The following is a 144,179-nucleotide window of genomic DNA, read 5'->3' on the forward strand; positions in this document are numbered from 1 at the left end:
GCAAAGTGATGACTATGCTTTCTCAATTCTGCACAAAATCCAGGCAAGACAAATTAAAACTCTTAAATGAGCACAAATAAATCTCTGAATGAGTGACATTTTTATTATTTACTTCTCTCTGTGACAAAAAACCAAAACAGGATGGGAAAATTGATCAGAAATACAAGATAACTGAGAGAAAAATACTTCTGGCAAGGGAGATCAAGATAATCAATAATAAAAACGATTAATACAAAAGAAAGTAATAAAAATGTCAATTTAAATGATATTCCAATGAGCATCTTACAAAAACACATTTTTTTTCTACCTGAAAAATGATTGGTTGATAAAATGAAATATCTAGAGTGGTAAGTGTGACAAAGGTGAATTGTGCACAAAAAATGAAAGAACATTTAAACCTACATGTTTAGTTTTCTAATCTACCATTTTTCCTAATGAAATGCATTAATTCCATGCCCCTGCACGGGTTAGTTCACATTATATGTTATACAATATTCCCTGAGAATTTACAATATTAGAAGTTACCAACTACATCTAGCATTAACCGATACCATTTCCTTCTTTTTACTGATCAAGCATCTGAATCTTTTGTACAATACATCCGATTACTTAGTAACTGGTGGTAAACCTGTATGCACTTATCATAGGGTTTCTCTTCATCAAGGCCCCCGCACACCTTCTGATTTGGAAATAAAATTGATTTTTGATGTGAATATCGAGACATGGAACATTTTTCAATAATAATAATAAATGTGACTTGTTAAGCGCCAAACCCACTCTGTAGATTTCTCAAAGTGCACAAAGATCTAAAGTTAAAAAAAAGAGTTTATTGCGTAGTAAAGTTCTCAATTATCATACAAATGCCATGTTCAAGTCTGTGACTATGCTACCAGACTTTTATCAGAATAAAAGCAAATTGAATGTCAAGTCGTAATGACATCTTAGCAATTGTACGATTGGATTTGATTTGAAACTAATTCAGTCTATACTCCAAAATACAGACTTGCAATCATACAGAATTGTATAGAATTCTTACATTTAATTTGAACCACAAATAAAAAGATACTTATCATATCTTAAGAAAATAAGCAAAATGTGATTTGTTCCAAAATCGGATTGTGGATAAGATGTAAGGTGTGCAGGGGGGCGGGGGTTAAACTAAATGAACGCTCACAACAGTTTAAAGCGTCTCGTTGCTACAATCTAAAAGTGACACGATTGGCTGAGGGAATAAGAAAATTTGGAAACCACATAGACAGACATAGCACTCGATAACATGACCTCCAGATAGTGAGGTTTTTCATCATGTTAAATCTTTAATCAACAATATCTACATTAAGAGCAAGAGCAAAAGAGAGAACTTGACCTTTTTTTATTATTATTTTACACACAAAAGAATGTTAAAGCAATGCCTGAGTAATGGGAAAATAAATCCAGATCCCCTGAGTAAGTAAGACGGAGAGAGAAAATATTCCAAGAGCAATGCTTCCTTTCTTTGAAGTAAAAATATTCTAAACAAGAGCTATAACCATGGTCAGTTTATCTAATCTGGCCTCGCTTTAGATTCATGCCATCTTTGTCTTTCTTTTTTTTTATTTGAAGTAACTTTGACACTCTGGATAGAATAATATGTTATTAGACAGGATTACACCAATAGAAGTTAAGCTAACAGCATCAACATAACATTGGTGTCACGTGCTTGGTGCTGACTTATTACAACATTTTCTAGTGTCGTCATAACACCACCATTTCTTCAGTGCAAAGGTGTTTTAAATGGGAAAATAATGTTAATAAAGTCCTACCTTTATCTTAAAGGTTACATCCACGACAGAGGTGCTGATTTTATAACTTGCCTATCAACAACTATGTTTGTTGATTCCCATAGGTTTTGGAAAAGGACAACTTGGCTTTAGTACATGACGGGTTATTAAAGGAAATATCATTTGCTTTGTTTAAACATATAAAAGAACAGGAATCTTTACATCTCTGATCACATTTCAATCGGCATATTTTCTCCTTCCGATCTAAATTTTAACAACTGGACATTTTCTAATACAACAGGCATCCCTCGAACATTTTCCCTATCTTGTTATAAAATCATTTCCGTGCATAAGTTATTACTTCCATATACGCAACATCATACATATCTGTTGCTCCGACAACATAATTGTAGATCTACACAAAAACATTTAGCAATAAGACAAACAGAATAAAAGATTCATAAAATTGCTTATTTGAAGTCTGTTTTAAAAAAGATAAAATCCACCAAGCATTTTTCAAATGCCTTTATATCCACGTCAAATGTACACTTTTACGACATCAAGAACATTAAACATCAAGAACATTCGGATACATCTTATACAATCACACATTTTTTATACATCGCCTTGAAAAGAATCACATAATTATTTTCTGATTATTTTTTTCACTCACAATCTCCTAATAAACATATTTATCATTTCTCAATACCCATGAGAAGCAAATAATTTGAATGATTGAAAATATATAATGTCTGATAAAGAAATAACGTAAACCGGATACAGTTCTAAACATCAGATCCATACTCTCCACTTTGGCTCGATTTAACGAAAAGTATAAGTATATAACAAACATAATTAATGGTGAAAATGCTACAGGCTACCTATCTGTACAGAAGAAAAGAGTTGTTTACAACCAATCATATACATGTACAATCCATAAGATGATAAGAGACATTTTTAATGCCATGTTCATAACATTAAATTACAACTTTCTATAGTGTCAAGGACATGTTAGCCTTAATAATTCACTTAGAGCATTCCAATAATCGATCACGCAACCCTGCCCGAAATATGTGGCTCATGAATATTCACGATGCCCCAAGGTATTCAACACACATACTCATTGCATATTCATCAGGGATCTACCATTTGACTAAAGGTGAGTTGTCCCTAAAACAAAGAACAAAAGATTGCCAGAGAAAGAGACAAACGGCTTCATTTTTAAAAATTTAAATGAAGCAATGGTCTTTTGACAAGCTGATGACACACAAAATATAAAGGTTGATTGCGTGCTATAAAACCCTGCACATTAAAAAAAAATAATAACTTGTACTTTCAGTCAGCATAAAACACAAAAGGCCGTATTCTGACATGTCTGAAGTCAGGTTTAACTTAGACCATGGTCTAACTCTGTGCTAAAATTATGGGAAGCCAAAAGTGTCAAAATTTTTATTAAGTTGTATGTTTCTAATGTTTACTGTGCTCTTTTCTGATTTTTCAATGGTGAAGACAATCATTTATTTCTACTTCCTAGACAATTATGAATGATTTGAGAGCCAAATGAGCTGAAATATGATATCTCTACTGTTAGTGATTTATGTAATAGTTGGCTATCCATACTTAAACCGCAACTTTAAACCCGAGTTTAAGTTAAACTGGACTTCAGAATACGGGCCTATAGGATTACATAATATAAAATAAATGAAAATAAAAGCTACAATTATAGTATAGCCAACAGCAGTATATATAAATGATATATATATCGTACATAATCCAACATCATTATATAATGTTTCATGGTTATGTGAGGTATATACAAATGAAGATCTTAACAAGGTGTTTTTTTTTATAATAAATTTCCGCATCAAATTTTCACATTGATGCCTCCAACACGAGGTATTACACAGCTGATCGAAACTAGATTAAATGAAGGTAAGGGTTCAACAGTTGGTGAAATTCACTAAGTCACAAGTTGTCAATATAATTTTCTATGTCATCTATTTAAAAGCGCATACTTCAGGTTTATAGCATTTTTTCGGTCTAGTTCAATCAAAGTATTATGGATAGTATTATTCAACTTAAAGGGGCAATCCACCCTCACATCACAATGGTTTTAATAAAAGTTTATAACCAAAAGAATAGAGACAGGTATCCATGAAGAATTGATGAAAGTCAAAGAATTTTTTTTTTGAATTTGTGAAATTACATCCGACAGACGCCCCATATTATCTCATGCTTGTTTGAAACACTGTGGGTCATGATTATTGACTTTAAAGATATAATTGATCCCAATTTTCTGATAAAATGGCATTTTATAGAATTTTGTATCTCATGACCTGTGGAGGAGCTGCACACATATGGCATCAGACAAACACAAACTTTCATGCTGTTATCCAAATTCACTTCATATTAAGGTTCCCCTTAATGATTAAAGTGTACATTGAGTAACTTGGGTCTTCATGAAAAAAAAACATTAGCAAATTGCCTGAAACTTGGTAATCTTTGGACAACACTTTTGGAATGGAAAAAATCAGAAAACAATGGCTTAAGAATAATTATATCTCTTTACTAGCTAGTGTCAGGCCTTCTTCAAAGTTGTATAAAATTGCAATGTAAAAGAAACTCTCCAATAAAGAAGCACTGAAGATTGAGAGCACAAGAACAAACAATTGAAGAGCGCCACCTTTAGGCAAGAATGAGAAATGAATTGCCAACTTGTGAACGAACATTTTTTCTGGGGTATACTTGACCTTTAAATGAAACCAAAACAAAGGAGAATCAACAATTAATTGGAAAAAAAAGTAAATTGAGGACCAATTTAAAAGAAGTATAAAATCGGATATATTGACATATACAAGAGGATTGTAGAAGTTTGAAATGTCTAAACCTTCTTATAAAGGTCAAGTCCACCTCAAAAATCAGACAAGCACAATCCTTAAAATTTCATCAAAATCGGATGTAAAATAAAAAAAGTTATGACATTTCAAAGTTTCGCTTATTTTCAACAAAATAGTTATATGACCGACCCAGTTACATCCAAATGAGAGAGTCGATGAAGTCACACACTCACTATTTCTTTTGTTTTTTTGTGAATTGTACAATATTTCAATTTTTACGAATTTGACGATTAGGACCTCCTTGCCTGAAGCACAAAATGTTAAATAATGGAATTCCACGTGTTCAGGGGGGAATTAAACGTGGCTGATTTTGTGGACAAATCTCCATGGTTACCAATTTGCTGATTTTTAATGTACACAAGCACTTTTCAAACTTCCATAACTTTCTTATTTATAATTACTGTTGATGAAAATACTTTAACATTGATCCACTTATTGATACTATACTTTTAAATCTCAGATAGATTTTATCCGTGCATTTTCATTCAATGGAAGAAAGCAATACAAATCCTGAATAAAAATGAGGAATCTCATGAACCTGAACTAAGAGAACGGTGCTTACGATCAGGGCCCTGGTAACATTTTTTTTGCAGTGGGGGTGCTGACAAGGGCTGAGATATCTTCTTTCATACATGCACACACATCCTCACCCACGCGCTCACTTAGATACAAATAAATATATCACAGTTACTTGATTAAATATTGCAAGCGCGAATCGCGAGCTAGAACTTGTTGGAAGTTTTATTATTTTGTCCTGACAAAAAATGATCAATTTGAGCAATGATTGTGATCCTGAACAAGATGCGTATGTAACGATCAGCGCAAACAGATATTTTAAATATACGTTCTGGCATGTCGAAAAGGGACCTCTTATAAGGAATGTTGCAGTTGCAAATGCATACAATACATATTCAACAATCAATTAATGCGAGCGCGAAGCGCGAGCTGAAAATTATGACATTTCGACCTCATAACCCGACATTTATTTTGTGATCATTAAAAGGATTGGTGAATAACAATTGGTGCAAGCGCGAAGCGCGAGCGGAAACAAAGTAGAGATTTCAGCCCTAAAAATGGGACACTTCATCCATGTTTTTTAAATCAGGAAAAGGATGGGTAATTGGGCATCTTCCTACGTTAACAATGTGAGCGCGAAGGGCGAGTAGAACATTATTTTTGTATTCTGATCTGAAACAAAATACGATTTTAAGCACGTTTTAAATAAGATAAAAAAGCTGCGTATCGGAATAAACATGCTTGTACGTGTTTAGATTTAAAATCTAGGTCTAGAATATGGGCATTCTAAATGCATTTTTTTTAATGCAAGCACGAAGCGCGAGCTGAAAATATATGATATTGCGATCTGAAAAAAGGGGTGAATCTAAGCACTATTTCAAGCACTGTGTGGGGAAAATTCTTAAGGGGGGGGGGGGGTCGTGGTATTCTTTTACAGTATTTACCATTATCATTACTATTATCATATTTAGCTGTTTACAATGATTTCATTACTTTTTCCTTATTTAACAATTCATTATCTCTATTTCACTAAATTGTCTTTTGTTGGCCTAATTATTATGGTTTTGAAATATTTTTTTATTATTTTTTTCATCGAAGGGGAGGGGGGATTGGGTGGGCCCAACAACAAGCCCACAAGTCAAGATGCCAGTGATGGTAGCAATGCACATCAGAGCAAAGCCAAGGAGGAGGAACAGCTTCTTTAATTGTTTGATTACTATTCATTGCTAATTCGTTACTTTCTCTGCAAACTGAAACAAAAAAATCAAGTCCATAACGTTGAAATCAGTATTACAAACCAATGTACTCACATATTCCCTGAACCGACATGCGCAGTGTGACGTCACAAGAAATTTAGGCCGTTCGAAAGCATCGACAAAATTATCGGCTGACAAGCGATGAATAAGTATTAAACGTGTCAAGTCTCCATTTGTCATTTTCGCATTTACCTGCAGCGGTTTGTACCTTTAAACAATTGTAAATCCAAACCTTTTGACCAACTTCACATCGCACAGAACTATATTTTTCTTAAGTCCGTTCACCTCTGTAATTTGCATGTTAAAGCGTACGTACATTTCCTGTATTGTAATACTTAAATGTGTACGCGCATTCCAAAGCTTGCACGCTTTATCGATTTTCCGACCAACCAATCAGGTTTTGTTACCAAACTACAAATGAATGAGAGCTTTTGTTGATGGTCAACAAACTTTGTTCAACCAATCATTTTATTTCAAGGCGTGGCTTGATCGGAACTTTTTGAAGTGTGGAAACATCCTTGCCTTATTTCTTCGTGTGATTTCGAGGAGTCTACTGCGTGATCGCACGATATAGGATATTAATCGCCTAACCTCGTGGTTTATACACTTGACACACACTCTTGGATTTCTATATTGGAGTTCTCCTTCGTCTCTTGGATTGATAGGTTTGGTGTTATAACTTCGTCTTTGGAATTTTATACGGTTGGATAATCATTTGTGAACACACATGTCTGTTGGCCCTGGTGTCGATCCGTGACGTCATACTATTTCAGTGGAAGGGGGGGGGGGGGGGCGGATGAAACAATGGATCACCCCTCCCCCTGAACAATAGATTCGCAACACAAATCGCTCGATGACAGCCACAATAAATCTTAATTTGTCCTTTTTTTCTGCGGACACGATAGCACAACATGTTCATTTTTCATTGTTGAGATTTTGCAATAACCATGGACTTGACCTTAGTAGTGATTAAGATACAGTATGATCAACCACGAGTTATAACTTTTTAAAGCTCAAAGTTATTCGTTTCCCGATCCGTATAGCGCCCTCCTCCCTTTCATGGTGGATCTCATTCACTGTATGAACTGGTGTGGTGAGTAGATATGTTTTAAATATAATATTGACATACACGTATTGCTATAGAGTATTTGTTGAGCTTTAAAACTGCTTCCATTTAAATGATTAAATAAAGACATAACCACCCTTTTGAAGCACATTTGTTTCATCAGGGCCCTGTCCTACAAAGTGTTATGATTGATCCAATCAATCGTAATTCTATGGAAATCCATCAGTGTCATTAATTCTTCAACAGGAAATTTGCAAAATGTCTTCTGTAAGCAAGCAGAGCACACCAAATAGTCAAGAAGCCAAAGAATTTATAGATATACATTCATATCTCCGAATTTGTTTGAACAAACATGCATTTAATATGTTGACTTTGCCGGCTTTCCATAGTTGCGATTGATCGGATCAATCGCAACTCTTTGTAAGACGGGCCCCAGATTCTTTATTTTTTTATTGTTATAAAAGAGAAAGATACATGTTCAAAAACTTTTGAGTCTCATCAAAAGAAATAATCGAGCAAAATTGTTTTCCATTCACCATTTATTCTGGATATAATATGCTTAGGCCTAAACATACATATGTACCATCAATTAAAAAAATGGTCAAACCGCATTTATAGTCATGGATTATCTCATAAGATAGATATACCTTTTGAATTAACATAAGGACATGTAAAATAATATTCGATATTTGAACACCAGGAGCCGGTTGCATAAAACGGAGCGTTGTGGTCCAGTGGATTAGTCTTCCGACTTTGAAACAGAGGGTCGTGGGTTCGAATCCCAGCCATGGCGTAATTTCCTTCGGCAAGAAACTGATCCACATTGTGCTGCACTCAACCCAGGTGAGGTAAATGGGTACCGGTAGGAAGTAATTCCTTAAAAAGTTGTGTGCGCTATGAACGCCTAGCTTAGCCGGGTAATATAGGATCGCCTTGAGCACCTAACAAGGTGGATATGTGCGCAATATAAATATATTATTAAACTTTTTACCTGTTAAAAAGGGAAAGCTAAGGTTACTCTGATTTCTGCCATTGACTTTAAAACAGGACAAAAACTCCGGTAAAAACAACCTGAGTTTTCTCAGGTAAAAAGTTTTATGCAACGGGCCCCAGATATGTAATTGCTCAGTCATGTACTTTCTTTTAATTTCTTCTGATGAAGAAAAAGCAGACAGAGCATATTGGCCATGTTGGCATAACGTACATGTTATCGCCCAGTCTTTTTTTTTTTGCTTCTTCTGTTGAAGAGAAAGAAGACAGAGCATTTATAATCTCTAATTTTATACACATAATTTTTACAGCTTATCCAAAAATTACAGGGTTCGTTTTTTAAAAATTGATTTTGGTTCTATACGAACTACATCATCATATGATTGTACAGTATTGAGTTTGAATGTACATTATAAGTTCAAGTAGTCAGTGACAGCAACATTAAATGAATAAAAAGGCATCGGTGTATATACAATCACAACTTACACTCTTGGCCTGCATGGCCCAAATCTAAATATCAACCAAGGAAGCTTAAAGGACAAGTCCGCCCCAACAAACCTTGATTTGAACAGAAGGAGAAAATTCAAACAAGCATAACAATAAAAATTTCATTAAAATCGGATGTAAAATAAGAAAGTTGTGACATTTTAAAGTTTCGCTTAATTTCTCAAAACCGTTTTATGCACACCCTTTTTGGTATGCAAATTAGTGGACCAATGACATCACCCACTCACTATATTTCTTTTTGTATTTTATCATATGAAACATTTTGATTTTCTTCTCATTGTCATGAGAAACAAAGTTTCATTCCTCCATGAACTGCTGAATACGTGGAATTCCATTATTTTAAAAGTTTGTGCTTCCAGCAAGGGGTTCCTAATTTTCAAATTCGTAAAAATTGAAATATTGAATAATTCAAACAATAAAAAATCCACCCCAAAAAATAGTGAGTGACATCATTGTTTCTCATTTGCATATCACTGAGTTGAGCATAGAGTTTTGTGAAAAATAAGCGAAACTTTAAAAATGTAACTTTCTTACATCCGATTTTGATGAAGTTTTCAGCGTTATTCATGTTTGAATTTTCTCTCTTTATTTAAATATTTTTTTTTTCAGGGGTGGACTTGACCTTTAACAATACAACTAATATTGACCTACAGGTAACGAATGAACCTAAAAAAAATAGAAAAACCAAGCTAAAATAATGTACATGATTGTAACAACCAAGTTCATAAAAAAATAATCAATTAGAAAGACATAAGATGGGGTTGGGAATGAGTGGATTGTGTAATGAAGAATATTCCACAACAAAAGGAAGTGGGTGAAGATGTCTAGAGAAGAAGTGGAATAATTTTTAACACCTCTAACACCTCCCCCCCCCCCACATTCACTTTTGAACGCGTAGTGATATCTAATAGTGTCTCGTGTATTTTTCATCAAAAAGAGGCGTGGCCAAATTCCCTTCCTGTGATTGGTTTTTATTGCTATTGAATATCAATATAGCCATCAATGCTTCTTTGTCCCCTTTTCATTGCACGAAGAAAGTGATAAGCTTTTGCAAAAAAGATAAGAATGATCGTTTAATTTTTAACGAGAAAATTCAGAAATGGGTATTTAATATATGGTTTGGTGAAGTTGCTTCTTACTGTAAAATCTTTTTTGTTTGTATAATTCAAACAAAAAACAAAACAAACAGTGAGTGAGGGACGCCATCGACAGTCTCATTTGCACGTCACTGAGTTATGCATATCACTGTTTTGTGAAAAATAAAGGAAACTTAAAAACGTCATAACGTTCTTATTTTACATCTGATTTTGAAAATTTCAATGATATGCTAGATTGATTTTTCTCTATTTATTCAAATCATTTTTTTTTTCTGTGCTGGACTTTACCATTGATCACGGACTTGTGGAACATCACATTAAATACATACATGTATCCGATCAATCCAATATCAAAGATCACATGTGAGATTGGTTGCACAACGAATATCAAATCATTCAAATATCAAAATTATAAAAAAAAATAGGAAGCTAATTAATGTGCGATATGTATGTTTCAAATAACACATATCAAATTAATCAAATATTACAAACATTAACATGTCAAAGATATGATATGCATATTGGTCAATATTCCCCATTTAGTAGAGAAAGACAACTAAGAATCAGGAAAATTCAGCTACAAGGTGCAAGAAGGATATACATACGGTTGAATTTTACATTGGAAATGAACGTTCGGAAATGAACTGACGCCACCATCTTCATGAGGTTTGTCCAAGAAGATGTTGATGAGGACTATCAGAGTTTAATAGTAACAAGCATTCGTCCCCTCCTATGAATTCATCAAACCATGGACCTACTAGCTACTTTGCTAGTAGGTCTATAATCAAACCTGGGTTGGTAGTGGGGAAAGAGGATTCAGTATACAGTGCGTATCAAAAAAAAGTTTACACTTTGAAAAAGTCCTGGGAATTAAAAAATACACAACACGTGGGTAATTTTTTCACATATAATCTTGGGTTTGGGTCTCATCTATCCAATGAAAGTAAAAGTTTTGTCAGAATGTTACACTTGAGTGAGCACTGTCCATTTCTGTAAAGCTCGCAAAAATCTGTTTGCGCAGAAATGTTCGTTTTCATGCTGTGTCAAGTCGAAAGGACGAAATCAAACTGACACTACGAAAGATTTATCATACATTTCCCTTGCACTTTCAGTCAATTGGAATAAAACGGATACATTTAAGCATTTTGTGACAATTTTGCCACCCAAATTGAAATTTCAACATTCAATAAGCACAACCTTTACCCTATTTGTGCCAGCTGGATCTGAGGACATAACTGAATCTGAACAAAAGTTTATATCAGACATCTCCAGCATTTTTTCACTAAGTTTTTATCATTGAAAGTTGGTTTACATTTCATTTTTCATTTAATACTTGTTTCTCCACACTTTTCCGAAGCTTAGCGATGATTAACAAAATGAAAATCAAGCTTAAGCCATTCCATGTAAATTCATTCATTCATTCATTCATTTATTCAATTTTTCCAACAAAATTAAGAAGCATTAATTACAATAAATAAAATATGACATCAGAAAATACAAATGATAAATATTCAAGTAAACCAAATATATAGAATATGCACCTGATACAGAGGATAATATATCAAAAAAGTTGGAAAAACGGAGTGGTCCACTGAAAAGCAAGGCTTGTAGAGTGTGGACCACTCAAGACGAAAAAAAGTATAACCCAAATAACTATATATCTATACAAAATAGATAATGAAATAAAGATATAAATAATAATTATAATAAAGGAAATTAGAATTAAAAGATGAGCAGAGACAAGACAAAAAAAGACATGAAGACACACACAAAAAACAAAACAACAACAAAAACACAACACAAAAAACAAGAGTAAAAATAAACAAACATTGCTGCACAATCTGCGAAAAACGAAGAAGGGATAAATGGAGAAAGAGAAAGTCAAGGATAGGAGAGGGGGGGGGGGGTAGAAGTGTAGTCAATCTGACACCAACACCGAGGGCAACCTGTAGACAGGTAAACAATAAATAAACAAATAAATTATAGAGGAAAAGAAATCAATGTGAAGTTTTGTAAGATTGTAACAAAATAAATTTTAATTTTCTTTTAAATGAATTAAGAGAAGGGGAAAACTGGATATCAGGGTGAAGAGAGTTCCAAAATTTTGGGCCCCTATATCATGTATATATAAATGTATTTTGGGCGAACAGTGTTCTGAGCATGGGCAAATGAAGGTCGTCGCGACCTCTAGTAGGGTAATTGTGAGAGGAGCTGTTTTTTAAGAACATGTCATGAAAAATAAAAGGAAGCATATTATTATTGTATTGGTACATGAATTGGCCAAGCTGGAGTAGGTAAAGATCACTGATCTTCAAAATTTTGTTTTCGAAAAAAATAGGATCAGTGTGGGAACGTACGTGAGAAGAAAAAACAATACGAAGTGCTTTTTTTTGCAGCAATAAAATCCTGTTAAGTAAAGTTTGATGTGTGTTTCCCCATATAAGCAGACCGTAGTGAAGATATGGTAATACTAAAGAAGAGTAGAGTGTGAGTAAGGAAGTTGATGGGAGGAACATTCTTAATTTATTCATAACACCAATATTACGAGACATTGTTTTGCAAATACTGTCAATATGACACTTCCAAGAAAGCTTATTATCTACAATGACACCTAAAAATTTAATATTCGATACACATTCCAATTGAAAATTATCAAACTTAATACTATTAGGTAATGAAGTTAAGGTGTTACTATACAACATGTATTTTGTTTTTTCAATATTAAGAGAAAGTTTGTTGCTTCTAATCCATTCGAGTATTTTAGACAGTTCTTGATTGAGTGTTTGAACAAGAGTGTGTGGGTCTTTATCAGAAAAAAATAAATTGGTGTCATCAGCAAAGATTATGAAAGACAAAATTTCAGATGATCTGCAAAAATCGTTAATATATATTATGAAAAGAAGAGGTCCCAAAAGGCTTCCTTGTGGCACACCGCAATTAATGTTACATAAGTTGGAAGAATGGTCGTTCAGTGAAACAAATTGTTTTCGATTGGAAAGGTAATTCCTAAACCACTCCAAGGCCTTGCCACGTACGCCATAATGAAAAAGTTTGCTGAGTAATATTTCGTGGTTGATTGTATCAAAGGCCTTGGAGAAGTCTAGGAATATACCAACCATATGAGAAGATTTATCTAAGGCATGAGCTACCTTTTCAATAAATGACAAGAGAGCATGAACGGTACTATGTTTTTCTCTAAAGCCGAATTGAAAATTTGAGAATATATCATGATCTTTTAAGAAAGTGAAAGTTCGAACATATATAATTTTTTCTAAAATTTTTGAAAAACACGGTAGTAAAGAGATTGGGCGATAATTATTAACACTCAACCTGTCCCCCTTTTTATACAATGGGATAACTTTAGCTATTTTCATAGAATCAGGAACTTGCCCATTACTTAAAGATAAATTAAAAATATGAACTAGGGGAACAGCAATGAATGGAATAATCGATTTTACTATAATATTATTAATATCGTCATATCCAGAGCTTTTCTTGTTTCCTAAGTGAGAAACAATGTCCATGACTTCATGAATATGCGTTGGATTTAAAAAGATCGAGTTTGGGTTAGAGGGACCAAGAAAATCAGAGAAATGCCCACGAGAGGGCGGTATATTGTTGGCCAAATTTTTGCCTATGGAAGAAAAATGAGTATTAAAAATATTTGCTATGTTACCACAATCCTGAATAACCATATCATATGATGATATTTTTGTAATATCAATTTTGTTATCCGCTATGTTCATAGCTTGTTTAAGAATTTTCCAAGTATTTTGCATATCATGTTTATGTAATTCGAGTTTATTAGTAAAATATTTTTTCTTTTCTAAGCGAATTATTCTCGTCAACGTGTTTTTGTAAGATGTATATTTATCTCTATTTCTTTCAGTAGGTTTGGATTTGTATTTATAATATAGATTATTTTTTCGGTTTATTGAACGAAGTAAAGATTTTGATATCCAAGGAAGTCTAGGTGTTTTCTTGTAATTATTTTTGTTGTTATTTCTTTGCTTTGGAAGAAAAGTATCCATGTGCCTATTAAGTAAGGTAATAAAATTATCATATGAAGAGTTCACATCAGTAGGATCAAGAACACAAGACCAGTCCACATTTTCTAAACTATCATTCAGTCTAGATAAATTCCGTGCGTTAACTATACGTTGGAGAGGGCGGGTGCCGTGAATATTGTTGGGTTGCGATAATTTGTAGGAAGTCATGATCGGATAATGATCAGTTATATCTGAAAGAATAATGTATGAATCAGGATGAGGAACAACATTGGAAAAAATATTATCAATTAAAGTACTAGATAAATTTGCAACACGAGAGGGTTTGGTAACGAGTGGCAAGAAAGAGGCAGACAAAAATGTTTCTATAAACTCATGGGCAATATTATTAGAGGCACATTTAAGAATATTTATATTAAAATCTCCCATAATAAAACAATCTTTATTCTTAAACATGTTGTTACGAAGTATGTCAGATAAACGAGCAATGAAATCGTTACCATTAGAGCTGGGAGGGCGGTAAACAACACCTACAATAACATTCCTACCGCCTGGAACTTCAATTTCTAGAAAAAGAGATTCCATTATATCATTACTAATTGAAATTGTTTCGTGGACAAAGTAACGGAATTTATGAAGAATATACAACGCGACGCCTCCACCCAATCTCCCCTGACGGTTTTTAGTAACAAGGTTATAATTGTCAATAGAGAGTGGAAGGTTGGAGTCCTGTGAAAGCCAAGTCTCTGTTACACCTATAACAGATAATGGTTTAGGAGAGGGATTATTTAAAAGCAACTGTAATTCATCAAAGTGTCTGTTCAGGCTTCTTATATTAAGATGAAGTAGAGAAAGTGTGTCACAGTTAAAGCTCATGGTGATGTTGTCAAATTGAGAAACTGTAATGTATTTACTAAAATGATTATTTGCTGGATCGTGTTGACCGAGATTAAGCAGTAACTCTTCAGCCGATGAATTTATTTGATCCGCTATAGAATCATCATAAGTACCTGAAAAATTTGATTGAGTTGTGTTGCTTGGACTAAGAGAGGACCTGAACAAATTAAATAAATCATCGTCTGTTATAGAGTTAAAAGCAATATGATCATTCGGCATAGCCATGGCGAAACGGTGAAGAATTACTGAAGCCAACGGTGTGGTTAGAAGACTGGTAGAAAGGAAAAGAAATCATGGGATGAAGAGTGAAAGAAGGACAGATTTGAGCAGCAGGACAAACAGAAACACAATGCTCACAAAAAACTAAGATATTCATTAAGAACATGGATAACTTACTTAAGCAATATATATCAAAGGAAACAACAAGATACTTAGAAAAACTTAACTAAAATATATGGTTACAAAAAACGATAACAACAAAAACTTTAAGTATCCGTCTCTCCTGATGGTTTTTCTTGTATACATCAATGAAAAAAAATGAGGATATGGAATGAATATGAAATAAATGTGTCAAAAACAAAATAAACAATTCGAAATAACGACCAATCAAAGAATGAGGGCTAGAGCAGGTAAATAATCGAGAACCTCGAGAATATAGAATCGTATCACTTAGGGGGAAAAAATCTTACATAAAGTGAAGGGGGACAATAACATTACAAATGTAGAAAGAGAGAGAGAAAAAAAGAGAAAATTGTTCATACAAGGGAAAACAAATCCACAAATCCCTGCATGTAATTGACATAGAACCCAACTTCTTTTTGTTGGTTTGTAATACAAAATGATTTACGACGAAGTTAAAAAAAAAAAAAAAAAGAAGACCCCAAATAACAATCGGCAGTCTATAAAGTAAGATATTCTAAGCCACTAACAAACATAAATACACTCTAAATTCCCTTGAGTGCACTTAGACAACAAACCAAAATTAGATTTTAAAACATATCACAGATAGATTCCGAATTTTTTAATAGAAATTCTAATTCAATCCTGGCTTCCTCCCTAAAAACAGGCACCTAGATTGTAATCTAGGAAACTTAATGACCTATTAAAATAATGTATTACGAAGACCAACGTAGGTGAGCAACACATCGACTATCACTTTTTTTTAAACAGAGTATTCAAAGAAGTATTGAACAAAGGAAATTTTCAACTCAATTCGGAATAAATAATACTTGTGTATTACAGTGTACATAAGAAACAATAAATATGGAAACTTGGGGTTTCTGCACATTGAGTTCATGTCGTGCTATAATTCTAAAATAGCTGCAAGAAAATAATTATCATTGAAACATGATGAGTAAAGCCTATAGCAACAAGGTGCAAACAAGTATCCATCTTGCGATCTTATCAAGACTGGACATATATGATGGAAACCCCTAATTATATATTCAAGTAATTCCTATTTATCAAATAAAACAGTAAATAACAATGATGGGAAAAGTATTAATATTTTTCACGCTTTGTCACATGAAAATAATGGGAATAATACAATAGACACGAATAAACTAGTGTACACAAAAAGGTTCGCAATTTCAATTTTCTAACGAGGGATGATGGTAACTCAAGAAAACGATTAACGCCATCCTTGTAAGTTAAGAAAAACACATTCTCATCATAACAATAATGATGAGGGGGGAAATATAACTAAGTTCATTGAAACCTGAACAAAAAACCTAATAGCTCTGGGATTATGAACTATAAATAAAACATCTCAATAGAGAACTCTGATCTGGCAAACCAGCACGCATAATGGAAAATTAAAACAAAAATTATCAAAAACATTCTTGATCCAATCATCCGTGGTAACAAGGGCTTGTAAGGCTGGTTGAACACACATACATGTACACAGTTACATGCAAATGACTTTCAATGACTGTCCTATCCGGCTCAGACATGACATTGGACACTTGATCATTGGTTATAACCTAATCTTTACCTTTACAATCGACTGCACAAAGAGTGCAGATGAAAGTCTTGTAATGGATGGTTGGACACAAAAGTAAACAGATAACAACCAGGGGTATAATTACGATAGACATCAATTGACTTTTCTTAGCGAGTAACGATCATGTTTTATTATTTCCTTTTTTTTCAGAAAGTGTAAGCCCCACATTAAATTTACCTCTCTATGTACTATGTTATTTTACCTCCTGAATAATGAGTTTTAACGTCAACTAGCTATTGAATCACGAAAAGAAAACCTACACTCTAAATTCCTTGGAGTGTTCAAGGGATTAAACGATAATTAGAGTAAAATAAGAATCATAGTCTTGTTGATTAAACAGCATGGTTCCCATTAACAGACGCTTTGTTTGCTTTGCAATCCAAGAAACCCAGAGTGTATTAAAAATTCAGTGAACTATGATACTCTAAAAACTATGAATATCAGCAGATATAATGGATTATTTAAGTCATTACAGAGACAAAACAATTGTAAATAATTAATTTGCAAAGTTCGCTGATGAACAAACCATGTATAGTCGTAGCATAACCAGGTCGGTTAGTTGGTGGTTAGAATTAGGAAGAGAAAAATTAATCCAATATGACCAAAACAAAACTTGAATCGAATATATCCAAAGCAAAACTTTTCTTAAAATGATTAGTAAAGAGAAAAGTATGTATATAACGACCAATTGACAAATAACCTCCAAAAGACAATATTTTGATTATCAATAGTACCCACATAACAATATGCATATGTATTATAATAACGCCCAAAGGATAGAGCTAATAATCAGCAAAATGATCTGAATATATACTTGACTGTAAATGTACATTTCAGCAATGACAGCTACACAATTAAATTAAAGAAGAGAAATAACAAAAGTAACTAAGAGATCAATTAGGAGGGGGGAAACATGAGAAGGCTGTCATCCTGGAGCTGGACTAACCTGGTACAGTAATGAATCTTTAGGCATAACCAGAGGCTGAATTGAAAGAGTCGTGGCCTACATGATGAGAAGTGTCCCGGGATGTTTCCTCAAAGTTGTAGGCAGCTCCTCCACGAAGACGCCACTTGCCAGCGTAGAAACGCATTCTTACACCTTGTGTGTAAAGCGATTGAACCTGTTTCGCCCATTTACGCTTTTCGTAAAGATCAGCGCTCGTGAGATCATCTATGATGAAGAATTTTTCTTTTTTCAGAACATCGCGAGCTTTCTTCATAACTTCAACTTTGTCACGGTATGATAATAGCTTTACTAAGATGTGACGGGGTTTTCCGGAAACCTTCCCGTCGCGGTGGGCCCGCTCAACCTTCGAGCTGATACCAAAGAGCGATCGAAGCTTATCTTCAGCTATCTCGATACAATTTTCGCTTTGTTGGGGCTGGGATGTTGCTCCGATGACCTCCGAACGCGATGTAGGCTCTGTTTCATCAATCCCGACGATACGGATGTTGTTTCTCCTCGAGAACCGCTCACTCTTGTTAACTGCTGCCTCGTTTTTAACAGCATCAGCACGTAGTTTACAAACCTCCTGTTCTAAGGCCTTTAATTTAGCTTCCATGCGTTGCTGGTGATCCTGGAGGGCATTGACCCTTTGGCGCTCGTATTCAACGGAGGCCCCTAGAAGAGATTCCACGGCCTCGATCTTTTTGGCCAGCCGATCAACTGCTTTTTCGAGCATTCCTTCGAATTTCTTTGTTAAGAAGGATTCGTATTTAGAAGGCATGTATTCATCATGAATAAGGTGATCGGGCTGAGCGACGCTGTCAGGTGTTGCCATGGCGACTGGTTTGGCGGGGCCTGATCTGCTTAGGTTCTCAGAACTCGGGCTCGATAAAGGATCCACAGCAGGCTGGTCAGCCAGAGTTTTCGGCGAAAATGGATTCGGCCTCTTGTAAGTCGATTTAGAAGGTGGGCCAGTTTGAGCTTGCTTGGCACTCTTAGTCGATTTTTGTGACTTACGCAAATCGTACGACATAGCTCCTCCAAGACACCCAAACAGTAGATGAACAGCAGTCCAATGGTTAATGTGAGAAGGCAAATAAATTGTCAATTGCGGCTAAAAATCCTCAAAAAAATAGGAATATCAGGAGAGACGGAAAATCCGTGTACGATTAAGACAGCGCCATCTTTTTTTCACAGCTCAGTGTAAAGCAAATATCGTCACGATGGCCTCGGTGTGTGGGGGAGTGGGGTGGGGCAAAATGCACTCTTCGAAGTGTTTTGGGCAAGGAAACAAGTCAAACAATGTAGACAATATCTTCAAATCACTTTTACTAGCTAAATTCCATGTGTTCTTCATGATTAAGGGCTACTTTTATTCGCAGAACTATTTCAAATTTCTGCGCAAATCATTTTTCACTAACTTTTCAAAAGTAAGTGGTGCTCACTCAAGCGGAAATATTTTTCGACAGTTATATCGTCATTTGCTTTAATGGACCTGTACCAATGTTAAAATGTGGAACAATCTTCAGGATATTACAAATGTATAATTTTACAGGATTTTTTCAAAGTGTAAACTTTTTTTGATACGCACTGTAGTAGAGTTCGGCAATGATGTACAAGAAAAGAATTGAATTGAATTGAAAGACCGAAGGGTTGACTTTCAGGTTTGGAGCCTTGGCCCTGGAGTGAGCAACTGTCACAAAGTCTCACATAGTTAATCCGCAAAGAAGTAGTTTCAGTCCCCTGATATTTCACTTAGGTAGCATCAATTGATGTCTAATGCTGCTCCCACAAATAAATGGGGTCTCACACAGGGCCTTCCAGCGTCAAGCCAAAACTCACTGGGCGCGGCCAAAGTCGAGACTATTTCCACAATAATCTGATAATAAGAGTTATATATATCAATAATAACAGCTATCTGTAAATGATAAACAATACTTGCATATATGTAACAGTAACTTTTTCCTTTTACAAGTCTCATTATTCATAACAATACAAAACAATATTACTTTTTATGTCATGATAATGGTTGTTCATAATTTAAACAGCTAGGAAGATTACAAAACAGGCTGATATTACATACACTGCAAACAAAGAAAAGTAAAAATGAAAATAAGCAAGTGATTTAACCTGACTTAAAAATGTTATTCAGAATATGCATTTCAAAAGAGCATTACTCCCTATCATCTGATTAGAGTGTTAGAATATAAAGGTATAATTCAACTTGCAACTTTAAAGGCCTATCCAACCAACTTGAAATCAACAAACAGGCCGAAAGTGAGACACAGATCCTTTCTCTCAAAACGTCAATAGGAAGAGTGCTTGCCAAATCTAAACAAGGAAAGTAACCCTTCACACTATACCCTACTCCACACATTGACATTCTCTCAAACTAACACACATCTTCTATCATGTCTATAGAGGCCAATCTGCATAAACTCCCACTTCCCTGGCCAAACTGTAGCTCCTGCAGCAGAGGAATCAAAGAATGCTAAGTAATAGATTAAACAGCCAAAGAACTGAGAAATACATGTCAAAGAAAGAAATGAGTCACACATGGCAATACACAAGCAGAGACGACGAATACATCCAGTGTGGTATCATGGCATTGCTATTTTAGATTACCTCAAAACGATTTGACAAACCCTAACCAGCAATGTTCCAGATTTGTCAGTGCCCTCAACATTTTACAATCTGTATGATGTTATTATTGCTTCAGTCGCTTTCTTTTCTAGATTCCTGGTTTAGGAATTCAATTCAAGTTTCATTCAATTTAAATTATAAATGAAATACATACATGAATGCAAAATCAGTGAGTGCATAATGTACAACCCTCTACCATGTTTACATGTACAAATAACAGAAAATGCATTTACAGTCCAAGGCGTTTAGGATGTTTGACTGCTCTACCAATACGTGTACACACATTACCATGTACTTCACATCCTATAAAACTACTGTCTAACAATTTACACGAATCTTCTTATTTACTATTTGACCAGTCGGATCGTCTTTTGCCAACTCCACTAGCAATGTCACCAAGTTCCAAACATATACGTACACAGGATGTGTGGAAACTCTTCAGCAAGCTATGTAGGAAGATCTACGAGTCCACGACTTTCAGTTTCTTTATTAGAACTCTCTCTAAATTATTCTAACCTTTGCGAATCTTTTAGTCCATCAGTCTGTCGTTGTCTCCAGGTTTCAATGATAGTTATGGCTACAAGATGTGCAGACATAGCTAGCTACTTAAGAAGACCTACGAGTCCACCAGCTTCAATATTTTCAAGTACATTCTCTAAATCAGCCTTATAACCCCCTGTTCGAGTCTTCCACGCCACTAGAATTTCCATGACTGCCTCGTTGTAATCTTGTTTGTGTTTGACTAGCCTTTTGCTGGCTCCAATAGCAGTATCTCCAAGTTCCAAACATAGTTTGGTGTATTTTAAGTGCGGAAACTCTTCAGCTATCTTAACTAAAACGATGTCCTTTACAATCATTTTTGCACTATAGATAAAGAGAGAAAAAAATCGGCGTAAATTTTAACAATATTGATTAATATTTACTAGCCGGTATTCTGAAGTCGGGTTTAATTTAGAACATAGCCCCACTTTTTGCTACCATTACGGGAAGTCAAACATGACCCCCTAACATATGTACACTGTTGTATGTTTTTTATGTTTATTGTGCTCTTTCCTAATTCTTAAAGGATAAGTCCACCCCAACAAAAACTTGATTTGAAAAAAAAGAGAAAAAATCCAACTAGCAAAACACTAAAAATTTCTTCAAAATCGGATGTAAAATAAGAAAGTTATGACATTTTAAATTTTCGCCTTATTTCACTAAGCACATCCTGGTCGGTATTCAAATTGGCAGATTGATGACGTCACCCACTCACTATTTCTTTTGTATTTTATATGAAATATGAAATAATCTAATTTTCTCCTCCTTGTCAGGTGAAACAAAGTTTTATTTCTCCCTGAACATGTGGAATTACAATTATTTTAACAGTTTCAGGTTAAGTTAAGCTGGTCCATATTGTCAAATTTGTAAGAAAGTAATGACATTTTTAAGTTTCGCTTATTTTTCACAAAACAGTGATATGCACAACTCAGCGATATGCAAATTAGATAGTCGATGATGTCCATCACTCACTATTTTCTTATTCGAATAATACAATATTTCAATTTCTAATTTGCATATTGATGAGTTGTGCATATCACTGTTTTGTGAAAAATATTAAAGCGAATCTTAAAAATGTCATTACTTTCTTATTTTACATGCGATTTCGATGAGACTTGCAGCGTTATGTTTGTTTGATTTTTCTCTATCGAATCAAATCAACAATTTTCTTGGGTGGACTTGACCTTTAAATATTCTGAAAACAACTATCTTGTTTATCCTTCCCATACACTTAAGAATGATTAAGACTGAAATAGCTCATAATATTGAATCTGAAGATTTATGTCACGATTACATTGTAGTTATCCAAAGTTAAACCACAACTTAAGATTAGATTTTGAATTTAGCACGACTTGAGAACACGGGCCCTGTGTTTATTTGTGATTGAGGCAATTATCTCAACATCAATATTGAACGCCAGTTTCATCAATATTGTCCATTAGTTTTGAGGTAACAGCAGCAGAAGGCCTACCCTTCAAAGAATAGAGAGTTTTCGCTCAGTGATCTACGAGGACTCAAGAACAGAGTTTATGTTTTGTGAAATGCTCGTCCTGACAAAGAGCAAATAAGTTTTCGTCGGAAATTTATTGATGAATCATACAGCATCTTAGTCTTTGATTCTGGTCAAACAACATATTGGCATTGTTGTCAGCTTATAAACTGACAAATCTGCAACGACTTCTCCATTTGTTCTTTGTCATTTTACGGGCATTTGACAATTTATTACTACTCCGTCTTGAAATAACCCTCTCTCTATACTCTCTATGAAAAATTATAATTCCTCAGAAAAAATCCTCGTCTAGACTAGAAGACTGAGAAAGACTAGAGAGAAAGAATAGTGTTACAAGATAATATATAATGAGGTAGGGGAGAGGTAACGGCAGATAGGCCTATAGAGATGGAGATACAGGGCCAGAGATGGAAAAATTGTGAGATAGAGAGAGGGTGAGAGATTGTGGGAATCAGGGAATAAGCGAGTACAAGCATGACAAGTGGGGATTCATAATTAGCTTGAAATAGAGACATTAGGTAAGGGTTCCACATTGGGATACTAATATTTAGGCTTTTTTTTTTTGGGGGGGGGTCGAACAGTAACATTCTTTTACAAACCGTTTTGACCCCTTTCTCGTTTCTTCTACTGCTGATCTTTTTTGGGCTTGTGTTGGTCCTGCTGCTCCAATCTCTTGTTCTGTGACTTGCCGTGTTGCTTCTGGTACTGGTCCCACATACTTTTTTGCTCCTGGTGCTGATCTAGCAGGTCCTGGCGTTGATCCTTCAGCTTCAGATACTGGACCTGATGGTCTAAGTGCGGGTCCTGTTGCCTCAGATGTAGATCCTGGTATCTGTAATGGTCCTGCTGCTGATGGTACTGGTTGTATAACTGATCTTAGTGCATCTTCCGTTTCTGCAAAGAAAGGATTTAAATGTTACTAATTCATAATCCCAATTTGTTTTTAAACATTCCTCAGTATGTTCCAGAGATGAATGGCGCATAACTCATGTAACTTGAAGAGGACGATTATCTCATTATCATTAGGGCTATTTTAGTGTATGTGGGAGTTTTCAAATCAGTTTTTACCAAACTTTATATCACAAAAGTCGTCTGCTTAAATCCTCCATGTCTTGTGGGTCTATAATCAACCAGTCCCGTATTCTAACTTCGTCTTAGTGGTTTAGTGGTAGTAGTGGTTTAATTATGGATAGCCAATTGTGACATAAATCTCTAACAATAGACATGGTATAGGTCACTGTACATCGTAAAAAAAATCGTAATGAACGTCAGCAAGCTAGGGAAGATAGTAAAGAAGAGACATTACTTCGTGAGCGTGCTAAAAAGAAGAGACATTGCTTCCTGAGAAAAAGTTAGAGTTAGCATGTGGAAAACGAAATTTTGAGTAATTCTAGTAATGGTAACGATTGTTGTTCAGCACCTTCCCCCGAACTTCCTCCATTTATTGACGGAACTGATAGTACGGATGCATACCTTCATCGGTTTGAGAAGTATGCCGAGATCCAAAGTTGGCCTAGGGTAAATTGGTCACTTAGTGCATTGTTGCAGGGAAAAGCATTGGATGTTTATTCTAGGCTTCCGATAGATAAGGCTGGGAAGTATGAAGTACTCAGAGAGGCACTTTTGACTATTTATGAATTAACCTGTGATGATTTTCGAAAAAAAAATGGTTTTCGTCTCCTGACGTAGGCGAAACCCCAAGTCAGTACATAGTCAGAATAGGGCACTACTTAGATCGCTGGATTGAGCTAACTGGTACACATAGGTCCTTTGAAGTAGATATGTTGTTGAAACAACAGCTCAGTGAGAAAGGTGGTCCTTTTTCTAAAGGAAAGAAAGCCTTAGTCCGTTTCGGAAGTGGTAGACTTAGCTGATACCTTTGTTAAGGCTCATGATGGTCAGTTGGGGATTGTTATGTCCAAACATTTTGATAATAGGAAACAGAAATTTCCAGATAAAGTTCATGAGGCAGCTAAGTCTAAAAGTAATAACAAGAAGAGTAATGGTGAGTCTAAGTCTCAGTCGATGAATATACTAAGAAGGTTGGTCCCTGTTATGCCTGTAATGAGATAGGTCATCCTGCTGCTAATTGCAAGGTTAGGTTACATGATGCAGGTCTTATAGACAAAGGTCAAGTTGTAGACAAGGTTAAAACTAAGAATTCTCTTAGTGATGCGACGAAAGGAAAGGTTGACTGTCCCCATTGTTTAGCTGATAGTCCAGAGCTTAATAGATAGTACATAAATGGGTGGACTGTTCTTAGTATCGTCTGTAGTTGTTGATGCAAATGTTGCAGACTATTCCCAGGAAATTGGAGAAGTTCAGTCGGTGCGTTGTGCTACTTGTACATGTAAGTCTAAGCTAATGAGCGAATTACCAGTTGTAGATGGGAAAGTAGGATCCAAGGTTGTTAGTATTCTGCGCGATACTGGATGTTCAAGGGTAATTGTAATGAAATCCTTAGTTGCAACTGATCAATTCATTGGTAAGAGTAGATGGTGTGTTCGTACAGATGGAACTTTTCGGTGATTTCCTATGGCTAGGATAGACAGTAGGTCCATTTTCTTTTTTGGAACTGTAGAGGCTTTGTCTGTTACTTCACCAATATTTGATCTTGTTCTTGGGGAAATAGAACATGTTCGTTCTGTAGATAACCCTCTTCCAAATTGGGAAGATGGTTCACCTCAAAGATGATTCTGTGAAAGGATTGTCCCAGAGTGATAATTCTGAGGGAAGGTCTCTTTAAAGTGACGTTTCTGAGAAAAGTGTGACTCCGGATAGTCGTATGGGTAGTTTGACCCAGGTAGTTGGTCATAAGAGTAGTTTGGCTCAGACAGATAGTCATGAGAATAGTGTAGCTCAGATAGATATTAATGAAGATACATGTAGTTTGAATCAGGAAAATACTCTAGAGGGTAGTATATTTCAGGATGATAATTCTGATGGGGAGTACCACTAAGAATAGTGCTACTATATGAATGGCTGTGCAAATAATGTCACAAGGTAGAGAGTCTCAACGTCCCCAACGGCCTTTAGTTGTGCCATCTGCTATTCCGTATGTTTCTCCAAAGAATATTAAGAGAGAAACTGTGTTAGATCCTACAGTGAGAAAAGCTAGGGATCAATATAAAGCTAGACCCAATGATAATTCAAGGTTGTATTTTGTATTGGAAGGTTGTTGTATATGATTTTCAAACCTGCATTGACTTCTAGTAATCCTGTAAAACAATTAGTTGTACCACATGTTTATCGGAGGGCAGTATAGAAGCTAGCCCATGAGGGAATTCTCAGTGGCCATCATGGTATTGGGAAAACGACAGAGAAAATATTGACATGCTTCTTTTGGCCCAGTACTTGTGCTGATGTTGTAAGGTTTTGCGATATTTACCAAAAGAACGAGTCAGAAGAGTATAATTAGTAAGGTGTCGAAAGGTAAGATGTCTGTAATCGATACTTCAACTTCAAGATTCTTGAATGGGATGGGCAAGGGAAATTTATCTAGTTTTTCATTTCCGTGCGGCAGCAAATGCAAGCACGGTTCTTGGACATGGTAATATGTAAAATATTATGTGTGAATACATGCAACATGTTGCCATCGCTGAATTCTGCTCCTGATAATAATATACAAAATCGTACCATTGATTCGAATGGATATTCTGCCATTCACCCCGTGTGTTAAGGACTTCTGCGAACACGCGCAAGCGTGTACAATGCATGTAACATTGTTCGCGTTTATTTATTTCTTATTCGCTGTATAATATAGAATCTGCGATCATGACGATAGCGGATAAGATGTCTTCGTCCTCGTCGTGCTTTGACAGCGAAAATGACGTTTTACTCATTTTACCACCAATAATTTCTTTCAAGTAAAGAGCTGGAACAAATTTAAGCCTTTGCTTCATTCGCTGGTGTAGACTACCTGGGACTTAAAATAGCTATTCGTGCAGCAGAGACTGATCAGCCAGAAAAGTTTGCGATTGATTTGCAGCCCGGCCCGGGAGCCCGGCCGACCAGCAAGATCCGAATGGATCAAACTAACGTTACATTTCGCCAAGAGCCAGATCAAACATCATTCGTATCACCAGCAATCAAGAAATCAAGCGATCGAACGGGAAAAAGATACAGAGGATGATTTCGAAGATGATGATCTTTGTGACAGCGATCTTTATCCATTCCTTTTTTTTCAATTTTTGCTCTTGCACTTCATTCTCTGCAAAAGTGAAGCAGTGCAGACTTTTATTTTTGTATAGGTCTAACAGTTAGACTTCTTAATTGAGTCTATAAATATTGTAACTCATGTCATGACTAATTACTTCACCACCACATTTACATGGCGTATGAATAGAAGATGAAGTAGTCATTTCTTATTTTAAAAAGTTTTTCTTCCCTGTCCAAAAGGTAAGCACAACACTCAGATATTTTTGAGAATATTCTTAATATGGATTGATGTACATAATTGAACAGGTAGGAAAGGAATGTGACAAAGCAATGGAGAAGGGGATAATAAATGGGGAAAGAGAAAGAAGAGAAAAGAGTGGTGTTGAGAAAGAGTTTTAATTAGTTAGAAGAAAATAGAACACCACTTCAAAAATAAAAGTATGAAAAAACCCATCTAAAATCACATCCATGCCAATGTACAACACACAAGCCTATGTGGTGTTTTAAAACACGTTTTTTGTGTAAAAAACGGGTGTTTTAAAACGCGTTTTAAAACATGTCTTAAAACACACCGTTTAAAACGTGCGAACCCTGTATATTATACAGCGAATAAAATAAACGCGAACGAGGTACATGCATTGTACACGCTTGCGCGCGTTCGCGGAAGTCCTTAACACACGGGGTGAATGGCGGAGTTTCCAGTCGAATCAATGGTACGATTTCGCGTATTATTATTTCAATTTTGAGTTCAGGAACAGAATTCAGCGATGGCAGCATGTTGCATGTATTCACACATAATATTCTTTTTACAAATTATCATGTCCAAGAACCGTGGTTGCATTTGCTGCCCCACGGAAAGTCACAATTTTAACGACCATCCCACAGTCTAAAAATATCAGTTTATTATTAAACAGTGATGCCGTGTACATTTTAAGGTCATTACCTTTAAAGGGGTTCTTCAAAAGTCAAAGCCTGCAACATTTCGCATTTTTTCTGGAATATTCATAAAACATAAGAGTTGATATGAAAAATATAAACACGCTAATCAGGAAGTATTCATGAAAAACATTGAAATTCCGATAGAGTTTGTTGACCTTAAGGTCATTGACCTGTAGAGGTCAGCAGACGTCAAATTTGACTTATATCCTAATTCTAAAATGAAGTATATGACGGGATATAATTATGATCACTGTTTAAGGCTTTGATTTGTAAAAGTGTTATGATTACACCGGTGTTTGTACAATAATAATCAATGATAACCAATAATCATGAACGCTTCTCACGATCGCCGCCATTTTGGATTTCTGCAAATAGGACATTTTTCCACCACTTGGATTTTTCTGGACTTTTTATGTGATTTGGGGGACTTCATTGGAATGCATTGTGCTGAAATAAATTATATTGTAATATCTACACGAGAGGCCTGTTTATCCTAAATCAGTAGTGTCAAGTGCCAATATTAGAAAGTGCTAAGGTTATTGACCTTTGCCAGTTCTCCAGGATCAAAGGTCGAAATTCATGACACACAAAAAAATGCTTTCTAGATTATCATTGTATCTTGAAAGTCAGTATCAAATGATTTTGTTTCCATCATGATATTTATCATGAATTAGTGATGGAAACAATACATTTTTTATATTTCGAGGACGTTGACTTTAAAGTCATTGACCTATCCAGATAACAAAGTATCTAGGGCCCATATGGGGATCGTAACGAATGTGGGCCTACTGGGGCCAATGTGTACCATGTAAAACCCATATGTGGCCCATATGGTTTGTCCCACCTAGAACCCAGATAATAAAAACCATATGGGCCCCATGTGGTATCTATATGGGCGATGTGGTCTTATTTCAGGGTCGACCGAGCCCAGATAGAAACATATAAAACCCATATGGGGCCCATATGGGTTTCCCCACCTAGAACCCAGATAATAAAACCATATGGGCCCCATGTGGTATCTATATGGGCGAAGTGGCATAATTACCCAGATAGCAAAATATCTGGGCCCTATATGGGTCCAATGTGGGTTATCTGGGACCCATATGGCCCGTATGGAAACCATATGGGCTAGAAGTGGGTAGGTCCACATGGGGCCCATATATATTGGGCCCATCAGGGTTATATCTGGGCCCATATGTACCAGATGAATATCATCTGGGCTGGAGATGGGCATTTCCAAGTGAGACCCAGATGGGCTAAAATATGTGGGACCCATCTGGGTTAAATCTGGGCCCATATGTACCAGATGAATATCATCTTGGCTGGAGATGGGCATTTCCAAGTGGGACCCAGATGGGCTAAAATATGTGGGACCCATCTGGGTTATATCTGGGCCCATATGTCCTAGATTAATATCATCTGGGCTGGAGATGGGCATTTCCAAGTGGGACCCAGATGGGCAAACATATATGGGACCCATCTGGGATGTATCTGGGCCCATATGTACCAGATGAATATCATCTGGGCTAGAGATGGGCATTTCCAAGTGGGACCCAGGTGGGCTAAAATATGTGGGGCCCATCTGGGTTATATCTGGGTCCTTATTGTTATGTGATGATACGACATATCTCACATATTCAATATAATATCAAGTATGATCGATACTTAATCAATACTTCTACAGGAAATATACCAGCTCCAACTTTCATTAGAAAGTATTACTCATTCTTCTTCCAGCTAAACTTCTGACGCACACACATTTTATGGGTTTCTTATTCACTACATTTCATGTTCTCCCTAATAGGTCAACTCCCCCAATTCAGAGTAAAGTTATGACGTACAGATTGTTTTGGTCAAGCGTCCAAGGTTGACCAACACCTGTTTGGTTGTAAAGAGTCTATACCAGACCAATATATAAGGGGTTCACTTCTGAACCCAAATCAGAGTAGAGATTGGTTATAGATTATTACAAAATGCAGATTGGTAAGAGAATGCAGATTACTTTACAGATTGTTCCAGCATACAGATAGATTAGAGATTGGAGTTTAGAGAGTATAGTCACCATCAGACTTACTCATGTATTTGTCATCATCAACTTATCATCTTCAATAAATGTATATATGAACTGTATAGGCTTTGCATTGCTTCGTCTCATTTAGTCTGGTTGAAAGCAAAAGTGCATAAGATCCAACCCCAACACAACAATATGTACCAGATGAATATCATCTGGGCTGGAGATGGGCATTTCCAAGTGGGACCCAGATGGGCTAAATTATGTGGGACCCATCTGGGATATATCTGGGCCCATCTGTATGTCCAGATGAATATCAGATGGGCTGGAGATGGGCATATCACTGGATCGATCGATCTAGACTGCAGTCAAGAATATTCATTACAACAGTAAATGACCAAAATTTTAGCTAAAACAGCTACAATAATTGAATTGTTTATGCAAGGATTCCACCGTAAAAAGTTTCAGAAAAGTATGTAATTTATTACTATAAGATTAAAAAATCGAAACATTTAATTTCAGGACAAAATTTTCAAGGTTAAATATTGAAAATAGTTATTAACCATTGCCTGTCAAGTATAGCAAACTCGCTGTCTATATAGAAGTCAATAACAATATTCAGTGGTTAGGTGTAGGATAGGATTAGGATAGGATTAGGATTTAGGGTTAGAATGTAGGATTATAGGATATGATAAGGATTAGAGTATTGGGTTGTAAAGTCACCTTAATGACACAAATTAATGTTTTTTTTTTAATTGATTAAACACAGTATTGTTTTCATATGGGGCAACCCATATGGGGCCCATATAGGAGCAATGTGGGCCTGCCCATATTCAACCCACACTAAACCCACTTGGCCCAAATGGGCCCCACATAGGGTGTACATATGGGTCCCAGATTGGCAAAGTGGGGCCCATATGGGCCCCATATGGTTTACATGGGTACGATGTGGGCCTGCCCATATTTACCCCACGCGAAACCCTGGCCCATATGGGCCCCAGACGGGGTGTACGGTGCAAAAAACACATGGGGCCCAGATGGGCCCATACATAGCCCACATGGGCAACCCATATGGGGCCCACATTTTTAGCCCAGATAAGCCCACAAGTAACCCATATGGGCCCCATATATTTTGCTCACTGGGTATGCATTGCGGTAACAAAATATATTGCAATTTGTTTGCGGTTGACCCCCTCCCCCTCTCCCAAAGAAAAAAGGCTATTTTCCTTGACTACTTGTAAAGGAAACAAAATAACCGTGTCGTTTTAACACATGTGACTGCTACCGACATGCTAGCATGGGTTTGAGTGGTTTGTAATTTTTGTTATTTGTGATTCTCATTATGTACTAGTTTGGTTTCACGTGCTAAAAATTCGTCATTAGCCATATTTTTCACTGGAATCTTTAATGAATTACAACTTTTTTATCATGTGAAAGGGGGGTAAATTCCATGCAATAGCATTTCGCATGTCAAAGGTAAAATGCTTTTAGCGCTCTTATGAACATGGTGTGTGGGATTACGTGCGTGTTTGTGTCTGTCGAAAAAGGTGTCCGTAATAAAAAAAAATCATTATAGCAGATCGCCCGAATATGCTATAGTGATTTTGCGTATTCATACTGTACTTTACCATCTTGGAAGTGTGTGTTGAATTTGATTGTCTCTCTCCGATCTGAATCCTTATCTTGATCCAAGTTAAGGGTGACGAGGGTTTCATCATGGTTTTTAGTGAGATCTAGATCAAAGTAGATGGTCTTCTTCAGATGGCTCTGTAAGTCTTCGTAATGAATTGCCTGAAGAAGAAATAGGGAAATGTTTGATTTATCTTTTATTGACCGTACAATGCAACAAGAATACACATAATGCAACTATTACTCTATTATAGTTCGTAATGCCAGATAATGGTAGCAATACGCAACATTTAGAGAGCGCTTGATAATAATATAATGTTTCTAAGCAATGCACATTATGACAGGGCAGGAATTTCTTCCTACGGGTACCAATTTACTACCTGTTAGGTGTTTTATATAGTTGTTCTTAAGTTAAGAACGACTTTCAGAACGACTGGTGATCATTTCTTACGAGCTAAATAATCACCAATAAGAATGTGATGGTGAATATCATTTCCACAAGGATTACTTGTCATTCCTAAAGTCATTCCAAACTTATGAACATGCGAAAAACGGGCAAATGTAGACAAACGCCTTGCATACAAAAGGACGCGAGTGATACGGTGGGATTCGAACACTAGACCTTGTGGTTCAAAGTACGGGAAAAATCCAATGACCCACAACACCTCGCAATCGATGCAGCTCGCTTGATGATTCCTAATGGAGCAAGAATCACGAAGATTATAAAATGTTTATACAAAATATAAATACGACTCCTGCAGGGTTATTTACTTTACAAAATCAAACTTGTTCATTTTCTGTTGTTAAAAATCGGGTCAAAAAAGTGAATACATGTTGTATAACTTTCTGGAAAATCGACTGACTTTAAATGCCAACGCTAAATGAGGTAAGGCCGCAAAGTTATTTCATCATAATTGATCTACATAGGAAATGTCCTTGCCCCTAAAATGCCATCTGATGCATCGGCGTATAACGCTAATTTACAAACATGACAAATGTAGACCCACATCTGCAGTGTGTGTACCACAGCTGATTCAAAGAGTCTGCATAGCAGACTAGGTCTACTATTGCTGCAGATGTGAAATGGCTCGCTTCGCTCGCCCCGGTGGGGGGGGGGGCAGTCAAATATTTTGCTGTACACACGCGAGACCAAGGAATTTCCAAACACCCCCTAAACGAGTTTTTCTCTGTGTGCAAAATAACCCCCTAAACAAGTTGCCCCCAAAATATGACCTCGGGAAAAGCTGGGGGGGGGGGGGGGAACACACCCTAAACACGTTCGTCTAGTTTTTACAAAAAACTTTGGGGAAAAAAACATACCCTAAATACGTTTGACCCCGCGATTAACCATTGACCAGTCTTTCAAAACGACCCTTTTTCTTGAAAATCGGCGTTGTTGATACCCTTAACGAGTCCACGCGCGGACCGCGTCCAAAACTGAAAAACGCCAATTTAAACGCGTTTTTGGTCACGCGTGTGTACAGCAATGTATTTGACTGCCCCCCCCCCCCCCCGGGTCGCAAACCAGCATCAGCGATACGAGCCATTCAGAGTCTGCATAGCAGACTAGTATAATGCCGAGGGCAGTTTGATTACACCTGAGTGTGCAAGCATTTAGAGCATACAGAAAATATGCCTCATGGTACTGCGTAATCTCCCGGAGACCAATCAGTGCATTTATCACGCGTATACGCAAAATGTCTTTGCGTAAAGCAATACAATTGAATAAAACCTTAGTTCTCCTGGTGACTTAGTTTACTAAAAATGCTGCATTGTCTAATCTGGGATCTGTGCCAAACGGTTGGTCAATGATAACAGTCATGTGAGTGGTCATTCCTTTTTTTTTTGCTTTTGCTTTTTATCGTGTATGTATGGAAGCATTTTAGTAATGGGCAATATTTTCGCTTGTCCCGGAGCCTGTAGCAGTAAGAGTTGTGATCAGCAGATACAAATTAATCAAAACATTAAGCGTAAACCGACTTTCAACCAATGAAATGCGCGTATAAGGGTCTCGTGCTTGATTTTTTTCCCTTTTAGTTGCACAAAAACATAATTCTGCAACAGGCCCCTGGAAGCCCTCCAATATCAAATCCAGATATATTTCGTTAATCTATGAATAAGCTTCCATAGGTAGCTAAACCGCATTGATCTATAGAGCATTTTCCCCTCCTTTGGCAACAACACCCATACTTCGAATAAACATTAGTCCGGCAGCCCAGGAAATTTATTCAACCGAAAGCCGGACAAGCAATGACCCCATAGCTGGATGGCATGGACCCTGCATTGCTGCCGAGCTTTATTCGTGGTCTCCCCGCCGAAATGACGTAATATATGACGTCACTACAAAATGGCCCTATTTCACAATGTTTTTGACATTCTACACATAGCATGAAGTCAAGGGCTAGTATCTCAGCCAAACCGTGATTGTTTTGTATGAAACTTTCGGAATATTTTGTTCAAGTAGTGCAAAAGAAGCATGCAAAATTTTACGAACAGAAATTATTGTTTACATATGCAAATTACGTCATGAAATTTGCATACATTAGTTTGGGAGATTTCTTGCATCAAAAACTGTCGAAATCGATTCAGAAATTTATTTTTTTTTTAGTGCTCTTTCTTTGATATATTTCCTGTCAAGCATAACATCGTTTTCTTTATCTATATCCCTACTTTTATATGATTTATTTCAGTAATTGAAAATGACATAATAGACTGTGAATTCAGCCCCCTTTTCAATATGGTGCGTACAGAGAAATCGTGCGTTTTGGGCCTATTTTCACCATGTTTCCCAAAATACAGTAATAGGTTTAACTGAGACATGGCTGTCAGATAAATGTATTAATGTGAATGCATTCCCAGGTTATGATAAACTTACAAATAACCGTATTGATAAAATTGGTGGAGGGGGTTGCAATTGTTGTGCCGAGTCAATTTGAGTATGTTATTATTGAAGACATGAATTTAATGAATGAAACTGCAGAAACTTTATTTATTGAAATTAGTGATCGTGATAACAGAAAAACTGTATTGGGAGTTGTTTATAATCCCCCTCGCAGCAATAGTGCTGATTTTCTAGACACTTCAAATAATATATTACATTATCATTCTGTTCAAAACAAAAGATGAATCATAATGGGAGACTTTAACTATGACCTGTTAGCGAGTGATACTACAATTTTTGCAAATGACTTTTTAGAGACATTCCTTACTGCCTCATTTTTGCCACTTATTTCTAGACCCACTAGAAATACTAAAATACTTCTGCAACTCTGATTGACAATTTTTTCTCCAACATACGTTCAGAATTTAAAGCTGGTATAATTATCTCAGACATGTCTGATCATTTCTCGATTTTCATGTATTGTTCTAATCAATATCAGCCAAATAAATTTCCCGATTATGTTCCTAAGAGGCGTGTATATAGTGATATAAATATATCTCGTTTGAAACAGAGTTTAGAAGAAGAAACTTGAGATGATGTATTTAGTACAGAATGTGTTGACGAGTCCTACGAAACATTTATTGATATCTTCATGATTCATGTTAATTGATGTATCCCTTTTGCAAAGCCCATGTCCAAAAATTATAAAAGATCACCCAGATTACCCTGGATAACGAATTCAATTCTTCGTTCGATAAATAAAAAAAATCGATTATACTGCAAATATAAATCAAGACTAACTGATGATACTCGAAGCCAATATACTAATTATAAGAATATACTTACAGGGGTCATTCGTACTGCTAAAAAGGCAAATTACCATGATCAATTTAATCAATGCAAGAATGATCTTTAAAAAACATGGAAATTGATCAATTATACCATCAATAATGGACCAAAGTTTTCAAAGAAAACTAATCTTATGCATAATGATTCTATTATTGAAGATAAAGTACAGATGACAAATATTTTCAATAATGATATTTCACAAGTTGGATTTGAACTCTCTAGAAGTATACCAACAAATTCCCATTTATTTCATCAATATCTGGGGGATAGAAATCAAAGTTCTATGTTTTTCTCTCCAACGAACGCACAGGAGATAATTAAAATTATATCTAGCCTAACATTAAATAAAAGTGCAGGATTTGATAACACTGATAACAACCTTCTACAGAAAACTATGAATTACATAATTGACCCTTTCATTTATATATTCAATTAGTCATTATCATCGGGAAATATTCCAAAATCAATGAAAATTTATAAGATAATACCCGTCATCAAAAAGGGTGATAGTTCTTTAGCAAGTAACTACAGACCCATTTCATTGTTTACAAACTTATCTAAAATTCTTGAAAAATTGGTTCACATACGAACCATATGTTTTTTTTTTAAAAAGCACAACATCCTATCCGATACTTAACTTGGTTCCCGGGAAAATTGTAGCACTTCCCATGCAATACTTTCTTCAGTTCAAACAGTTGTCAAAGCTTATGACAATTTTTTTAATACGATTGGCTTGTTCTCAGATTTTTCAAAAGCATTCGATACAGTTGATCATAATATTCTCCTTTATAAACTTTCTCATTATGGAATTAGAGGGGAACCACTAAAGTGGTTCAAGAATTATCTAACCGGGCGTTCACAGTTCGTTTCACTTGATGGTAATATTTCTGAACGTAAACCTGTTCTTTGTGGAGTTCCACAGGGCAGCATTCTTGGCCCACTTTTGTTCATTACTTATATACATGATATTGAACTAAAAAGTGTTTCTAATTGGAAACAGCTAACAAACTCTCTCTTAACCTAGAAAAAACAAGCTACATGCTATTTAGCAACAAGATTACGACTGTACCAAAAGATGTAATTTTAAATGATACTGTTATTCAAAGAGTGCGATCTACTAAATTTTTGGGACTGTTCATTGACGATAAACTTTCTTGGAAAACACATATTGATAATATTTGTAAAATCATTGCTCGCAATATTGGTGTCATTAGAAAATTAAGTCACTTCTTACCCCATTATATTTTGTTATCATTATATTCAACGTTAATTTTACCTTATCTGAATTACGGAGTTGTTGCATGGAGTAACGCAGCGAATTCTCAAATTTAATAGACTTTTTATATTACAAAAAAGAGTGATTCGTATTATTAGTCATGCAGAATTAAGGGCACATACAAATATTCTGTTTTTGAAAAATAAAGTCTTGAACGTTTTGATTTGATTTGATTTATTTTATTTAAACACGGTAAAAAGCCCTCGATCAGCTAAATGGCTGGTTTTCAGAGAAGCCGTGCAATATACAAACAAATACAAAGAATAACAAATCATAACAAAGTAAAATAAGTAAAACAAAAATCTATATACAAAAACGAAGAGGGGGGGGGGGGATGAAACAAAACAAAAATAAAATCAATACAGAAAAAAACAGACAACTGTAAGAAACATAAAAAGAAAGTTTGGTAAAAAAAGGATAATCAAGATTTCAGGACTTTTTCAATTTCAGATTCAAATGAATTCAGATTTGGTAAAGTGGGAATACGTTCTGCCAATGAATTAAAATCAAGTATGGCAAGATATAGGCTGCTATTTCGTGCAAAGTCTGTTTTGGGTGTTTTTAGGTTTATTATATTGTTTGACTTACGGAGTGTGTGAGTAGAATGTTTCTTAAGACTAATCCTATTACATATAAAGTGTGGTAAAAGCTTATTGAGTAACATAAATATTAATACAAGTGCTTGTTTTTTCCATCTAAGGACGATTTGTTCAGCATTCAATTTGGTGTATAATGCTGATGTGCTGAACAGGGAATCTACTTTGAGCACAATTCGAAGAGCCCTATTCTGCATTACAACGAGACTGTTAATTTGAGTTTTTTCCTGCATTTCTCCAAATATATGAACAAAAGTCAAAGTGGGGTAAAATAAGACATTTATACAATGACATAGCAGTATCTTGAGATATATATGGTCTCACGCGTTTTAAATAGTATAGACTTGAAGTAATTTTGCTTTTCATCTTATCAATTTGGTCATTCCACGTCATATATTCATTTAGTACCACGCCGAGATATTTACATTTGTGCATACAATTAATAGGAAAATTATTTATCTTAATCTGAACATTGGTAAACTGACGTTGCTTGCGTTTTGACGAAATGATCATGTATTCACACTTGCTTGTATTCAATAATAACTCATTGCAACGTAGCCAATTGGCAATATTATTCAAATCTTCATTGATTTTACGCTCAAGTTCGACTGCGTCATTGCAAGCAAAATAAAGGCATGTATCATCGGCATATAGTGATAATGTACTGTGCCGAACAACTTTGGTATATCATTCAAATACATTATAAAAAACATCGGACCAAGGATACTTCCTTGAGGTACTCCACAAATAACCGAACGGGACTCAGAATAATTCCCATTGATAACAGTTACCTGCTTACGCATATGAAGATAGTCTTTTACCCAGGCCAAACTTTGATCATCAAATCCATACATACGCATTTTATCGATGATGACGTCATGGGGAACCATATCGAACGCTTTCTTTAAATCTAAGGTAACCATTCCGACCACAAGACCTTTATCTAAGCTAGCTCGAATATTTTCGGTAATTGTTAAGAGCGCAAGAGAGGTAGAGAACTTCGGACGAAAACCGAATTGCATATCTGTAAATAGGTTATTTTCTTGAAAATATTTATATATCTGTTTGAATACTAGTTTTTCAAGAATTTTTGATAAAACAGGGAGAATAGAGATCGGTCTATAGTTTAGCGGATCCTTAACATTACCACCTTTAAAGATAGGAGTCACACGGGCTGATTTCCAGTCGTCTGGAATCTTACCCTCGGCAAGATATAAGTTCATGATGTGACACAGCGGCTTAACAATGTAAGGTAAGCAGTCTTTAAGATACAAGTTGGGAGTTCGTCTAATCCTGTTGCTTTGTGTTTAGGAATGGTGTCAAAAGACTTAATGATGTCACGCTCAGTGATTTGTAAGAAAGAAAAGACAGTCTCCGTTTTATCGAGATACTGAATGGCATTGCCTTTTGTGAGCGAATTAGCAAGTTTTAAGTTTTTAGATACGTCCACAAATGAATTATTCATAACATTTGCAATATCTTTATGATTAACATATTCAGTGTTTCCGCATTGAATGCAATTTATTACATTTGACTGATTGGACTTTGCCGTCAGAGTTCGTAAGAGTTTCCAAATTTCTGAGGGTTCACCTTTATTTTTCAAAATTGTTTCAGTAACATATTCTCTCTTATATTTGCGAATAACAGTTGTTACATGGTTTCGAGATGCTTTATACGTATTCCAATCACTCTGTAGTTTAGTTACTCGAGCTTTTGCTTTATGTTTGTCCCTTTCTCTCATGAGCATTTTAATTTCATCATTCATCCAAGGAGCACCTTTCTTCCTAATGCGCCTGCGTTTTAGGGGATCGTGTTTATCAAGAATTTTCCTAAAAGCAGTGTACCATTTACTGTAAGAATTTGTAACATCATTTGTACTTAGTGTCTCACACCAAGACGTTAAAGATTTATATTCTTTACAACTCGGGCAGTTAATGTACAAGTTTATCGATAAACAATAAACGTTACCTTTTAATAATATGTTTCTAAAAAATGATACAATTCATAAGCACTTCACTCGCCAGGCGAGTTCCTTTAATTTACCTCTGAATAGAACATCGTTTGCACAGAAGGCATTTGTTTTTACTGGTCCAAAATTATGGAATTCTTTTTCAAAGGATATTTTACAATGTAATTCAATACAAAATTTCAAAGGAAAACTTAAAAAAAATCTTCTGAATTCATATTAGATTATCGCCCTTTTTTAAGTAATGTAATTTAGAACTTAATGTGTAAATGTGTTTTTATTAATTTCTCTTTGTATATATGTTTAATCGTTTCGTGATTTCTGTATACAGTGTATACTTAATCATTTATTATTATTATCATTTGTTTATTTTTATTTTTGTTTATTTTTTATTCATTATATATATATATATATATATTGTTTATTTCTTTATTTAATCTTATTTTTTATTCATAAAATGCACTTATGAAAGGGGCCTTCACCCTACAAGCTCTGCTTTTCAGTTGGTCTCCTCTTTTGATTTCATAGTTTTATTGTATTATAGAAATGATATAAATGTTATTTTGTAAATATGTATAATTGAAATATCATTGTAATAATAATAATGGTATTTATTTCGAGCAAACAGATACAAAATGATTTACAAAGTACTGGATAAAATGATTAAAATACAAAACATTATTACAATAGCAGAAATTCTGAATTGAAGTAACAATGTTTAAACAATAGGTGGCCTGTAACAAATGTCAAATATGTATTAAAATTAACTATTAAGAAGTACAAGTAGAATAAGCACTTACAAAAGAGAAATAAATTGAGAGGGGAAAACAAACGAATGATCGTGAAAGAGAGTCGGGAGAAAAATAATAGGAGAGGGGGAGATGAAACAAGATGGAGTGTATGAGAAAGTGTGCGAGAGCGGGTGAATCAAATACATAAAAAAAGGTAGCTATACAAGGTATAAGAAGATAAAGCGAGGGAGGCAGACAATTGCGAATAGAAAACATAATTCTCACAACTGGTAATACAATATACATGTCCATTTGATGGGTTAACTCGTACTTAAATGGATAATTTTTTTAAATGAAGGTCCAATTTATGGGTGAGTTAGTGAGTACATTAAAAGGATCGAGAATTGTTGGATGTATGTATATTATCAACTGTCCACGGGGTCTAAAGTAAAATAGTTGTAAACATTGACTTTTATATTTAACATGTTCAGTTAATAAAATGCAAACAAATGACATAAATATAAATACAATTTAGCAGAATCTTCAAAAGGAGGAGGTGGCTCAATCGAGGAAAATACAGACATTGTGTTTTATAGTCAACGGACCCCTCTGTATTACTATTCAGTTCATTTTATTTTCATTCAGAATTGACACAAGGAAAGGAATTGGACTTGATCTATATCGTTCAGTGCGACATTTGAATTGTGTCAACATATTACTACTGTTATTCCGCAATTTTTTTTCGTAAATTTAAAAAAAAAAATTTTGGTAAATGTAAAAAGATTGAAAGAGAAAATAAATTCATTGAATTGAATATAGCTGAGGTGTGCGAACGATACGCCTACTTTATGGATGTATCCTGCATTTTGCCTGTTGTTAAATCTTCCAAACAACATATTTTCATCTTCATTATGTCTCTGCTGATAAATAAATGATTTCAGCAAAGATTGATTCCCCGCTGTGCACTCTGTAGGCTACGTTTTCAGCCTAGTTTTCAACAACGAACCTATACGATGTATGACTGCATTATTGTAGTCGAGTCGGAAATGGGAGTTCCTGTGCACCATCATAATATATTTTCAATCAACGTTTTTGTATTGCCTGTGTATTTAATGAATTTTGATGTTCCCTTTGCGAGATCGTGTCCCATGGGGTACAAAATTGATATCTTTGGCGGCTCTCTTGGATTTTTTAAAATGAAAATTTATTATTTATATATTTTTTTTGCACAGAGTGTGCCAATGGGACAATCTTAAATGAATACGTATTTCACTATGATTCTGAAAGTAGAAATCGGTAGAAATCGTTTTCTGGACAGTCTGGCTAATATATTTTGAAATAAATGGAAATTTATCCCGAAATTGTCATGCTTTTGGTCCAAAATTTGCATGTGCATTGATATCTATCTTTTCAATCATTAACATCAACAACTATTGCAAAATATCAGCGTTCGACACGAAAGAGGCTATATTATAACGAGAATACTGTAACGCTTTATGACAGTATATATATATATATATATATATATATATATATATATATATATATATATATATGTATGTATATATATATGAATGTCTTAATTTGCTTAGTCAAAGGGCAAAAACCATGTAATACTCGATATTGCGATTAAATGACACCAACAACAGAGATGCCAACCTCTTGACACAAAAAATCAGACTGAATATGCTCAAAAATCATATTTTTTAGTGAAAAATCAGATTTTCACGAAAACTCAATATGACCAGTGCAAGCCTTGAATTAAGCAGCTGCAGGCCGGGGGCATTTTTTTTTAAATTGCCCCCGGCTCGCGAGCTTTTTACAGGAACCGGGGGGCAATTTTCTGGAACAAGGGGCAATTAAAAAAAAATAATATAACTGTGAACCACACTCCAAATTTGTTTATAGTAAGCGCAGCTCCTGCAATTTTTCAATTAGTACAGAAATAGCATGCTAAGTAATAGGCTTATTCAAACAACTAAGAAATCAGATTTAAATGTTTAAGTGTGTTTTGACACCCTCACTCCACATCCCCTTTACATGGGCTTATTTACTTTTCATCTTTAATGAACCACAAACAATGAACCCCCCCAAAAAAAAAATCTAAATAAATGAATGAAATAAACATATAAAAAAGAGAGAATTCAGATCAAATAATAAATTTACAAAAAAAATTATAAGTTTTTTTTTCATAGTTAGAATCACAGGTGTGGGTGAGTGTTTGTGTATGATTGTGACTGTGAGGTGCACTTGGATTGCATATAAATTATGTTAAAGAAATGAAGAAATTAAATCAATATCTAACTCAGTCCATTCAAATTCCAGCACATAGCCACAGGCTACATGTAAATTTTTAAATGTACATGTATTGTAGGTTCATGTATCTTAAATTTTTCACAAGTTATTTGAAAACGCAGATCTTCACAGAAAATGCCTTTCATTCTGGGAGAGTCTAAATTCTGTAACAAGTGGAATGCCTCTGGCCGTCTCACCTGCATCACGCAGTTCAATATAGCAGCAGTGCTGACTTTGAAAACTACTCTAACTCGCACAAGATGTTCAGTGATACATGGTTACTATTATGTCCACTTTTTATGAACTAGACCGATAAACTTAGAGATATTATGGTTATTCAACAAAAAACCCCAACATGGCCAAAGTTCATTGACCTTACATGACCTTTGACCTTGATTATGTGACCTGAAACTCCCACAGGATGTTCAGTGATACTTGATTACTCTTATGTCCAAGTTTCATGAATCAGATCCACAAACTTTCAAAGTTATGATGGTAATACAACAGATACATCCAATTCGGCCAAAGTTCATTGACCTTTGACCTTGGTCATGTGACCGGAAATGCGCACAGGATGTTCACTGATACTTGATTACTCTAATGTCCAAGTTTCATAAATCAGATCCATAAACTTTCAAAGTTATGATGGTAATTCAACAGATACCCCCAATTCGGCCAAAGTTCATTGACCCTAAATGACCTTTGACCTTAATCATGAGACCTGAAACTTGCACAAAATGTTCAGTGATGCTTGATTACTATTATGTCCAAGTTTCATGAATCAGATCCATAAACTTTCAAAGTTATGATGGGAATTCAACCCCCAATTCGGCCAAAGTTCATTGACCCTAAATGACCTTTGACCTTAGTCATGTGACATAAAACTCATGCAGGATGTTCAGTGATACTTGATTAACCTTATGTCCAAGTTTCATGAAATAGGTCCATATATTGTCTAAGTTATGACGTCATTTCAAAAACTTAACCTCAGGTTAAGATTTTGATGTTGATTCCTCCAACATGGTCTAAGTTCATTGACCCTAAATGACCTTTGACCTTGGTCATGTGACATGAAACTCTAATAGGATGTTAAGTAATACTTGATTAACCTTATGGCCAAGTTTCATTAACTAGGTCCATATACTTTCTAAGTTATGATGTCATTTCAAAAACTTAACCTCAGGTTAAGATTTGATGTTGACGCCGCCGTCGCCGTCGGAAAAGTGGCGCCCATAGTCTCACTCTGCTATGCAGGTGAGACAAAAATGTATTCATTAATAACTTAAATATTCATCACAATGAAGAAATCATGAAGTTTTTTTTTACAATTTTCAAAAATTAACATGAAATCTAAACTCTATCTGAAACAGAAAATCACCATCACTTAGGCCATTACTGATAGAATTCTCACCCAGAGCTCTGGCAGAGAATATGAGCTCAAACTGGCTAGCTACCAGCATCCAAGTACCACACGTGCACGGCGTCCTCCTATTTTTTATTTTTTTTAGATGGAGCCTTGTTTGATGATTTATTGTCTGATATTTACCCCTCACCAAGAAAGAAATTAAAAAGCTATAATTCACAACTATTGACACTTTGGATTAATAAGGCTCCGTTTTGACAAGCAAAGTCGGCGACTGTGAGGATACAAGACTCACATATACTGTGTTGTGAACGGAGATTTATCTCCTGTGCAATTCAAATTACTATATCACAGAATTGTGATATCCTGAATGGAACTGTGTGCATTAGAAATTGCACATGGTGAAGTAGGGAAAAACTGTTACCGCTATTGGAAGTACGCACGTACATGTATTACAGGAAAAAAAAGACGGACGTAGCTCACTTTTTATGGTACTGAAAAAAACACGCACTTGGCAATTTGAAACTGTGCTTTATCGTAAATTGAAAGTTACTTGATTTGGCTTTTCAGATATTTAAATTACATATGATATGGCTTCACTGCTCACTCACGGGCATGACGGGCGGACGCATACATACACAACACACATATATGGGACAAAAAAAGGGACTATGACAGAAAGTCGGGAAATCGTATTTTTGATGGCCAAAATCGTACTGTCGTATTTTACTTGTTTTATCGTACTAAATACGATAAAATCGTACTGGTTGGCATCTCTGCAACAAGCAACTTCTCTGTCTTAGTCACACCCGCAAGAGCCTGGGAAGGTGCCTTTTCGTTATGAGTAGCTTGACTATAAAATATCGTGCTTTTTGGAGCCCCCAATGTGGCAAGATGGTGTTTCCTCTTTGTAGAAAAACAACTCTTATTTTATTGAAATCACTTGGAGACAAAACAGTAGGCTTTTCTCTATCAGCTACATTATAAAGAAGTGATGGTACAGCAAAGCCTACCCCACCCCCTTCACAGGACCGCCGAAGTCCCCCATCCCCTTTACGTATTTTGCCCATTTCTTGGAAAATCCGCTATTTTTGGAGCCCCGTTGAAGAGAAAAGACGTTTCTGCTTTGCAGTCGAGGCACTTTTATTGTTTCAAACGTATTGGAGATTAAAGAGTATCTGCTACATATAGGGAAGTGCTGGCACAGCGAAGACTACACCCTCAGGGTGCTGTCGAACTCACCTTTTTTATTTTACCTATTTATGGGAAAGTATGCCATTTTCGAGCCCACATTGAAGCAAAAAGTGTTTCTGCTATGTAAAAAGTCACTTTTATTGTTTTGAAACTATATGGAGGCGAAAGAGTTTAGTTGCTTCTATCTGATATTATAAAGAAGTGCTGGCATATTGAAGCATGCCCCTTAGGGGGTCGCTAAAATCACCCACCCCTTTTCCACATTGTACATTTTCATGGGAAAATATGCCATTTTCAAGCCCCAATCGATTGATTAGTAAAGCCACTTTTCTTGTTTTTAAACTACATGGAGACATAAGAGTAGAGTTTCTTCTATCTGCTACATATAAAGAGGGGCTGGTACAGGAAAGCCTACCCCCTTTGGGTACTGCCAAAGCTACCTACCCCTCTTACGTATTTTACCTATTCATGGGAAAATATGCTATTTTGGAGCCCCCATTGAGGCAAAAAGCGTTTCTACTATGTATAAGTGATTTAAAGGAACAAGTGGAATGCCTCTGGCCGTCTCACCTGCATCACGCGGTTCAATATAGCAGCAGTGCTGACTTTGCATACTACTCTGACTCGCACAAGATGTTCAGTGATACATGGTTACTCTTATGTCCTCTTTTTATGAACTAGACCAATAAACTTACAGAGATATGGTTATTCAACAAAAAACCCCAACATGGCCAAAGTTCATTGACCTTACATGACCTTTGACCTTGATCATGTGACCTGAAACTCGAACAGGATGTTCAGTGATACTTGATTACTCTTATGTACAAGTTTCATGAATCAGATCCATAAACTTTCAAAGTTATGATGGTAATTCAACAGATACACCCAATTCGGCTAAAGTTCATTGACCTTCGACCTTGGACATGTGACCTGAAACACGCACAGGATGTTCAGTGATACTTGATTACTCTAATGTCCAAGTTTAACGAACTAGACCAATAAACTTTCAAAGTTATGATGGTAATTCAACAGATATCCCCGATTCGGCCAAAGTTCATTGACCCTAAATGACCTTTGACCTTAATCATGTGACCTGACACTTGCACAAAATGTTCAGTGATGCTTGATTACTATTATGTCCAAGTTTCATGAATCAGATCCATAAACTTTCAAAGTTATGATGGGAATTCAACAGATATCCCCAATTCGGCCAAAGTTCATTGACCCTAAATGACCTTTGACCTTGATCATGTGACCTGAAACTTGCACAAAATGTTCAGTGATGCTTGATTACTATTATGTCCAAGTTTCATGAATCAGATCCATAAACTTTCAAAGTTATGATGGGAATTCAACAGATATCCCCAATTAGTCCAAAGTTCATTGACCCTAAATGACCTTTGACCTTGTCATGTGACGTGAAACTCATGCAGGATGTTCATTGATACTTGATTAACCTTATGTCCAAGTTTCATGAACTAGGTCCATATATTTTCTAAGTTATGATGACATTTCAAAAACTTAACCTCAGGTTAAGATTGCGATGTTGATTCCTCCAACATGGTCTAAGTTCATTGACCCTAAATGACCTTTGACCTTGGTCATGTGACATGAAACTCTAATAGGATGTTCAGTAATACTTGATTAACCTTATGGCCAAGTTTTATTAACTAGGTCCATATACTTTCTAAGTTATGATGTCATTTCAAAAACTTAACCTCAGGTTAAGATTTGATGTTGACGCCGCCGCCGCCGCCGCCGCCGTCGCCGCCGCCGTCGCCGTCGCCGTCGGAAAAGCGGCGCCTATAGTCTCACTTGCTTCGCAGGTGAGACAAAAACTGCATTACCAAAACAACATTTTGCCTTATTGGGGGCTCCGAAAAGCACGATATTCAATTAAATTTATTTGGCGTAATAAAACAAACAAGAAGTTACAAAGTAAATAAATACGCATGGATGAGCCAGGACTTCTGTAAAAGCATCCCGTGCTTATATTTGAGGCCCTAAATAAATCAAGAAATATTATATGTTAATATCTTAATAGTCAAGCAACAGATAAGGTAGAAGGGGTACCTTCTACAGGCTCTTGTGGATCTATGCTCTAAGGTGTCCGAAAGTAATTGCATATATTTTTTAAAATTAGATATATAGATAAAGAGAACGATATTATGTTTTACATGAAATCTTTCAAAGAAAGTACAATAAAAAAGAAAAAACATTTTTAAATCGATTTTCAACAATTTTTTAAGCAAGAAATCTCCTAAACTAATGATATGCAATTTTCATGACGTAATTTGCATATGTAAACAATAATTTTTGTTCGTGAAATTTTGCAAGTCTCTTTTGCACTACTTGAACAATATATTTTGAAAGTTTAAAGGTATAGTGTATGATTGGTTGATCTCAGACAAGGGCAATGAATCAATTTTGAAATTATTGCATTCATTAAATACCTATATTATTGCTCTATTTTATCACGGAAAAGAAACTTGCATAACTTTTCTATTTTTATGATATTGAGGGGTGAAACATATTATAACCCCTGTCGGTTAACCGTACTTACTTAGGCCTTTCTTGTTGACGCCCTCTCGGGTTAAGAAATAAAATGTTCGTCTCTTCATTTATTTAAGGCAAACGTTAAATCTGTGTTATTATCAGAGTACTTGAAGTAAAATTTCTGCGTCGTATCCTTTTTATCGTGAATTTATTCCTCCTTCGATTTAGTCATTACCAATATCTTCATAATGACCATCATCATCTCCATAGCCTTCATCATCATCATCAACGTCATCATCATATCACCGTCACCCTCAGCTATTTGAAAATATATGCTCATTCTGCTTTATAAATGTATTAATTAATTCAATTAGTATAAGTTTGGGATTGTCATTTTTTCAAGCAATCTGCTTATGATGACAATGCTTCTGCTGCAAATTGTGAATATCATATAGTTAACAATTTTCGTCTGGAATTATCTTTTTAGTACTCTTTATTTATAATTCATGCCAAAAATACTAACATGTTATGTTTATTATGTTATGAAAAATGTATTATAAGAATGTTATGGATGCAGAAGAGAACAATAAATCAAATCAAATCAAAATCAGATATATATTCTTTTCTCTTACATTTATGTACATACTTAATATATATGTTGAATTGGGAAAAAAGTTCAAAACAGTACAACCCAAAATCAAAAAAATTATTCACCATTTCTTGATTGTTGTATCACAAAAAAAACATCTGTAAAGAAACCTGTAAGTTATTGAAATACTACTAGTAAGATTTATGAGAGAAGATCCGGGGAGAAGATATTCACGTGTGCAGAAAAAACGAAACCGAGATTTAGTGATGATCTATCATAATTTAATCATAAATAAAATAGACAAATGACCTACCAACATAAAGCTTAGAATCTCCTCTTTCATCTGGTACAACTTAGATTATTCCTCATCCACGCATGAGTGAGCAAAAAAATTCAAAGAAATGATGCCAAAAACTCATTCGGCGGGGGTATCTAAATTTCAAAAAGAAAGTCACATGAATGAAAAGTTTAATATCTGCTTTTTCATTTGATACCACAATCACAAAAAATTGTCAAGAAGTAAACAAGTTATGATCCCTCGAAACAATGCTTGTATTTGCATAATTTCAGTAAATAAACGTATTTTCACCAGTTTCCCACAGAAGCTATCGCGCGGTAACAAAAGAGTTAATGCATGGCTGATCTTCAACAAAACGGAGCGTCGAGTGAGTTTGAACGCGAGCCTGTAAAACCTCTTCATTTTATGAAATTATTGAAATTCAAGCCTTAATTCAAATAACCAGAACTTTGTTATTTCTTGTCCATTTTCTGTATTGAGGTATCAAATTAAAGAGCAGATATTGAACTTTTTAACAATGTGGGTTTTTTTAAAACCCAGATACGGCCCTCCAAGTGACTTTTTGGAATCCCCTTTTCAAATTATTTTTGCTCACTCATGCGTGAATGAGAAATAATTTAAGTAATTTCAGATGAAAGAGGAGATTCTAAGCTTTAAAATGGTAGGTCATTTGTCTATTGTATTTGTGATTAAGTTATGATATATCATCGTTAAATCTCGGTTTCGTTTTTTGTGGGACGCACTTTATATGATCGAACACGTAGAGGGCGCTCTTTAATATACTTGAAGGAAAGGACAAGTCTGCTCAGAGACGAGCGAAAACCTATTTCGATGTGGCTGTTGGCTGTGCGAACAACAAAATCACAAAGCAGGAAGTGGAAAGCGAGTCTCTGATTTCGTCTTCGCTGTTCGCGTTTTTCCAAACGGAATCACAAAGCGGAAAGCGTGTTCTGATTTTGTTTTTGATACATAAAAACACAAATCACAGAGCGGAAAGCGTGTTCTGATTTTGTTTTTGATACATGAAAACACAAATATAAATTAAGAAACCAGAAAGATCCCAAAAGCGTTTCTGATTTCAATATTCTGTTTTTGATCAACAAAAACGAAATCACAGCACGTTTTTTCGTTTTCTGTTTTCAAAGACCGAACCACGATGCTGATTTCTGTTTCCGCTGTACGCTGAACGGAAATGAAAAACAAATTATCCATTAGTACCCTGATTTGTTACCCCTCTACCTGGTAGGGTCTGGTAGCCTGTCGAGTGGGGCGTGCAAACCTCCTGCGGTTTTGAAGGGGAGCAGGTACACCAATGCCCAGCCGATGTATTTCCTTTAATTCCTTGCATCTCTGGGGAAGATTGTCCCCGAACAGCAGGCTAGAGATTGAGGAACCCACCTTATCAGTGCATAGTGAGCGAAAAGCAATATCAAGCTCCGGCTTGATGAGCTCACGACGCCTCAAGCTCAGGTCGAGGCTTGCCGCCCCTAAAAGGACAATGCCGTCCAGTTGCAGCTTGCTAGTTTGCCGTGGATCGATGGAGGGGGCCTTATCTGGGTCGAGATGGCCATCCGCAGCGCGGGCAAGTGCAGTTATCGCCTTGAGTTAGATTGACTGGGTCTTTTGGAGTTTGTGGTCTAAAATCCAAGTACTGTCCCAATACACGTAGGCCAGCCTGGTCCTGAGTGGAGGGCTGCTGAGAGACAAGCCATTCGATGACGTCGTCCACATCATCTCCCTGCTGGTTGGTGGTTGTAGAGGTGGTTGGGAAGAGGGACAGAACAGTCGACTGTAATGTCGATAAAGCGTTTTATCTCCAACATGCTGGGCGTATTGCCGACGTCTATCTTCGCCTCAAGGGCACCCATAGGTGCAGCGTCCGGGGGCTGCCGCGAGGTCTCCCGGGGGTCAATAGACCCGGCGTCCGGGGGCGATCTGATTATTGTACACGGAGCATGCTTGCCCTTCTTCTTCCCCTCCTTAGCTGCTTGGCCGCCAGCCAGTGGTTGGGAGGCGGATGGCTCCGGATCTAGCGAAGGGCAGGGCCCGTTAAGTAAATCGGAGAGTTGCCGAGAGAGGTACGTCATCATGCAGCATGGCGTAGATCGGCACACAGAAATACACTGGTGAATGAGCGTGCTTGCTGTGCTTATTTGCATATGAATGGCAACCTTTTGTTGCTTTAAATTTGTGGCATTTTGATCGGTAGCAAGTGTGCAACCCATACGTGATTCCGAACAATTAGGCTTACGAAGTAGAATCATGGTTTAGCTGAGATATTCGCCGTTGACTTCATGCTATGTGTAGAATGTCTTAAAAATGGTGAAATAGGGCCATTTTGTAGTGACGTCATAGATTACGTCATTTAGGCGAGAAGACCACTGATAAAACCCGGCAGCAATGCATTTTTGTAAGCTTCAGGGTTCATGCCGTTCAGCTATGGGTCATTTGCTTGTCCGGCTTTCGGTTGAATAAATCTCCTTGGCTGCCGGACTATACAGTGCGTCCCATAAAAAAAAGAAACCGAGATTAAGCGATGATTTATCATAGTTTAATCACAAATACAATAGACAAATGACCTACCAATGTAAAGCTTAGAATATATTCCTTCATCTGATATTACTTAGATTATTCCTCATTCACGCATGAGTGAGCAAAAACGATTTGAAGAAAGGATACCAAAAATTAATTTGGCGGGGGTATCTGAATTTCCAAAAGAAACGCACATGCCTGGAAGGTTCAATATATCTGCTCTTTTATTTGATACCTTAATCACAAAAAAATGGTCAAGAAGTAAAAAAAATGATCAAGAAGTAAAAAAAACTATGTATCCTCGATAAAATGTTTGTATTTCCAAAATTTCATTAAATAACGGTTTTCACTGGTTTCCCACAGAAGCTATCGCATGGTTAACAAAAGACTTAATGCATGGCTGATCGTCAACAAAACGGATTGTCGAGTGAGTTTGAAAGCTAGCCTGTAAAACCTCTTCATTTTATGAAATTATTGAAATTCAAGCCTTATTTCAAATGACCATAACTTTGTTATTTCTTGACCATTTTCTGTTATTGAGGTATCCAATTAAAGAGCAGATATTGAACTTTTTAAAACTGTGGTTTTCTCTTTGAAACCCAGATACAGCCCGCCAAGTGACTTTTTGGTATCCCCTCTTCAAGTTGTTTTTGCTCACTCATGCGTGAATGAGGAATTTACCATTTACAATGGTAGGTCATTTGTCTATTGTATTTGTAAATAAGTTATGATAAATCATCGATAAATCTCGGTTTCGTTTTTTGTGGGACACACTGTATAGATAGTTTCTCTTTTTCTGCATCTTTGAATATTTAATGGCAGACAATCGACCCACTTGCTCCAGTAAGTGGTGGGGCAGCTTTTAATACATACAAGATTGCCAGGACATGTCTGTTTTGGCTTATGCTTACCCCTTCATTATGCACGATGCAATTGCTTGATATAAAATCCTCCTTTTAAACCTTAGATTGTTGTAGGTTTTCATTCAGCTGCATTGTACTTACTTCAGGATTGATACTGTTCCCACTTAGACTGCATGATACAGTAATTTTTTTACGTCGGAAAATAATTTCGTCGTCATCACTCTTCACAGGATGGAATCTGACATCTAACGCGTGGATATTTTTCTTTAAAAAAAAAGAGACACCTTTGTTTTATCTTAGTGTTGAATATAGTCGTAAAGTGCAAGTCTTTGGCACAAACCCTCTGAAATGTATATCTACGCGTCATTTCAAATATTGAAGAAAAAAATCGAATTGCAAACAAAATGTTACATATAATAAAGGATAAAATGCATTTTCCAGACATGTTATGATTGATTTGGTTTCTTTCGAAGCCCAAAGTTTTTGGGCGTCTGCAAAACATCATAACTTTAACGCAATTATCTCTATATCGTGTCTAGGATACCAGCCGAGGTCTATGCCAATTCGTAAAATCAATGACGGTACGCTTAGATCGGGCTTATTTTTTTTATGTTTTCTGTCAGTCTAAATCATTTATATTTTCATTGAAATAAGGGACGGAACTCAGCAAATTTTGATATCGAAATCATTTATTCAGGTAATTATGCACAACCAAACACACATTCGCACATTCGCGTGTGACGCGATGTGCTTTGTAGACGATAAGGAAATGTCAAAGATAGTATTGACTCTACAAAATGGTGGATCGTACAAAACCTAATCAGGTGGTTCGATGCACCCCAAAGTAAAATACAAAACAAAAGAAAGCAGAAAGACCGGAATGTATGTGCGACTCGCAAATCTCACCGCTTGAATATTTCACTATTTATTGGTTTATCAATTGATTAATATATTATGAATATTTATTTCGTTTCTTTTTGTTCATCTGGAATTTAATGTGTGGGGGTGCTGGTCTACTGGTTATGACTCCCGTCTTTCATTCTGAGGGATGTGGGGTTCGATTCCAATCCATCGTGTTTTTATTTAGCAAGAAATTTGCCAACAAGGAAGAGATTCCTTGAATGCTTTAGTACCTAAACATGCTAAATGACAACCTAGCTAAAAGCCAGGGTTATACTAGAAACGCTTTGTATCCTCCGGCAAGAAAAAAACTCTTAATAAATCAAGCTATTATTTTTATAGTTATGAACTTAATGTCATAATCATGTTAATACCAATTTGATCATGATAACTTTAATTTTCACAATTTACCTAATATCTCTGTCAAATTGGTGTTCAATGCTAGATGCAAAATGACATTTACCCATGTTTGGCCACGAATCTTCTTGGCAAATCTAACTTCGAGCACTGGTCTCCTGGAAGAAGGCAACGTTCTTGGAAGAAATGACATGCATGACAACAGTATGCCCCGAAAAGGTGAATTTATCCAATTCCAAATAATAGCAAAGCGTCCTCCACAAAAATGGCTGATAAGAACCTCCAGCCACTTCTCTTGCACTGAGCAAATCATGTTGGCCGAATAAGAAATCCGCTCAAATGTACCTTTGGGAACATTGCAAATTTAGAGAAATAGAAAAAAATGGAAGTCCCAAACGTGGTCTCAAAAGTTGCGCATGATTTGAAAAAAATAATAAAATAAATTGAATCACTGTCTTAAGTCTTTAACATTCATCGTGGAAAATATTAAGACACGTGAATGAATAATCTTCAAATCTAATAGGTTAACATTATTATAATTAATATGTTATTATCATTATTAAACATAATTACCCGATTGATTCCAGGAATACAATACTGTCTCGATCTTGTTTGGAATAGTGACAACCGCGCAGTGTGGTATTATCAATTTTACCCGTCTCTTAAATTGAAGACCGGTTGGCCAGAGTTTGAAGCCATGGCTAACAAACATCTCATCTTCTTGGAGTCTGAGTCCATCCGGAATTTCGGTCAGTACACGGAGATCAATTTGTTCATCATTCTCTAGGGCGCCCTCTGGGATGATAAGTCTAAAGCCATAGGACTTGACAGACAATTTTCCTCCGTGTTCACCGAACTTTCCACTAGCCAAGGAATCATCTATTTAATAACAAAATATGACAAATCGATATTTGCACTAACGTCTACCAAAAGAAAGGATTAGACGGCCATTTATTTCCACTACTTCAATGCGTTTCAGGGACACTGTCTAGTCGACGCGTTTCCTTCTCATGATCTTTAATCGAATTGAATGATTTTCCCCCTTTCAATCTATTTATCTTCCTTAGAATGTACGTCCAGTAGACCGTATCCGAAGATCCACTCCCAGACATCTACCTCAAACATCTCCCAATCCCTGGATATTCGCCCCAGGACAAACATATCTTGGGAAACTACCCCTGGACAAATACTCCCAGACGATCGCTTCTCCCGGGCATTTCCCCTGGACCTTGTTTCCCGGACAAATAGCCTTTTACCACACTCTAGTTGAGGCCGTGTAAGTTGTGCGTAAATTTCGTATAATTTCTCTGGGTGACGTAAGGGCCAACATGTAACGGCCGGGAAACTCGAGTGTAAGCAAGGAATTTTAAGAGATGCAACAACGAAATTCAATTTAATTCGTGTACACCTAGCTTCGAAAAAAAGAAATACAAAAAAATACAGATCACTGTAGCCTCTGAAGGCTACCTGTAATGCCGCCAGCTTTAAGGGAAAGATAAAAAAAAGAGATTTGTGTTAAAATTAGATAGTTGGAAATACAGTTTTATTTCAATATGAAACATCGACTATTATATCAAAGGAATATTATGGCCTGTAATTGGGCGAAATATTGTATGATAAAAGTGTCAAAATGAAGAAAATCCTTAGAATTTGACAATTTTCAAATCAGCATTTTACAAAATTTTACGCAGTTCAACATTACAAAAAGATAATAATAATGTGAGGGAATATATCTATTTGCGATGTTATGTGTTACAGTTACGGCCACGTACAGTAAGTAGAGGAATTTTAAAATCATATTTTAATAAATATTGCAACATTTTTTGTTTCCTATCTCCACTAAAATGAAGCAATAAGTATGTCTGATCATAATATCCGACAAGTAGAAGCGAAAAGTAGGCCAAGCTAGTCTGTAGGTTGGGTAAAACATATCTACAATTTGAACAATGCAGTATCAGCTAATTTGACTTTCAAATTATTGTTAACTGTCTGGGAAAGATAAATGGATAATTGTCTTCCCCATTAAATTATTATGAAAGTGCACAGAATGTGAACAGTTTTACGGGCTTGGCTTCCCATAATTCTAGCACAGAGTTGGACCAATGGTCAAACTCTGTGACCATTTAACTTAGACCATATGGTCTAAGTAACTTAGACCATATGGTCTAAGTTAAACCTGACTTCATTATACGGGCCTCAATGTTCATACGCCAATCATGTATCACAACAGAAAATTAAGCGAAGTGATAGATAAAGTAATAAAAATGTTTACAAGCGTTGTGATGATTTATTGTGAAGAGTTAGTGTGAGATCAAAGGTGTGGCCTTTAATAAGACACCATTTGTATGCCTTGCCAGTCGTTCCTAAGCAGATGATTTTCGTCCCTTTTCTTCGCCCATACCCGTTCTCCTCCGTTCCTAAGCCTCTCATTCCAGACACCAGTTCTCGAGATCCCCATTTGAATTCAAGTTCTCAAGCACCCTTATTTGCAGAGGGCACTCGAATTTGTTGAATTTTAAGCCCCTCATTCATAACCAAATTCCGTTCTTAAGAAAATGGTTTCAGATTTTGGGCTACACCTCTGTACCCTTCCCAAATCTGAGTGCCCCCAGGGCAATACCCATAGATCACATATCTATAAACAGTCTTATTTACCTTGATAGTCCATGGCAGTTGCAGACGTCCCTGCTGCTCTTATCTCTTGTTCTGTTACTTGCCATGTTACTTCTGGTACGGGTCCTACATACTTATCTGCTCCTGGTTCTGGTCTAGCAGGTCCAGGCATTGATCCTCCAGCTCCAGATACTTGACCTGATGGTCCTACTGCCTCAGATGTAGATCCTAGTATTTTTAGTGGTCCCGCTGCTTCTGCTGCTGGTCGTAATGGTTGTGAAACTAATCTTAGTGCACCAGCTTCAATCGTTTCAAGTACATTCTCTAAATCAGCCTTATAACCTCCTGTTCGAGTCTTCCAATTCATCAGGACTTCCAGGACCGCCTTCTTGTAATCATGGCTGCATTTGATAAGTGTATTTTTGGCTTCAATTGCAGTATATTCAAGTTCCAAACATAGGTCTTCGTAAAGGGTGTGTGGAAATCCTTTAGCTAGCTGAAGTAAGAGGGTGTCCAAAAGAATTATCTTGGTTCTATAGATAAAGAAAAAAAATCAGCTTAAATTTTAACAATGTTGATAAACATACTGGTTGGTAATGTGAAGTCGGGTTTAACTTAGAACAAGGCCCCACTCTGTGCTACCATTACCGAAGCCAAACATGACCCCCTAACATATGTACACTGCTGTATGCTTTTTATGTTTACTGTGCTCTTTCCTAATTCTTAAATGACAAGTCCACCCCAACAAAAAGTTCATTGGAAAAACAGGAGAAAAATCCAACAAGAAAAACACTAAAAATTTCATAAAAATCAGATTTAAAATAAGAAAGATATGACATTTTAAAGTTTCGCTTAATTTCACAAAGCACATCCTGGTCGGTATTCAAATTGGCAGACTGATGACGTCACCCACTCCCTATTTATTTTGTATTTTATTATATGAAATAATCTAATTTTCTCCTCCTTGTCAGGTGAAACAAAATTTTATTTCTCTCTGAACATGTTGAATTACAATTATTTTAACATCAGTTTAAGTTAAGTTGGTCCTTATTGTCAAATTTGTAAGAAAGTAATGCCATTTTGAAGTTTCGCTTATTTTTCACAAAACAGTAATATGCACAACTCAGCGAAATGCAAATTAGAGAGTCGATGATGTCCATCACTCACTATTTTTTTATTGTTTGAATAATACAATATTTCAATTTCTAATTTGCATATCGCTGAGTTGTGCATATCACTGTTTTGTGAAAAATAAGCGAAACTTAAAAATGTCATTACTTTGTTATCTACATCCGATTTCGATGAAATTTGCAGCGTTATGTCTGTTAGATTTTTCTCTATCGAATCAAATCAACAATTTTCTGGGGTGGACTTGACCTTTAAATATTCTGAAAACAACTGTCTTGTTTATCCTTCCCATACACTTAAGAATGATTAAGACTGAAATAGCTCATAATATTGAATCTGAAGATTTATGTCACGATTACATTGTAGCTTCATGTAAAGTTAAACCACAACTTAAGATTAGATTTTGTATTTAGCACGACTTGAGAACACGGGCCCTGTGTTTTATTTGTGATTGAGGCAATTATCTCAACATCAATATTGAACGCCAGCTTCATCAATATTGTCCATTAGTTTTGAGGTAACAGCAACAGAAGGCCTACCCTTCAAAGAATAGAGAGTTTTCGCTCAGTGATCTACGGATGAATCAAGAACAGAGTTTATGTTGTGGGAAATGCTCGTCCTGACAAAGAGCAAATAAGTTTTCGTCGAAAATTTATTGATGAATCAAAACAGCATCTTAGTCTTTGATTCTGGTCAAACAGCATATTTCATTGTTGTCAGCTCAAAGGTGAATTCCAGATGTGGTAACGATATCAAAATGAGTTCGTACAGAATCCAATGAAATGACCACCAAAGTGTCTGTTTGTATAAATAAAACATATGTGCCAAAGAATTCTGGTAAAAAATTGTGTAATTGTTTAGAAATTAGCAAATAAGCACGGGATTCGGGTCAAGCGTCGGGCCGACATTCAAAGCAATAATAATACACTGTCCCACGTGCGCTTATCTGTGTTAGTGATCTTCAGCGTGAACACTTTTCAGCGTAGATTTCAAGATTTCACAAAGTTTAGTTTATGTAACTGTACCAGATCTAGATCCTCGATGATATACTTACAATTAAGCCTGGTTTTACAGACTTTCTCTTGAAATCAGTGTTTACCCCATTTTTTGTAGCTTGTCAAAAAAAAATGTATTGGTCCCCCCTAAATTGTGGTTGATAACCTTTTTTGGTTGTTGCTTGTCAACAATTTTGATGCCCCCCCCCCCTAATGTTTTTGCTTCCGCCCCCAATGTTCAAACTGAGTCATTTTTGTACGTACCCTTCTGACCCCTTTCTTGCATGTTCTGTTGCTGATCCTGTTGGTACTTGTCCTGGTCCTACTGCTCCCGGTGCCCTTGTTTGTTCTTGTGCTTGCCATGTTCCTTCTGGTAATAACCCCTCTAGCTTTTCTGCTAATTTTTCATTGTTTAGATTGGAAAAGAAGAATTTTGTTTCAGTTGGGTAAGAAATACAATGGGTTGCATTAGAATTCGTTTAGTGTTAGTACCGTTACTGTACTGATTTGTAAATTAAGAGGCTTTTATAGGAGGAAATTATAATTTGTTAACAAATTTTCGGCTTTACTCCTATTTGTTTAAGATCAGTATGCTCGATATGTAATGAAAATCATAAGATCGGTATGCTCGATCTGTAATGAAAATCATAAGATCAGTATGCTCGATCTGTAATGAAAATCATAAAATTAGCCAGAAAAAATTGGAACCAGTGGGATTCGAACCTGCCATCTACTGCTTTCCGGGCAGCGACTCAACCACCAGGCTATTCTGGTTCACGGCTAAGCCACGATGAACTGGAATTCAAATACCCTCGATCCTCTTCTTTCTGATTCATTAATATTCAAATGCCGTCCGCCGAGGACAACAGAAAGTAAATTAAGAGGCTTTTATAGGAGGAATTCATAATTTGTTAACAAACTTTCGGCATTACTCCTATTTGTTTAAGATCAGTATGCTCGATCTATTATGTACTGATTTGATTTTAACAATGTTTGTATGTAAAATGCGTCCAGGTCCCTGGCTGCAGCTACATTAAGTTTACTGACAATGATAATGGTGCCCATTGTTAGTTTGCATTAAACTACTTATAAATGAATTAATGATGAAAGAAAGAAGGAAAAGGAGTTTTATTTTGATTTACCATCTTGCCACCGACTTCTTTTTTCCTTAAATACATTATGGGATGTAGATGGTCCGGGTTCCTCAACCATTCCTCGTTTCCGTTGTTTTCTTTTGGTGTTATTAGTTCGTCGCTTTTTATCGTCTTTCGATTTCCTCCATGAAGAAAATTAAATGGACAAGCAAAAACAATTGCAATCAAGAAATGAAATTAGCAATTGCGTAACAGGATACATAAAACAAATCAATCTAGACTGGAAATGAGTTGGCTAAATATGGTGTATGTATTAGGCATGAACAAGTGGCCAAATGTTAAGAAGATACACATGTATTGCGACCAGGGCGCGATCACTCAAATTTACGCCTATTGTTGACTCTTGGTAAGACTCATCAGGCTATGTTTTTTTTCTTCTTCGGTTGATCTATGATTGTCCCGTGCGGATAATACCCCCCCCCCCCCTTCTACCGAGATCGTGACCTCCAATTTCGGTGGCGCCGCGAAACTTGCACGCTAGACACTTTTCGCATCCAGAACGGGACATCAGATCTGCAGTCCGTGTGCAAAATTCTTGTTGATACTACATGTATGGTAACAGCGACATATCCGTGTGTATATCAACGCATGCGACACCATGCCGCAGATCCTGCAACACAAATCGAGTACATTAAAAAGGTCAAGTCCACCTTAGAAAAATGTTAGGTGTCTGATTCACAATTGGGACATTAGCATTAAGAATAGCTCCATGCACTAAGGGTCTTTTGTGTTCAAACAAACATTTTGTACGTACCCTTCTGACCCCTTTCTTGCATGTTCTGTTGCCGGTCCTGTTGGTACTTGTCCTGATCCTGCATCTCCCGGTGTACTTGTTTGTTCTTGCGCTTGCCATGTTCCTTCTGGTAATGACCCCTCTAGCCTTTCTGCTCCTGGTGGTCCTGGTGTGGTAGGCCCTAGTGTTGATCGCTCTGTTCCAGATTCTGGACCTGGTTCTCTTAATCCGGGTCGTGCTGCCTTGGATACCGATCCTGTTAATGGTCCTGCTGCTTCTCGTGCTGGAGTTGATGATTGTTGTACTGGTCTTGGTGCTTCTTCTTTTTCTGTGTAAGTATTTAAATGATGTAATTAGTAGATATCGCGTTAGATTATGTTTTTCGTCTTAGAAACAGTAGAGGTAAACATAAGTCATTTGTAAATAGCAGAAGATCCGCCCCCCCCAAAAAAAAATATCAAGACTGGTCATGAACAATTACGTAACTGTATTATGGTGATTGGTGATTTTTTTACCTGATTGCTAAGAAAGCATGAATGCTTGTAAGCAAGCAACCAGAGGACCGACGGCTTAAGGTCCCCTCCGAAGGACCTGGTATTGAGGATTAATGCCTTACCAAAGGGCACTAGCGCACCAAGTGGGAATCGAACCCGGGTCACCGGAATACGAATCCCCCGCTCTACCGACTGAGCTATCGCGCCTCCTACTAATAACTGACTTTAATTAGATAATACAAAAAAGGATATATCGATATACCCAGACCTTCTTAATCTTTTTTTCATGACTTGTATAGTCTTTATGGGTAGGATGTTTTAGTTTTATGTCGATATATTCAATAAAGGATACTGTAAACTCTCTATCGATTCCGTAAATACACTAGCCCACTCTAGCATGTCTAAAATAATGATAGCACAATTATGGCACACTCATAGGGAAACAATTAAATATATATTTCACTTGAAAAAAATATGTTTCTCTTCCACTAAACCATTTCACTTTTAAAAATTGTATTCCACTTTTAATATTAAAAAAAATATATTTCACTTTTCAAAAAAAGATATATTTCACTTTTCAAAAAAATATATTTCACTTTTAAAAAAAGTATATTTCACTTTTCAAAAAAATATATTTCACTTTTCAAAAAATATATTTCACTTTTCAAAAAAAATATATTTCACTTATCGAAAAAAATATATTTCACTTTTCCAAAAAATATATTTCACTTTTCAAAAAAAGTATATTTCACTTTTCAAAAAAATATATTTTACTTTTCAAAAAATATATTTCACTTTACAAAAAAAATATATTTCACTTATCAAAAAAAATATATTTCACTTTTAAAAAAAATATTTTCACTTTTCCAAAAATATATTTTACTTTTCAAAAAAATATATTTCGCTTTTAAAAAAAATGTATTTCACTTTTCAAAAAAATATATTTCACTTTTCAAAAAAAGTATATTTCACTTTTCAAAAAGAAATATATTTCACTTTTCAAAAAATATATTTCACTTTCCAAAAAAAGATGTTTCACTTTTGAAAAAGAAATCATTTCACTTTTCAAAAAAAAGAAAATTTTCGACGAAGAGTCATTTCACTTGTTATATTTTAATTTTGAGAGAAAACAAATCCTTTCACTTTTTATCTACAAATCTATATATCTGTCTATTTATCTATCTATCTCTATCTATCTATCTATCTATATCTATCTACATGTATCTATCTATCTATATCTATCTACATGTATCTATCTATCTATTAATCAAGGGCTGCGGAACGGTTTTCAAAGTGGGGGGGGGGCATACAAAAAATCACAATGATATGGTCATTTTTACGTTTTTGTACACGGTTTCGGAAAAAAGTGGGAAGGGGGAGGGCTGAAGCCCCCCTCCCCCAGTTTTCGCGCCCCTGTTAATATATCTATCTATCTTCTATTAATCTATCCACCTATCATTTATCTCTCCAGCCATCTATCTATTCATCTATCTTTCTTATATGTTTCTGATTGAATATGTATGTCTGTTTGTCTATTTATCTTTCATACTTATATCCACTCATTTGTTTAAATAATTATGTATGTTTATCTCTGTATCTACGACAGACCATCTAATTCGTCCGCACGACGAATTAAAATCTAATTTCACTTGTTACATTTTAAATCTGAGATAAAACAAATCCTTTCACTTTTGTTGGATAACACATACGGCTGCAGTATTAGACCGTAAGTAAATTTCGTTCTTCACGTAAATATCCATTCCTCTCGCTACGAAAAACATTTCACTCATGTTGCAAATTCATTTCACTCAATTGCAAAAAATACGTTCCTCTTTTTTCTCGGCCTGTAGGCGGCGCACACCATTGTTGGTGGGACGAGGACAATGCACCACGAGGTGGGCCCATAAACACAAATCGTAAAGTTTGAATTTATCGCTGATTATACACAATAGCCAGGGCAATCAGCTGTTGCATTCGGCCCTACGATCAATCACTAACCTTAGCACTGTCTGGCTATGCGTTTTGTAGGCATGAGGCATGAATACTTTATACATACACTATCTACGGAGCTGAATGGTCATGGTATAAGTGTTGAAATTTCCCTTTTCTCCCTTCCGTCTGTCATTTACTTCATCGACATACGATGGTCATAATGATTGATGAAATGAAGCTTACAAAAAGCTACATTTCACTGGTCATCTCGCTTGTACCTGCACTGCAAAACCAAATTCTCTCCATTTTGTATGAGACATGAATGGGGGGGGGGGGGGGGGGGGGGTCACCATCCTTAGAACAGACATAAAAAGTGAGTATACGGGACTGAAGTTGGGTAATACACCACAGAGATGTATACTAATTACGCGTTATAAGTATCTCTATGGCTAACACCAACCTTTTCGGGCTGAGCGATGACGTCATCATCAAACTTCAGTCCCGAATACTCACTTTTTATGTCTGTTCTAAAGATGGTGCCCCCCCCCCCTTATCATGTCTCGGACAAAATGGAGAGAATTTGGTTTTGCAGTGCAGATACAAGAGAGTTGACCAGTGAAATGTAGCTTTTCGTAAGCTTCATTTCATCAATCATTATGACCATCGTATGTCAATGAAGGAAAAGACAGACAGAATGGAGAAAAGGGAAATTTCAACACTTAAACCTTGACCATTCAGCCCCGTAGATAGTGTATGTATAAAGTATTCATGCCTCATGCCTGCAAAACGTATAGCCAGACCGTGCTAAGGTTAGTGATTGATCGTAGGGCCGAATGCAACAGCTGATTGCCCTGGCTATTGTGTATAATCAGCGATAAATTCAAACTTTACGATTTGTGTTTATGGGCCCACCTCGTGGTGCATTGTCCTCGTCCCACCAACAATGGTGTGCGCCGCCTACAGGCCGAGAAAAAAGAGGAACGTATTTTTGCAATTGAGTGAAATGAATTTGCAACATGAGTGAAATGTTTTTCGTAGCGAGAGGAATGGATATTTACGTGAAGAACGACATTTACTTACGGTCTAATACTGCAGCCGTATGTGTTATCCAACGAAAGTGAAAGGATTTGTTTTATCTCAGATTTAAAATGTAGCAAGTGAAATTAGATTTTAATTCGTCGTGCGGACGAATTAGATGGTCTGTCGTAGATACAGAGATAAACATACATAATTATTTAAACAAATGAGTGGATATAAGTATGAAAGATAAATAGACAAACAGACATACATATTCAAACAGATACATATAAGAAAGATAGATGAATAGATAGATGGCTGGAGAGATAAATGATAGGTGGATAGATTAATAGAAGATAGATAGATATATTAACAGGGGGCGCGAAAACTGGGGGAGGGGGGCTTCAGCCCTCCCCCTTCCCACTTTTTTTCCGAAACCGTGTACAAAAACGTAAAAATGACCATATGATTGTGATTTTTTGCATGCCCCCCCCCCCCACTTTGAAAACCGTTCCGCAGCCCTTGATTAATAGATAGATAGATACATGTAGATAGATATAGATAGATAGATACATGTAGATAGATATAGATAGATAGATAGATAGAGATAGATAGATAAAGAGACAGATATATAGATTTGTAGATAAAAAGTGAAAGGATTTGTTTTCTCTCAAAGTTAAAATATAACAAGTGAAATGACTCTTCGTCGAATTTTTTTTTTATTTTTTGAAAAGTGAAATATATTTTTTGAAAAGTGAAATATATTTTTTTTGAAAAGTGAAATATATTTTTTGAAAAGTGAAATATACTTTTTTTGAAAAGTGAAATATATATTTTTGAAAAGTGAAATATATTTTTTGGAAAAGTGAAATATATTTTTTTGAAAAGTGAAATATATTTTTTGAAAAGTGAAAAATATTTTTTTTAAAAGTGAAATATATTTTTTTTGATAAGTAAAATATATTTTTTTTGAAAAGTGAAATATATTTTTTTAAAAGTGAAATATATTTTTTGAAGAGTGAAATATACTTTTTTTAAAAGTGAAATATATTTTTTTTAAAAGTGAAATATATCTTTTTTTGAAAAGTGAAATATATTTTTTTTAATATTAAAAGTGGAATACAATTTTTAAAAGTGAAATGGTTTAGTGGAAGAGAAACATATTTTTTTCAAGTGAAATATATATTTAATTGTTTCCCTATGAGCGTGCCATACCAATCGTACAATTGCTAAGCTGTCATTACGACTTATGGCACGCTCATAGGAAAACAATTAAATATATATTTCACTTGAAAAAAATATGTTTCTCTTCCACTAAACCATTTCACTTTTAATAATTGTATTCCACTTTTAATATTAAAAAAATATATATTTCACTTATCAAAAAAAATATATTTCACTTTTCCAAAAAAATATATTTCACTTTTCCAAAAAAATATATTTCACTTTTCAAAAAATATATTTCACTTTTCAAAATAATATAATTCACTTTTCAAAAAAATATATTTCACTTTTCAAAAAAATATATTTCACTTTTCGAAAAAAGGATAATTCACTTTTCAAAAAATATATTTCACTTTTCAAAAAAATATATTTCACTTTTCAAAAAAAAATATATTTCACTTTTCAAAAAAATGTATTTCACTTTTCCAAAAAATATGTTTCACTTTTGAAAAAAATTCATTTCACTTTTCAAAAAATATATATATTTTTTTCGACGAAGAATCATTTCTCTTGTTACATTTTAATTTTGAGAGAAAACAAAACCTTTCACTTTTTATCTACAAATCTTTATATCTGTCTCTTTATCTATCTATCTATCTCTATCTATCTATATCTATCTATATCTATCTACATGTATTTATCTATCTATCAATCTATTAATCAGGGGCCACGGAAAGGTTTTCAAAGTGGGGGGGGGGGGACATGCAAAAAATCACAATCATATGGTCATTTTTACGTTTTTTGTACACGGTTTCGGAAAAAAGTGGGGGGGCTGAAGCCCCCCTCCCCCAGTTTTCGCGCCCCCTGTTAATACATCTATCTTCTATTAATCTATCCACCTATCATTTATCTCTCCAGCCATACATTTATCTATCTTTGTTATATGTATCTGTTTGAATATGTATGTCTGTTTGTCTATTTATTTTTCATACTTATATCCACTCATTTGTATAAATAATTATGTATGTTTATCTTTGTATCTACGACAGACCAATTAATTCGTCCGCACGACGAATTAAAATCTTATTTCACTTGTTACATTTTAAATCTGAGATCAAACAAATCCTTTCACTTTTGTTGGATAACACATACTGCTGCAGTATTAGACCATAAGTAAATTTCGTTCTTCACGTAAATATCCATTCCTCTCGCTACGAAAAACATTTCACTCATGTTGCAAATTCATTTCACTCAATTGCAAAAAAATACGTTCCTCTTTTTTCTCGGCCTGTAGGCGGCGCACACCATTGTTGGTGGGACGAGGACAATGCACCACGAGGTGGGCCCATAAACACAAATCGTAAAGTTTGAATTTATCGCTGATTATACACAGCTGCCAAACAAAGATAGATAAATAGATGGCTGGAGAGATAAATGATAGGTGGATAGATTAATAGAAGATAGATAGATATTAACAGGGGGCGCGAAAACTGGGGGAGGGGGGCTTCAGCCCCCCCCCCACTTTTTTCCGAAACCGTGTACAAAAAAACGTAAAAATGACCATATGATTGTGATTTTTTGCATGTTCCCCCCCCCCACTTTGAAAACCTTTCCGCGGCCCCTGATTAATAGATAGATAGATATAGATAGATAGGTATAGATAGATAGATAGATAAATAGATAAAGAGACAGATATATAGATTTGTAGATAAAAAGTGAAAGGATTTGTTTTCTCTCAAAATTAAAATGTAACAAGTGAAATGTTCTTCGTCGAAAAAAAAGTGAAAAGTGAAATGAATTTTTCCAAAAGTGAAATTTTTTTTGGGGAAAAGTGAAATATACTTTTTTGAAAAGTGAAATTTTTTTTTTTGAAAAGTGAAATATATGTTTTGAAAAGTGAAATATATTTTTTTTGAAAAGTGAAATATATTTTTTTGAAAAGTGAAATATATTTTTTTGGAAAAGTGAAATATATTTTTTTTGATAAGTGAAATATACATTTTTTTAATATTAAAAGTGGAATACAATTATTAAAAGTGAAATGGTTTAGTGGAAGAGAAACATATTTTTTTCAAGTGAAATATACATTTAATTGTTTCCCTATGAGCGTGCCATAGTATGGCTTCGATTTGAAACTAATTCAGTTTATACTCCAAAATACAGACTTGCAATCATACAGAATTGTATAGAATTCTTACATTTAATTTGAACCACAAATAAAAAAACAATTGTCATTTATATCTTTAGAAAAAAAGCAAAATGCGATTTGTTCCAAAATCGGATGGTGGATAAGCAGTAAGGTGTGCAGGGGAGGGGGGGGGGGAGAAAAAGACACCAGAGCTTGGAATGCAACATGACGTCCCTCAGATTGAAAGACGAATGTAGACGACAGACAAACGCAAAAAAGTTATAAAACAATACGCCAAGCAAACGTCTAGCTTAAGAAAGGGGCACGTTTGATCAATGACTAGCTTTTTAACCCATCCCGTAACCTTCAATCAATTAGCAAACAAGCACTTCTTCCAATTCCCGAAACCCATACATGCTTTTATGTTGCTAGATCATTTGCGGTAGCCGGACCAACCCTTTGGAACAAATCACTCCTAAATATCAGACAGGCATCCACTATTTCAAATTTCAAGCCTTTACTGAAAACCCATCTTTTTTTTCGTTATTCACAACTAGGCGTAATTGTAGTATCGGTAATTATTTTATTGGAAACTAATGTAAGTTAATATATTAAGTAATGTTGTAATTCATGGGTTTATTTCTTTGTTTTTAGCATGATATGTAGGGGAAGGTGGGGGTAAGTTCAGCATAGGGGCAAGTTGAGCCACCACCCCCAGGCCAATAATGAATAAGTAAGACATTGTGGTGGTGTCATGATGACCCATTACATAACCCTTTACCATACCACATTTTCTTCGACCTTGAAACAAAAGTACTTTTTAGAGGGAAAAATACACATTTCAGCCAAAAAAAGTAAAACAGGGTGTCAAATAGATCAGTGCTTTCCCCCACACACGTCTTTAAATATGATTTAAAATAAAGAAAGAACAAATTGTTAGTCCAGGTATGGATCTTCATTCTCGTCACAGTCTTTTACATGATGGATGCATAAGAAATGTGTGGATGTGAAAATATCGCATTAAATTCGGACTGGGGTACTTTGAACCAGTCAACATGGGTTCTTTTATTTTTAGAGGATGTTAGTATTTATAGAGAATTAGCAAGTGAAAAGACTTGAAATAAAAATTTGATATGCTGGTTCTTCCCTCATGCATTTTGTACATAGTTTTTGTGGCTCAACTTACCCCTCAAGGTGGCACCACAAATGGGGCAAGTTGAGCCATTTGACATCGGTTTTTTCAAAGGTCACAATGAATTTCACTGTGGGGGTAGAACATTATATATAGGTGAAAAATATTTCCCAAGAATCAAATTTAAAGGCAGGGTACATGTACTTATTTTACAATAATATTCGTCATATGAATTCTAACATGCCAAATGCAAAAAGTGTCACAACTTTAGACCCCGCATTTCCCTATTGTTTCCTGTACTGTAAAGCGCATAGATAATTTTTTGTATATTATGCGGTATTTAAGTGATGTATTATTATTATTTCCATTGTTGTTATTATAATAATAATACATACGATTTATATAGCGCACTTTCCATCTTGATTAGATGCTCAAGGCGCTTCAGAGCAGAACAACAAAAACTATTTACATATGCATGTAATACATGTCTGAACAATAAGTAAATGTCTATCGAAAAACGCTTGTATACAGGTGAGTTTTCAGGTTGCCCTTGAAGGTGGTCGCTGAAGTCTGAATTTCAAACTGTGTGGGAGAGAATTCCACGGCTAGGTCCTGCATGAGCAAAGGCCCGCTCCCTGCATGATTTCTTAGCAACTGGAATTTGTAAGAGATCAGATTATTATCATTATTTTTTTATTATTATGATTGCTACAGAGTATATGTGCGGGGCGCATTTTTCTTGATATGGAGCATTGAAACGATAAACACTATAGCAGACGGAACTTGATATAAGTTGGCGGAATCGCAGACTCCCCAAAACTCATACCGTTTTCTGAAAAGAAACAAAATAAAACAACGCTGCTAATTTCCCTAAATTCTTTGTTTACGTAAATACAAAGAAGGACTGGTACTTTTAGAATTATTTAAACGGGAAGAACAATAGTTTTGGGTCTAGTTATATTTTACGGGGACTTTATTAATTGCGCAATAAACGTATCACTACTCCTGACTAACCTTGGGTTCACAACAGTTAATATACATTCACATGGATGATTGCATTGTTAAATTTATTCATCGCTCAGGTATGTTTTGTGTTTCGGAAAGCTGGCTGAGAACGAAGTTCACCTTGTTCTGTTGTTAATGTCATAATAAATTTCGCGTTTGCTTGCTTTCTGTACTATTACAGGTATCACAGGCCGAGGAAAAAATCCCAATCATAGACATGTGTGTTAAAAATGGCACATGTGAAAAATTATTAAATAACAAGGATGAAATTTGCGGGTACAAATGTTTACTACCAGAGGATAGGATATATATCTGACAATCAATATCTGATCAGAAACGCTTCCCTCCACAGGCTTATTTTAAAAATAGATCTGCATTTATAAAGGATTCCCCTGAGGGATCAAATTCATCACTTGAAACACAAAAAATAGCCCTTATCGTTCAGCTGTTCAAAATGATATAATTCCAAATTTGGGGAAAAGAACTTCAGTAATTACCAAAAAATAGAATCAAAGTTAGACTTAGATGGACAATCATATTCATACACTCTTTCAATCAGCTATATAAAAAAAATGAGATTTGGTTGGCTCGAATGAATAATGCCTTCCCGAGTTTAATAGGTCCGTGCGACGTATAACACTCCCCCAAAATGAATTATAAATTTCTACTCATAAAGATAAAGATATAATCTAGTGGAAAAGCATTCTGGTGTAAACTTTGGATTTGTCATGTTTGTACAGAACAGTTAATGACTAGTACGATATTAGCAACATTTCTTTTTCAATTGTACATTCGTAAATTTCATGTTTCTTCATACATGAAAATTGTGCATACTTTTCTTTAAGTGAGACCAACATCCGTAGAATTGTATCAACAATTTTTAAACATTAGGTATATATTTTCAGAGCCTTTACGTCACTTTAAAGACAAAATCATCATGCATGATGATGATGTTGGTCTCGCTTAAAGAAAAGTATTGCATGCAATTACGGCATGTACTGTAAGCCTAAATCTTGAGTATCGAATTACCTACAGTTTATGTACATGAGAATTAATTTCGTTATAAAAGTGGGGGAAAACATTATAATTGTAGGCCGAGTGCCCTCAAGACTGTAGTACATTATTACCTTAGTATTTCATTACTAGAAGGGGCACACTATTGCTCTGAAGATGAAAATGAATAACGTTGTCAGCAAGGCGAACACAATTGATAGCGATAAATCAAAGGAATAAGAATATCATCAGTCTTAAAACTTCTTGCCTTTCTTTTTTTTTCAATTTCACGGTCTGCTTTGAGTTGACGTTTGCTTGGGATGCAATATCCCAACACTGCTGTAATCAACGAAGCTGCCGATAGACCCGGGGGAGGGGGGGGGGGCAGTAAAATATATTGCTGTACACAAGCGTGGCCATATCATTGCCAAACACCCCTAAACGATTTTTTTTTTGTCTGTGTGCAAAATAACCCCTCAAGCAATTTTTTTTTGCTGGCTTTATTTACACATTTTGGCCCCTGAATACTTGTCGGCAGAATATGACCCCGGCCGGGGAGCGCCGCACAAAAGCCTGGGGGTAAAAACATACCCTAAAGACGTTTCACTAGTCTTAGAAAAAAAGCTTTGAAAAAAAATACTCGAATTACTTTTGACCATGTAATTGACCATTGACCAGTCTTTCAAAACTACCCTTTTTAAAACAAATCTGTGTTTTTATACCCTTCACGAGTGCACGCGCGTCCCGCGTCCAAAACTGGAAACAAGTGGAATGCCTCTGGCCGTCTCACCTGCATCACGCGGTTCAATATAGCAGCAGTGCTGACTTTGAATACTACTCTAACTCGCACAAGATGTTCAGTGATCCATGGTTACTCTTATGTCCACTTTTTATGAACTAGACCAATAAACTTACAGAGATATGATGGTTATTCAACAAAAGAACCCAACATGGCCAAAGTTCATTGACCTTACATGACCTTTGACCTTGATCATGTGACCTGAAACTTGCACAGGATGTTCAGTGATACTTGATTACTCTTATGTACAAGTTTCATGAATCAGATCCATAAACTTTCAAAGTTATGATGGTAATTCAACAGATACACCCAATTCGGCCAAAGTTCATTGACCTTTGACCTTGGTCATGTGACCTGAAACGCGCACAGGATGTTCAGTGATACTTGATTACTCTAATGTCCAAGTTTAATGAACTAGACCAATAAACTTTCAAAGTTATGATGGTAATTCAACAGATACCCCCGATTCGGCCAAAGTTCATTGACCCTAAATGACCTTTGACCTTAATCATGAGACCTGAAACTTGCACAACATTTTCAGTGATGCTTGATTACTATTATGTCCAAGTGTCATGAATCAGATCCACAAACTTTTAAAGTTATGATGGGAATTCAACAGATATCCCCAATTCGGCCAAAGTTCATTGACCCTAAATGACCTTTGACCTTGGTCCTGTGACGTAAAACTCATGCAGGATGTTCAGTGATACTTGATTAACCTTATGTCCAATTTTCATGAACTAGGTCCATATATTTTCTAAGTTATGATGACATTTCAAAAACTTAACCTCAGGTTAAGATTTCGATGTTGAATCCTCCAACATGGTCTAAGTTCATTGACCCTAAATGACCTTTGACCTTGGTCATGTGACATGAAACTCTAATAGGATGTTTAGTAATAATTGATTAACCTTATGGCCAAGTTTTATTAACTAGGTCTATATACTTTCTAAGTTATGACATCATTTCAAAAACTTAACCTCAGGTTAAGATTTGATGTTGACGCCGCCGCCGCCGCCGTCGCCGCCGCCGTCGGAAAAGCGGCGCCTATAGTCTCACTTTGCTTCGCAGGTGAGACAAAAAACCACCCCTTTAAAGGCATTTTTTTGGTCACGCGTGTGTACAGCAATAGTTGACTGCCCCCCCCCCCCCCTCCGGGCTGATACATTCGCAGTCATAATTGTTTGTGCCAAGTTACATGTTAGTTGATTTTTTTTACCTACTTGCATACATCACTCCCAACCCTATCCCCTATCCTCAGAAACACTGACATTATTACGCCACAAATATGAGCTTCATTCAGTGTCCCTATAGAACTTTGTAATGAATGCCAGAATTTTAACCACCCACGATTTAGAAAATATGCCGTTCATTAAAGCATAGGAGGCCTGTCTGTAGTAGGTCCATGGTCTAAAGCAATACCTGTGGACCTACTACATATTGTACATACAGTGTGTGCCCAGGCCAAGGATCTATATGGTGCCAGGTAAAAATGGCAGAGGTAATAATGGCAGAGGTTAAAATGGCAGAGGTAAAAATGGCAGATACTGAGGTAAAAATGGCAGAAGTAAAAAATGGCAGAGGTAATAATGGCAGAGGTAAACATGGCAGAAGTAATAGTGGCAGAGGTAAAAAATGGCAGAGGTAAGAACAGCAGATATAAAAAGAGCAGAGGCATAAATGACAAGAGGTAAAAATGGAAGACGTGACAAAAGCAGAGGTAAAAGTGGCCGAGGTACACTATTAGAAAAAACAGTAGATTCTACAGAAGAAAAATAAAAAACAGGTTTTACAGAATTTTTTTTTGAATATTATAATAACAGGAGGGTTTTCCACAATTTTTCTTCAATTTTACAGAACAGATATTTTTTTATAAAGGAGATAACAGTTTTATTACAATCAATTTGTAAGGGAACATGCACAAAATACCAATTTTCTGTAAGTTTATACAAAAGCATGCATGTAAGATTACACAGTGCAGAAGATTACAGGTGTTCTCCAGACTCTGTTGCTGGATTTTTTTTAATTTTTAAGTGTAAATTTTCTAACAGTGTAAAAAATGGCGGAGTTGAAAATGGCAAAGGTAAAGATGGCATAAGCAAAAATGAAAGAGATATGGGGTGCTGGTTTGTTAAAAAGCCGAGAAGAAAAAGGTTTTCACTCTAAAATCAACGGAGATTTGGTTAAGGGGGAAAATGACTTAAAAAATTATTTCAACTTAGTGAAGTTCTTTTGACTCAGAAGAAGAATTACAACAAAAATAAGAGCAATCAGATAATAAACAATTTTTTTATCATACCAAGCTAATTACCAAGAGGGTGCTGCTCATGGTGTACAAAATACCCAACAGCACTTCCGCTTCCAAGGGTTATGACCATCAAGCCGTCTATTGGATGCAATGGTAATGAAGGTTCAGGGTCTTCTTTTATGCAAAGAATCTGAACCAGACGGTCCCCCTCGATCGACCCCAAATTGGTTTACCAGTCAAGATTATTATTGATTTTCATAATCAGTTACATATTCAGTGCCAAGCCTGGGAACGCATGCTTATTGTCATTCAAATATTTGAAAAGAATAGTACAGACGACATTACAAATAAGGACATAATATTCAACCACAATCATTCGTGACAATTTCAAGGTCTAAGCTTTTCCCGCTATGTTCTTTTCCCACCCCTAACCCTCTCTGTCTCTCCACCTCTCTTATGTCTACTCTTCCTCCTTTTTGTAACGGTAAACCTGGCAAAACTTTAGACATGAAAAAACCAGCTAGACAAAAAGTAATGTTATAAAATGATGAATGAGAATAGTGTAGTTTCATTTTCCTCCTGATGAATTGAATGAAAAAATATTTGTCGTTTGATTGCTTTTTAAAAAGCCTCCACGGTACACCTCCAACGAATTCGTAAATAGCATTGTTAGGCCGATAAAAACATAATGATATGATGAAATGCGTAACCGTGACATGCGCTTCTAATTTAATCTATGTACATGCGGGGGCTTTTTGACAATTCATTGCATAGGGGTTTGAGGCTGGCAATATTTTACCTAGAGCTGTAATTTTTACCTCTCCCATTATGACCTCTGCCATTTTACCTCTGCCATTATTACCTCTGCCATTTTTACCTCTGCCACTTTTACCTCTGCCTTTATTACCTCTGCCATTTTTACCTCTGCCATTATTACCTCTGCCAATTTTACCTCTGCCATTATTACCTCTGCCATTTTTATCTCTGCCATTTTTACCTCTGCCATTATTACCTCTACCATTATTACCTCTGCCATTTTTACACCGAGCCGATCTATATACCCTACCGGTCTCACGGAAATGGTGTAAGCCCTAACGATTCGCTCACAGATAGTCCGGGGGCTCAGGGATTTTATTCAACTGATCGGGTACATAAGGTTTCATGGTCCCAACATGTTGGCATGATATCAGTGGTCAGGAAAATGTGTTGCTGCCAGGTCATATCATTTACGGAAGGCCCAGAGGACCCCACTTTTGTCGGTCATCTTGGATTTTTCATGAAAATCAATTATTTTTATATTTTTTGCACAAAAAAATTGGAAAAATATTAAATAGAATACGCATTTTAAAATGATTTAGATAGTAGAAATCGATTGCAATCGTTTTCTAGACAGTCCGGTTAATATTTTTTGAAAAAGTATAAGAATTTATCCCAAAATTTCCATGTTTTTAGGCAAACATTTGCATGTGCATTAAAATTATTCTGTTTTGTCATTGATAACAATTAATGCAAAATATCAGCATTTAACAGGAAAGAGGATATATCAACGAGAACATTGATATGCTTCATGACAGTATTAATGTCTTAACTTGCTTATATACAATATATAGGGGAAATACCTCCATTTGAATGTATTCCCCGATATTGCGATAAAATGACACCAAAAAGCAACCTTCGTTACTCGTCACACTAGTGATACCAACTACAATGCGCTCGCTCAGTGGCTTGCCTTTCAAAACATGTCAAGAGTACAATCTGACAATGGACTCCACGGTATTGCCTCGCCTTTGTTGGTGTAACCATGGACCTACCAGCTGGTAGGTCCATGGTGTAACTAGCACCATGAATACATGCAATGAGCGTAGCGATAGAAAAGGGTTTATATAATATGTGGGTATGAGGGCAAACGGCTGTTTTTTACATATCAAAGCAACATTTATATTAATGAAACCTTTTGGAAAAATTAGAGGAGTCATTGCTCTGCATGTCGCAAGCAATTACATTCGGGCACCTTAAAACATAATTTCGCAAGAGCTTGTCGAAGGTACCCCACCCTTATCCGAAGCTTTACTATATATATCTTGCCTTTTGGAGCCCTCATTGTGGCAAAATGATGCTTCGGTTAGGTAAAAAACAACTTATTTTCTTGAAATCACATGGAGACGGAAGAGTAGGCTTTTCTCTATCGGCAACATAAGGGAGTGTTTCATCAACGTTATCGTCCGACAAGTTGTCAGATATGACAGCTTTCCTTGGAAGAGCCGTGGTGTAGTGGTTTTGACTCTCGCCTTGTAAACGGAGGGTCGTGTGTTCGAATCCCACCGCGGTCTAGCGTTCTTTGGCAAGGCGTTAATCCACACTTTGCCACTCTCGACCCGGGTGCTAAATGGGTACCCGCTAGGATGCGAAAGATATTGTATGTTTGATTTTGCCAGCGCCATAATGAGGCTGCGATGAATGCAAGGAATGCTCCCCAGGGAGTGGAAGTTGTGCACTTTTCGTGCGGGGATTGAAATGAATCCAATGACCGGGGTAATAATATGCTGTAACGCGCTTTGGGCAGTTCTGGGAAAAGCGCTTTATAAAAATTGGCTATTATTATTATTCCTTGATTTTGATTGGCTGAGAAGCAATGTAACTATGGTAACGTTCGGATAAAACAGGACTTGTCGGATAAATCTTCCGAGAAGTCATTTTATTAAACGCTCCCAAGAAGTGTGGGCACAGCAAAGCCTATCCTCCCAGGTCGCTGCCCAAAGTCACCCAGCCCCTTTTTTCGCATTTTGCCAAATTCTTGGAAAATTCGTGAAAATGAAAAAATGAAAATCCATAATTTATTGTTTGAAATAGACATGAAATGATACACTCCGAAAATTTGCTTTGCCCAATTGATCGTGGGCCCGGCAGCCACTGTACGTGCAGCGCCAGATCGACGAGGCTATTTCCCTTTAAACGTTGATCGCCAAACAGGGTAGCAGCAACTCCCATCTTTTAACGTCTTTTGGTCTGACGCGGCCGTGGTTTGAACCCCCGACTTCCCGGTTGTAAGACGGACGCTCTACCGACTGAGCCAACACACCGATACAAGCATTTTGGAGCCACATCGATGAAAAAAGTTTTTTTACAGCTACTATGATTGCTATTTTCCCAAATATCAATCACGTCCTACAAGAGTTGCTTTTTGTTTCTCATACCCTTTCCACTTGCATTTTTTTACATCAAATCTTTTGGTGCAATTTACTATCAAAATGATCATGTATTATGCAACTCAGGGGCTGGAGGAACTGCCCCCCCCCCCTCACACACACATACATACACACACATCTCTTTTCAATAATAAAGGAAATGACCATCTGATTACTCTTTTTTTGGTCGGTCCCCATTCCCTCCTTCTGCACTCCTGTAACTGTTATGTAACAAAATTTACATGGGTTGTATTTTGTAATTGGTGATGAAAATGTACTAAATGTCTTAATTCGATTCAATATGAAAAAGAGCTCACATTCCTCATGTGAGAGTGGTAGAGTCACGTTTGTTTTAATCCATGGACTCTGTAATTCCTTCCTTTTGGTTTTCCGTTTTTTAGGGGGACCCGCTGAATTTTGCCCCTAAGATATGCAAGTTTGTAGGGAAGAGTTGCACTGTTAAAAAAACTGATTTAACAGGAAAAAAAAGATTTGCAGAAAGCAAGAACAGAACCATTCAGTAAATTCATAAAACAGGAATTTTTTCTGAAATTTAACAGGACAGGTCTGTTTAAAAAGGGGAAAATCGAGTTTTGAAAATTTGCAAGGTTCCATACACCACATAACAATTTCCTGTAATGTTACGCAATCTGGTAAGATTACAGGTGTTCTCGAGATTCTGCTGAAGGAACTTCTTTTATTTAAGGATGAATTTTCTAACAGTGTATATGATTAAAATACTCCCTACTGATTCTACGTGGCGTTTGCTTCGTTGACAATTGCTGCGCTATATTTTCCATTAACAAATAACAAAACAAATGACACATTTCATGTGTTTTTCTCTCACTATACAGTGCGTATGAAAAAAAAGTTTACACTTAGAAAAAGTCCTGTAAAATTATACATTTGTAATATCCTGAAGATTTTTCAACATTTTAACATTGGTATAGAGACATGGAACATCGTATAATAATAATAATAATAATGTGACTTGTTAAGCGCCAAATCCACTCTGTAGATTGCTCAAGGCTCACAAAGATCTAAAGTTAAATAAAAGAGTTTATTGTGTAGTAAAGTTCTCAATTATCATACAAATGCCATGTTCAAGTCTGTGACCATGCTACCAGACTTTTATCAGAATAAAAGCAAATTGAATGTCAATTCGTAATGAAATCTTAGCAATTGTACGATTGGATTCGATTTGAAACTAATTCAACCTATACTTCAAAATACAGACTTGCACTCATACAAAATTGTATAGAATTCTTGCATTTAATTTGAACCACATATAAAAAGATACTTGTCATTTATATCTTTAGAAAATAAGCAAAATGCGATTTGTTCTAAAATCGGATGGTGGATGAGCAGTAAGATGTCCAGGGGGTGGGGGGGGGGAGAAAAAGACACCAGAGCTTGGAATGCAACATGACGTCCCTCAGATTGAAAGACGAATGTAGACGAAGAAAGGGGCACGTTTGATCAATGACTAGCTTTTTAATCCGTCCCGTAACCTTCAGTCAATTAGCAAACAAGCACTTCTTCCAATTCCCGAAACCCATACATGCTTTTATGTTCATTTGCGGAAGCCGGACCAACCATTTGGAACAAATCACCCCTAAATATCAGACAGGCATCCACTATTTCAACTTTCAAGCCTTTACTGAAAACCCATCTTTTTTCGTTATTCATAACTAGGCGCAATGTAGTATTGGTAATTATTTTATTGGAAACTAATGTAAGTTAATATATTAAGTAATGTAATTCATGGGTTTATTTCTTTGTTTTTAGCATGATATGTAATGGAAGGTGGGGGTAAGTTAAGCATAGGGGCAAGTTGAGCCACCACCCTCAGGCCAATAATGAATAAGTAAGACATTGTGATGGTGCCATGTATTGATGACCCATTACATAACCCTTTACCCCACCACATTTTTTTTTACCTTGAAACAAAAGTACTTTTTAGAGGGAAAAATACATATTTCAGTCCCAAAAAGTAAAAAAGGGTGTAAAATAGATCAGTGCTTTCCCCCACACACGTCTTTAAATATGATTTAAAAGAAATAGAACAAATTGTTAGTCCAGGTATGGATCTTCATTCTCGTCATAGTCTTTTAAATGATGAATGCATAAGAAATGTGTGGATGTGAAAATATCGCATTAAATTCGGACTGGGGTACTTTGAACCAGTCAACATGGGGCAAGTTGAGCCCTGCTAATTCGTATGGTAATGTATAATAAAAAAAGAAACAAACTTTGAAAAGCCATTGATATGCAGGCAGAAAGGTGCAAATTCACATGACAGTTCTTTTACTTTTAGAGGATGTAAGTATTTATAGAGAATTAGCAAGTGAAAAGACTTGAAATAAAAAAAATGATATGCTGCTTCTTCCCGCATACATTTTGTACATAGTTTTTGTGGCTCAACTTACCCCACAAGGTGGCACAACTTACCCCACAGATGGGGCAAGTTGAGGCATTTGACATCGGTTTTTTTCAAAGGTCACAATGAATATCAGTGTGGGGGTAGAACATTATATATAGATGAAAAATATTTCCCAAGAATAAAATTGAAAGGCAAGGTACTTATTTTTCAATAATATTCGTCATATGAATTCTAACATGCAAAAGGCAAAAAGTTTCACAACTTACCTCGCCTTCCCCTATTGTTGTTTCCTGTACTGTAAAGCGCATAGATAATTTTTGTACATTATGCGGTATTTAATTGATGTATTATTTCCATTGTTATTATAATAATAATACATGAGATTTATATAGCGCAATTTCCATCTTGATAAGATGCTCAAGGCGCTTCAGAGCAGAACAACAAAAACTATTTACATATATTAGATAGCCAAGACAGATAGCCAAGCGCGATTGGTCAATTGCGCGTCACGTGATATGATCGAATCAGTGTATTTTCCCAGCCAGTCCACCTTCGATGAAAATATTGACTAGTTGGTCCACGAATATATTTTTCACGTGTCTGGCGCCCTCTCTTGGATTAGATGTTACCAATTACAGGAAAATAACATAGGTGGGACTAAAGTAGCTATCGTTTGCAATCGATCACAACTCGATATCAATATTGCAATAAATTTTCAGGCCGAGTATATACCGCGTAGGCCTAATAGGATTTAGTGCAGTGAGTCCGGTCCACGTCCAGTCCCAGTTTAATTCAATAATACTTCAAAATGGAGCCTAGATTTGTGCTAATGAGCAATGAGGAATTAGACCAGCTTTTGGACAATAAGGATTCTAAATCTACCAAGAATGTTGTGAAACAGGCGATAGATATATTCAGTTGCTATTGTAGGGCAAAGTCTCTTGACGTTGGAAAAGTGGAGACGGAATACTCGGAGCAAGAGTTATGCGAGTGCATTCGATCATTCTACGCAGAGGTGCGGCGGGGAAATGGCCAATGTTACGCAAAGAGTTCCATGATCACAATACGCTATGGTCTCCAAAAGCACTTTCTTAAAACAAAGGCAATGGGCATTGTGAACAGTGTTGAATTTAGACGTGCAAACGACATGTTTGCTGCAGTCCTCCATAAACTGAAAGCTGAAGGAAAGGGTTCAATTACACACAAGGATCCTATTAGTAAGGAAGACTTTAAAAAAATAATGACTTCGCGAGCCTTGGACCGTTCTACTCCGAGAGGTCTCCAAAATGCTGTGTTTGTGAATCTAATGTTACACCTGTGTAACAGAGGCAGGGAGAATCTTAAGGATCTAAGGACAGAGGACTTCGCTATTGCTACAGATTCGAGCAACAGGAGATATGGTTATCTTGCGAAGGATAAGCTGACTAAAAATCACAGAGGAGACAAAGATGATGATTCAAAGAGCCAATGTGGTCGGATGTATGAGACGAAGGATGAAAATTGTCCCGTCAAGTCATTCTGTGAATATGTTTCGCATCTGAATTGTGATTTTCCATTTTTTTGGCATCGACCAAAATCAATTTCGCCTCAAGAAAATGTCACACTTGGAAGCGGTCCTGGACCAGGGACAGTAGAACAAGACCAAAATGTGCCATGGTATGATCATCAGGTTGTTGGTAAGAATGCATTGGGGAACAAAATGAAAAGCATTAGCATTGAAGCTAACACGTCAAGGCCCTACACAAACCATTGCATTAGAGCCACAACTATCACTACGTTAGATGAGCAAGGATTTGAGGCCAGGCATATCATGACGGTTTCAGGACATAAAAGTGAGAGCAGTCTTAAACATTACTCTCGAGTTGACGAAGGACACAAACGACAAATGAGCTTATGCTTGTCAGAAAAATGTCAGTCAAAAGTTAGGCTTTCTACTAGTCCAAGTAGTACAACAAGGTCTAATGGTGCTAGATCTGGTCCTGGTCCTGGATCTGGTCCAGCAAAAGAAAGATCAGGACCACCATGTACAGTCAGCAGGCCACCACGTAGTCCTGTTTCATCTCACCCACCACCAGAATCTGCACCTGATGTTATGACTCAGCCTCAGGATCTACAGAGATCCACATTGGGTCCTGGACCAAGTCCTGGAACGACATCAGAGAGATCAGCCTCAGGGAAACCTTGTGGTACAATCAGCAGGCCGCCATCTAGTCCTGTTATATCTTAATTTTTTGCAAATGTTACGGCTCAGAATCAACATGGATCTCGGTCAGCCCTGTGTCCTGGACCGGACTCACAGTCCTCGCCTCAAATGAACTTTGTATCAAACAAATTGGATGTGGACCAGAAAAGGGTCGTACAGTACCACTTTCATCAGTGTACTGTAAACATAATAAACAAGTAGACAATACTGCATCGTACCTTATGTAAATATGTTGCGTTCGTGTTTGTTGTTATACGTTGAACAGTTGGAACAATTGGAATTTCATTGGAATATAGACTACCACTAGACTAGGACTTAGGATTTTTGTTTTTGGCTTTATCTCTGTTGGAATTGGAAGTTTTGCAAGGAATGGATCTGGTAAGTAAATTCTATATTTAATGTTAGTTTTAAGGCTTATGTAGATCTAGTTTAATCTAGGCCTAGGTCTAACGTTCATTTCTTTACAAATTAGAGTCTCGTTAAAAAATCTCCATCATTTTAGGCTATCTAATATAACAGATATTGACTGATTGGGTGTGTAAAATAAACATTCTTTGGACCGCCTAAAGGATTAATATTTTCCCTCGTGATCATATTTTCCCTCGGGAAAATATAAATCCGGCGGTCCAAAGAATGTTTATATTACACACCGCATCAGTCAATATCTGTATAATACATGTAATACATGTCTGAACAATAAGTCAATGTCTATCAAAAAACGCTTTTATACAGGTAAGTTTTCAGGTTGCCCTTGAAGGTGGTCGCTGAAGTCTGGGTTTTCAAACTGTGTGGGAGAGAATTCCACATGCTAGGTCCTGCATGAGCAAAGGCCCGCTCCCCGCATGATTTCTCAGCAACTGGAATTTGTAAGAGATTAGATGATGAGGATCGTAAATTTCTTGAAGGTTGGTAATGATGCATCAAAGACCTATTGTAACTGGGGGAAGTTCCTTTGACTGTATGAAAAATCAAAAGAAGGATTTTAAAGACTATGCGTTCCTTCAGGGCATGGGCGGAAATCCAAGGGGGACAGGGGGACGTGTCCCCCCTACTGCAAATAGTAGGGGGGACACAATATCAAATGTCCCCCTTACTATTTTGGGTCTTTGGTGTTGCTACGAAATAGATCACGCAAAATGTGAATAAAACCTGCGTTTTGCGACGAGATGGCCTTTTTTCCTTTTTTTTTTGCTTGTCTAATATATTTTCGTCGAAATGACCTTAAATTTTAGATAATAAATAGGTTTTTTTTTTTTTTGCTTGTCAAATTTTCCAGACCCTGGTTCCCCCTACCTTTTTGAAGAGATTTCCGCCCCTGCTTCAGGGGCAACCAGTGAAGAGTTTTTAATATAGGGGTGATGTGGCTGCGCTTGCTAGATAGAGTTACAATAAGCGCAGCTGCATTTTGCAACCTTTGCAATTTTCCAAATTGAGAATTTGTAAGTTGTAAAGGAGGCTGTTACCAAAATTGAATCGTGAAGAAATGAGTGAATGTACCAGTTTCTCTGTTGCTGAGCGAGTGAGATATTTTCTTATGAAGCCAATATTGCGCAATTGATAACGAACTGATCTGCAAATGTTTGTAATTTGGTTGGACATGGACATGTGAGCATCAAAAATAACTCCAAGATTGCGACATGATTTTGACAAGGGGATGTCATTGCCAGAGATAGAAATGGAATCAATGTTGAATTTGTTGAGTTGAAACTTTGAGCCAAAAACTTAAAACTCACAGTCAGATCAGTTTATTATCATCATTTTTTTTATTATGATTGCTACAGAGTATATGTGCGGGGGCGGATTTTTCTTGATATGGAGCACTGAAACGATAAACACTATAAAAGACGGAACTTGATAGGCGGAATCGCAGACTCCCCAAAACTCATACCGTTTTCTGAAAAGAAACAAATGAAAACAACGCTGCTAATTTCCTTACATTATTTGTTCACGTAAATACAAAGAATTACTGTTACTTCTTTTAGAATTATTTAAACGGGAAGAATGATAGTTGTTGGTCTAGTTATATTTTATGGGGACTTTATTAATTGCGCAATAAACGTATCACTACTCCTGACTAACCTTGGGTTAACCTCAGTCAATATGTATTGATATGGATGATTGCATTTTCATATTTATTCATCACTCAGGTATGTATTGTGTTTCGGAAAGCTGGCTGAGAACGAAGCTTACCTTGTTCTGTTGTTAATGTCATAAAAAATTTCGTGTTTGCTTGCTCTCTGTACTAGTATAGGTATCACAGGCCGAGAACATTTCCCAATCAAAGACTCGTGTGTTAAAATGGCACTTATGAAAAATTCTTAAAGAACAAGGATGAAATTCGCGGGTACAAATGTTTACTACCAGTGGATAGGATATATATCTGACAATCAATATCTGATCAGGAAAGCTTCCCTCCACAGGCTTATTTTAAAAATAGATCTGCATTTAAAAAGGATTCCCCTGAGTGATCAATTTCATCACTTGAAACACAAAAAAATAGCCCTTATCGTTCAGCTGTTCAAAATAATATAATTCCAAATTTGGGGAAAAGAACTTCAGTAATTACCAAAAAATAGAATCATAGACTTAGATGGACAATCATATTCATACACTCTTTCAATCAGCTATATAAATAAAATTGAGATTTGGTTGGCTCGAATGAATAATGCCTTCCCGGGTTTAATAGGTCCGTGCGACGTATAACACTCCCCCAAAATGAATTATAAATTTCTACTCATAAAGATAAAGATATAGTCTAGTGGAAAAGCATTCTGGTGTAAACTTTGGATTTGTCATGTTTGTACAGAACAGTTAATGACTAGTACGATATTACCAACATTTCTTTTTCAATTGTACATTCGTAAATTTCAGGTTTCTTCATACATGAAAATTGTGCATACTTTTCTTTAAGTGAGACCAACATCCGTAGAATTGTATCAACAATTTTCAAACATTAGGTATTATTTTCAGAGCCTTTCGTCACTTTTAAGACAAAATCATCATGCATGATGATGATGTTTGTCTCACTTAAAGGGTAAGTTCACCCTGAAGAAGACTTTGTTGTAAAAATAGCAGAAAAAATCGTAAAAATATTGGTGAAGGTTTGAGGAAAATCCGTTAAAGAGTAAGAAAGTTATTAGAGTTCAAAGTTTTGGATTTGTGACGTCATAAACGAGCAGCTGCCCCATGTGTTATGTAATATAAAATGCATGAATTTCATTTTTTTATGGTTCCTGATGACTTAATTATGTTTTCTATTCATGATCGGGTGTGAACTGATTTGTCTATTGATATACAAAAGGTACAGAGAAAACCATTTTGAATTTTCTGAGAAAATGACATTTCATTGATTTTTTTACCATTCGCTATGTAGGAATGCTGCTCGCATATGACGTCACAAATCAAATAATTGAAATTCTAATAACTTTTTAACTATTTGATGAATTTTTCTCAAACCTTCGTCAATATTTTTTATTATTTTTTTCTGCTATTTTTACAATAAACTTTTTGTCAGGGTGAACTTCCCCTTTAAAGAAAAGTATTGCATGCAATTACGGCATATACCGTAAGCCTAGATCTTGAGTATCGAATTACCTACAGTATATGTACATGAGAATTAATTTCGTTATAAAAGTGGGGGAAAAACATAATTATAGGCCGAGTGCCCTCAAGACTGTAGTACATTATCACCTTAGTATTTCATTATTATAAGGGGCACACTATTGCTATGAAGATGAAAATTAATAACGTTGTCAGCAAGGCGAACACAATTAATAGCGAAAAATCAAAGGAGTAAGAATATCATCAGTCTTAAAACTTCTTGCCTTTCTTTTTTTTCAATTTCACAATCTGTTTTGAGTTGACGTTTGCTTGGGATGCAATATCCCAGCACATGGTAATTCTGCTGTAATCAACGAAGCTGTCGATAGACCCGGGGGGAGGAGGGGGGGGGGGTTGCAGTCAAATATATTGCTTTACACAAGCGTGGCCATATCATTGCCAAACACCCCCTAAACGATTTTTTTTGTCTGTGTGTAAAATAACCACTTACGCAAGTTTTTTTTTTGCTGGCTTTATTTACACATTTTGGCCCCTAAATACTTGTCGGCAGAATATGACCCCGGCCGGGGAGCGGCGCACAAAAGCCTGGAGGAATAAACATACCCTAAACACGTTTCACTGGTCTTAGAAAAAAGGCTTTGAAAAAAATACTCGAATTACTTTTTACCCTGTAATTGACCATTGACCGGTCTTTCAAAACTACCTTTTTTAAAAAAAATCTGTGTTTCTATACCCTTCACGAATGCACGCGCGGCCCGCGTCCAAAATTTAAAAAAAAAACCCACCCCTTTAAACGCGTTTTTTTTTGTCGCGCGTGTGTACAGCAATATACATGTAGTTGACTGCCCCCCCCCCCGGGCTGATACAGTCGCAGTCATAATTGTTTGTGCCAAGTTGCATGTTAGTTGATTTTTTTACCTACTTGCCTACATCACTCCCAACCCTATCCCTTCTCCTCAGAAACACTGACATATACGCCACAAATAAGTACCTATAGTACTTTGTAATGAATGCCAGAATTTTAACCACCCACGATTTAGAAAATATGCCGTTCATTGCTAATTAAAGCATACGAGGCCTGTCTGTAGTAGGTCCATGGTCAATACCTGTGGATCTACTACATAGTGTACATACAGTGTGTGCCCAGGCCAAGGATCTATTATACCTACCGGTCTCACGGAAATGGTGTAAGCCCTAACCATGCTAACGATTCGCTCACAGATTGTCCGGGGGCTCAGGGATTTTATTCAACTGATCGGGTACATAAGGTTTCATGGTCCCAACATGTTGGCATGATATCAGTGGTCAGGAAAATGTGTTGCTGCCGGGTCATATCATTTACGGAAGGCCCAGAGGACCCCATTTTCTGTCGGTCATCTTGGATTTTTCATGAAAATCAATTATTTGTTATATTTTTTCGAACAAAAAATTGAAAAATATTAAATAGAATACGCATTTAACAATGATTTAGATACTAGTAGTAGAAATCGATTGCAATCGTTTTCTGGACAGTCCGGTTAATATTTTTTGAAAAAGTATAAGAATTTATGCCAAAATTTTCATGTTTTTAGGCAAACATTTGCATGTGCATTGGTATTTTTTCTGTTTTGTCATTGGGTGCTCAGGGATTTTATTCAACTGATGGGGTACATAAGGTTTCATGGTCCCAACATGTTGGCATGATATCAGTGGTCAGGAAAATGTGTTGCTGCCGGGTCATATCATTTACGGAAGGCCCAGAGGACCCCATTTTCTGTCGGTCATCTTGGATTTTTCATGAAAATCAATTATTTGTTATATTTTTTCGAACAAAAAATTGAAAAATATTAAATAGAATACGCATTTAACAATGATTTAGATACTAGTAGTAGAAATCGATTGCAATCGTTTTCTGGACAGTCCGGTTAATATTTTTTGAAAAAGTATAAGAATTTATGCCAAAATTTTCATGTTTTTAGGCAAACATTTGCATGTGCATTGGTATTTTTCTGTTTTGTCATTGATAACAATTAGTGCAAAATATCAGCATCTAACACGAAAGAGGATATATCAACGAGAACATTGATATGCTTCATGACAGTATTAATGTCTTAACTTGCTTATATACAATGTATAGGGGAAATACCTCCATTTGAATGTATTCCCCGATATTGCGATAAAATGACACCAAAAAGCAACCTTCGTTACTCGTCACACTAGTGATACCGACTACAATGCGCTCGCTCAGTGGCTTGCCTTTCAAAACATGTCAAGAGTACAATCTGACAATAGACTCAACGGTATTGCCTCGCCTTTGTTGGTGTAACTAGCACCATGAATACATGTAATGAGCGTCGCGATAGAAAAGTGTTTATATATGTGGGTATGACGGCAAAAGGCGGGGTTTTTTTAACATATCAAAGCAACTTTTATATTAATGAAACCTCTTGGAAAAATTAGAGGAGTCATTGCTCTGCATGTCGCAAGCAATTACATTCGGGCACCTTAAAACATAATCCCGCAAGAGCTTGTCGAAGGTACCCCACCCTTATCCGAAGCTTGACTATATATATCTTGCCTTTTGGAGCCCTCATTGTGGCAAAATGATGCTTCGGTTAGGTAAAAAACAACTTATTTTCTTGAAATCACATGGAGACGGAAGAGTAGGCTTTTCTCTATCGGCAACATAAGGGAGTGTTTCATCAACGTTATCGTCCGACAAGTTGTCAGATATGACAGCTTTCCTTGATTTTGATTGGCTGAGAAGCAATGTAACTATGGTAACGTTCGGATAAAACAGGACTTGTCGGATAAATCTTCCGACAAGTCATTTTATTAAACGCTCCCAAGAAGTGAGGGCACAGCAAAGCCTATCCTCTCAGGGGGCTGCCCCAAGTCACCCAGCCCCTTTTTCGCATTTTGCCAAATTCTTGGAAAATTCGTGAAAATGAAAAAATGAAAATCCATAATTTATTGTTCGAAATAGACATGAAATGATATACTCCGAAAATTTGCTTTGCCCAATTGATCGTGGGCCCGGCAGCCACTGTACGTGCATGCAGCGCCAGATCGACGAGGCTATATCCCTTTAAACGTTGATCGCCAAACAGGGTAGCAGCAACTCCCATCTTTTAACGTCTTTTGGTCTGACGCGGCCGGGGTTTGAACCCCCGACTTCCCGGTTGTGAGACGGACGCTCTACCGACTAAGCCAACACACCGGTACAAGCATTTTGGGCCACATCGATGAAAAAAGTTTTTTTATAGCTACTATGATTGCTATTTTCAAAAAAAAAAATCACGTCCCACAAGATTTGCTTTTTAATGGACGCTCTCATACCCTTTCCACTTGCATTTTTACATCAAATCTTTTGGTGCAATTTACTATTAAAATGATCATGTATTATGCAACTCAGGGGCTGGAGGAACTGACCCCCCCCCCCTTACACACACATACATACACACATTTTTTTTCAGTAATAAAGGAAATTGACCATCTGATTACTATTTTTTTCGGTCCCCATTCCCTCCTGCACTCCTGTAACTGTTATGTACCAAAATTTACATGGATTGTATTTTGTAATTGGTGATGAAAATGGACTAAATGTCTTAATTCGATTCAATATGAAAAAGAGCTCATATTCCTAATGTGAGAGTGGTAGAGTCACGTTTGTTTTAATCCATGGACTGTGTAATTCCTTCCTTTTGGTTTTCCGTTTTTTTTTTTTGGGGGGGGGGGGGACCGGGTGAATTTTGCCCCTGAGATATGCTAGTTTGTAGGGAAGAGTTGCACTGTTAAAAAAACTGATTTAACAGGAAAAAATAACATTTTGCAGAAAGCAAGAACAGAACCATTCAGTAAATTCATAAAACAGGATTTTTTTCTGAAATTTAACAGGACAGGTCTGTTTAAAAAGGGGGAAATCGAGTTTTGGAAATTTGCAAGGTTCCATACACCACATACCAATTTCCTGTAATGCTACGCAATGTGGTAAGATTACAGGTGTTCTCGAGATTCTGCTGAAGGAACTTCTTTTATGATTTGCGCAGAACTTTGAAATAGTTAAGCGAATAAAAGTAGACCTTAATCACGAAGAACACATCGAATTTAGCTAGTAAAATTGATTTGAAGATATATTTTACCTATTTAACTTGTTTCCTTGCCCAAATTCTTCGAAGAGTGTCATTGCGCCCCATCCCACTCCCCCACACAACGAGGCCATTGTGGTGACGATATTTGCTTTACACTGAGCTGTGATTTAAATGAAAACGTTCTTATCTTAACTTTGTTCTTATCTACGTCACTTTCTTAAATTGGTATTCTGAAAACGTTCTTATCTTTTTCTTATCTTTTGTTCTTATCTTTGTTCTTATCTTGCTCTCCACCCCCAATGCTGAGCGCGTAAATTTACCACTCGCGCATATAATACAAAAGTGCGCTAAAAAGATAAGAACAAAATCAAGATAAGTGGTATTCTGAAAACGTTCTTATCTTTTTTCTTTCTTATCTTTCACGGTATTTAAGATAATATTTAAGATAGCTAGAGGGTTATCACATCTCACGATGTCTGCGTTTTTTCTTGCTCAAAATCGATGGCCACTAGTAGTAATAAGTACCCACAAGTATTACTCCCACCATTTCTTTCATTCACCCTTTATTTTGCCCGTCTATTTTTTCTATCCTTTTTTCTTTTTTTCTTCCTTTCTATTTGTCTGTCTTTCTTCCTTTCTATCTGCATGTCTTTCTTCTTTTATTTAATTCTTCATTTATATCTTTTCTTTTGTTCTGTTTAAATCTTTTAATTTTTTTCTTTTGCTTTGTTTCATTTATACTTCATCTTTCTTCCATTTTTATTTTCCCTTTTCGTTTTATCCCTTTCTTATTTCTTTATAGCTACTGAGTCTTTATTTCTTATTTTCCCCCTTTTCTCTTCTTTTCTTTCTTTCTACCTTCACTTTTTTGTCATCTTTATATTTTTCTTCCTTATTTTTTCGTCCATTCTTTCGTTTTTATATATGCTTTTCCTTTTTGTTTCTTTCTTCCTTCACTTTTTTGTAATCTTTTTATTTTTCTTCCTTATTTTTTCTTCAATTCTTTCGTTTTTATATATGCTTTTCCTTTTTTAATCATTCATTTTATTTTTCCCCCTTTTGCTTCCTTCCCTTTAATAATTCTTAATTTTTCTTTCTAAATTTATTTTATTTCTGCTTTCTGAAATTTTTGTGTCTTTTTTACTTTCTTTTTTTTTCTTTATTTCGTCGCTCATTCTTTTTTTGTTCATTCTTTATTTACCCTTTTTCTTTACTTTGTTTCTTCTCTCTGTCTTTCTTCTCTTAACTCTTTATTTTCCCTTTTCGTTTTTTTTTTCTTTTTCTTTCTTTCTTTCTTTCTTTCAATTTACCTTTCTTTCCTTTATCTTTTTGTAGTCTTCATATTTGCGTTAATTTTCCTTTCATTTTTTCTCTCTCAATTTTATTTCTTTGTTTCATTTCCCTTTTTTTTTCTCTTCCTTCACTTTTTACATTTTATTCCCTTTTTTTCCTTTTTTTTCTTTCTAACTTTCTTTTATTCGCTTTTAGACTATTTTCTTTTTCGGTTCCATGTTACTTTTTTTAATCTTTTTAGTTTGACCTTTTTCTTTTGTGTGTGTGTTCCTTTTAGTTTCTTTCTTTTCTTTTTCTTTTTGTTCCTTCACTTTATCATTGATAATTGTTTTATTTCTTTCATCCTTTTCCTTCTTTTATTTATTTTATTTTTCTTTCTTTTTTATTTTTAAGTCCTTTTTGCTTGCTTTCTTTCGTTTACTCTTTATTTTTCATTATTTTCTGCTTTGTTCCTTTCATCTTTTTTTCTGCTTCATTCTGACCCTTTTCTGTCTTCTTACTTTAATACCTACTTACTTTCTTTCTTCATATTTTATTCTTTATTCGTACCTGCTTTATTTACTTTTTTCTTTCTTTATTTTGTGCACGTGGACGTCTCGAAATAATAAAATCAGTCATTGCATATAAAATGCCTATTTCGCGCAATGCGCCAGAAACAGTGTACGCGCAGCGCCCATGATATTCTCTTCACATTTTCTTCACATAAGGTACGCTTCTATAGGTTAAACTGCCAATATAACGCGCATTTTGATTGGTAAAATCTTAAAAAATGGGCGTGTTGGAGATAAGAAGGGGGCAGTCCTTACAGAGATAAGAACGCGTTAAGAAGATTTTCAGAATACCGATTTGCAATGATTTTAGCGTCTTCTTATCTCAGTGAGATAAGATAAAAGATAAGAACAAAGATAAGAACGTTTTCAGAATACCACCCCTGATTTTCATTTTGTTAATCATTGTCAAGCATGCGAAAAGTGTGAAGAAACAAGTATTAAATGAAAAATGAAACGTAAACCCTCTTTAAATGATAAAACCTAAGTGAAAAAATGCTGGAAATGTCCGATATAAAGTTTTGTTCAGATTCAGTTATGTCCTCAGATCCAGCTGGCACAAAAAAAGGGTAACGGTTGTGCTTACTAAGTGTTGAAATTTCAGTTTGGGTGGCAATATTGTTACAAAATGCTTGAATGTATCCGTTTTATTCAATTGACTAAAAGTGCAAGGGAAATGTATAAGAAATGTTTCGCAGGGTAAGTTTAGGCGGCTTGTCAAAGGTGTGCGTGCGTCTTTACCTTTATATTCCACGGAAGCGTTCAGTCAAAAGTTCAATATCACAGAAATTTTGACCAAATTGATGAAAAATAAACAAAAAATGACGGTGCGATGGCACAAAAAAAAATCGTGATTATACATCACCATAACGAAGAAGAGTTAAATTTTCTAATGCTTTTCCGTTGGTGAACTAGGCCAATCAGATCAAAAGATATGGTTGAAAAAATGGGGGAAATGGCACATTCTTTGCGGCTTTTCACGGCGGCGCGCGGTGTGTTTGAAGAGGTCGACGCTTAAGTGTTGGGTAAAATCCATATGGTGTTGGCGAATTTGAATGTTGGAATGAGGATTACTAAATTAGTAAATCTTAGTGTTATTTTGTATTTCAATCATAGTCAATCGCATGCTAAAGAAATCGCACACCCTGACACACACACAAACCCTCACGCACACATCCTCACACGAAATATATCGAAACATGAATTCATGCAATATTATAGTATGAAGATGAAGATGTTAAAGCTGAGGGTGACGGTAATATGATGATAATGTTGATGATGATGATTATAATGATGGTGATGATGAAGGCCATGGAGATGATGGTGGTCATGATGAAGATATTGGTAATGACTAAATCGAAGGAGGAATTTATTCAGGGTGACCAGATTTCACAAAATGAAATACGGGACAATCTACAAACAAGTGGAATGCCTCTGGCCGTCTCACCTGCATCACGCGGTTCAATATAGCAGCAGTGCTGACTTTGCATACTACTCTGACTCGCACAAGATGTTCAGTGATACATGGTTACTCTTATGTCCTCTTTTTATGAACTAGACCAATAAACTTACAGAGATATGATGGTTATTCAACAAAAAACCCCAACATGGCCAAAGTTCATTGACCTTACATGACCTTTGACCTTGATCATGTGACCTGAAACTCGAACAGGATGTTCAGTGATACTTGATTACTCTTATGTACAAGTTTCATGAATCAGATCCATAAACTTTCAAAGTTATGATGGTAATTCAACAGATACACCCAATTCGGCTAAAGTTCATTGACCTTTGACCTTGGACATGTGACCTGAAACACGCACAGGATGTTCAGTGATACTTGATTACTCTAATGTCCAAGTTTAACGAACTAGACCAATAAACTTTCAAAGTTATGATGGTAATTCAACAGATATCCCCGATTCGGCCAAAGTTCATTGACCCTAAATGACCTTTGACCTTAATCATGAGACCTGAAACTTGCACAAAATGTTCAGTGATGCTTGATTACTATTATGTCCAAGTTTCATGAATCAGATCCATAAACTTTCAAAGTTATGATGGGAATTCAACAGATATCCCCAATTCGGCCAAAGTTCATTGACCCTAAATGACCTTTGACCTTGATCATGTGACCTGAAACTTGCACAAAATGTTCAGTGATGCTTGATTACTATTATGTCCAAGTTTCATGAATCAGATCCATAAACTTTCAAAGTTATGATGGGAATTCAACAGATATCCCCAATTCGTCCAAAGTTCATTGACCCTAAATGACCTTTGACCTTGGTCATGTGACGTGAAACTCATGCAGGATGTTCATTGATACTTGATTAACCTTATGTCCAAGTTTCATGAACTAGGTCCATATATTTTCTAAGTTATGATGACATTTCAAAAACTTAACCTCAGGTTAAGATTGCGATGTTGATTCCTCCAACATGGTCTAAGTTCATTGACCCTAAATGACCTTTGACCTTGGTCATGTGACATGAAACTCTAATAGGATGTTCAGTAATACTTGATTAACCTTATGGCCAAGTTTTATTAACTAGGTCCATATACTTTCTAAGTTATGATGTCATTTCAAAAACTTAACCTCAGGTTAAGATTTGATGTTGACGCCGCCGCCGCCGCCGCCGCCGCCGCCGGCGCCGCCGCCGTCGCCGCCGCCGTCGCCGTCGCCAAAGCGGCGCCTATAGTCTCACTTGCTTCGCAGGTGAGACAAAAATAGAATAAACAAAGAAGGCAACACAGTGTTAGACTTGAGAAAAAATGTAAGGAATTGGAAGGGAGGGTGAACTAAAAAGTGAAGGAGAGAATGAAAAGACAAACGAAAAAAGATGAATAAAGAAGAAAGAAAGAATAAGTTAAGGGGAAAATGAAAGGAAAAAAATAAAAGAGAAAACAATTTTCGGTCATTTTTTTAATTAAATATAATAAGAAAGAAAAAGAAAGGAATTCAGATGATTAAATGTTTGAAAAGACAAAATAAAGGAGAAAAAAGGAGGAGGAAAGAAAGAATGAAGGAAAGAAAAATGCTTCCTTCATTCTTTGAAAGAAAGAAACAAACAAACAAAGAAAAAAGAAGGCAGGATGGGAGGGAGGAAGGAAGGTAGGAAGGAAGGGAGGGAAAGAAATAAGGGAAAAGAATTAGAAGAAAAAATAAAATAAAGAATGAAAGAAAGAAAGGAGGAAAAAGAGGGAGGAAAGAATGAAGGGATGAGAGATTGAAAAAAAAGGAAAGTTATGGAAGGAGAGAGAGAACATAGGGAAAAGGAAAGGGAGGGAGAAGGGAGCAAAGTAAAGTTTAGGAAAAGAAAGAATGAATGAAATTAAACAGGAAATTTAATTAAAAAAAACAGTAAGAGAAAGAAGCAAAGAAAGAAAAATGAACAGAGAGAGAAAAGATCAAGAAAGAAAGATAGGAAATGAAGATAGACGGAACAAAAAAAGGCAAGCAGGAAGGATAGAATGATGGAGAAAGAAGGGTAGAAAAGAAAGAAACGGAAAAAAGTTCAAGCTTCAACAAACAAAACAATCAAATCCTCCAACAAAGATCATAATGATATTTGGTGTTCTTAAAATATATTTTTTAAATTAAAAAAAAACTAAAATGTTTGATTTGATTTGAATTATTTATTATTTTCTTCTGCATCCAAAACATTCGTATAATACATTTTTCATAACATATTAAACATAGTGAGCGTTGTGGCCCAGTGGATTAGTCTTCGGACTTTGAAACAGAGGGTCGTGTGTTCGAATCCCAGCCATGGCGTAATTTCCTTCAGCAAGAAACTGATCCACGATGTGCTGCACTCGACCCAGGTGAGGTAAATGGGTACCGGTAGGAAGCAATTCCTTAAGAAGCTGTGTGCGCTATGAACGCCTAGCTTAGCTGGGTAATATAGGAGCGCCTTGAGCACCTAACAATTAAGGTGGAAATGTGCGCAATATAAATATCCTATCCTATATTATTATAATATGTAAGCATTTTTGGCATGAATTATAAACAAGAGTACTAAAAAGATGATTCCAGACAAAAATGATTAACTATATGATATTCACAATTAAAGAAATGTTAGAGAAATAAATAAAATTTCAAAGTGAAGCATTTTCAAAGTAATTAGATGAAACATCGGGGCATGATACACATCTACACTGTTAGAAAAAATAAAAGAAGTTCTTGCAGCAGACTCTCGAGAACACCTGTAATCTTACCGAATTGCGTAATCCTACAGGATATTGGTATTTGATGTATGGAATCTTACAAATTTCCTTGAATAAAACACCCTTTCCCCCTTTTTAAACAGACCTGTTCTGTTCAATTGCAGAAAAATTCTTGTTTTATGAATTTACGGAATGATTCTGTTATTGCTTTCTACAAAATCTTCTGTTTATTTTCTGTAAAATCACGGTTTTTTTAACAGTGTAGACTCAAAACGAAAGCTGAAACAACTAGATCTAGTTATAAAAAACTAAATAATTTGTTCCTCTGATTACATCTCCAAATCAGTAATCTGAGAATTCATAATATATTTTGTGATTATTTTGGTGAAAAAAACTGTTTATTATGTGATTGTTTGCACCATTGAGAATCTGCTCCGATCCTACATGCCTATAGCTCGTAGCTTGTTACACATAGTCAGACAGGAGGCCACTTCATTTGCAATGTATTGGGTTAGCAAGAAAATCACCACAAAACTTGTATAAGTTAGCAGTTATCGATTTTATCGTCGTCTCTTCTTTGTCATCTGTTGGGTATTTGAGGAAAATTCGTCACTTTTAAATGTATTAACTACATTTTGTTCAATATACTAAAATACGGGACAAATAGGCGTCCCGGGAAGGGTCTGTCGGGACGCCGGGACAAAAGAGCAAAATACGGGACAATCCCGGGAAATACGGGACGTCTGGTCACCCTGAATTTATTCACGATAAAAGGGATACGACGCAGAAAGTTTACTTCAAATATTCTGATGATAACATAGATTAAACGTTTGCCTTAAATGAGTGAAGAGACGAAGATTGTTTTACAGACTCTGCTGGTAGAGAATTCCACAAATCTGGACCATGGTGTCTTATGGATCTCTGCGCAATAAGCAGTTTAGGGTTGATTAAATGGAAATTTGAATAGTTACGGGTAGGGTATGAATGAATAGATGTATTCAGAGAATAAAAATTGTGGAATGAAGGTAGGTTGGAGCATGTTATTTACGTACTTAAACATAAGTAGTAAACTTTGAAGTGTATTTATGTCAAATACTGTCAGAGTCTTTAGTTTATGGAATAATGGATTTGTGTGTGATAAATATTGGGAATCAGTACAGATTCGAATTGTTTTTCTGTAATTAAGTAAATTGTATTAAAGTTTTCCATTCTTTAAAGGACAAGTCCATCCCAACAAAAACTTGATTTGAATAAAAAGAGAAAAATTCAACAAGCATAACACCGAAAATTTCATCAAAATCGGATGTAAAATAAGAAAGTTATGGCATTTTAAAATTTCGCTTATTTTCAACAAAATAGTTATATGAACGAGCCAGTTACATCCAAATGAGAGAGTTGATGACATCACTCACTATTTCTTTTGTATTTTATTAAATGAAATATGAAATATTTTTATTTTCTCGTCATTGTCATGTGAAATGAAGTTTCATTCCTCCATGAACACGTGGAATTCCATTATTTTAACATTTTGTGCTTCAGGCGATGAGGCCCTAATCATCAAATTCGTAAAAATTGAAATACTGTATATTTCAAACAATAAAAAACAAAAGAAATAGTGAGTGACGTCATTGATTCTCTCATTTGGATGTAACTGGCTCGTTCATATAACTATTTTGTTGAAAATAAGCGGAACTTTGAAATGTCATAACTTTCTTATTTTACATCCAATTTTGATGAAATTTTCAGCATTGTGCTTGTCTGATTTTTCTCTATTGATTTAAATCTACATTTTTCTGAGGTGGACTTGACCTTTAAGTACAAATGTCAAAAATTTTCAGCTCGCGCTTCGCGCTCGTATTATTTGATTGTGCAATATGTAAATGTCTTCATGGCTAAATGCAAGCAGTCCTTAAAAGGCACTTTTCGATCAGTTCAAAACGTGTACAAACATTTTCTACTCGCTCTTTGCGCTCGCATTATTAATGTAGGAAGATCCCCTCTTACTCATCTTTTTCATGATTTAGGAAACATGAATAGAGTGTCCCGTTCTAAGTCTAAATCTATAATTTTTCCGCTCGCACTTCGCGCTCGCATCAATTGATTTGATTTGATTTATTGTTTCTTCTGCATCCATAATATTTGTATAATACATTTTTCACAACATAATAAACATAATATGTTAGCATTTTTGGCATGACTCATAAGTAAAGAGTACTAAAAAATAATTCCATTCTTTATGTACAAATGTCAAAAATTTTCAGCGAGCGCGAATTATTTGATTGATGAAATATGTAATGTATTCATGGCTAAATGCAAGCAGTCCTTACAAGGCACTTTTCGATCAGTTCAAAACGTATACAAACATTTTCTGCTCGCGCTTTGCGCTCGCATTATTAATGTAGAAAGATCCCCTCTTACTCATCTTTTTTCATGATTTAGGAAACATGAATAGAGTGTCCCGTTCTAGGTCTAAATCTATAATTTTCCGCTCGCACTTCGCGCTCGCATCAATTGATTTGATTTGATTTATTGTTTCTTCTGCATCCATAACATTTGTATAATACATTTTTCACAACATAATAAACATAATATGTTAGCATTTTTGGCATGAATCATAAGTAAAGAGTACTAAAAAAATAATTCCATTATTTATGTAGAAATGTCAAAAATTTTCAGCTCGCGCTTCGCGCTCGCATTATTTGATTGATGAAATATGTAATGTATTCATGGCTAAATGCAAGCAGTCCTTACAAGGCACTTTTCGATCAGTTCAAAACGTATACAAACATTTTCTGCTCGCGCTTTGCGCTCGCATTATTAATGTAGGAAGATCCCCTCTTACTCATCTTTTTCATGATTTAGGAAACATGAATAGAGTGTCCCGTTCTAGGTCTAAATCTATGGCTAACTGTATGCAATCTTTAACGGGACTGGTAGGCCTACCTTTCTGATCAGTTCAAAACGTTTATCAAAAAATATTGCAGGCACATCTATTTTTCAGAATGTTCAAATTTTAGGAAAAAATACATACAATTTCAAAAAAACAAATTGCTCGCGCTTCGCGCAGGCATTATAAAATAAGGATTATGATATTATACATTTATGTTGATTTAAAGAATAAAGCTAAGAAGTGACTTATAGGACTACCCCCTTCAATGAAACAAACGAAAAAAAAAACATCTTCGAGCGGCCGATCGGGGAAAATATGGCTAAAAAAAAATTCCGGGCCCCTTTATTGGCAAAAGGCTGGATCCACCCCTGATTCATGTGCCTATGAAATAAGATAATTTAACATGCATTTAAGGCACTTATGATTGCCTGGGGGAGGGAGGAGCCGCCATTTTTCCGAAAAGTACACAGGGGCGCCAAAATCAGGTCGAATTTGGGCCCCCCTCCCTACGAAATCCTGGATCCGCGCCTGTATATATATAGGCATATGTGTGAGTTTGTTTATTTTGTGTGATCGAGCGCCTTTGGAAAATTGATTCATGATTTTGCCCCCCCCAACTGAAAAATGGATCGACGCCCCTGCCTGCAAGGCTTTTTTATGACCCATGGCTGGAGAACTGTTGGCCCTATGGCACCCAACCCCGAATGATAGATGCTCTCGGTGTAACGGCCTGGTCACACCGCCTGAGCGTTGTTGGAGCGGTCGTGGAGCGGTAGGTAGAGGGGGTCGAATTTCGCTCACAAAATTGGGGAAAAATCAAAAACAAAATAAAAACAATCGAAATCGAAAATGGTGAACGGGAGCGAGCGGTGATGATTTTTTTTTTCTCTCCGCTCCACGACCGCTCCAACAATGCTCGGGCGATGTGACTATGCCTTAAGCTGTCGGGCTGTCAAAGCTCACGTAATACAATCAAAGGTCATTTAAGGCCATGTGTGAAAGTTTATGTACCTACGATACGTGATGGCTCCTTTTTCCAATTGGCGTAAATCCGTGACGTCATTCTATTCAAATGGGGGGGGGTGGGGGAGGGGTGAAGCAATAGATCATCGCCCCGAACAATAGGTACACCGCTCGTATTTATGCCAGTGCACTTTACAATGAAAAATTTGCCATGAATGTATTATAGGGCTATCAGAGTTTATAAGGTCAAAGTCATTTGGAATCAAGCGTTCAAGTTTATCTGCAATACTTTCTCATGATATCAAACAAATATTCATGTCAGATCATATCGAGTTTTTGATTTTACTTCGCAGAAACTCTCTAAATCGCGTTGATTCTTTTTAAAATGCAGTTAGAATCACAATGGAGAGCTGAGGCTCTTATCAAAGTTAGTGAACTGTGAGAGCAGATCTTAAGAAGATTTCCAGCGGAAGAACAATTGCAAATGTGTCGTTGTCCAGAGTAAAGAGATTCCGATGCAGTTCTGATCCTCGAACTTTCGACTTAAATACGAAGAGCTAATTCAGCTCTCAAAGAGCGTGTATATCGACTGCATTTCGGAGTGCTGATTTTTCTCGTTCGAATTTGAACCACACAAATCAGCACCCTGAAGTGCAGTCACTATACACGCTCTTTAAGAGCTGAATTAACTCCTCGTTTTTTAGATGATATCAACGCATGTTATGTAATATGAATGCTAGCTTACGTGAAGCTTGAAAAAAAATTATGAATAGATAATTCAAAATTTTCAAGCCCACCCCCGCCCCTCCACAAACACTCATCGTTCAATCATGAAATTGTTTCGAGGGTTTTTCCCTCGAAAATATGTAGTCGGCTGGATTTGATTATGTTTTACCTTTTAATCCGGACCCTAATCTTGCTTGTTCACTCTTGAGATACCGACCAACGTTGCTGTGACCGCCCCGAGATGCCGGGTGGAGAGCTGTTTGTGCTCCTTGATCAGTGAGATATTTCACGACATCAAGATATCCCGTCTGTGATGCATAGCTGAGAGGTGTCATACCTTGATCATTAGCCGTATCAGCTTGTGCTCCTTGATCAATGAGATACTTCACGACATCAAGATGACCATTGAATGATGCCCTGTGGAGAGATGTAGTACCCTCATTATCAGCCGTATTAGCTTGTGCTCCATGATCAATGAGATATTTCACGACATCAAGATGACCCGGGTGTGATGCATAGTGGAGAGGTGTTTTACCATCTTTATCAGCCGTATCAGCTTGTGCTCCTTGATCAATGAGATATTTCACGACATCAATATGACCATTGAATGATGCCCTGTGGAGAGGTGTGACACCCTTATTATCAGCCGTATTAGCTTTTGCTCCTTGATCAATGAGATATTTTACGACATCAAGATGACCCGGGTCTGATGCATAGTAGAGAGGTGTTCCACCATCATTATCAGCCGTATCAGCTTGTGCTCCTTGATCAATGAGATATTTCACGACATCAAGATGACCATTGAGTGATGCACCGTGGATAGGTGTGACTCCCTCATTATCAGCCGTATTAGCTTGTACTCCTTGATCAATGAGATATTTCACGACATCAAGATGACCATTCAATGATGCATTGTAGAGAGGTGTGATACCCGTATTATCAGCCGTATTAGCTTGTGCTCCTTGATCAATGAGATATTTCACGACATCAAGATGACCATTGAGTGATGCACCGTGGATAGGTGTGACTCCCTCATTATCAGCCGTATTAGCTTGTACTCCTTGATCAATGAGATATTTCACGACATCAAGATGACCATTGAGTGATGCACTGTGGATAGGTGTGACTCCCTCATTATCAGCCGTATTAGCTTGTGCTCCTTGATCAATGAGATATTTCACGACATCAAGATGACCATTGAGTGATGCACCGTGGATAGGTGTGACTCCCTCATTATCAGCCGTATTAGCTTGTGCTCCTTGATCAATGAGATATTTCACGACATCAAGATGACCATTGAATGATGCAATGTTGAGAGGTGTGACACCGGCATTACTAGCCGTATTCATGGTATTAGCTTGTGCTCCTTGATCAATGAGATATTTCACGACATCAAGATGACCATTCAATGATGCACCGTGGAGAGGGGTGATACCATCATTATCAGCCGTATCAGCTTGTGCTCCTTGATCAATGAGATACTTCACGACATCAAGATGACCATTGATTGATGCCCTGTGGAGAGGTGTGACACCCTTATTATCAGCCGTATTAGCTTGTGCTCCTTGATCAATGAGATATTTCACGACATCAAGATGACCATTGACTGATGCACTGTGGAGAGGAGTGATACCCTTATTATCAGCCATATCAAATTGTGCTCCTTGATCAATGAGAGACCTCACCAGGGTGACCAGATTTCACAAAATGAAATACGGGACAATCTACAAAAAATAGAATAAACAAAGAAGGCAACACAGTGTTAGACTTGAGAAAAAATGTAAGGAATTGGAAGGGAGGGTGAACTAAAAAATGAAGGAGAGAATGAAAAGACAAACGAAAAAAGATGAATAAAGAAGAAAGAAAGAATAAGTTAAGGGGAAAATGAAAGGAAAAAAATAAGAGAAAACAATTTTCGGTCATTTTTTTAATTAAATATAATAAGAAAGAAAAAGAAAGGAATTCAGATGATTAAATGTTTGAAAAGACAAAATAAAGGAGTATAAAAAAGGAGGAAAGAAAGAATGAAGGAAAGAAAAATGCTTCCTTCATTCTTTGAAAGAAAGAAACAAACAAAGAAAAAAGAAGGCAGGATGGGAGGGAGGAAGGAAGGTAGGAAGGAAGGGAGGGAAAGAAAGGATAAGGGAAAAGAATTAAAAGAAAAAATAAAATAAAGAATGAAAGAAAGGAGGAAAAAGAGGGAGGAAAGAATGAAGGGATGAGAGATTGAAAAAAAGGAAAGTTATGGAAGGAGAGAGAGAACATAGGGAAAAGGAAAGGGAGGGAGAAGGGAGCAAAGTAAAGTTTAGGAAAAGAAAGAATGAATGAAATTAAACAGGAAATTTAATTAAAAAAAACAGTAAGAGAAAGAAGCAAAGAAAGAAAAATGAACAGAGAGAGAAAAGATCAAGAAAGAAAGATAGGAAATGAAGATAGACGGAACAAAAAAAGGCAAGCAGGAAGGATAGAATGATGGAGAAAGAAGGGTAGAAAAGAAAGAAACGGAAAAAAGTTCAAGCTTCAACAAACAAAACAATCAAATCCTCCAACAAAGATCATAATGATATTTGGTGTTCTTAAAATATATTTTTTAAATTAAAAAAAAACTAAAATGTTTGATTTGATTTGATTTGAATTATTTATTATTTTCTTCTGCATCCAAAACATTCGTATAATACATTTTTCATAACATATTAAACATAGTGAGCGTTGTGGCCCAGTGGATTAGTCTTCGGGCTTCGAAACAGAGGGTCGTGTGTTCGAATCCCAGCCATGGCGTAATTTCCTTCAGCAAGAAACTGATCCACGATGTGCTGCACTCGACCCAGGTGAGGTAAATGGGTACCGGTAGGAAGCAATTCCTTAAGAAGCTGTGTGCGCTATGAACGCCAAGCTTAGCTGGGTAATATAGGAGCGCCTTGAGCACCTAACAATTAAGGTGGAAATGTGCGCAATATAAATATCCTATCCTATATTATTATAATATGTAAGCATTTTTGGCATGAATTATAAACAAGAGTACTAAAAAGATGATTCCAGACAAAAATGATTAACTATATGATATTCACAATTAAAGAAATGTTAGAGAAATAAATAAAATTTCAAAGTGAAGCATTTTCAAAGTAATTAGATGAAACATCGCGGCATGATACACATCTACACTGTTAGAAAAAATAAAAGAAGTTCTTGCAGCAGACTCTCGAGAACACCTGTAATCTTACCGAATTGCGTAATCCTACAGGATATTGGTATTTGATGTATGGAATCTTACAAATTTCCTTGAATAAAACACCCTTTCCCCCTTTTTAAACAGACCTGTTCTGTTCAATTGCAGAAAAATTCTTGTTTTATGAATTTACGGAATGATAATGGCCCGAATTCACAAAGGTGGACTAAAGTTATACCGGGGTTAAATTTAGTCGGGGGTTAGCTAATACCGGGGTATAAAGTTAGTCCACCGCGCTATTCACAAACGGTGGACTTACTAATCCATGGACTAACTTTATACCCGGGTGCTAAAGTTAGTCCACGGCTGAGTTATACCCCGGGTATAACTTTAGTCCATGGATTAAATCATGAACTGAAGCTAGCATACTATTATAGCACTGCACTGAGCATGCTCAGTGTAATAAAGCAGTACTGAGCATGCTCAGAGCCGTATTTGAGAGTTTAGTCTGCTAGGGCCGTATGAAAAGTAGCCATCACATGAATTAGGAGGCAGAACTCAACCAAAAAATCATGTATCAGCAGCATGCACTTGAATTTCTTAGCAATGCGGTGTTGAGAACGAACATTGTCATTACTTATTTGTTAATATTGGCCAACTTAGGTTCGGACTAGCGCTACCTGCGTGCGAGCTAGCTCGGCTGCGCCTGCAGCATCGTACCGTATCTCGAGAAGTTCAAGCTCACCACAATGTATACGGTACACCGTATGGTAACGTGAACAAGTTATAACTTTTTAGACAGCTGCAGCAACCGGCTGTTTCGAGGGGGTTGTAAACATTTTTTTTTCAATTTCTTATTTCTCAATTGGTGAGTGGAGGCAACGGAGTCCAGCGGAACAATCACAGAGACCAAAGTTGTTTTTAGTTTTGCCTTTTTGGTCTTATGTATGAAGTCCATATCGATCGGCATCGTAACACAGCAGTACGACGTGGATCTAGGCCTACCTAATCTATCTAATACTGTACTGCGTTTTTTTAGGCTTGAGAGTTGAGGAAGTTAGATCTACGGAAGTTAAATCTAACGTTACACATCAATTAAATCCAGAGCTACCAAGTCTCACGCATTGTGCGTGAGACTCACGCATTCAGGGTCCGTCTCACGATCTCACGCATGGCACCCATTTTTCTCACGCATATCGGTACCCAACAGAAAAAAAGAGGAAAAGTAGCATTATTCGCCAGATTATACGACTGGCTGACCGCCTTCGCGTCTAGCCCGGCACACGAGACGAATCAAAAGTGCAGTCAGCGCACAGCTAGTACGTGATACGATGACTAGCGTGCGTGCATCGCATAGTTTTGAAGCCATATCTCATGCGCGCGCGCGTTGCGCGCGCACCTTTTCGCAACGTACGAGTGTAAGTACTGGCCGCGCGCGCTCAGAGACGTCGAGTCATGAAAATCTCACGCATTACATTTTTTTGAACTTGGCATCTCTGTAAATCTAAATGTTAGATTGAGTGCACATTATGATTTGTTTGAAATAAATCATAACCAATCTGATACTAAAGTATTGTATAATCCTACCTACCTTATCGAAGTCCGGTGGAACTTTGCCCGGAGCTAGCTTTGATTGAAAATGGAAATATGGAATTGAATCTTTGTTTGGGTTTTGTCCCGGGTTAAGGTTGTGTACGTTAATTGGATGGGGCCAGCGTCGCGTGGGGCCAAGCGACATGACCTTGATCTGATCCCGCGTCCACAAGCGTGCCCCTTTTCCTTTCCCTCAGAATTGACTTTCCCATTTGAAGTATTTTTTCAATTCATTTATTTATTCTTGTCTTTTTATATGTATCTCGATAAATGGATTTAAACAAATAATTTCAAGCGAGCAATTTTTTTTAATTGACAATTAAATTAACAAATATCCAAGTTTTTGTTAGATTTTCACATGATATATATAAAAGAATAATTTTATTTCACCCTAATTTCTTTTATCTTTCTTTTCTTGGTCATGAATTTATTATTTTTTTTGGGGGGGGAAGAGCCCCAAGTCCCCCCCCCCCCCCCACTCTGTAAGTCAGTTCTACCAACATCTCTAAAAGGAGCTGAGAAACTCATTGGTAGCTCCTCCACACTCAGGTCACTCTTGCAATCGCATTATTCCCAACCTTTACCTATTCTCCAGTTTGTGCTTGCAGTATTTTTTTTTTTGGGGGGGGGTTAAGCTATTCACCATGCTTGCAGTATTTTTTTTCTTTAAAAGAAACACAATTTCCTTATCAGAAAAATAAAGACTTATCAACCCTGGATAAGTGTAAAGGGTATTCCACCCAATCAATGATATATTTGAAATTGGGGAAATAACAGTGGTGTACGTATTAAGCCCAAAATTTTGAGGGGGCTAAATATGGCATATCAGGTAAAATAAAATAAAAATTGCAAGGAAAAATATTCAAAATTTTAATTGCAAATATCCAATTTTGTGATAGATTTGACATAATATTCAAAAATATGTTTTACCCTTCTTTCTTTTTTTTCTTGGTAATAAAGATTTTTTTGGGGAGGGGCTTTTTTCCATGGTCAGTGGTCCCCCTCTATACTTTCAAACTGAAGGGACTAAATTTCCCTAAAAGAAAATAACTTTTAACAAAGATTTATGCTATAACACCACTGGCCATTCTCTCAGTGACACATGTAGCAACCTTTACTCCTTTCATTTCTCATTTGCTTCCATCACATGTACATTATTGTGCATCTTAACGTGCCAAATACTTTTCTCTCAAAAGTTTTACTATAAATAATTTTGCAGTATACCCTACAACAAGTTTCTTGAAGTATATCCTCCTGCACAAGCAAGCAATCACTTGACTTTCTTCATACACAACCTTAACCAACATACCATTACCACCGCCCCTGCCTTACACATAACATTAATCTCTCCTTTGCAGTCTTTCTTATATAAATTTATTTTTTGCTTCCTGCAAGAACGATGAACCATGCAGCATATGGACAGAATTGATAAAAGAATTTCATTTTTGTTTTCTCCTGACACAATTACTTGAAAACGATATCAAAATAAAAGGACAAGTCCACCCCCACAAAGTTGATTTGAATAAAAAGAGAAAAATCAAACAAGTGTAACACTGAAAATTTCATCAAAATCTGATGTAAAGATATTAAATTATGACATTTTTAAAGTTTCGCTTGACCACACATAACAGTTTATATGTACATCCAGGTCGGTATGCAAACTATTTCTTTTTATTCTACTAGATGAAATATTCAAATTTCTCTTCATTGTCAAGTGAACCCAAGATTAGTCACTCCCTGAGCATGTGGAATTTGCATTATTTTAATAATATAATTTGGTTTAGTCAAGTTGGCCCTCAATGTCAAATCTTTAAAACAATGAAATGTTGTACAATTCATACAACAAAAACAAAAGAAATAGTGAAGGACATCATTGACTGTCTCATTTGCATGCCACTGATCTCCACATATAACTGTGTTGTGAAAAATAACCCAAACTTATAAATGTCATAACGTTCCTATTTTACATCCATTTTTGATGAAATTTTCGGCATTATGCTAGGTTGATTTTTTTCTATTAATTCAAATCGAATTCTTTCTGGGGAGGATTTGACCTTTAAAATCAAAACTTATATGTACATGTGTAGTAGACAGAGCAGTTTATTTCGTACATTATTTTTTTTTAAAGTAGATTGAAATTCTTTACATAATGATACGAAGATTGAATAGACTGTTTACATTTTCTTAACAATGCATCAGAAACTCTGAATAAAAATAGATAAACAATGGATTAAAAAAAGTTTAGTCAAGATTTTAAACTCTACAGCTAAAGCATGAATATCACAGGTAATTAGGCAATTATATTTCTGAAAGAAATTAAAGGATGATTCTATCATAAAATAGTAATATCAAACAAATGATAATAGCTTGCGATGTATATATAGTGGTTACTACAGAAATGTATCTTAGTGCCTATGAAAATAGGTGGGAAAAAAAAGGATATTCAGCAAAAATGATATTATATAATTTAAATTTGATAAATTAGGAAGCTGCATATGCTTAGAAATATGACCATTTAATTAACAAAGAGGTTTTGATATTGAAATCATGAGGCTTCAAACATTGATTGTTGTTTAAAAAAAATGGTATAAAAATAGACTTGAATCATAAGAATGACCAAGACCATCTCATGCCAAACTTAGTTAAGCATGAGCAAAATGTTGCTTATACCTCTCACATCCCTGCTTATACATTAGCCCATCGTGTGTGTCATTTATTTCCTGGAATTCACATCCCAAACCTTTTGTCAAACAAGAAAAATGTTGTGAATTTGGGTTTTTAAAAGCAAGATGGTCATTTGATCACTAATGATAAATCGGAATGCATGAATACATCCTATCAACTAAGCTACCATTTTGTGATCACAAGTGTCCACTTTCATACACAGATAATCCAATGGAATGCTTAATACCCGAAGCACATGGTCCTTTTCTATTGACGACAGAATGCAGGCAGGAATTCATCAAAGAGAGGAGCAACGGATACCTGCAATAAGGATCAAAACAAAATGAATATTAAAAAATTTGCTCTTCGTTATTCTTTCTGGAAATATATCTTCATTGATCAAGCAATTAATACCCCCTTTACCTGAAGAGCAAAATGCATTTTTTTTTTTACTATTTTTCATTTCTCCTGCAATAGGAAAGTTAGCAGATTATCTATATATTTTTTTCTTCTGTGAAATCTTTAAAATTGTCTTATTTCACATATAAAGAGTATAAAATTACAAGAAAATTTGACCAACAAGATTGAAATTTGATTAAATACAGTATGTAGTAGGGGCCAATATATGTTTTCTTCATTATCACATACATCTAGTAGGTGTTGAATACAGAGAATATCAAATTGAAAACTGAGTGTGTATACCAACCTATACATTTACAGAAGACCTGTTCTTCCTGCTAAGTACAGGGCTTGTTCCCCATCAGGACTCCTGATGTAGACATGGCCCCAATCGATAGCACCTACGACTCTTGGAAACCTGTAGCAATCATCAAATTGTCGCTGGGTGGTTTGAATTTCTCGTCATCGGACACTTCATTAACTGTTACTCCTTGCCATTGCCTCAGAAAAATCTTTGATGATTCTGCACATGGATGACTATGATATAGTTGATTTGTCTGCTTGCATCTTCTAAAAGGTACCTTTAGTTAATGAATGATAAGTGATGTTGTGTAATTGCTTTATTGATATGAAAGCCAATTGATACTTTACCATTTACATTTGCAAACATTGTGCTTCTGTTATGAGCTGATGTTTATGATGCACTGGAACTGATTAAAGAGATTTTTCTTAGATTCACTAAAAAAAAATCTACTGCAATAACAATCCATGCAAAATGGAGAATATCTCTCTTAAGCTGGAATGACATACCAATATTTCTTTTTGGGTGATTATAAACCATCCTTCATGATAATTTCCCACTTGAATGACATATTTGTATTAAAAAATGTTGCTACATTGTAAAATATGAGAGAAAAATAAAATCCCCACCCATTTGCAACCCAAAGGGTTACATGTTTCATTTCCACAAAAACCTTTCTCTGAAATACCCCAACACTCCCCCTCCCCTGTACTCCTGACTGAAAGCAGAAACAAAAATCATACAATTTGGATGATGAATTATATTAGGTTTTGCATTAATTATTTCTGTAAACCATGTGCATGTTATCATTAATATGCAAGAAGTGGCCTGATGATGTCACATCCACACATTTTCCATACATGAATGTACAAGGGTTCCACGATATTTGCTCTGGCGACAATTACTTAATGGAAAATCTGCATGCTATGCAAAACATAAAACTTAATTTTCATGACTAGATACTTCCAACCCTTGATCCTTACATTATTTTGAACTCGCAATAACTATCTTAAATATATAATCAGCAGTCAACCACATTTTTACATTCCTGGAGGAAAAAATGAACGATTATAATTTCAAATCACTAGAGAACAAGTGGGGATGTGAATATTGCATATTCATGAGGATACACAGAACTGTTTCCCCCAAGTAATGTAAAACTTTAAAATTGAATCAATTCATAATTCTCCATCCAATATTGATGGTTTTTGCGAGCCGAATTTTTCTTTATAAAAATCTCATTATTTTTGGCCTGGAGAATCGCTTTCATAGAACATAATTTGACCCCCCCCCCCCCCCAATTACCTTCTGCTTTATAGTTCGCATATGCAAACTCACCAATGGCATAAAAACAAAGTCCTGTCAAAACATGTAACATGTCAGGCAATGTGTCGTTTCTCTCTGTTGGTAGCCCACTCTGAAAGGTTCATCCTTGTAGCATTCAAATGGATTCTTCCTGTCTCTTAATCCATGCTGTGGTCTTCCTATGTGTTGCTGAATCTGCATGGAAGTTGAAAGATTGTGTTGAAGAGTCATCATGAATGGGCAATTTACTCTTTGAATTTCATTTAATTCAAAAGTGTTTAAAGTGAGGAACAGAATGTCAAAGATTATACAGAAATCCCTAAAAAAAGATAGGATAAAAATGTCTAATTGTCATGAGTAGCTTTTCTATTTACCTACATGTACTTGTAAATGTGAAGAAAGAAAACTGCCAATTGTTGCTGATCATCATCATTGATCAAACCATGCGCGTCTAAGAGATGCTGAATCACTTTCAATTGGCTTGAATAGTGAAGGCAAGGCACTAATTTTATGGAACATTGTTTACACAAAAAGAGGGTATTGCTTCCGAGTGACTTTCGAATAACATATTTTCATGAATCTTCATCAAAGTCTCATTAAACTTTTTTTTTCTACATCCACCCCCCCCCCCCTGGCATTCATAAGACTGACTATGCTTTTTTCTCTCTTTTAAATAAATATTCAACAAAATGTCAGGATTAATTGGAGATCAACAAGCCTTTAAAAAAAGCTAGTGACCAGTACACATATGCTTATAACATACAAGCAAGGTCCCCCCCCCCCCCTCTTCCTTTTTGTCAATTACTATGACAAGAATGAAAAAGTAACATACATGATACATTAACAATTACAAGATGAATTCAAATCACAGAAATAACATTTAATGCAAAATGCCATTTTAATGATATCTAATTTTTTTCAATATGAATTGATAAGACATACCTCACTCTGTTGCAAGAAGGCACAGCAGTTCAAAAATGTGAGCCATGTTTGTCGTCTTGATTGATCACAATCTGCCGAGTATGGTCTGTTTCTGATATGGAAGAAAAAAAAAGAATGAAAAAATATTTATTCATCAATCATACTGCAATGTACTAGGCCCTATATCAAAGAAAAAAATAATAAGCAGGTACAATTGTAGAATGATAAAATCCGCTGTTTCAAAGGAGTCTTTCAACATTTTCTGATTTTTTTTGTGAGAGGGGATGCTGCGGAGCCACATGAAGTCTCAGGGGAGCATATCTCTGACAGAAATAAACCTATTTATCGGTCTACTACAAATGTTTAGAACTAAAGATCAAATGCACTTGTAGTTATGTGCGGTCTCGTGTGGATTTAACATTGGAAGGACACCTTGTGAAAAAAAAAATACTTGAAACAAAGAGAGTGGGGTAGAGAAAATAACCCCCAAAAGATAGAATTTTCAAAGTTAGACCTCAGTTAGAATTACTCAAATTATTCAATTAGGCCTAGGATTTCCATTATTTTTTGTTTTGACGACACCGTAAATCTAGAAGTGATCGCAAATGCGATGCCGAAGGTAAGTAAAACTTAGTTTTAGTAAAATCAAAGTCATATTAAAATTAAGTTCATATACAGCTGTTGGAGTAAACAGTGGTGAGTGGAACCCAATCTTTTTAAAACATTTTTTTCCAAAAATATTTAAATCAGGGCTTAGCCTTAGACTCGAGTTGACCCTTATTAAATTTTTTTTTTTTACTCCAACGATGTTGTAGGACTAACTCTAACATGGCTACCAGGTAAGCCTGGCCATCTATCCAAGCCAAGGCAAAGCCAGCCCAGGGTAGAATGTCCAAGTTAGACCGGCTCTTGTATTTGTAACGTTAGAATTTTATTTTTATCGCTGCTCTCCTTGGTCTTGATTCACTTTTCAGACAAAATTCGATGCTCAGTATTGTGTTTGCAGGGGTATCGTAGACAACAAAAAATCCATGAAAATCACACAAAATCGAAAATCACTCAAAATCACTGCCTGGCATAACTAGTATCGGCCTTTCAATCACGCCTACCTCGCCTGTGAGTGTGACTGCTAATTGCGTCTCGCACTGCACTGCTCATCTGATAACCAAGAACGCACACAAAAATACATGGCTGGGACTGAGCAGCTTAGAGACGCGACGATAACAATGATTAAAATACCATTTCAAGTTTTCGAGTACACTTTTTGGAAAGTTAAAGCTATCAATGATAGTTACAGATGGAACTGAAGGCTCCGTCATGATTTAAGCTCCAATAAATTATGTAATTTACTTACAATCTCGGTCGAAGTCGTGAAATTTTAAGCTTTAGATAAGCCGATCACACCGAATCTCGTCTCCGTCCAAAAAACTTTTTTTTTGCAGCAAACTTTTCTGCAACCGCAATGCTGCTCTCTGATTGGTTAAAACCGTGGACTAACTTTAATCCACCGATTTAGTCCACCCCAAAGAGCTGACTAAATCGTGACGTCAAATGACGCGTTTTATACCCCGGTATAACTTTAGTCCACCTTTGTGAATCGCAAAAGTTAGTACCTAGGTACTAACTTTAGTCCATGGATTAAAATGACGTCAAATGACGCGTTTTATACCCCGGGTATAATATTAGTCCACCTTTGTGAATTCGGGCCTCTGTTATTGCTTTCTACAAAATCTTCTGTTTATTTTCTGTAAAATCACGGTTTTTTTAACAGTGTAGACTCAAAACGAAAGCTGAAACAACTAGATCTAGTTATAAAAAACTAAATAATTTGTTCCTCTGATTACATCTCCAAATCAGTAATCTGAGAATTCATAATATATTTTGTGATTATTTTGGTGAAAAAAACTGTTTATTATGTGATTGTTTGCACCATTGAGAATCTGCTCCGATCCTACATGCCTATACTATAGCTCGTAGCTTGTTACACATAGACAGGAGGCCACTTCATTTGCAATGTATTGGGTTAGCAAGAAAATCACCACAAAACTTGTATAAGTTAGCAGTTATCGATTTTATCGTCGTCTCTTCTTTGTCATCTGTTGGGTATTTGAGGAAAATTCGTCACTTTTAGTTTTAAATGTAGGCCCTAAGTTAGGGCCTAACTACATTTTGTTCAATATACTAAAATACGGGACAAATAGGCGTCCCGGGAGGGTCTGTCGGGACGCCGGGACAAAGAGCAAAATACGGGACAATCCCGGGAAATACGGGACGTCTGGTCACCCTGGACCTCACTGTATCATGCTAAATGCATGATGTCAGCTAATGCAGTTTCGCACCGGTCGATTACCAACGTACCTTACGGTAAGGTACCGTACGTTGGTAATCGACCGGTGCGAAACTGTGAACAGTTACCGGTGGTAAGGCTTACCACCGGTAACTGTTCACAAATGTCCGAGCAAGTCTCTCGGTCACATTTTGAGGTCAAATTGGGCCCAGCATCGTATTTCACCGCTTTCTGAAGAATTTCGATTTTCTTAGGATTCTAAATTTGTTGAATCTTACGAATTTTGGATTGAAATCATTACCTGAATGTTCCCGTTCCATATACCTTGTAGCGAAGAGTATTATGAGCTGAAATTATGAAGCAAATTTCGGTATTACTCTCTATTTTGTATGGTAGCCGTGATCCACACTTGGGCGTTGTGGCGTGCGCCTGTAATCCAAGCTGTGGGGAAGTTACAAATTGATGCAGAGGTTCGAGGTTCGAGCCCTGGTCACGTCTTTCGGATGGTGACGTTAAAGGTCGGTCCCAGACGTAAATAATCATATCTGATTGATACACGTCTGACAAAACTCAAATACACACATACACACACACACTTGGAAATTTTCCTTTTCCTTTGCCTCGAATGAGAACGGTACACTCGATACGCAAGATGAAAACGAGAGAGAAGGGGGGAGGGGGGTCGAGAAAAAATTTCAACTTGACTTTTTTAGGTAGAGAGCGAGAGACAAGAGGGGAATAGTGAAAAAAAGGGGGAAGCAATAAATTAACAGCGGGGGCGCCAATATGAAGTTGACCGGGGGGGGGGGGCGGGGCATATTGATCTTTCATTGGGGCTGCGGGGGGGGTGTCAAATTGATGCTTGCCGTTGGGGCACCATTTTGATGTTTGCCCCGGGCGGCAAAGGCTTGTTTCATATGGGGGGGGGCAAACTAATAATGTTTCAAAGGGGCCGGGGGCATGCATGTTTTACATATCGGCAACAAATTCATGTCAACCGCCAGGGGCGCCAAAGTGAACTTAAACTCGGGGGGTGCAAAATTGATGCTCACCCTTGGGCCACCATTTTGATGTTTGCCCGGGGGCGGCAAAGCCTTGTTCCAAATGGGGGGGGGCAAACCTATGTTTCAAAGGGGCCGGGGATGTTTTACATAATGGACAAAAAATTCATGTCAACCGCAAAGGGCGCAAAAGTGACTTTAAACTCGGGAGGGGGGTGCCAAATTGATGCTCGCCCTTGGGGCACCATTTTGATGTTTGCCCAGCGGCGGTAAAGCCTTGTTCCAAATGGGGGGGGGCAAACTCATGTTTCAAAGGGGCCGGGGATGTGTTACATAATGGACAAAAAATTCATGTCAACCGCCAAGGGCGCAAAAGTGACTTTAAACTCGGGAGGGGGGGTGCCAAATTGATGCTCGCCCTTGGGGCACCATTTTGATGTTTGCCCGGGGCAGCAAAGCCTTGTTCCAAATGGGGGGGGCAAACTCATGTTTCAAAGGGGCCGGGCATGTTTTACATAATGGACAAAAAATTCATGTCAACCGCCAAGGGCGCAAAAGTGACTTTAAACTCGGGAGGGGGGGTGCCAAATTGATGCTCGCCCTTGGGGCACCATTTTGATGTTTGCCCAGGGGCGGCAAAGCCTTGTTCCAAATGGGGGGGGGGGCAAACTCATGTTTCAAAGGGGCCGGGGATGTTTTACATAATGGGCAAAAAATTCATGTCAACCGCCAAGGGCGCAAAAGTGACTTTAAACTCGGGAGGGGGGGGGTGCCAAATTGATGCTCGCCCTTGGGGCACCATTTTGATGTTTGCCCGGGGGCGTGAAATTGGCCTGTAATAAGGGGACTTCAAACTGACCTTAAACATGTGGGGGGGCAAATTGATTTTCGACCTGGTTGGCGCCAAATTGATGTACCACCTTTGGGGCGCCAAATTCATGTTTGACTGGGGGCAACAAATTCATGTTTATCATGGGGGCGGGGGGGGGGCGCTAAATTCATGTTCCACCGCGGGGGTGCCAGATTAACCTTAAACTTAGGGTGGCAAATACTTGTTTGACCGCGGGCGCCAAACTCATGTTTCCCATCATGCCCATGGAAGGGGGAGCCGAATTCATGTTCTACCTGGGGCGTCGTATTGACCTGAAATAGGGGAACGCCAAACTGACCTTAAGACTAAGTGGGATTGGACGCCAAATTTATGTTTGACCTGGTGTGCCAAACTCATGTTTCACATGGGGGTCATGGGGGTGGGGCAATTTGACCTTAAACTAGGAAAGGGGAGCAAAATTGAATGATTGATTGAATGATATCCCGTTTATGAATGGAAATGCCCCTTTTCCAGATAAGTAGATCAAAAACTTTCAGCTCGCGCTTCGCGTTTGCATTATTTGTTCAGTGATGTTATATCTTGTTCACAGATTCAAATGATGCTTGGAATGTCCATTTTTCAGTTCATCAGATAAAAAAAGTTTCAGCTCGCGCTTCGCACTCACTTTTAAGTTTAATGATAACCTGTCTCTGAATAAACTGGGGCTTGAAATGTCCCTTTTCATAAAAGGCAGCTCAAAATGTCAATATGTCAGATCGGTATATTAAAAAAAAAATTGCTTGAGCTTCGCGCTCGCATCAGTTGTTTAATTAAATACATAGACCTTATTTTAGGGGTGGTATGTATCTCATTTTTGATGTGTTCATCCTTTCTTGTTGGAATGGGGAAATGGAAAGAGTAACATTTAAGGAGCCGCCGGAAGTTTTCGGAAATCATGGCCACATCAAAGGATGAAAAGGGTAAATAATCTTCTTCCCAAATTTTTATTTTTAAAATAATCCACACTTTCAGACAGAAAAAATTATAATTACAGACAATTTCATCATATGTCTGAGCTATTAAATTGATCCTTTTAACATATTTAAAGTGCAAAAAGAAATAAAATTCGAAAGTTAGAAGGGGTAGAGGAGGAGGATTCCAAAATCATAAGCAAAGTCATATATTTTTCAAGCGCTCTCTGCATTTTACTATGTTGTTGAACCACATTCTGAAAACAGAAATTAATCAACATGGTGGTTGGAATAAACGATCAGAGAGAGAGAAAGGGAGACAACGGTGTAGCGAGAAGAAGAAAAAACAGTATGACATTTTCTGAAAAGAATTTGTTTGTTATTTTCCTATTATTTTGACTATAGACCTATGTTGTGTCTCATTAAAATTAGCATCTCCTTTATTGAAATTCACAGTAAAAGGGAAAGGGGTACAGAAAGAGAGAGAGAGAGAGGGGGGGGGGCAGATGAAAGAAAGGAGGGAGGTGGAGAGAGAAGTGTCAGACGTTATTTCAAGGAAAGATAGAAAGTTTGAGAGGAACGTATGAATGAGTTAGGGAAAAGGAAAGAAAGGATAGTCCAAATAAAGTCTCAGAGAAATTAATAAGAGCTAAAGTATATAAGAAAATAGGAGTATATGGAGGTCAAGGATGAGTTTTAAAAGAAAATGAAAAATAGAAAGATGAGACTCATAAGGAAAATAAGAAAGGAAAGGAAATTGATTCAGAGAAAATACAATTTATCTCATTCGTACCATCTCATATCGTCAATTATATTTCATCTCACACCATAGCATCCATCTCATTTTTTATACTTCATTTCAAACCATCTCATCTCGATCATCTGGTATTTTATACTTTATTTCATACCACATCACCTAATGTCGTCTTCATACCACATCATCTAATCTCGTCTTTTGTACTTTATTTCATACCACATCATCTAATCTCGTCTTTTGTACTTTATTTCATACCACATCATCTAATCTCGTCTTTTATACTTTATTTCATACCATATCATCTAATTTTTCCTTTTATACTAAGTCTTTATTTCATATCATATTATCCTCTCACTTCGTCACATTTATCTTACTTTCTCTTACATGGATGACTGTTATAACTATTGAAAACATATCGAGCTGGGAGCGTACACTCAAACAACTTGAGCAAACATTTGCACATGCAGTCATCATACGCTGGAAGTAATAACGAACGAATTCACCAATGAAATTCATGATACATTAATATATTTCTCTATTCTTCTTCAACAAATATACCGCACCAAACTTGATGTTCTTAAGTTCAACTTTTCATTAATTCAGAAAGCATGATTTTTTAAAATATTTGAATCATTGTAAATAGAAATGTTGAATTGCTTTCAAAGTTTTAAAACATAAAAATCGACTTGATCAACAATCATCAATAAGCCTACAAAAGATTTTTTGTAAGGAAGTATCACTCGATCTGAAGTGATAGAATATGCCTATCAGAATAGGCCTATTAAAACTTAGCTAAAATTATGTCTACAATAAAATAAGAAAATAAGAATTAATCATGAATCGTCAGTATATGAACCGTTTTAACACTTAACAATGTGTCTGCAATATGAATCTAAGAAATTGAACTGTACTAATTATTTCACAACATACACTTGATTCATATAACATTCCAATGTCTCGACAGTCACAAGGAAATCTGATTGGGTTAATAAATCAAAAAACACAACACGTTTTGGAAATTGCCATTTCTCATAAAAATGACTTATAACTAAATAATGTACCTTCAACAGCAGTAATGAGGTAACAATAGTGTATAAATTTAACAGAAAAATAAAGAGTAGGAATAATTACCGCAAAATTTTTTGTACAATATGATTAACAGGCATTTTAAATTAAATTAATGAAGAAATCACGTACGTAAACAGCGAAATTGAGGAAATATAACAGCAACATCTAAATGGGGTACAGATTTACGGCAACCTGGTGCCAGAAGTGGAAAAATGGAGTTTCTGCGAAACGTTGCGACCACATGAACTCTCCCAGGTATTCACCGACAAGTTCTCTGTTGGTTGGTCCTTGCTGAGCCTTGAACTTGGCCTTGGCTCGCTGCCACATCGACTCTACTCTGTTGGTTGTTACCCCTGTAGCTGGATCAACGAAGTTGATGGTGTGGTTGACCGTACCGTGTTGAAAGTTCAAGTTCGGCAGTTGCCGATATGCCGCCCACATGTCAGTCCAAACGGTGCTGCCGGGTGCTACCCATTGTTGGATGATGGGGGGTAGTGTTGCAGCGTTTCGTTGGGGCACTTCGACCAGGAAGCCTCTCTTGGATGCTGGCTCATAGCCACCAAGGTTACAGCCCTGCCGACGTTGTTTTTCCTCCTAGCGAAGAGGGACTCGTCTATTTCTACCAGCACGCCAGGACCTCCGAGCTGTTCAGGGTGGTTCAAGAAATACTGAACACAGACGTCTCTACAAAACTGCTTCCAATCCACGACGGTATGGTCCGCAATTCCAAGTTCTTTTTTAATGTTCACTTGGGACATACCCCTTGCTTTTCCACAACTAGATGACCAGATATAAGTCAGGCCTAGAATTTGCCAAATTTCTAAGTGGCTCTTCTCGAAAAAACTTCCTTTTCTAATGTTCGTCACTTTTCGGCATCGATCAACAGGGCATCTCCAGCAAACTTCGTCAATGGCCCGGTTGTACATTCTTTCTCTACAACGACTCCCGCATCCAGGGCACATCATCTCTGATGCTAATAGTCCATACATGCGGCACCAGTCTATGGTGGCATCCCTATTGTATTTAAATCTGTGGCCAATCTCTGTCAGTGAAAGAGACTCAAATTCGTTCAAGTCAGGCAATGCCTGAGCAGCCGCCATGATTGCAGAGAATTTCTCAGACAAATAAAGAAATTGTTTGGAAATATATGTTTTCTCTGCCTTATATATACCTTTTAGAGAGAAAAAAATAGGGGGAGGGGGGGGTATCCACTTACTCTTCTGCATCCTTTGATGTGGCCATGATTTCCGAAAGCTTCCGGCGGCTCCTCAGATGTTACTTTCTCCATCTCCTCTTTCTCACGGGAAAAAAATAGCACGACGAACATGTCGAAATAAGATACATTTATTGCATAAGTTTTCCTTCTTTGTATGTGCCCTTCATGCCTGTTCCCTCAATGAATTATATCTATCTTCTCACTCCTTAAGATAAATGATCATATACCTTCTCAATGTTTTCAATGTGCACGAGATTTCTGATGATGAAAAGTTTTGATTTTATTTCGCCTTCGCTGGAAGGACGTTTGTCGAAATAAACGAAAGGATATAAAATAGCACGCTCGTTAAGAAAAAACTATAGGAAGGTGAATATGTAGAGTGATAAATAGAAACTTAAGGAAGATATATACATATGTATATATATATAAATATATATATATATATATATATGTATATAAACGAGGAGATACACATGAATACCGTGTAGTATTACAGCCTAACAAATTAACGCATTTAATTATAACATGGCAGGGTGGGCGTAGCGAATCTGAGTGTGGGGGGGGGGGGACAGGAAAAGGGCACTTCTCTTTCCTATTAGCGTTATTAGCCCCAAACAATGAGGGGCAGACGTTGCTTAAAAGTTGGGAGCAAGCAAAGCCAGGGAGCAAAATTTTCACACCTTTTAAAAAAAATATATAATTTGTGGTGGAGTTTAACATAATTTGGAGAATAATACATATTTCACCCCTTTGCTTTCCTTTTCTACTTTTTTTTGTTCTTGGTCGTAAAATTCTTTGGGGTCTATTCTTTTTTTTTTGGGGGGGGGGGGGTGCGCAAGTGCATCCCATTCCGGTTCAGATGCCCATGCAGAAAATGAAGGGGGCTAATTGCAAATACCTTACATTTACTGCCTGTGTATAGCTTTGGTAAAGGGTCAATAATGTGATTGATAATCGAATATCATCTAATATGACAGTCTTACTGAAGCGTAGAGACCGTTAGATAATTTTCCAACTGCACTTCTCTGAGAAAATTGCAAATATTCAAATCTTGGATATATAGCGCCCTCTCTCGGCGATGCTAGATTTAAATTTAAAAAATGGGCATTCAAGCACTTATCTTATAAATAAAGTGATTAGATATCCAAAAGTTACAGACAAAGAACATATCTTGAAAGTTTCAGCTCATTCCATGATTTGGAATAGGATTTAATTGAAAGACAAAAACACACAGATATTTTAATTTGATCGGGTGACCCGATCAAGTTAAATTTCCATGTAAAATCCCAAAATTTATCCTGTAAAACACATTTTCATTTCATATCCTCCAGTTCATAACTGTTATAGGGCTTATCCATTCATATTAGCTAGCAATGAATTGGAATAGTGATAGGTGCATTTTGGTGGATTTACCAAAACTATACACAAGCTTTAACAAATAGGAAATAAAACAGTCTAAAGCATGGGCAGAAATCTCTCCTTGAAGGTAGGGGGACACAATTGAGTGTTCCGTTTTTATGTTCTACAGAATTACTAACTAATCGTGCGCATATGAACACACACACACACACACATATATATATATATATATATGTTTCGAATTTTAAAGAGGGGAGGTATTCCTAACTAAAGATGAAAGGCCTCAATAAATAATGCGAGCGCGAACTGAAGGATATTGAGTTTCCAACCTTAAAACTGGACATTCGTAACACCTTTGCAAATCATGAACAGGATAGGAATTTTACTAAGTAACAGATGCGAGCGCTAGCTGAAAGTTTTCGATTTTGGAACCTAAAAACTGAACATTCATAGCACTTAATAATCAACGGAATAGGAATCTAAACAATGAATGCGAGCGCGAAGCGAGAGCTGAAACTTTTTTATTTTCCAATCTAAAAACTTAACATTCATAGCACCTTAAAAAAGAATATGAACAGGATAGGAATGTAATTAAATAATGCAAGCGCGAAGCGCGAGCTGAAATTTTGTGATTTTCCAACCTATAAATACTAGACATGAACAAGATAGGAATCTAAACAATTAATGCGAGCGCGAATCGAGCGCGAAGCAAGAGGTGAAGGTTTTTTTTATTTTACAACCTAATTACTGAACATCCTTAATACTTATATAAAACATTATGAACAGGATAAGAATCTAACAATCGTAACACTTTTTCAAATCATGAACTAGATAGGAATCTTGCAATATTAGATTCGAGCGCCGTGTGTGCTGAGATATGTCATTTCCGGCCTAAAAATTGGTATTATTAGCATATTTTTAAAATCAAGGACAGGGTAGCTATCTAACTAAATTTTAATAGATGTGAGCGCGAAGCGTATCCTGATACTTTTTTTTCGACCTAAAAGTCACCTTCTTTTCACCTTATAGCAATTAACAAGATAGTATGTGACTCAACCATATTACTGATGCGAGTGCGAAGCGCGAAATTTTTTTTTTTATTCAGATCTGAAAACTGGATCTTTCAAACACTTTTTAAATAAAGAACTAGCATTTTATCTCAAACAATGCGAGCGCAAAGCGAGAGTTATTTTCTTTTTAAGATTTAAACCTACAAATTAGGAAAAAGATGGATATCTTCCTAAATAAATGATTTGATTTTATATATTTCGATCTAAAAAGTGAACGCGAGCGATTTTTTTTTTCATTTTTATACAATGACCTGAAAGTTTTCTTTTTTCCAATTTTTCTTCCTCGTCCTATCTTTCTTTTTATTTTTCTTCTCACCTTCCTATTTTGCGCCGCCAATGGGGGGGGGGGGGGGGGCGGGCAGCCGCTTCGCCCTTTTGACCTACCTATGATGACCTCTCTAACTGCAGGGATTTTGTGTAAAAATGAAATATAAAATTCTCGTTAATAGAGTAGTTAAAATCAAATTTTGGGAGATTAAACGTATTTAAAATTCACTGCGAAGGATTAGTCATAAGTCATACAAACTACTCTTTTTACTGAGTACACGAACAATGAAAATATTCCTATATTCCAAGTAAATTTGGAATAAAGGGAAAGTGAATTGGTTTAACAAAGGTATGTTTTTACGGGGTATGGAACATTCTCGTCTACCATCTAAGCACTAAAATGTACTTATAAGTATCCAGAGGCGATTTTCTTTTTTCGTCATTGTTATTAGTTATGAAATTGACAATGGCCATCGATGCCATCAATGTCATCACTCTTTGGCAGGCATGTAGGGCTAGATGCGAGTTCGAGAATATTCGGGCCGGCATGCCTTTTCTTTTCCTATCCAAGTTCTTAACAAAAACAATCTGTTTTATATATATTTCGAAATTCGAGGATACATGTGTATAATTTAGATTTTGAATTATGTATTGTTTTTCATAATAAAAGACCACAAATAGTAGGGGGGACATTGGATATTATGTCCTCCCTTTCCGAAATGGTAGGGGGGATATGTCCCCCTGGGATTTCCGCCCATGGTCTAAAGGAACTTTTTTTTCTTAAAACAAAAAAACAATGCAATTGTAGTCGGGAAATAAGGAAAACGGGCACTGATCGGGCATAAAATGAGCGGTTTTAAGAAAAGGGCAACTTCTCTGATAGGGTGTCTAGAAAACTCAGACCTAAGACCCCATATACATACTACCAAAAAAACTACAAAACTAAGACCCAACCAACTACAAAACTAAGACCCTGTGTAACACTCATTGGTATGCAGCCTAGTCTGTACTCCAGACCCAGTTTGGGAGATACACTTCGCCTATCCTATGTACTCAATACAAAACTACAAAACTAAGACCCAACCAACTACAAAACTAAGACCCTGTGTGATATTCATTGGTATGAGTCTAGTCTGTACTTCAGACCCTGTTTGGGAGAAACACTTCGCCTATCCTATGTACTCTATACAAAACTACAAAACTAAGACCCAACCAACTACAAAACTAAGACCCTGTGTAATATTAATTGGTATGAGTCTAGTCTGTACTCCAGACCCAGTTTGGGAGATACACTTCACCTGTCCTATGTACTCAATACAAAACTACAAAACTAAGACCCAACAAACTACAAAACTAAGACCCTGTGTAATATTCATTGGTATGAGTCTAGTCTGTACTCCAGACCCAATTTGGGAGAAACACTTCACCTATCCTATGTACTCAATACAAAACTACAAAACTAAGACCCAACCAACTACAAAACTAAGACCCTGTGTAATATTCATTGGTATGAGTCTAGTCTGTACTTCAGACCCTGTTTGGGAGAAACACTTCGCCTATCCTATGTACTCTATACAAACTACAAAACTAAGACCCAACCAACTACAAAACTAAGACCCTGTGTAATATTCATTGGTATGAGTCTAGTCTGTACTCCAGACCCAGTTTGGGAGATACACTTCACCTATCCTATGTACTCAATACAAAACTACAAAACTAAGACCCAACCAACTACAAAACTAAGACCCTGTGTAATATTCATTGGTATGCAGCCTAGTCTGTACTCCAGACCCAGTTTGGGAGATACACTTCACCTATCCTATGTACTCAATACAAAACTACAAAACTAAGACCCAACCAACTACAAAACTAAGACCCTGTGTAACACTCATTGGTATGCAGCCTAGTCTGTACTCCAGACCCAGTTTGGGAGATACACTTCGCCTATCCTATGTACTCAATACAAAACTAAGACCCAACCAACTACAAAACTAAGACCCTGTGTAATATTCATTGGTATGAGTCTAGTCTGTACTCCAGACCCTGTTTGGGAGAAATACTTCGCCTATCCTATGTACTCAATACAAAACTACAAAACTAAGACCCAACCAACTACAAAACTAAGACCCTGTGTAATAATCATTGGTATGCAGCCTAGTCTGTACTCCAGACCCAGTTTGGGAGATACACTTCACCTATCCTATGTACTCAATACAAAACTACAAAACTAAGACCCAACCAACTACAAAACTAAGACCCTGTGTAATATTAATTGGTATGAGTCTAGTCTGTACTCCAGACCCAGTTTGGGAGATACACTTCACCTATCCTATGTACTCAATACAAAACTACAAAACTAAGACCCAACCAACTACAAAACTAAGACCCTGTGTAACACTCATTGGTATGCAGCCTAGTCTGTACTCCAGACCCAGTTTGGGAGATACACTTCGCCTATCCTATGTACTCAATACAAATCTAAGACCCAACCAACTACAAAACTAAGACCCTGTGTAATACTCATTGGTATGCAGCCTAGTCTGTACTCCAGACCCAGTTTGGGAGATACACTTCACCTATCCTTTGTACTCAATACAAAACTACAAAACTAAGACCCAACCAACTACAAAACTAAGACCCTGTGTAATATTCATTGGTATGAGTCTAGTCCGTACTTCAGACCCTGTTTGGGAGAAACACTTCGCCTATCCTATGTACTCTATACAAACTACAAAACTAAGACCCAACCAACTACAAAACTAAGACCCTGTGTAATATTCATTGGTATGAGTCTAGTCTGTACTCCAGACCCAGTTTGGGAGATACACTTCACCTATCCTATGTACTCAATACAAAACTACAAAACTAAGACCCAACCAACTACAAAACTAAGACCCTGTGTAACACTCATTGGTATGCAGCCTAGTCTGTACTCCAGACCCAGTTTGGGAGATACACTTCGCCTATCCTATGTACTCAATACAAAACTACAAAACTAAGACCCAACCAACTACAAAACTAAGACCCTGTGTAATATTCATTGGTATGAGTCTAGTCTGTACTTCAGACCCTGTTTGGGAGAAATACTTCGCCTATCCTATGTACTCTATACAAAACTACAAAACTAAGACCCAACCAACTACAAAACTAAGACCCTGTGTAACACTCATTGGTATGCAGCCTAGTATGTACTCCAGACCCAGTTTGGGAGATACACTTCGCCTATCCTATGTACTCAATACAAAACTACAAAACTAAGACCCAACCAACTACAAAACTAAGACCCTGTGGAATATTCATTGGTATGAGTCTAGTCTGTACTCCAGACCCAGTTTGGGAGATACACTTCACCTATCCTATGTACTCAATACAAAACTACAAAACTAAGACCCAACCAACTACAAAACTAAGACCCTGTGTAATAATCATTGGTATGCAGCCTAGTCTGTACTCCAGACCCAGTTTGGGAGATACACTTCACCTATCCTATGTACTCAATACAAAACTACAAAACTAAGACCCAACCAACTACAAAACTAAGACCCTGTGTAATATTCATTGGTATGAGTCTAGTCTGTACTTCAGACCCTGTTTGGGAGAAACACTTCTCCTATCCTATGTACTCTATACAAAACTACAAAACTAAGACCCAACCAACTACAAAACTTAGACCCTGTGTAATATTAATTGGTATGAGTGTAGTCTCATACCAAAAAAAAACACAATCACGTCCTACAAGATTTGCTTTTTAATGGACGCTCTCATACCCTTTCCACTTGCATTTTTTTTACATCAAATCTTTTGGTGCAATTTACTATCAAAATTATCATGTATTATGCAACTCAGGGGCTGGAGGGACTGACCCCCCCCACCTCACACACACACACATACACACATTTTTTTTCAATGATAAATGAAAATGTCCATCTGATTACTTTTTTTTGTCGGTTCCCATTCCCTCCTTCTGCACTCCTGTAACTGCTATGTACCCAAATTTACATGGATTGTATTTTGTAATTGGTGATGAAAATGGACTAAATGTCTTAATTCGATTCAATATGAAAAAGAGCTCACATTCCTAATGTGAGAGTGGTAGAGTCACGTTTGTTTTAATCCATGGACTGTGTAATTCCTTCCTTTTGGTTTTCCATGTTTTGGGGGGACCCGGTGAATTTTGCCCCTGAGATATGCTAGTTTGTAGGGAAAAGTTGCACTGTTAAAAAAACTGATTTAACAGGAAAAAAGATTTTGCAGAAAGCAAGAACAGACCCATTCAGTAAATTCATAAAACAGGATTTTTTTCTGAAATTTAACTGGACAGGTCTGTTTCAAAAGGGGAAAATCAAGTTTTGGAAATTTGCAAGGTTCCATACACCACATACTAATTTCCTGTAATGTTACGCAATCTGGTAAGATTACAGGTTTCTCGAGATTTTGCTGAAGGAACTTCTTTTATTTAAGGATGAATTTTCTAACAGTGTATCATTAAAATACTCCCTACTGATTCTACGTGGCGTTTACTTCGTTGACAATTGCTGCGCTATATTTTCCATTAACAAATAACAAAACAAAGGACACATTTTATGTGGGTTTTTTTTCTCTCACTATACAGTGCGTATCAAAAAGTTTACACTTAGAAAAATTATACATTTGTAATATCCTGAAGATTTTTCCACATTTTAACATTGGTATAGATCCATTTAAGCAAATGACGATATAACTAGAAAGATATTTCTGCTTGAGTGAGCACCACTTACTTTTGAGAAGTTAGTGAAAAATGATTTGCGCAGAACTTTGAAATAGTTATGCGAATAAAAGTAGACCTTAATCATGAAGAACACATGGAATTTAGCTAGTAAAATTGATTTGAAGATATCCTTTACCTATTTAACTTGTTTTCTTGCCCAAAATTCTTCGAAGAGTGTCATTGCGCCCCATCCCACTCCCCCACACAACGAGGCCATTGCGACGATATTTGCATTACACTGAGCTGTGATTTAAATGAAATGGCTTAGGCTTGATTTTCCTTTTGTTAATCATTGTCAAGCTTGGGAAAAGTGTGAAGAAACAAGTATTAAATGAAAAATGAAACGTAAACCCACTTTAAATGATAAAACCTAAGTGAAAAATGCTGGAGATGTCCGATATAAAGTTTTGTTCAGATTCAGTTATGTCCTCAGATCCAGCTGGCACAAAAAAGGGTAACGGTTGTGCTTACTAAGTGTTGAAATTTCAATTTGGGTGGCAAAATTGTTACAAAATGCTTGAATGTATCCGTTTTATTCAATTGACTAAAAGTGCAAGGGAAATGTATAGGAAATGTTTCGCAGGGTAAGTTTAATTTCGCCCTTTCTCCTTGACACATCGTAAAAACAAGCACTTCTGCACAAATAGATTTCTGCGAGCTTTACAAAAATAGACAGTGCTCACTTAAGTGTAACATTCTGTCAAAAATTTTACTTTCATTGGATAGGTGAGACCCAAACCAAATATTACATGTGAAAAAAAAATTACCCACATGTTGTATATTTTTTAATTCCCAGGGCATTTTCAAAGTGTAATTTTGTTATACGCACTGTAGTATGGTTTCCTCGTTGTGATGAAAAGAGGCACTTCTCATTATAAGGTGAAATCCATCTTTAAACAAGTGCAATGCCTCTGACCGTCTCACCTGCATCACGCGGTTCAATATAGCAGCAGTGCTGACTTTGAATACTACTCTAACTCGCACAAGATGTTCAGTGATATATGGTTACTCTTATGTCCACTTTTTATGAACTAGAGCAATGAACTTACAGAGATATGATGGTTATTCAACAAAAAAAAACCCAACATGGCCAAAGTTCATTGACCTTACATGACCTTTGACCTTGATCATGTGACCTGAAACTCGAACAGGATGTTCAGTGATACTTGATTACTCTTATGTACAAGTTTCATGAATCAGATCCATGAACTTTTAAAGTTATGATGGTAATTCAACAGATACACCCATTTCGGCCAAAGTTCATTGACCTTTGACCTTGGTCATGTGGCCTGAAACGCGCACAGGATGTTCAGTGATACTTGATTACTCTAATGTCCAAGTTTAATGAACTAGACCAATAAACTTTCAAAGTTATAATGGTAATTCAACAGATACCCCCGATTCGGCCAAAGTTCATTGACCCTAAATGACCTTTGACCTTAATAATGAGACCTGAAACTTGCACAAAATTTTCAGTGATGCATGATTACTATTATGTCCAAGTTTCATGAATCAGATCCATAAACTTTCAAAGTTATGATGGGAATTCAACAGATATCCCCAATTCGGCCAAAGTTCATTGACCCTAAATGACCTTGGTCATGTGACGTGAAACTCATGCAGGATGTTCAGTGATACTTGATTAACCTTATGTCCAAGTTTCATGAACTAGGTCCATATATTTTCTAAGTTATGACGTCATTTCAAAAACTTAACCTCGGGTTAAGATTTCGATGTTGGTTCCTCCAACATGGTCTAAGTTCATTGACCCTAAATGACCTTTGACCTTGGTCATGTGACATGAAACTCTAATAGGATGTTCAGTAATACTTGATTAACCTTATGGCCAAGTTTTATTAACTAGGTCCATATACTTTCTAAGTTATGACGTCATTTCAAAAACTTAACCTCAGGTTAAGATTTGATGTTGACGCCGCCGCCGTCGGAAAAGCGGCGCCTATAGTCTCACTTTGCTTCGCAGGTGAGACAAAAATGGCAAAGTGATGACTATGCTTTCTGAATTCTGCACAAAATCCAGGCAAGACAAATTAAAACTCTTAAAAAAGCATAAATCTCTGAATGAGTGACATTTTTATTATTTACTTCTCTCTGTGACAAAAAACCAAAACAGGATGGGAAAATTTATCAGAAATACAAGATAACTGTGAGAAAAAATACTTCTGGCAAGCGATATCAAGATAATCAATAATAAAAACGATTAATACAAAAGAAAGTAATAAAAATGTCAATTTAAATGATATTCCAATGAGCATCTTACAAAAACACATTTTTTTCTACCTGACAAATTATTGGTTGATAAAATGAAATATATAGAGTGGTTAAGTGTGACAAAGGTGAATTGTGCACAAAAAATGAAAGAACATTTAAACCTACATGTTTAGTTTTCTAATCTACCTTTTTTTCTAATGATATGCATTAATTCCATGCCCCTGCACGGGTTAGTTCACATTATACAATATTCCCTGAGAATTTACAATATTAGAAGTTACCAACTAAATCTAGCATTAACCAATACCATTTCCTTCTTTTTACTGATCAAGCATCTGAATCTTTTGTACAATACATCCGATTACTTAGTAACTGGTGGTAAACCTGTATGCACTTATTATAGGGTTTCTCTTCATCAAGGCCCCCGCACACCTTCCGATTTGGAAATAAAATTGATTTTTTATGTGAATATCGAGACATGGAACATTTTTCAATAATGATAATAATAATGTGACTATAGTAAACAGTCAAAGCGCACAAAGAGCTAAAGTTAAATAAAATAGTTTATTGTGTAGTAAAGTTCTCAATTATCATACAAATGCCATGTTCAAGTCTGTGACTATGCTACCAGACTTTTATCAGAATAAAAGCAAATGTCAAGTCGTAATGGCATCTTAGCAATTGTACGATTGGATTCGATTTGAAACTAATTTAGCCTATACTCCAGAATACAGACTTGCACTCATACAAAATTGTATAGAATTCTTGCATTTAATTTGAACCACAAATAAAAAGATACTTGTCATTTATATCTTTAGAAAATAAGCAAAATGCGATTTGTTCTAAAATCGGATGGTGGATGAGCAGTAAGGTGTGCAGGGGGGGGGGGAGACACCAGAGCTTGGAATGCAACATGACGTCCCTCAGATTGAAAGACGAATGTAGACGACAGACAAACGCAAAAAAGTTATAAAACAATACGCCAAGCAAACGTCTACCTTAAGAAAGGGGCACGTTTGATCAATGACTAGCTTTTTAACCCATCCCATAACCTCCAATCAATTAGCAAACAAACACTTCTTCTAATTCCCGAAACCCATACATGCTTTTATCTTCATTTGCGGTAGCCGGACCAACCATTTGGAACAAATCACCCCTAAATATCGGACAGGCATCCACTATTTCAACTTTCAAGCCTTTACTGAAAACCCATCTTTTTTCGTTTTTCATAACTAGGCGTAATGTAGTATTGGGAATCATTTTATTGGAAATTAATGTAAGTTAAAATATTAAGCAATGTTGTAATTTATGGGTTTATTTTTTGTTTTTAGCATGATATGTAGGGGAAGGTGGGGGTAAGTTGAGCATGGGGCAAGTAGAGCCACCACCCCCGGGCCAATAATGAATAAGTAAGACATTGTGGTGGTGTCATGTATTGATGACCCATTACATAACCCTTTACCCCACCACATTTTTTTCGACCTTGAAACAAAAGTACTTTTTTAGGGGGAAAATACACATTTCAGCCAAAAAAAGTATAAAAAAGGGTGTAAAATAGATCAGTGCTTTCCCCCACACACGTCTCCAAATATGATTTTTTTTTAAATAGAACAAATTGTTAGTCCAGGTATGGATCATCATTCTCGTCATAGTCTTTTACATGATGGATGCATACGAAATGTGTGGATGTGAAAATATCGCATTAAATTCGGACTGGGGTACTTTGAACCAGTCAACATGGGGCAAGTTGAGCCCTGCTAGTTCGTATGGTAATGTATAATAAAAAAAAGAAACAAACATTGAAAAGCCATTGATATGCAGGCAGAAAGGTGCAAATTCACATGACAGTTATTTTACTTTTACATGATGTTAGTATTTATAGAGAATTAGCAAGTGAAAAGACTTGAAATAAAAAAAATTGATATGCTGGTTCTTCCCGCATACATTTTGTACATAGTTTTTGTGGCTCAACTTACCCCACAGATGGGGCAAGTTGAGCCATTTGACATCGGTTTTTTTTCAAAGGTCACAATGAATATCAGTGTGGGGGTAGAACATTATATATAGATGAAAAATATTTCCCAAGAATCAAATTGAAAGGCAAGGTACTTATTTTTCAATAATATTCGTCATATGAATTCTAACATGCAAAAGGCAAAAAGTTTCACAACTTACCTCGCCTTCCCCTATTGTTGTTTCCTGTACTGTAAAGCGCATAGATAATTTTTGTATATTATGCGGTATTTAAGTGATGTTTTATTTCCATTGTTATTATAATAATAATACATGAGATTTATATAGCGCAATTTCCATCTTGATTAGATGCTCAAGGCGCTTCAGAGCAGAACAACAAAAACTATTTACATATACATGTAATACATGTCTGAACAATAAGTCAATGTCTATCAAAAAACGCTTTTATACAGGTAAGTTTTCAGGTTGCCCTTGAAGGTGGTCGCTGAAGTCTGGGTTTTCAAACTGTGTGGGAGAGAATTCCACATGCTAGGTCCTGCATGAGCAAAGGCCCGCTCCCCGCATGATTTCTCAGCAACTGGAATTTGTAAGAGATTAGATGATGAGGATCGGACATTTCTTGAAGGTTGGTAATGATGCATCAAAGACCTATTGTAACTGGGGGAAGTTCCTTTGACTGTATGAAAAATCAAAAGAAGGATTTTAAAGACTATGCGTTCCTTCAGGGCATGGGCGGAAATCCCAGGGGGGACAGGGGGACGTGTCCCCCCCCCCTACTATTTGCAGTAGGGGGGGGGACACAATATCAAATGTCCCCCCTACTATTTTGGGTCTTTGGTGTTGCTACGAAATAGATCACGCAAAATGTGAATAAAACCTGCGTTTTGGGACGAGATGGCCTTTTTTTCTTTTTTTTGCTTGTCTAATATATTTTCGTCGAAATGAACTTAAATTTTAGGTAATAAATAGGTTTTTTTTTTTTTTTGCTTGTCAAATTTTCCAGACCCTTGTCCCCCCTACCTTTTTGGAGAGATTTCCGCCCCTGCTTCAGGGGCAACCAGTGAAGAGTTTTTAATATAGGGGTGATGTGGCTGCGCTTGCTAGATAGAGTTACAATACGCGCAGCTGCATTTTGCAACCTTTGCAATTTTCCAAATTGAGAATTTGTAAGTTGTAAAGGAGGCTATTACCAAAATCGAATCGTGAAGAAATGAGTGAATGTACCAGTTTCTCTGTTGCTGAGCGAGTGAGATATTTTCTTATGAAGCCAATATTGCGCAATTGATAACGAACTGATCTGCAAATGTTTGTAATTTGGTTGAACATGGACATGTGAGCATCAAAAATAACTCCAAGATTGCGACATGATTTTGACAAGGGGATGTCATTGCCAGAGATAGAAATGGAATCAATGTTGAATTTGTTGAGTTGAAACTTTGAGCCAAAAACTTAAAACTCACAGTCAGATCAGTTTATTATGATTGCTACAGAGTATATGTGCGGGGGCGGATTTTTCTTGATATGGAGCACTGAAACGATAACACTATAAAAGACGGAACTTGATAGGCGGAATCGCAGACTCCCCAAAACTCATACCGTTTTCTGAAAAGAAACAAATGAAAACAACGCTGCTAATTTCCCTACATTATTTGTTCACGTAAATACAAAGAATTACTGGTACTTCTTTTAGAATTATTTAAACGGGAAGAATGATAGTTGTTGGTCTAGTTATATTTTATGGAGACTTTATTAATTGCGCAATAAACGTGTCACTACTCCTGACTAACCTTGGGTTAACCTCAGTCAATATGTATTGATATGGATGATTTCATTTTCATATTTATTCATCACTCAGGTATGTATTGTGTTTCGGAAAGCTGGCTGAGAACGAAGCTTACCTTTTTCTGTTGTTAATGTCATAATAAATTTCTTGTTTGCTTGCTCTCTGTACTAGTATAGGTATCACAGGCCCAGAACATTTCCCAATCACAGACTCGTGTGTTAAAATGGCACTTATGACAAATTCTTAAAGAACAAGGATGAAATTCGCGGGTACAAATGTTTACTACCAGTGGATAGGATATATATCTGACAATCAATATCTGATCAGGAAAGCTTCCCTCCACAGGCTTATTTTAAAAATAGATCTGCATTTAAAAAGGATTCCCTGAGGGATCAAATTCATCACTTGAAACACAAAAAATAGCCCTTATCGTTCAGCTGTTCAAAATAATATAATTCCAAATTTGGGGAAAAGAACTTCAGTAATTACCAAAAAATAGAATCATAGACTTAGATGGACAATCATATTCATACACTCTTTCAATCAGCTATATAAATAAAATTGAGATTGGGTTGGCTCGAATGAATAATGCCTTCCCGAGCTTAATAGGTCCGTGCGACGTATAACACTCCCCCAAAATGAATTATAAATTTCTACTCATAAAGATAAAGATATAATCTAGTGGAAAAGCATTCTGGTGTAAACTTTGGATTTGTCATGTTTGTACAGAACAGTTAATGACTAGTACGATATTAGCAACATTTCTTTTTCAATTGTACATTCGTAAATTTCAGGTTTCTTCATACATGAAAATTGTGCATACTTTTCTTTAAAGGGGAAGTTCACCCTGAAGAAAACTTTGTTGTAAAAATAGCAGAAAAAATAGTAAAAAATATTGGTGAAGGTTTGAGGAAAATCCGTTAAAGAGTAAGAAAGTTATTAGAGTTCAAAGTTTTGGATTTGTGACGTCATAAACGAGCAGCTGCCCCATGTGTTATGTAATATAAAATGCATGAATTTCAAATTTTGTATGGTTCTTGATGACTTAATTTTGTTTTCTATTCATGATCGAGTGTGAAATGATTTGTCTATTGATATACAAAAGGTACAGTGAAAACCATTTTTAATTTTTTGAGAAAATGACATTTCATTGATTTTTTACCATTCGCTAGTGTAGGAATTCTGCTCGCATATGACGTCACAAATCAAATAATTGAAATTCTAATAACTTTTTAATTATTTGATGAATTTTTCTCAAACCTTCGGCAATATTTTTCATTATTTTTTCTGCTATTTTTACAATGAACTTTTTGTCAGGGTGAACTTCCCCTTTAAGTGAGACCAACATCCGTAGAATTGTATCAACAATTTTCAAACATTAGGTATTATTTTCAGAGCATTTACGTCACTTTTAAGACAAAATCGTCATGCATGATGATGATGTTTGTCTCGCTTAAAGAAAAGTATTGCATGCAATTACTGCATGTACTGTAAGCATGGGTGTCGATCACGGGGGGGATGGGGGGGATATATCCCCCCCAATATTTCAAGTGGGGGGGATGGCCTGTATTATCATCCCCCCCAATAATTTAGGGTAGAAAAATTATAATAATGATGATGAAAAATGAAAAGTTTGATCATGATGATTATAGTATGCCATCAATCAGTTTGTTTCCCTCGCAATTTGTGTATATTGTTATTAAATAAAAACATTCTTTTTCAGGACTATTAAACAGATGGGTGGAGGTTCAAGATGAAAAAGAATGAAATGTTTATGTATCTGATATTTTTTAACACATGACATAATAGGACCCCAACGAAAATCAACTTTTGTTGATAGGGTGTTCCATCCCAACAGTGGTGAATAAATTAATTTAAATAAATCATTAACTCAAAAGGGTGGAAAAATAAACGGGAGTAAAAGGGTTGCAAGATAAATAAAGGAATGACGGTAAGCCCGATGGCGCACGAGAAGCCACACAGGTTGTAATTTGTGCTAGTTTTAATTGGTCCGAATCTGCATTTTATCATCATGCATTAAGAAGAATAAAGATATTGCCAGTCAGGTTAGATTTAAGAGAGAAGTTGTATACACATAGGCGTCGATCCTGGGTGGGGGGGGGGGGCAGGGGGTGATCGCCCCACCAATGAAAATATTGGGGGGCAAACATATCGTTTTGCCCCCCCCCCCCAATAATTCCGCATGTGCAACTAAAAAATTAAATAGGATTGTAATGCTACACTGAAATCAGCAAGCGAGATTGAGATACCAACTCGATTTTGATTTAAAATCGTGCTCAAAATGTCTGCTTTTCAGATTGGAATATAAAAATTTTCAGCTCGCGCTTCGCGCTCGCATCATGTACCAAAAACCCATACTTTTCATGATTATATAGGTGAATATAATGTCCCGTTTTCAATTCTAAACCTCAAAAGAACTTTGATTTTGCAATAATCTTTTGTTGGATATATATCTTCCATTAAAGTGTCCTTTTTTCCAGATCAAAATATCAAAATTTTCAGCTCGCGCTCGCATCTATTGTTCTTCTAGATACCTATCTTAATCACTGGTACCAAAAATGCTTAGAATATCAAGCTTTCAGGTCAGAATATAAAGAAATTTCAGCTCGCTCTCTAGTGAGATACATGCATCGACCCTCCTCATGAGTTACTACAAACAAACCTAAACAGGTACATTTTTCCTGTTTGCATGACATACTAAAAAAATTTAGCTCGCGCTTCGCGCTCGCATTGTTGGTGAAGGTGAGGTATGTGTCTCTTTCTCATATATATATATATATATATATATATATGTGATCGAGCGCCTTTGGAACGTTGATTCATAATTTTGCCCCCCCCCCCATCGACGCCCTGTGTATACATCATGCTCAATAAACAGATCACTATGTACATGATCCAGTCAATTTTTGTCATTTTTTTCTTGGTATGAGTTTAGAATAGGCTTACTTGTAACACAAATTGAATTTTCAAAAAAATTATACAAGTATAGTACACTACAACAATGAAGGAATTTCCAAGAACACCATGCATATCAACCACTCCCAAATGTCCTAACTTGTGATTCTAGTGGGGGTAATGTTGAAATATCCCCATCCACAAGAACATTTGTGTCAATCATCCCCCCAACCAAGAATACCGATCGACACCCATGAGTGTAAGCCTAAATCTTGAGTATCGAATTACCTACAGTTTATGCACATGAGAATTAATTTCGTTATAAAAGTGGGGAAAAGCATTATAATTGTAGGCCGAGTGCCCTAAAGACTGTAGTACATCATTACCTTAGTATTTCATTACTATAAGGGGCACACTATTGCTATGAAGATGAAAATGAATAACGTTGTCAGCAAGGCGAACACAATTAATAGCGATAAATCAAAGGAATAAGAATATCATCAGTCTAAAAACTTCTTGCCTTTCTTTTTTTCTCAATTTCACGGTCTGCTTTGAGTTGACGTTTGCTTGGGATGCAATATCCCAGCACTGCTGTAATCAACGAAGCTGCCGATAGACCCGGGGAGGGGGGGGGGGGGCAGTCAAATATATTGCTGTACACACGCGTGGCCATATCATTGCCAAACACCCCCTAAACGATTTTTTTTTGTCTGTGTGCAAAATAACCACTTAAGCAAGTTTTTTTGCTGGCTTTATTTACACATTTTGGCCCCTAAATACTTGTCGGCAGAATATGACCCCGGCCGGGGAGCGCCGCACAAAAGCCTGGGGGAAAAACATACCCTAAACACGTTTCACTAGTCTTAGAAAAAAGGCTTTGAAAAAAAAATACTCGAATTACTTTTGACCCTGTAATTGACCATTGACCAGTCTTTCAAAACTACCCTTTTTGAAAACAAATCTGTGTTTTATACCCTTCACGAATGCACGCGCGGCCCGCGTCCAAAACTGAAAAAACCCACCCCTTTAAAGGCATTTTTTTGGTCACGCGTGTGTACAGCAATATAGTTGACTGCCCCCCCCCCCCTCCGGGCTGATACAGTCGCAGTCATAATTGTTTGTGCCAAGTTACATGTTAGTTGATTTTTTTTTACCTACTTGCATACATCACTCCCAACCCTATCCCCTATCCTCAGAAACACTGACATTATTACGCCACAAATATGAGCTTCATTCAGTGTCCCTATAGAACTTTGTAATGAATGCCAGAATTTTAACCACCCACGATTTAGAAAATATGCCGTTCATTAAAGCATAGGAGGCCTGTCTGTAGTAGGTCCATGGTCTAAAGCAATACCTGTGGACCTACTACATAGTGTACATACAGTGTGTGCCCAGGCCAAGGATCTATATGGTGCCAGGTAAAAATGGCAGAGGTAATAATGGCAGAGGTTAAAATGGCAGAGGTAAAAATGGCAGATACTGAGGTAAAAATGGCAGAGGTAAAAAATGGCAGAGGTAAAAATGGCAGAGGTAAAAATGGCAGAGGTAAAAATGGCAGAGGTAAAAATGGCAGAGGTAAGAACAGCAGATATAAAAAGAGCAGAGGCATAAATGACAAGAGGTAAAAATGGAAGACGTGACAAAAGCAGAGGTAAAAGTGGCCGAGGTACACTATTAGAAAAAACAGTAGATTCTACAGAAGAAAAATAAAAAACAGGTTTTACAGAATTTTTTTTTGAATATTATAATAACAGGAGGGTTTTCCACAATTTTTCTTCAATTTTACAGAACAGATATTTTTTTATAAAGGAGATAACAGTTTTATTACAATCAATTTGTAAGGGAACATGCACAAAATACCAATTTTCTGTAAGTTTATACAAAAGCATGCATGTAAGATTACACAGTGCAGAAGATTACAGGTGTTCTCCAGACTCTGTTGCTGGATTTTTTTTAATTTTTAAGTGTAAATTTTCTAACAGTGTAAAAAATGGCGGAGTTGAAAATGGCAAAGGTAAAGATGGCATAAGCAAAAATGAAAGAGATATGGGGTGCTGGTTTGTTAAAAAGCCGAGAAGAAAAAAGTTTTCACTCTAAAATCAAAGGAGATTTGGTTAAGGGGGAAAATGACTTAAAAAATTATTTCAACTAAGTGAAGTTCTTTTGACTCAGAAGAAGAATTACAACAAAAATAAGAGCAATCAGATAATAAACAATTTTTTTATCATACCAAGCTAATTACCAAGAGGGTGCTGCTTATGGTGTACAAAATACCCAACAGCACTTCCGCTTCCAAGGGTTATGACCATCAAGCCGTCTATTGGATGCAATGGTAATGAAGGTTCAGGGTCTTCTTTTATGCAAAGAATCTGAACCAGACGGTCCCCCTCGATCGACCCCAAATTGGTTTACCAGTCAAGATTATTATTGATTTTCATAATCAGTTACATATTCAGTGCCAAGCCTGGGAACGCATGCTTATTGTCATTCAAATATTTGAAAAGAATAGTACAGACGACATTACAAATAAGGACAAAATATTCAACCACAATCATTCGTGACAATTTCAAGGTCTAAGCTTTTCCCGCTATGTTCTTTTCCCACCCCTAACCCTCTCTGTCTCTCCACCTCTCTTATCATGCTTATGTCTACTCTTCCTCCTTTTTGTAAGGGTAAACCTGGCAAAACCTTAGACATGAAAAAACCAGCTAGACAAAAAGTAATGTTATAAAATGATGAATGAGAATAGTGTAGTTTCATTTTCCTCCTGATGAATTGAATGAAAAAATATTTGTCGTTTGATTGCTTTTTAAAAAGCCTCCACGGTACACCTCCAACGAATTCGTAAATAGCATTGTTAGGCCGATAAAAACATAATGATATGATGAAATGCGTAACCGTGACATGCGCTTCTAATTTAATCTATGTACATGCGGGGGCTTTTTGACAATTCATTGCATAGGGGTTTGAGGCTGGCAATATTTTACTTAGAGCTGTAATTTTTACCTCTCCCATTATGACCTCTGCCATTTTACCTCTGCCATTATTACCTCTGCCATTTTTACCTCTGCCATTTTTACCTCTGCCTTTATTACCTCTGCCATTTTTACCTCTGCCATTATTACCTCTGCCATTTTTACCTCTGCCATTATTACCTCTGCCATTTTTACCTCTGCCATTTTTACCTCTGCCATTATTACCTCTGCCATTATTACCTCTGCCATTTTTACACCGAGCCGATCTATATACCCTACCGGTCTCACGGAAATGGTGTAAGCCCTAACGATTCGCTCACAGATAGTCCGGGGGCTCAGGGATTTTATTCAACTGATCGGGTACATAAGGTTTCATGGTCCCAACATGTTGGCATGATATCAGTGGTCAGGAAAATGTGTTGCTGCCGGGTCATATCATTTACCGAAGGCCCAGAGGACCCCATTTTTTGTCGGTCATCTTGGATTTTTCATGAAAATCAATTATTTGTTATATTTTTTCGAACAAAAAATTGAAAAATATTAAATAGAATACGCATTTAACAATGATTTAGATACTAGTAGTAGAAATCGATTGCAATCGTTTTCTGGACAGTCCGGTTAATATTTTTTGAAGAAGTATAATAATTTATGCCAAAATTTTCATGTTTTTAGACAAACATTTGCATGTGCATTGATATTTTTCTGTTTTGTCATTGATAACAATTAATGCAAAAATCAACATCTAACACGAAAGAGGATATATCAACGAGAACAATAACATGCTTCATGATAGTACTAATGTCTTAACTTGTATACAATGTAAATAATTGGGCGTTGTGGCGTGCGCCGTAATCCTATTTGTGGGGAAGTTACAAATTGATGCAGAGGTTCGAGCCCTGGTCACGTCTTTCGGATGGTGATGTTAAAGGTCGGTCCCAGACGTAAATAATCATATCTGATTGATACACGTCTGACAAAACTAAAATACACCCACATATACATGTATAGGGGAAATACCTCCATTTGAATGTATTCCCCGATATTGCGATAGAATGACATCAAAAAGCCACCTCCGTTACTCGTCAAACTAGTGATACCGACTACAATGCGCTCGCTCAGTGGTTTGCCTTTCAAAACATGTCAAGAGTACAATCTGACAATGGACTCAACGGTATTGCCTCGCCTTTGTCTGTGTGACTAGCACGCATGAATACATGTAATGAGCGTCGCGATAGAAAAGTGTTTATATATGTGGGTATGAGGGCAAAAGGCGGGGTTTTTTTTAACATATCAAAGCAACTTTTATATTAATGAAACCTCTTGGAAAAATTAGAGGAGGCATTGCTCTGCATGTCGCAAGCAATTACATTCGGGCACCTTAAAACATAATCCCGCAAGAGCTTGTCGAAGGTACCCCACCCTTATCCGAAGCTTGACTATTAAAATATCTTGCCTTTTGGAGCCCTCAATGTGGCAAAATGATGCTTCGGTTAGGTAAAAAAAACCAAAAAACTTATTTTATTGAAATCACATGGAGACGCGAAGAGGAGGCCTTTCTCTATCGGCAACATAAGGGGAGTCATCAACGTTATCGTTCGACAAGTTGTCAGATCTGACAGCTTTCCTTGATTTTGATTGGCTGAGAAGCAGTGTAACTATGGTAACGTTCGGATAAAACAGGACTTGTCGGATAAATCTTCCGACAAGTCATTCCATTAAACGCTCCCAAGAAGTGAGGGCACAGCAAAGCCTATCCTCCCAGGGGGCTGCCCCAAGTCACCCAGCCCCTTTTTCGCATTTTGCCAAATTCTTGGAAAATTCGTGAAAATGAAAATCCATAATTTATTGTTCGAAATAGACATGAAATGATATACTCCGAAAATTTGCTTTGACCAATTGATCGTGGGCCCGGCAGCCACTGTACGTGCATGCAGCGCCAGATCGACGAGGCTATATCCCTTTAAACGTTGATCGCCAAACAGGGTAGCAGCAACTTCCATCTTTTAACATCTTTTGGTCTGACGCGGCCGGGGTTTGAACCCCCGACTTCCCGGTTGTGAGACGGACGCTCTACCGACTGAGCCAACACACCGGTACAAGCATTTTGGAGCCACATCCATGACATCGATGAAAAAAGTTTTTTTTTACAGCTACTATGACTGCTATTTAAAAAAAAAATCACGTCCTACAAGATTTGCATTTTAATGGACGCTCTCATACCCTTTCCACTTGCATTTTTTTTACATCAAATCTTTTGGTGCAATTTACTATCAAAATTATCATGTATTATGCAACTCAGGGGCTGGAGGGACTGACCCCCCCCCCTCACACACACACACATACACACATTTTTTTTTTCAATGATAAAGGAAAATGTCCATCTGATTACTTTTTTTTGTCGGTTCCCATTCCCTCCTTCTGCACTCCTGTAACTGTTATGTAACAAAATTTACATGGATTGTATTTTGTAATTGGTGGTGAAAATGGACTAAATGTCTTAATTCGATTCAATATGAAAAAGAGCTCACATTCCTAATGTGAGAGTGGTAGAGTCACGTTTGTTTTAATCCATGGACTGTGTAATTCCTTCCTTTTGGTTTTCCGTGTTTTGGGGGGACCCGGTGAATTTGGCCCCTGAGATATGCTAGTTTGTAGGGAAGAGTTGCACTGTTAAAAAAACTGATTTAACAGGAAAAAAGAAGATTTTGCAGAAAGCAAGAACAGACCCATTCAGTAAATTCATAAAACAGGATTTTTTTCTGAAATTTAACAGGACAGGTCTGTTTCAAAAGGGGAAAATCGAGTTTTGGAAATTTGCAAGGTTCCATACACCACATACCAATTTCCTGTAATGTTACGCAATCTGGTAAAATTTCAGGTGTTCTCGAGATTCTGCTGAAAGAACTTCTTTTATTTAAGGATGAATTTTCTAACAGTGTATCATTAAAATATTCCCTACTGATTCTACGTTGCGTTTGCCTCGTTGACATTTGCTGCGCTATATTTTCCGTTAACAAATAACAAAACAAATGACACAATTTATGTGTTTTTTTCTCTCACTATACAGTGTGTATCAAAAAAAAAGTTTACACTTAGAAAAAGTCCTGTAAAATTATACATTTGTAATATCCTGAAAATTTTTCCACATGTTAACAATGGTATAGATCCATTTACGCAAATGACGATATAACTGAAAAAAATATTTCCGCTTGAGTGAGCACCACTCACTTTTGAAAAGTTAGTGAAAAATGATTTGCGCAGAACTTTGAAATAGTCATGCGAATAAAAATAGACTTTAATCATGAAGAACACATGGAATTTAGCTAGAAAAATTGATTTGAATATATCTTTTACCTATTGAACTTGTTTCCTTGCCCAAAATTCTTCGAAGAGTGTCATTGCGCCCCATCCCACTCCCCCACACAACGAGGCAATTGTGACGATATTTGCTTTACACTGAGCTGTGATTTAAATGAAATGGCTTAGGCTTGATTTTCCTTTTGTTAATCATTGTCAAGTTTGGGAAAAGTGTGAAGAAACAAGTATTAAATGGAAAATGAAACGTAAACCCACTTTAAATGATAAACCCTAAGTGAAAAAATGCTGGAGATGTCCGATATAAAGTTTTGTTCAGATTCAGTTGTCCTCAGATCCAGCTGGCACAAAAAAAGGGTAACGGTTGTGCTTACTAAGTGTTGAAATTTAAATTTGGGTGGCAAAGTTGTTACAAAATGCTTGAATGTATCCGTTTTATTCGATTGACTAAAAGTGCAAGGGAAATGTATAAGAAATGTTTCGCGGGGTAAGTTTAATTTCGCCCTTTCTCCTTGACACATCGTAAAAACAAGCATTTCTGCACAAACAGATTTCTGCGAGCTTTACAAAAATGGACAGTGCTCACTAAAGTGTAACATTCTGTCAAAACTTTTACTTTCATCGGATAGATGAGACCCAAACCCAATATTATATGTGAAAAAATTACCCACATGTTGTATATTTTTTAATTCCCAGGACATTTTCAAAGTGTTTTTTTATATGGACTGTAGTATGGCTTCCTCGTTGTGATGAAAAGAGGCACTTCTCATTATAAGGTGAAATCCATCTTTAAAACATGGCCAAGTGATGACTATGCTTTCTCAATTCTGCACAAAATCCAGGCAAGACAAATTAAAACTCTTTAAAAAGCACAAATAAATCTCTGAATGAGTGACATTTTTATTATTTACTTCTCTCTGTGACAAAAAACCAAAACAGGATGGGAAAATTTATCAGAAATACAAGATAACTGAGAGAAAAAATACTTCTGGCAAGCGATATCAAGATAATCAATAATAAAAACGATTGATACAAACGAAAGTAATAAAAATGCCAATTTAAATGAAATTCCAATGAGCATCTTTTTCTACCTGAAAAATGATTGGTTGATAAAATGAAATATATAGAGTGGTTAAGTGTGACAAAGGTGAATTGTGCACAAAAAATGAAAGAACATTTAAACCTACATGTTTAGTTTTCTAATCTACCTTTTTTTCCTAATCATCATCATCATATCAGCCATGTTCAGCCCACTGCAGGGCGAAGGCCTCCTCAAGTTGGTGCCAAAGGTGCTTGTCTTGTGCTGACGCAATCCAATTTATACCAATGAATTTTGTGAGCTCGTCACTCCATCTCAATTTCTGTCTACCCCGATTTCGTGATCCTAGCCATGGTCTCCATTCTGTGATGCGTTTGGTCCACCTATTATCATGTGATCTTGCAAGGTGGCCAGCCCATCTCCATTTCATTGATTTAATTGCTTTGATTATGTCTATTACCTTAGTCTGGTTCCTAATCCATTGTATGGTTTTCCTATCGCGTTTTGATATCCCTAGCATTATACGTTCCATACTGTGTTGAGTGGTTTTTAATTTCTGTTCCATTTTCTTTGTTACAGACCAGGTTTCGGAACCATAGGTCATTGCCGGTATAACACATTGATTAAAGACTTTTCTTTTAAGGCAAATTGGCATATTGCTCTTCATAATGTCATTGAAATTCCCAAAAGCGATCCATCCAGCTCTTGTCCTCCTTTTAACTTCTTCCAGTTGTTCATGATCCATTCTGACATGTTGCCCAAGGTAGATATAATGATCTACTCTCTCGATTTCAGAATTATCCATTATGATTCTTTGCTCTGTAGCAAATTTGTTGAACATTACTTTTGTCTTTTTCATGTTGATCTTCAGCCCTACTTTGTTACTTTCAGTGTTGAGATCGTTAAGCATATTTTCTAGCTTGAGGCCATCATCAGTGATTAGAATGATATCATCGGCAAACCTTAGGTGATGGAGACACTCGCCATCAATGTTTAGCCCTGTACTTTCCCAGTCTATTTTACGTATTATTTCCTCCAGTGCAGCGTTGAACAGTTTGGGTGAAATGGTATCTCCCTGTCGCACTCCTCTGTTAATAGGGAATTCATCACTGTCTTTGTGCAGGTGAATGGTTGCAGTTGCTTGGCTATACATTTCCTGAATTAGTTTAATGTAGCTATGGTGCACACCTTGTACCTGTAAGGCTGTTATTACTGCCTGAAATTCTACACTATCAAAAGCTTGTGCAAAGTCTACAAATGCCACACACAAGGGTTGTCTGTATTCGCAAGTCTTCTCTAATAATTGGTTTAGTGTGTGGAGATGGTCTGTAGTAGAGAAACCACTTCTGAATCCGGCTTGTTCCCTCGGTTGATTAAAATCTAGAGTTCCAGTGATTCTGTTTGTTAGAACTTTTGTAAATAATTTGTAGGTGTTTGAAAGTAAGCTGATTGGCCTATAGTTTTTAATATCCTTTATGTCTCCTTTCTTGTGGATGAGGATTATGATTGCATTGTTCCAGCTGTCTGGTGTTTGTGTTTTTACTAAACAGAGTGTAAACAGCTTGGCCAGCTGTTCTAAGATGACATCGCCTCCATCTTTAAGGACATCCACCAGCACCTCATCGCTGCCTGGTGCTTTACCACGCTTCATTTCTTGTAAGGCTTTAGCAACCTCATCTACTCCTACTGGAGTTATGTCCTCATCTGCATCTAGAGCAATGATTGGTGCATCAACATGGACCTTGCTGGAGTACAAGTGTTGAAAGAAAATCTTCACATGATTAATTATCTGGTCTCTGTCATGAATAACACTTCCATCCTCCCCTTTAATAGCTATCAGTTGTGATTTCCCACTGGAGAGTTTACGTTTGGTTGCTTTATAGCTGCTATTATTTGTTATGGTCTCTTGGACTTTCTTTATGTTGAAGCTGCGAATTTCACTTTTCATACGTTTTCTTATTGTTTTACACAATTCTGTATACTCTATGCTATCCTTCTGTGTTGATACCTTCATCTGTCTCCTTTTTCCCATCAGATCGAGTGTCTCCTTTGTGATCTTGTCAGTTGTTTGATTTTCCCTTTTACCTGCTATCTCAAGAGCACAAGTTTGGACAGTGTGAGAAAATTTATTGTAGATATCATTTATATCTTCCTGGTTTACTTCATCCTGAAGCACTTGGAATCTGTTCCTTAGCTGTAATTGAAACTCATCCTTACGTTGTTTGAGTTTGTCCACATTTAGGCTGGCATTCTTCTTCCTTATTAGTTTACTTCTTTCTAGCTTGAAATTGACATGCATTTTAGCTCTCACAAGCCTGTGGTCACTTCCAGTATTGAAACGATTTAGCACGGAAACGTCTATAATGATGTCCGGTCTGTTTGTTAGAATAAAATCGATTTCGTTCCTGGTAGTGCCATTTGGGCTTTGCCAAGTCCATTTTCGATGTTCCTTTTTCTTGAAGAAAGAGTTCATTACCTTAAGACCTCTGCTTGAAGCAAATTCCAGTAGACGATCTCCCCTATCATTCCTAGTGCCTATTCCAAATTTACCTAGCATCATCTCACAATTATCTTCCCTTTTACCAACCTTAGCATTGAAATCTCCCATAACTATAGTAAAATTTGATTTGTCTTCATCAAGTAGTTTAGCAATTTCCTCATAGACCATATCAACCTCTTCGTCCGCATGGCTAGAAGTTGGAAGGTATACTTGGATGATTTTCATGGTTTGTTTCTTGGAGATTTTTAGGATAATCTGGGATACTCTGTCTGAAGTGCTCTTGTAGCTAATGACATTGGATGCTATGGTCTTGTGAATAAGGAAACCCACCCCTCCTATGCTACTTTCCTCCTTTCCCCTTGTGTACAGCAAATGACCACTTTTTAGTTGTTGTAGATGTTCCCCACGGCGTCTAACCTCACACAATCCGACTATGTCCAATGTGATGTTGCCTAGTTCTTTTTCCAGATCATATAGCCTATCCTCTCCTAAAAGGGAACGTACATTATATGTACAGATGGTCACATCCTTTAAGGAGCCTGTCCTAGCCCAGAGATTCTTAGCACCCTCTGCTCCGTCCTTACCACAGCCGCTCCCGTAGCTGGGCAATCCAGAGCTGCTGGGGACTGAGGGCCATTTTTCTTTCTTTGTGCTGCCATAGTCTTGAGGGGGCGTGGCCTTGACTCACCATGCTGGCCACAGTTGCATGTTGGTGAGTTGTGGATACCGTTGATCAATTATGATTCCTCCGCCTTTAGATGGCATTTCCTCCATCAGGGTCCCACTACCCTCTCAGGTTACCTGAGTTGGCCAGGTTATTTTCCGCCGCCTGGGGCTCGGCGTTGGCGTTTGCTGGCAGTACTGGCTCACTGAGTGTATCAGTGTAACGCCACAGTAGCAGTCAGGTTCTAATACCCCTCCTGAGGTCATGACCTCACTGGCCATGATATGCATTAATTCCATGCCCCTGCACGGGTTAGTTCACATTATACAATATTCCCTGAGAATTTACAATATTAGAAGTTACCAACTAAATCTAGCATTAACCAATACCATTTCCTTCTTTTTACTGATCAAGCATCTAAATCTTTTGTACAATACATCCGATTACTTAGTAACTGGTGGTAAACTTGTATGCACTTATTATAGGGTTTCTCTTCATCAAGGCCCCCGCACACCTTCCGATTTGGAAATAAAATTGACTTTTTATGTGAATATCGAGACATGGAACATTTTTCAATAATAATAATGATAATGTGACTATAGTAAACAGTCAAATCCACTCTGTGGAGTGCTCAAAGCGCACAAAGAGCTAAAGTTAAATAAAATAGTTTATTGTGTAGTAAAGTTCTCAATTATCATACAAATGCCATGTTCAAGTCTGTGACTATGCTACCAGACTTTTATCAGAATAAAAACAAATGTCAAGTCGTAATGGCATCTTAGCAATTGTACGAT

General features: G+C 36.5%; 2 protein-coding genes across 3 annotated transcripts; one reads left to right on the top strand and one right to left on the bottom strand.

Annotated features, from left to right (window-relative positions):
* Positions 1–78,154: 78,154 nt before the first annotated feature.
* LOC121421357 lies at positions 78,155–80,417 on the top strand. The gene has a single exon (XM_041616054.1). It carries the CDS (start codon positions 78,469–78,471, stop codon positions 79,885–79,887), a length of 1,419 nt encoding a protein of 472 aa, XP_041471988.1. The 5' UTR covers positions 78,155–78,468; the 3' UTR covers positions 79,888–80,417.
* A 16,835-nt stretch (positions 80,418–97,252) lies between these two features.
* Positions 97,253–111,106, bottom strand: LOC121421097 (ankyrin repeat, PH and SEC7 domain containing protein secG-like). Of its 2 annotated transcripts, XM_041615714.1 has the most exons (3): positions 111,022–111,106; positions 99,379–99,808; positions 97,253–99,279 (listed from the first exon to the last, which is right to left on the bottom strand). In XM_041615714.1, the coding sequence occupies exons 2-3, from the start codon at positions 99,731–99,733 to the stop codon at positions 98,243–98,245; spliced, it is 1,392 nt and encodes a 463-aa protein (XP_041471648.1). In that variant the 5' UTR covers positions 99,734–99,808; positions 111,022–111,106; the 3' UTR covers positions 97,253–98,242. The 2 variants fall into 2 exon arrangements, with proteins under 2 accessions (XP_041471648.1, XP_041471647.1); XM_041615713.1 differs by having other exon boundaries at positions 97,253–99,808.
* Between the last annotated feature and the right edge of the window lie 33,073 nt (positions 111,107–144,179).

This window comes from Lytechinus variegatus, chromosome 9 (genome assembly GCF_018143015.1).
Source record: "Lytechinus variegatus isolate NC3 chromosome 9, Lvar_3.0, whole genome shotgun sequence".
NCBI classification, from domain to species: domain Eukaryota; kingdom Metazoa; phylum Echinodermata; class Echinoidea; order Temnopleuroida; family Toxopneustidae; genus Lytechinus; species Lytechinus variegatus.

What these genes read in the sequence shown, in the direction of transcription:
- LOC121421357 (XM_041616054.1), top strand. Translation starts at nt 78,469, where the DNA reads ATGGAGCCTAGATTTGTGCTAATGAGCAATGAGGAATTAGACCAGCTT.
- LOC121421097 (XM_041615713.1), bottom strand. Translation starts at nt 99,733, where the DNA reads ATGGCTGATAATAAGGGTATCACTCCTCTCCACAGTGCATCAGTCAAT.